Below are 134750 nucleotides of genomic sequence, written 5' to 3'. Positions count from 1 at the left end.
TAATGAAAAATGGGCCGTATCACAGCACAGTGCTGGTAGGCTGTGGCAGAGACCCATTTGTTAAAGCAGATTCCTGCGGTTTTGGTGTCAGTTTAGTTTCCTCTCCACCTCTCCTTTCTATTACTCTCTCCATCTGTCATTTGTATTAGCGTCCCCAAATCATTTGATTTAACCTCCCTTCATCTTCCGTTTTAACTTCTCGTTATTTTGTTTTGGCCTCTCATTTATTTGCCATTTTCCTGTGGTTTTCTTTTTTCTCCTCACCCTTACTTCCATTTGCTAGCAGATTCTTTGATGTCATCTGTCCTTTTCCCTTCTTTTCTTCCTCTCATTTGCTGCCTAACACTGTGCAATTGTTTCAGCGTCTCCATCTCCCCCTGCCTCTCTTTGCCTCTCTGTCTAATTTGTTAACCAGAGGTGTCGTGTTGTGTTCTGTTCTGTGGTCTTGGTGGGTAGGCTGCATGGTGAACAGAGCTGCTGTGAGGAGGTAATTAACCGCTCCTCATTTAGACAACAGGGTCAATCAGCGAGACAGAATGACTACATGTGGGCTGGAATGCCAATTGCAGAGGCCTCAGGCGCACACACACACACACACACACACACACACACACACACACACAAAACCCCTACTCAGATGCCCTTCACAGAAAAAAAGAAGAGATAATGTACAAAGTCTACATTCATGCTAATGATGTATAGATCTTACTGAATATGAGAAGAGCCAATGCTTTTTTGAAAATCTAATTTAAAACTACACTGGGAAACTCAGCACATTAGCAGCTCCACATGGCAGCAGCTGGTAACTGTTTGAAAATTGTGTGAACTGTGTGTGAAGTCCCAGAAATCCTGTGAGGCGACGTCAGTATGTGCTTTTTTGCCAAAAGACACCACTGGGATGGGAGAAGCTTTTTCTCTGGACAGAGCCAATAATGTGCGTTTTTTTGGAAAGCAGCGGGAGCACAGGGTGGTGGGGAGTATGGGGTCCACTCCTGGATGTTTTCTTTTCTTCTGCATTTTGCCTTTAGTAAACAGTCTGAAGAAAGACTCCAGAGACCCTGAGTGAAAAGGAGAGAGGGAAATAACATGCCAACATGTGCTAATGCAGCCCTATTATTACTGAAAGCAGCATCGCCTGTCAGCAAAAACATTCCTGCTAGGTTTTATAGTTCATGTTCTGTATATTAATATGTATATGCTTGGTTTTAATGTAATTATACCTTGTATAAATTGAATTAATGGGTTGCTGCATCCATATCATGTATGTAGTGTTCTCTGTTTGCACACATACAGCCTAAAATATACTAATAGCATTCAATGTTGCCATGAAAAGTAGAATCAAAGAGAAATAAACTTTCAAGCAAACACAAAACTAAAACACAAAACTAAAATGCACCACTACCTGTTCCTCTTTTGGTGAGCCGCCCTGGACAATAATTTACTTATTTGGCTATTCAAAACTTTTTAATTTTTATTGGACCCAATGGCTCAGGTCTCAAAATGTGTCAGAAATGTAATGGAGTGTTTGGAGTGTTTGTGACTCTCTGTCAGATGTATTTTAGACTTGCAATTCCAACTGGGAACACCACAAAAAATCACCTCACAGCCCAGTGTTGTTCCCAGGTGCATGGGAGATGTGGCAGCTTTACACCATGCAGGAAAAAGAAGATATTAATTTCTGTGCTACTCCAAAGTGAGTACTGGCAGTAAATGTATTATTAGATCTTAGAGTTTACTTGATAGAAACCAGTTTTCAGCCTTTACAAAAAATGTATTTCTTTTACATTTTCACTCTCATAAAGATCATACTTACAGTAGCTACCTGCAGCTAGGTACACAACATTACACAATATATATCCAGTAGTTTTAGTTTTAAATTATTTGTGTGTGGCTATTTATGGATGATGCTGAGTGATGGTGAGGTTTGAGAAAAGCTACAAGGATAGAGGGATGTTTACATGGAACACACAGTGTTTCGGATTAAATAATGTATATTAGAATTGATGCCACATAAAAATAAACATTAATACATGCTGATAATCAAGGAATCCTTCTATAATCAAAAGCCCCCTACAATGTGGATTGGGCTTGTGTGAATCATCCCAGCTCTCACACTGGTCACACTCTGCTCTGTGTCTGAACTGCATAAGAAAGACAAAGTAATGCTGTCAAGTCTTTGCAGAGCAGAAAATACAAGGGCCTCTGTGCCAATAGCTAATAGTATCTTTCAAGCAGAGAGGGAGGAAAAGAATAGGTGAATGTAGTCCAGGAAATAAAACACTGAGGCTTCTGACAGAATGTCTGTACTGAAAGAAGTGCAATTGGATGTCAACGTGTTACATGGTAGACGCTAAAAAAGGGAGCATATGACTATTACCCTCCAATTCAAGAGCAATCATAAGATCAGACCTTTTTTTCTTTTTTTGCTGATCTCAAACTTATCGGCCACAGGGCCAAATGCTGTTTCTCCAGCACGACTCCTTAAATGTAATTCCCTCATGTGCTGATTTGAGATACACAGCACAGTAGAGGGTCACAGATGTTATAAACCATCTGATTTGAACTCATTCTGCCCTGAAATAACACAAAGACCTCCAGAGAATGTGATATATTTCATTTCTGATGGCCTTAAAGGACCAGTTCAATATAGAAATATTAGTGTCATCTGTGACACTAACAGAAACACTGTGTTAGTTGAAACTCAACTGAATTTGTGGTTCCTTAAAGTGACAACCTAATGGATTATTAGATTAATCACCTGCTCACGTAATCAAACATAATCGGCAGTAAGCCAATAGAGGAGAAACTGCAATGGCTCCATTTCTTAAAAGTTATTGGGGGAAAAGACATCGAAGTGTCTGACTATGTGAACAAAACATGAGTAGATAGTGATTGCAGTGACTGTTCAAATTGGGTGTGACGTTGAGTGTTCCCAGTTTATTCCCTTAGTCTTGAGTGTAGTTGAACGTGCACCTCCATTGCAACTGGAGCCTTAATCCAGCACCTTAGACCAGTTGGCCACACTACCAACTGTTAAGTAGTCACTTGCTCGGAGTAGTGGTAACCAGTCATTGTCCATAGCAACATCAACAAGGAGCTGTGCTGCAATCAAGCGCTATTGACTGGCAGCAGTTTTACACTCGTATCTGCTTTGACAAGAAGTATTTCTAAGGAATGAAAACTCAAACATTCACCTTTGGCCACCACTGAAATCCAGTTCATGATCACCAAAACATGCTGGTGGTTCCATTTTTGATCAAACAGTCAACCAACTCAAACAAGCTTCTAAAGTAATCAATTCAAGTCAAGTCATATCGGTTGGTCTTCAGATGCTGTTAGCATGGTTGTGTCCAGTTTGTACCTGTAAAAATCATTGTAACTGTATTGAAGACAGTCTTTAAATGCATGGCATGTAAGGAAGGAGAACAGGCAGAAAAAGGAGGCTGAAGTCCACTAACTGCGACAGACCCTGGCAAATGTCTGTGAGAAGAGCTGGATGGTGTTCAGGATGGGCCCAGACCAAAGACACTGATTTCCATCTGCTGCTGGCACATTTATCACATGTTTTTGTCTCAGTTTAATCTTACCAGAGTCACCCTGCACCTTTTTTGTGCATAGGGTCCAGAGTCCTTTCTGTCTAAACAATGGCCTTGTTGTCGATAGTGTGGCTGTGAACGTAGAACGTGCAACTTTAACAGTCTGGTTTTGGGGTGCCATTTCCACTCACACATAATAAGTAAAATAATAAAAAATGAATTATTATAGTGTTATCACAGTTTTCACTTTGGCTCTATAGTTTATTTTACATTATGTCCCATCAGAGCAGATCTTATAGGACATTTGCTGGATTGCTTTATGGCATGTACATGTTTACTTAAGAAATGCTGTGCAAGTAAAAACGTCCTTTGTGACAGAAAAAGGTTTTCCTGGAAAATGTAGTCTTTATTTTGACTTTAATAGGTGTATAAAGCAATTTAAGTCAGTTATGGTCTTAGCTTAGCAACAATTTGATGTGCTATGGGGAAGCACTCGTGACATCTCAGCTACATCTTTACCATTATACTGTGTCTTTCTCAGAGTGGGGACCAATCCATGGTCTATCTCGGCTGCCACCCAATGCATGCTGGGATAGCTTACATCTGCCTGCACCCTTGAATGGGATCATTGATCTCAGAAATTAACGAATAGAAGTTTCTTTCTTAGAAAAAGTTGGGGTACGTTCTGCTGCTCTATTACACTGTCGAGAGATGGACATAAGAGAAAGCAGAAGGTCCGAGCTCTTTGGCCTTAAATTTGGAGTCTCACTTGTGAGACAGATTTTCATCTACAGTTGTTGGAAGAGCAATAATAACTTTTCCACTTCTTCTAAAGCTCAGCTCGCATTGCTCTGCTGAACTCCATATAGTCTGCGAGGAGCTGCAAAGGGCACTCCAGGGAGGAGATTAGTCATTGTCAAAGATCTGTGATTTAAAACGCTGAAGTGGAATATTTCCTTGAATATAAAGCAGTGGCCATCCTACTCAAAACAATACCATTAATATTGGTTCCAAAGGTGACTGGTCTTAATGCACTTTCACAGGCTTTCCTGCCACACTGTGAGTAGTAGAGTATATGGGGAAAACTATGCAGAAATTTGTGTATTTCAAAGCTGCTGCCTGAAAAGGTTCTCCATATAAAAATACTAATGCACATACACTTAAAGGAGAGATGAACATTACTTCTGGATAACACATTCTAATAAAACAGTCAGAACTAGCCAATAGGCAGCCTGGTCAACAGTGCATACCCACATCCACTGTAGTGTCTGTAGATCCCCTTTTTCTCCTTTCCATTTTGCATATATACGTGAATTTTACTGTTAGCTTTTTTCACATCTGCTAAGCTAATTTATATTCCACTTGGCACATTTACGCTAAAGCTAGTCTGGCTGCAACTATCTGCCAAGACTGTTATATAATTATATAAATGGAGCAGAAGTCTGTTTACTTTGTAAATTAAAGTAGGACTATGTAACTTTTGAAAGTTAAGAAATAACACATTCTTCCTCTTACAGATGACAAATTGAATTTATAACCAATAAAACACACTGTCAAGTTCAATACACTCAGGGTTTTTGCATTTACAGACTTGGTATTTTCTTTAGTATTTGCAATTTGGAACTTGTTTAATAATAGTCTTGTTTATTTGTATAGGACATGTACAATAGACTAATGTTGTTTGACAATTGATTTGTAATTTTGGGAATAAGCAATATAAGTTATGTGTACAACTGGTTGATGATTCGTATTACATTTTGGCACTTTTGTGTTTTGTTCTTGTTACCCTTCAACTCTGCATTTGTAAATATATGGTACCATTATTGCGCTGTTAAAGAGAAATCTGCAAAGAAGATCAAAGAGTTTTCTTGTGTCCTATAGACAAACATTACTTCCTAAAAATTAAACAGCTTTACAGTCCTGAATACCAATTTAACACTATGCCCAGATTCTTTCCATTGTCCCTGGTGGTAACATTATCAATATTCAGCAGTTGTCTAATTTCAAATTAAGTCCAACTGTTTCCTCTCTAACCTCCAGAAGCCAATTTTAATACCTGCAATTTAGACGTGCACAAACAAACAGGTAGCCACTGGCTATATTGTAATTGTCTATAATAACTACATCAGTCTGCTTGATGTTTATATTAAATTCAGACACATAATCCATCCACAGTGGTTTAAAATCCTTGGTGAAAGTAATCAAATCAGTGATTGATCAGTGTTTACATAATTAATTATCCATTATTCCATCTAAAAAAAACACTTCAAATCTCATTATTATTGAACAAAACTCAAGTCAAGGAGCCCGCATGAAAGAAAAACCTAATTAATACACCTCACCTGCATCATATCCTGTTTGGCTGATTTTTGAATTTATTGACTACACTTTGGAAGATTGTTGTGACAGTAGTGACTTATCTGGCAAATCTCTAAGAATAAATATAATTTCTAAATAGGGATCACAAAAAGACACTAATCTATGTCTGTAGCTGCTGCGGGGGCGTTGATTGACTCTCTCTATAATCCACAGAGGCCTGTCAGAGACATCACAACATGCTTCGGTTGAATTCAAAGCATTTAACAGAAAGAATGTGTTAAAATGTAAAAATAATCAGTCACTAAGCAAAAACACTGAGCAAGACAGCATCACTAACACGGCAACCACAGAAAACTGCACTGACCAGACTAAATCAATGGCTCTGACTCACAAAAAAAGCCATTTAATACCATCTGTAGATACTGGCACTGGCTTCCCTTCTCTTTTCTCTGGCCTAACCAAAATTATTCCTCTGTATGACTTTGTTGTTTTGCCCAAATGGGAGATCTCTCCTTCTTCTTTCCCTCTCCCACTTTCTCTCTGTAGTCCTGTCCAATGATTTTTTTCTCTGTAGGCAATCATGCATTACCAATTGCCAGCACCAAAATAAATCTAAGCCAGATTTTCAGTACGTCATTAACCTCAAATAAGAACCAATATGGTATAATTATAGAAACACACAAAAGCTGAAATTAAACATCAGAAGCTTGAATATATTTCTAGACACATATCAGTGGCCACAAATACCAAGAGCTATAGCCATAAAATACTAAAAAACATTTCATATAGTCGATCTGCTACTATTACAGCCCAGCTTCAACACAATAAAGAGTGTAACCAAGCTTAACAAGATACAGTTATATCACTTAAAGGGTAGGTTCAGATATTTTCCATTCCATATACTAACTTGCCTACATGTACACTAATATATATATAGTTGTAACTGTAGAAAGCTGAACTAGGTAGGGTTCTTGTCACTCATAATATAGGCAGGATAAATGATTAGTGTCCAATAACACTGTCAACTTCTATAAAGATGTTCTTGAAAAGATCTGAACATATGTATAAAAAGGAATTAAATGAATGAATCAAAATCCTCTCTTGTAACAGTAAAATTTGGAGTATTTGAGGCAATCATGGGCACTAAATCAAAGCTAGAAGTAAGTTTTTAGCCACACTTGCATTTCGAGGGATGGCAGTGTTGGTCTTAACTACAGTATGCACAGCAGTACAGACCAGATTCCTGGTGACTAGAGGTTGAATACTACTGACGCTGGTGATCCTGACCTTAGCTTTAGCGCTATCAAAAGTAAAATTGTAATTGTCCAATACCTGGCTTTATAACTAAATAACTGCAAAACTAATTACACTCACCACATCAACATGTTTACATGGCTGATATAAGCTTCACAAATAATCACATATCTCAAGGTTTTTACCTGGTGCAATATGATGCACATTTTGATTTGGCTATATGGATATGCTAATATGATGCTCTGGAACAGATCTGAGGAAGTTTGCTACGGACTGGGCTCACAAACTCTCTGGCAGAGCCTGAGATAAACAACACTGACTGAACATGAGCACATAGAGAGACACCTAAATACTAATGCCGCAGAAGGAGGTTAAACTGCAAACCTTCTCTTGGTAGTGCAGAGGTGTCAAGGAGCAGTGTAAGCATGGGGCTATGCAGAATAATGACCAAATGTGTTTATCTGGGTCATCGAGATAGGTCATGGCCATATATATTTGGGTGCTGTATGGACCATGTGACTAAGCTGACTTCTGTGGCTGCGAGGATCAATGTGTCGCTTTTAGAATCAGAATACAAATGAGACATCTGGCCAATTTCTAATTTCAAAGTTTGAAAACTCACACTGTATAACAATACATCAACCTAACTCTCCAACACACACGTTGTGGACTGCACACTCTTCTCCCCTTAAATAACTCTCTTCTATTATCGTCTGCTCTGTTTTTCTCTTAACTTTTAAAACCCCTCATTAACTTGAGATGGTCCCCTAAATCCTCCATGATAGAAAGGAATATATTCTCTACTTTCATCTTATCCTCAGGGATGAGATAGAGAGAATGGTTGGACAGCTGGATGGAGGGATTGGGTGAATTAGTAGAGGCCACAAAGTTTTATTTCTCTCTTGTGGACAACATAATGAGTGGATGTATTGATGGATGGGCAGATGAGGAGAGATATGGAATGAATTGGGAGTGCTCTGAATGATGATGATTGGATAAGAGATAGAATGTAGCAAAAAAAGAGGAACGAAAAGGTTGTCCATAATGTTAACTTTCATCTTTATTTCGGTACTATGCTGTAGGATTTTGATGTGATAATTAAAGTCTGTATCGATATTAGGTACACTGTGCAGAAGTGTGTGTGAAATGAATGTCTCAGCAATTTAGTACAATATTAACCCTTTATCGGGCAGGGAACCATATATGGTCACTTCATTATGATGGTTTTAATTGCACTTCTATGGCATATTTTTTTTTTTTTTTTATGGGTGATATACTAATATACACTTCAATGTTACGGCTTTCTTTCACAAATAATTCAAAGTGGGCTTGATCTTGATTTGCTTATGGCTTATTTATTACATATTTTCATAGTATATTGATGTGGCATATTTCTTTTGCAGCAGCTGTCTTCTCGGTCCTTCTATGGGAAGAGGAGGCCTGCTGTGCCACAGATTGTTGTTGTGCCAGCCCACGTAGATATCATTGACTTTGATTTTCAGACTAAAACTGACTTTTTAAAAAAAAATGTCTTCTTATATCCACCAATAACACTCCAGGGTTGAAATTTTAAATTTCCAAGTATTTCAATGAGTGCCCTATAAAGGGTTAAAGTGAAGTGAAGCTATGTAACTTGTACAAAATATATTTTTTGGGATGTTCAGACCAATTACAGGAAGTTCTGGCAGGCAATCGTGACTATGGAAAAACAACAAAATGGTGATTGTTTTCAAACCAATCAATTGTATTGTAAGCATAGGGAGAAGCTCACATAGGCCAGATGACGACAGGACGTAGGTATGTCATACTGTTCTCCAGTGCGCTCGCAGAATTGTAATGTGAAACCAAAACTTAACCTTGGTTCAGACTTCCAGGTGTGAAAAGGCTCTTAGACTTACAAACAGTTCACAAACCAATATATTTAGTTCATTCCACCCATGCTCTTGCAGAAAGCAACATCACACTTTCACTCAGCCACACACATCACACATCTGGGAGGTTTACCAGTCAGACAGTGTAGGAGGAACAAACAGTCAATATGACATACTTCTGGATGAGCAGGCATCATATCGAGCAGATCCATGAATCAGCATCTAACCTTCACCAGCTCTGCACTCATAAGCTCAACCTGTGTTTTGCTTTGGGTATTCGACCACTCTGGGAGACGTAATGAGAGAAAATAAAAAACCCACAAAAACAAGAACATCATAGTTGAGAGTTCTCTCCGAAAACACTCCTCATGTTAAGAAGAGATAGGATTGATGTAGAAGAAATTGGCATGAATGTCAATTTTAGAGGTAGAAGAAAATTCGACCTTGATCCAATGTTATAGAACATCAATCAGTGATGTTCAGTACACTTCAGCAATGGTTTTGTGATGAATAGGTGCAATTTACTTTTCTGTTGCACCCACTTTTCCCTTAACATTACTTTCTTAACACGATCTAACATATCCTTGCGCTGCATTGAATTTTGCTGAGACGCCTTTGGAAGAGGAATGTGTATCTTTGGCTCTTTAATGTATTTCTCCCTGTATTTTTCATAGAAAGTCTCAAACTACTCCTGTATTTTTAGTCTGCCAATTACTTTCTTAATGAATTGCTTTTCATTTCAAACATTAGACAATAGCAAAATATTGTACATTATGTCTGCCAAACAGTACGAAACCAAAATATACTCTATTTACAATTATATATGACAGAACATATTTATTATTGGATAAGCTTGGTGTTTTTGCTAGAAAAAGTAGTTAATAGCTTCAGTTTCACAACACTGGGGCTGCTGTGGTACTTGGTAGGGTTGATGCTTCCCAGGTCCACCTGTCTTTATGTTCTACAGTGTTCTTGAGCAGCTGAACCTCAATTTGTCCCAAGTCCAAAGTCTGGACCAAAAATCTCTCCCTATAGTAGAGAATATTTGCCATTTTTGTGGTCTAAAAGTATAAAATGTACAAATCATAAAGAGTTCTCCAAATTACCATGGTAAAGTGAAAAATATGCAGAGCATGTGCATGACCCTATACTCTAAATCCCAGAATTCATTGCTTTAACTTTTTCTCACAATTCCACATGAACACATACTGTTGTTGCACTGATTTCACAACTCAAAGTACTCTGTTTTGATCAATATAGTTGTTGTAATTATATTCACATTGTGCTGGGGGCCAGTAAAAATGCTCCTTGTCTCCCATTCAATTTACAAAGTTTCAGCTGCACGCTCCCTTCGCTCTACTGTGCCCCACACACACTCACATACACACTCACAAATGTCGCCTCTAGAAAGTCATATGCCATGAAATTATTAAATTATAGCAAACAGACCTAGAGGACATTATGGCCGTTTTGGCCTTGACCATGTCCCAAACAGAATTTCTTTACTTTATGCTTCACTTGTTTTGGCTGAAAACTTGCCTCCACTCCCGTTGGCCTGGCTGCACAGCATTACCTCCGCACAAAATGGCACTCGAGTGTTTGTGTCCCAGCTGAAAACATGAGCAGACACCTGTTCAGCTCCATAAAACTAGCTCCCTGTGAAAATCCTGCTGCTTTACCTTTGCGCTGCAATTAATTCTTTATAGTTAATCTACTGGTTCTGTTTCCTCCTTCTCTCTCTGGGACTTTCAAACAGGACATGTACATATTTGTTATGTACTAATCTAACACAGATTTCATGGCTAATGAACATCCTCTCTCCCCCTTCCTTTTTGCTTACTTCCCAATCCCTCTCTGTCTGTTTTGGGGTCTTGTAGCATCTCGCTGACTTATTATTGGATCAGTGTGTGTCTCACAGGTTTATAACAATGCTTGTACAGTATTTCCCTCAGTAATAATCCACTAGACAGCATTATAGTTTACAGCGTGGAGGCCAGTACGCTAGGCCTCTCTTGTCACTATGCTCACAAGTTTTAATGATATGCTTAGATTTTCGTAGACAACAGTGCAGCAGGAAGAAACCAAGAACACAAAGAACGCAGCCAAAAGTAGCAGGAATCACATTAACGCAGCAAAATATAGCAGAAGATAACAAACAATAGCCTGAAGTAGCAAAGGGAAAACAGGGGGAAAAGTGGCCCAATGAGGCAGAATATTAAACCCTGCAGTCTCGATGTCCCACTGGTTCAACAAACATACAAACATTATGTTCTTTTTAAATGGCATGTGTGCCCTCTAACATTAAGCTAAGGACTAACATATTATCTTCCAAAATACATGAAAAAAAATGTACATATAAATTCAAACCTGATTTATACTGAGCATGAAAGTTCAATCCAAGGCCTGTTTACTGTACACGTTTGTTTTAGAACTTTTGATTATATCACAAGACTTCAGCAGATGAAGTACGTTCAGTTGTCATGGAAATGGATGTGTTGATGTGCAGGCTCAGTAGCTGTAATGATTTGATGATTTTTGATACTTCTTATCCATGTTGACTTAAAAGTTCATAGTTGATGCAGTTTTTATGGGGACCCAGGTGCTGACAATCTGATTTAATGAATCAAAATACACATGGATGAAGGGGTTTGGGAAGCTGGTGAAAAGGGTGGAATGGCTGTAGTGGTGTGCCAAGAGATGAGAAGAATCTGGCACTGGAATCCTGGGGCACAGAAAAAAAAAGTTGGTATGTGGAAAAAGGGGTCAGGCAGGGGTCGCCCCCCCCTCGTGGCCCAATTGTTGAAAAACGCGTGCTAAAGTGCCCTCTTGGGAGCCAAAACGCTTGCTAAACTGCCCTCAAGTGCCCTCTTGGAAGCCAAAACGGTGCTAAAGTGCACTAGTTGGAATTTTAGCTGGCGCACTTCCTTGACTAGTGCCAGTATGTCTGTTTGTTGTTTCGCCATTTTGTCCATCTCGAGGGACATGAGTTTTTTTTATCTCCTCCATGTCCTCGATAACTTTTTTCAGGGTAATTTTGTAGCTTTTCCGATGTAGTCCGAACAGACGATCGAATTAATGAGTCACTTTTGAGTCAGGTGTCTTAATATCAACGGGTCCTGACCTGGCCGCTGCACCTTTGTTGGTCTATATTGAGCCAAAACTATATCTCACAGAAGCACTTTGGATTATCTGGTGCTAATATGGTGTTGAAATGCACTAGAATACAGGAAATGGCATCTACTTAATTGAACTCGAGTGTGCACACTGCGCACTCACCCTCGGTGTTCCCACTGCGCGCTCACACTTGAGTGTGCCCACTGCGCGCTCACCCTCGGTGTTCCCACTGCGTGTTCACTGCAGTGTTCACCCTCGGTGTTCACACTGCTGCAATGACTTTTAATGGAATCTACTTAATTGAAAATGTTCTGGGGGAAGACCCCCAGACCACCTGGGGATTTATTTCCTTCATACATCCATGTCGCTGTGTGTTCTTCACAGTCCAATGTTGAAATCCACACAGTTCTCGTGGATGCTGATCCTAACAGCAAACTAACCTGAGTAGTCTGTCTAGTTAGTCTGTTTTAAGGCTATATAATGTGCCATTTGTATAACATATAAAACATGTCTAAAGTGCCCTCTACAGTGGTGAGGACGCGCTATATGTGCCCTTTTTTTTCTTTCCGCCCCTACCCTTCAAAAAGTCTGTGCACGCCACTGGTGAACACTCCTCAGTACACTGAGGCTGCTCCGATACCGATGCCACACTCTGTCAGGTCTGATTCATAGAAAATCAGGTTTCCTTTCTGCAGCTGCTCAAAAACCAGTTTCCCCAGAGACTCAATCATCTTCCTGCTCTTTTTATTCCAGTGTGGATCTGTCTCAGCTCCTCCATCATACTTGACATTCTTCAGTTTGGACTGAACCACCAGGAATTGGATGTACATCTCAGTCAGGGTCTTGGGCAGCTCTCCTCTCTTTCTGGTCTTCAACACATCCTCCAGAACTGTAGCGGAGATCCAGCAGAAGACTGGGATGTGGCACATGATGTGGACGCTTCGTGAGGTCTTGATGTGGGAGATGACTCTGCTGGCCTGCTTCTCATGTCTGAACCTCTTCTTGAAGTACTCCTCCTTCTGTGCGTCAGTGAACCCTCTGACCTCTGTCACCATGTAAACACACTCAGGATGGATCTGATTGGCTGCTTCAGGTCGTGGTTATCCAGAGGCGAGGACAGGGAAGCAGTTTCCCCCTGATGAGATTTGTCAGCAGCACATTCACTGAGGTGGACTCTGTAACATCAGTCAGGATCTCAGTGTTGTGGAAGTCCAGAGGAAGTCGACACTCATCCAGACCGTCAAAGATGAACACAACCTGGAACTCTTCAAACCTGCAGATTCCTGCTTCTTTGGTTTCAGTAAAGAAGTGATGAACAAGTTCCACCAAGCTGTACTTTTTCTCTTTCAGCACATTCAGTTCTCTGAAAGTGAATGGAAATGTGAATTGTATGTCCTGGTTGGCTTTGTCTTCAGCCCAGTCCAGATTGAACTTCTGTGTTAAGACTGTTGCAGTCAATTTGTGTGGACAGTTCCTTGTTTCATCGATCGCGTCTATCATTTCATCCTCCTCCACTTCTTTGAACGGGAAAATAAAGTCTCTATCAAGCTCTACCATTAAGTTCATATGGTTGTGTGCGTCCTGATGCCTTGCTTTGTATTTTTATGTGCATTATAATGAGATGTGTGTGCGTCCCTGTTTCCGTGCTTTTGTACCTGTGATCATGTGTGATGATTACGCGAGTGTCTGTGTGTGTGTACACATACTTGCATCCAGTTCATCCTCTTTTTTCATATCCTCTTTCTTACTGTGACAGGTCATAATAAATCATAAATCCTCATCTGTATTTATCCAAATCCTTTACTTCATTCACCAACATCACCTTTGCTTGCTCCGGTGTTCCGTTCAGCTTAATCCATATCTTGCAATTTCTTATCCATGTAGTATTGTTTTGCTTTCTCAGATTCCTTGCTTCCCTTGCAATCTCCGCATTCTTCTTGGTTAGATTCTCATTTATATACACTCCCGTCCCCTTCAACTTTCTGGCCTGCTTCAGAAGATCGGTTTTGTGTTTGCGGTTCTGGAGACGCAATATGATTATCGGCGTAGCTTTTGCACTTCTCTTGGAAAGAGTGTGACAGGCTACTATGTTTTGGCTTTGTATATGCACGTTTTTGGTCTCGAGGAATTGGACAACCTGTTGCTCCAGTGCGATCATTTCACTTTGTGGAGAATCTTCTCCGTTTTTATCTCCGACCATAGTTCTTGCAAAGGTTTGATGTTTAGTTTGTAATCCGCTAATAATCACATCATCCAGACGAGAGCATTGCTCCAATGTATCCACTCTCCGTTCCAGATCAAAGATCTTCCTGTCTTTCTCACGTAGTTGGAATTTTAGCTGGCGCACTTCCTCGACTAGTGACAGTATGTCTGTTTGTTGTTTCGCCATTTTGTCCATCTCCAGGGACATGAAATTCAGAGATTTTTTAATCTCCTCCATGTCCTCTCACTTTTTTCAGGGTCATTTTGTAGCTTTTCCGATGTAGTCCGAACAGACGATCGAACTAATTAGTCACTTTTGAGTCAGGTATCTTAATATCAACGGGTCCTGACCTGGCCGCTGCACCTTTGTTGGTCTACAACAAGCACCCAAGGGACCTCAACAGCTACAGGCTGGTGCCGCTGACATCGCACCTGATGAAGACACTGGAACGGCTGGTCCTCGCCCATCTCCGCCCTCTGGTGGGACCATCCATGGACCCGCTGCAGTACGCCTATCAGCCTGGCATCGGGGTGGATGACGCTGTCATCTTCCTTCTTCACAGAGCTCTTTCTCACCTGGAAAAGCCTGGGAGCACTGTGAGGATCACTTTCTTCGACCTCTCCAGTGCTTTCAACACCATCCAGCCTCTGCTTCTGAGGGACAAGCTGGAGCTCTCAGGTGTGGATTTTCACCTCACATCCTGGATTATGGATTACCTCACCAACCGCCCACAGTATGCGAGGACCAAGGACTGTGTCTCGGACATGGTGGTCTGCAGCACAGGGGCTCCACAGGGAACAGTTTTGGCTCCTTTCCTGTTCACCCTGTACACTGCAGACTTCAGGCACAGTTCTCCGCACTGTCACCTGCAGAAGTTCTCTGATGACTCTGCCATCGTAGGCCTCATCACTGATGACGACGACAGGGAATACATAGAACTGATAAAGGACTTTGTGGACTGGTGTCAGTGGAACTGCCTCCAAATCAACGCAGTCACGCCCCCCGACACCTGTGAACACTCTGGATATGGACATAGAGAGAGTGGACTCTTATAAGTACCTGGGTGCTCACCTGAACAATAAACTGGACTGGACTCATAACACTCATGCATTTTATAAGAAAGGCCAGAGCAGACTCTATCTGCTCCGGAAACTCAGGTCCTTTGGAGTGCAGGGAGAGCTCCTGAGCTCCTGAGGTCCTTTGATACTGCATCAGCCATTTTCTTTGGAGTGGTCTGCTGGAGCAGCAGCATCTCAGCAGCCGACAGGAAGAAACTCTACAAACTGATTAAGAAGGCCAGCTCTGTCCTGGGTTGCCCCCTCGACTCAGTGCAGGTGGTGGGAGAGAGGAGGATAATAGTAAAGCTATCATCACTGATGGACAATGTCTCCCACCCCATGCAGGACACCATCAGTACACTGAGCAGCTCCTTCAGTGACAGACTCCTTCACCCCAAATGTGTGAAGGAGAAATATCGTAGGTCCTTCCTTCCTGTTGCTGTCAGACTGTTTAACAACCAGCACTGCTCCCAGTAGACCCCCCCCCCCATCTCGGCATTAATAATAATAATTAATGTTTATATATAATATATATAATATTTATATATAATAACAATGTGCAATAATTACTGTGCAATCTATTGCCCATGTGCAACTGCTGCTGCTGCTACTATTTGTGTTATCTGTTGTTTGTGGATTCTTATTGTTTTTTCTCTTGTACATAGTGTTTTTATTTTTTATTTATTATTTTCCTACTCTTACTGTCTTTTTATACTGTTTTTTCTCTATCCACTTTGCTGCTGTAACATTGGAATTTCCCCATTGTGGGACAAATAAAGGAATATCTTATCTTATAAATAACCATTGTTTCAACATTTCAGTGACTATATTTCAATGTGTAGTACACTATATAGTCATTTGGTGACAAATGGTGTTAAAACAACAGTCTAAATGTGTAGGACATCTGAAAAAAAGTTTTGATTTTGTAAACATTTTCAACCTAGACATCTGCAGTAGAAGTCCTCAAAGAAAGTTTTCAAAGCAAATCAGTCCTTCTTGGGAATGTAACAAGGATGACATAAAAAAGGCAAAAACTTATACCATGCTCTTTAGTTGTATTTCTATATGCTGCAACAAAACACACGTATTCAGAGGTCCTTGATGACAAAATTGTGGCCTTAACTACTGTTTAACAGAGTTGCCGCTCCAGCCCTATTGACCTGTTCTTGGATGGAGCAGTGCAGTGGTTCAGATCCTTTGAGGAGTCACGTAACACAGGGCACAAAGAATTGCTCCTAGACTTGGGATCTCTTCCAGACTTGAGCCCCGAGACGTGGCACACAATGATCAGCACTGTCAGTGCAGTCTGTGACCTCACAACAGAGAAACAGGAGATAGACGTACCTCCCAAAGCTGGAGAGGATGGAGCAGAATGCGAAAAAGGCTCATTCTGTTTATTTCCCTGTTTTTCAGGTAGAACAGCAACTGATTTCAAAAGGAGGATGTTGTCAAATGCACCTCAAACCTGTTCACACTGACTGAATTTGCTTTCAGTAAACATTTTGCATGGAGAGAATTGAATTGCAAAGTGGCATGAAATGGCAAGTTATAGCAAGGGACCAAAAACTTTTTGGAATTTGTAAGTAGGAGAAGATTCTTCTCTCCTCCTGTGCAATAAAGGTCAAAATCTACACTGTGTCTGTAAGATTTCCACAGATAAAACCAAAAGCAAATCACAGGATCTGCCTCACCTGACTGACAAGACACCTTGCTGGCTGTGTGAGACTTGGTGTCTGCATCAGTGAGTGCAACTACAGAGCACTAAGTGCAGTCGCAGCCGTCCCGTTGACTTTGACAGATTTTGCCATAGTTTGCCACAGTTGAAGTGAAGTATTGTGCTGTTCCTGTTTTCCCTACTTGATATGTATGCCTTGATTATTGTATTGTTGCATATAGATCACTCTGAAGTTTTTACAGTTGCCTTTATAAATAGTTCCATTGGTGATATTGGTGATTTTTTGTTTTTTTGTTATTGTCATTTCATTAATTTCCCATGAAAAGTCCAAAAAGACCTTAGTCCATCTTTCAATCCAGTCTGACTTTCAAGGGTAATGAATGAAGATTTTAGTTTTTGATGGTTGTTTTTCTATTGAATGGTTGTTAACATTTAAACAATGTTTTGTTGTTTTTTGTGTATTTTATATTCACATATAGGCTTTAATTTGTATCCTTGTTTTAGGGTATTTTATGACTGAGTGATGAGTTCTGCTATTAACCTATTTTATTGCATATTTTATTGCACTTTTATTTTAAAGTTTCTATGTTAAAGGTGGCTAGCATTTTAAGCATTTAATATATTTGTGTCTATGGACCTACGTCTAACACCTTTTTCTTTCCTCCTCCACTCTTCAACATCCTCTTTACAGTTGCCACAATTTCCTGCCTTCCTGCAGTTTGTGGGCCCCCCGGCACCCTCTTTCCCTCTCACCCTCAACTAACCCCCCTCCTATGTGTCAGTGTATTCCTAAAGACACCACTCCTTATTAAGTATGATTCTGTTTAGATCCTGCTCAGTGCTCTGTAATGATTTCTGGGGGAATGTATTAGGTGTATGAAATACAAATTGATCCAGAGAGGGGAAGAGAAAGGCAAAGTGAGGAAGATGAAGAAAGAATACAGAGAAGGAATAGAAAGCAAGAAACAATGAAAGTACAAAAGGGAACTAAAGAAAACAAGGAAAGAGAAACTAGCTGTTTTTTTTTTTTGTTTTTTTTCAAAGTCATTCTTTTCTTCTATTTCACCCACCAATACTTTGAGTGTGCGTGTGTGTGTGTGTATGGGTGTGTGTGTGTGTGTGCGTGTGTGCGTGTGTGTGTGTGTGTGTCCATGCTGGTGTTGCAGCTATTTCTTTGTGCCTCTGTGGGCCTTTTGAAAGTGATTCATGTTTGGGGCTTTAGAGGCAATATTCACTGTACCCTCAGCTCTCCCCTGTTCTCCTCTCCTTCCCAATTCACTGCTGGCTTTGGATGAAAAAGCTCCCTCGTTCCCCATAATGCAAGGCTCAAACCCAGCCAAACCATATTTGTTAGGGTGATACAAATACTGTACATTTTTCACCATAGTAAAAACACACGTCAATGTGATAGCTTATCTGAAATTATCGATGCAGCCTCCAGTCCGGAGATGATATTTATTATTTTTATAACTTTGCTTTTTATTAATTTCTCTTTCCTTGGTAGTCTGTTTGAAATACTTACTATCTGAGGTCTGTGCTATAAAATACTACTACAAGCAACATAGTTTTACTCTCTTAGAGGTAGGGTGTCTTTTAGACTTTCATGTAACCCTTTTGATGTGTATGCAGAACATTGTCTACACAATGTTGCCTCCTCAAAGCAGCATTTTGTTTGCAACTCATTTGACAGAAGCACCAACTGCAGCATTCGTATACCTGCGTCAACCTGAAAATAAATATCCCTTGGGTTTTGGGGAATTTTAAAAGAATGTTTCCACACAGCACAGCAGTGGTTTCAAACCTTGTTGGTAATTTACAGGTTGCATACAGACAACTTCAGCAGTCTGTGAGCACCAGGATCCACTAGCAAGGCACCAAGGTCATCAATGGACGACCAAATGAAGATCACATCCCACAAACCATCTTTGAACAGAGACACATTCAAATACTGATTAATATGGTTGGACAAATGGCACAACTCATTGCAGAGCTCCAACATGTATATGTGAAACAATGCCATTAGCAACTGCAGGACTCAATTCTATTTTTGTCAATTTGGTCACCAGAGTTGTATGATTTATAAGCACCAGACTTAAAAGAATTTACCATATGACCTGAAAGACCATTATTCATAAATTCTATATAAATGTGCTAATTCAGTGTTTTGGTTTTGAATGTGCTGTATCCCTTCACTTGACAACAGTTGAATGCATCAATATGATGCCTCTTGGGGAGTCACACAATAGGGACTGGAGCTACATTATTTTGGCAGGTTTTTCTGAGCCAAATGCCTAAATTGCTATGCTAAGGGAGCTACAGGCACTATGTCAGACATGGATTTGGTTTAATGTTCACGGATGGCTTCATTTTATTCTCAGTCCTCTGAAAGTTGGAGTTCTCTCAAAAATTGAAATGTTGAAATGCATAAGCTTGTAACATCCAACCTATAAAGAATGAAGAGGAATAATGAGTGCTGTGCAATATTGAATGGACTGGGGTTTGGAATTCAATTATAAAAATGAGCTGACCCTGGAATCTATAGAGCAAACTCTTTATCCATTGTGCATGTATCAGTGTGGACCGACATTCATCCGAAGAATAGAGAGGATTTATGTGGTTCATTTTTGACGAGGACAGATTAAGATTTGAATTTACCCCCTTTGACATTGTATGTATGTGAGTATTTCAATAAATGGACCACTGATATTAAAAGCTCTATGGCATTGTCAGTCTGTCTGTCTCTCCACCACTTTTGCCTTCACTGAAATATCTCAACATCTACTGGATTGATTGTCAATAAAGTTGGCACAGATATTCATGGTGCCCAGAGGACGGGTATTATTAGATTTGGTGATCCCCTGACTTTTCCTCTAGTGCTACTAGTATGTCAAAGTTTTCACTTATACAGTGACATATCTCAACATCTGCACAATGGACTGCCAGGACATATTGTGCTGACTGAATGTTTGGTTCCCAGAAAATGGGCCCTAATGCAGGAATATTTTCATATTCTTGTCTTAAACCTCTCTTTTTTTCAATGAGATTTGCTCATACAGGTAAATTCCAAGTCAAATGTACCAAACATGTGATAAATAGCTCAATTCAGCCTATACGTAAGTAAGTGAATTAAATCCCACCACTGCCATCGTTAACTCCAGATACTTGGAATATCTGGAATTGATCTGCTATTGCAAAATGTTGTTGACCATCAGTGCTCTATGGAATATCCATATAACTGTGCCATACACCCTTTGCCAAGATTTTATATCAGTACACACCCACTGCCCCAGCAATTTCTAGTCCTTTGGCTGCTATAGCAAGCAGATATTTTAAAAAGTTGTGTGGTTGCAGCGTTTGACTACATTTTTGTCCCAATAAACATTTATTTTTCTCCTGGACATACCATTTCTCCCTTTAAATGGTAGTGTTACCTTGGAAGAGAGTTTGTCAGTGTGGTTCTATTTTTGTCAAGTCCACTTCATTTACCATAGAGTCCCAAGGTGCTGGTAGAAATTTATTGAAATTACACATTGCAGGTGCATGCCCCAGCAGCAGTGACAAACATATGAGTGGTGCAGAGGAAACATGCTGTGTCCATAACCCAGAGCTCAATGAATAGAAACCATCCTCTGCTATTGGAAAATGTTAACAACCAGCAATGTTGGCCATTTATATGTAATTGCTACATACACACTTTGCCAGGACTTTATAGGAGTATGCACCTATTTCCATAAGTTTCTTAACAGAGATGTCTCTTGCTGCAGTAGCCTGTAGTTCTTTCAAAGAGTTGTGTGGTTGCAGCCTTTGACAATGCTTTGACAATGAAAATAATTTTGCTTTTAATACCACTAATTTAGGTAAATGGCTCTTCCAAAAATGAGGTTTAGGCTCTAGTCTCTAAGGAGGCATGGGTTCAAATCCCACCACTACCATTGTTATCTCCAGACACTTGGAATATCCATCCACAGTCTAGGGATTATGGCAGCAGACTGGGGAAACTAATCTAATTGTCATTCAAAACTTTTAAAAGCTCTAGTGTCAGAGCCGGGCATACCATGGACTGGAAGTTTATGAATTCCTTATTTTCACAGTGCTTCTCCATATTTTTTTCCAAAATTAACTGTACTGAAGATATTTCAATGAGTTAAGCAGTCAGGTACAACATTTCCTCTTTGGCACATTTATTTTTAGTAGATATATTGAGGAAGAGAATTTGCAAGTCCACTAGATTTAGCATAAGCTCCCATGGTGATTGTAGATAACAAATGTGTTCGCAATCACAGATTGTGGGTGCACACCCTAGCATAATTAACTGAGACGAAAGTGGTGCAGCAGAACTGTGCAGGGCCTTTAACCCAGAGGTCAAGGGATTGAAATCATGCTCTGCTAATGGAAAAAAATTGTCAACCGGCAGTGCTCCATGCTATCTCTATCTAGTTGTTCCATGCAAACTTTGCCAAGAAAGGTCTCTGCAGATTACTGGAGGAATTAAAGTATTTTCCAACCATAACCCTTCCATTAGTTGCATGACTGTCGTAGCCTAAAAGCCACAGCTATTACAGTGTGTGCTGGTCCTGGAACTGTGTGTAAGTAGCCTACATTGAGAGCAATGACATATCCTGTTTATGTGTACACATATTTGGCCAATAAAGCTGATTATTATTCTGATACTTACTCCTTGTCTACACAGACCATTGTAAACAGCATATCAACAGCTTCAGTTCTGGCTCAGTGTTTACACAGCATGCATTTAGGTATGGCATTGCTCTGTAGGACTCTGGCATGTTGGCACCACTTATAGCTCGATATGGAGTTACAGCCCTTATGTGTGTAAAATGGAAGACAACTTGGAATTTCTATACAGTGTTTGTCCACTCTTTGAGTCTGACAATGTGACACAAAACTATTACACAAGAGTTTAAAAAAGAGTATTCCACTCTTTTACTCTTTACACATATGCAATTGTGCATTTACTATACAATATAGTATACTGTATTTCTAAATTGAATGTGCAAAAACTTAAGGGCACTTACAGTATTGTTACTGTTATATAGATAGTGGTTTGTCATTATCAGCAACCCTGAGTTCTTACATTGAGCCCCTGAACTTTAAACCCCATCCACAGAAAAATACAGTGAGAATATATTCAATTCAATTCAATTTTATTTGTATAGCGCCAATTCATAACAGAAGTTATCTCAGGACACTTTTCAAATAGAGCAGGTCTAGACCGAACTCTTTAAAACATTAATTACAGAGACCCAACAGTACCACCATGAGCAAGCACTTGGCGACAAGGGCAAGGAAAAACTGCCTGTTAAAAGGCAGAAACCTAGGACAGATCCTTTGGCTCTAGGTGGGTGGTCGTCTGTCTCGACCAGTTGGGGTGAGGGAGAGACAGGACAGAGAGAGAGAGAGACGAGAGACAGACAGACAGACAGGTGCACAGCAACAATGTATATTTGAAATGTAATTCTAACAATTTTAGTTACTAAATGTATTTTCTCTCCTATCTACCCCTATTCTTTGAAATAATACATAAAGGAGCTTACATACTGTGTGTTAATCTTTATTTATCATCATCTTTGATGTTTGTCTAATATTCTCAAAAGCTTTTCTTAAAGTCAAATTTTGTTGGATAGATGAGATGTGTCATGTCCCCCTATCTTCCCACTTCCATACTATTTAATTAATTAATGAAATAATGAATCAATCAATTAATCAATCAATTATTTTTTTTTCATATTTCTGGTTCACACATCCCATTCCTTATAATATTGTTCGGACATGCTGATAATGTAATACAAATTAATTCATTAAATTAAGAGTTGCCCTTCAATTAGAATTAGAATTTATAATACTATTGTTTAATGAATATTTATATATGTATATATATATATATATATATATATATATATATATATATATATATATATATATTGTAGCACGTCGGGCTACAGTCGGGGTTCCCTCAGCACAAAAGAAATCACCCTCCGAAGTTGAACACACCACTTTTATTTAGAGCGTTGCTCACTCAACACACAACAACTGGCACCATAGGCTCTAGCTCTCAGTGGCACTCCCGGTAGCCTCTCTCTGGACCAGCACACTACTGCAAAGATAAGGGTAGAGTCATTAGGTATTCATCAGCAGGTGAGGTAATCAACTCACCTGGTGCGGCTCTCCCAAGCCTTCTCCACAGCTCTCTCTCCTGCAGCTGAGGGCAAACCATGCCCACCTCCATATATATATATATATCTGTATAATAACATAGGTAATATATAAATGATTCAAACAAAGCAGCAAGGCCCAGGTTTAAAATGATTATGCTGAAAGGACATTCAGAGCTTGATTTTATAAAGCACTGTGCCATTAGCCCAGGAGAACAGGTTCAACGTCACATAAAATCATGATGTCAGCCAAATAAGCTGATTGTCACCTGAGGAAAAAGCACAGGTGTCACTAAAACATAAATTATGGCTCTGTTCTATTCAAGTATCCTGCATTAATCCATGACAGTGTGACGGTGAGCCAGCATGAGCAATACCAAGACCCTGATACCTGGGCTTTCCATATGGTGATATGTCAAAATGCCAGCTATGAAAAGGACCTATGACAATATCACTAACAAGCACCCAAAAACAATCGATATGAACTGTTTACCATTTAACTCTTACATTTCTACATTCTGCAGGTTTTGTTAGTGTTTCCATGGCAACAATAATACAGCAGTGACTTGGTTGCTAAGGGGGTTAAGTGTGTGTCCGCATGTGTAACAGTCTGTGATTGCTTTATAACACAATGAGTGTGTAAAAAAACTGCGTGCCTGCATATTTCTGTATCTACACTGTGCAGATCATTTAATCTACACACTACCATGTATGTAGTTCGCATAGGTGGCTGTGATCTGCCTCTCATGAATTTGTGCCTTCCTTTTTCAGCAAATGAGAAGTCTTATCCAGGGTTGGTGGGTCAGCAAGGATGGAAAACTTGGTGGTGGCGCTTTAGTTTTTCACAGTAAAAGCTTTAGGTGCCTCATTCTACAGCCAGTCAATTTTTTATCAAAGGATTGTTGTCCATCTGTTGCATATAGATTGTGATGTCTAATATTGTTCACATGTGACTTGGTTCACATGCCCTCTGGTACTCCAAATTCCATATTTGCCCCTGACTTGTTTAATTTTTATCAGGGTGCCCTTGCACTGTTTCTCTTTTCCTGTCTGTATTTTACAGTGCAGTTAGTTCCACACGCTTGTTTGTAAGACCTACTGGAACAGCTCTCCTGTTGCCTTTCACAGACTTGTATTGTTAATTTATGGCTCTTTTATTTCTCTCCCTGGGGAGATGGGGTCATTACAACATTTAATTTTACCAACAGGGAAATCAAATCTTTCTTACTGCTTTTCACTGAATGTGATCATTGAGAGTCATGCTCATTAAAGAGCAAGAAACCAAAAACAAAAACATTATTAGAAATAAAATCAGCACCTCCTTTTTCCTCTTTGAATATTTTATCGTTAGTTCTGGGCCATAGCATTCTTCCCACAGACACATGCAAACTCGATGCTGTGAGTCATGCATAAATAATAATTTGGATTCCCAGTAACTGAGGTCATTGCAGTGTCTGTCACATATCTATTAAAAGATGCAATTTAGGGAATTAAGAGAGGATTCTCTATTTCACATGTGACCTCCATGCAAGTATGGCTTGTGTTTGAGTGGATTTGAAGGATTCCAAGTTCATGACATTAATTTATGAAGGACTAAATGGGTTTTTGAAAATCAATAGAAAACAACTGTGGAGTATGACAGCAGTAATAGATTTAGTTCTCTATGCCTTGGGAATAACCAGTTTATCAGTAAGAAGGAGTTAGTTTATCTACATTTTCTATTCAATGCTTTTAATATTGCCACTCAAGAATTGAATTTCGGGTGGATTTGACTCGGTACCTGGCAAGTTTAAAAGCACCTTGAAGGCGAAATTACAAAGCGTTAGGAGCAAGGTTACATGAGTTTTTAGTCATGCTAACACTATGGTTAATTCGAGTCAGTCTGTTGGTCCAGACTGAAATATTTTGACTAGGGATGATCAATCCGATCTCAACGATCTGTGTTGTAAGTGGTTTACAGTTGGTAAATGAATAAAGGGGTTAATGGAAGTCCGGCTGCAGGAGGGGGTCTATGTCAGCTACAGCATTTAGAGTGTGGCTACATGTATAGGTTCATAGCTACACTGTAACCCTTCAATACACAAGTATTAATCCACTATATATTATGAAAACACTCCGACCACACAAATGATTTGACACCATAAGGTCATCATTTGATCACATGATTTGTGTAGTTGTTGTGCATTGATACTATTATCAGAAACAAGCAAACAAAGCTGCAGTATGTAAGTTTTATAGAAATAACTTTTTGTTATATTTGCTGACACTTTCTCAATATTCTATCCTGACAGTATATGAGACAGATAATCTGAAAAAATCAGGCTCTTCTGGTTCCTGCTGGTGCTCCTAATGGCGTTTGCAAGACTCCACCACGCCTTAATGAAAACATCTAATCAGAGTTGAGATAGAAAGACGCTTTGGGTTGTTGGCTTTAAGATAGTTGATTGTTGAGTCTCATTCCCAGCCATATGTGACAACCTGGGAATGATACTCAACAATCAGCTTTCTGTCTTGGCTCTGATTGGTTCTTTTTGTATGGGTTCTTGCAAATATGATCAGGAGCACTAGGAGGAGCCAGACAAACCTGATATCTGCCTCATGTACTACTGTCAGGATATACTTAAAGTTTCAGTAACCTACTGCAGCTTTAATAATAAAATATAACAGCAATGGGTGGTTCATTAATGCAGTGAATGCAACCACTCATCATGGCCTCTGAATTTTATTAAAATTCTCTAACCTTTTGATCTGTATTAGCAGTTCCTCAAGGTAGGGTAAGGCAAGCTTCACCACAGTATTCACAGGCTGCTGAATAAAATCCTCCCACACCACAATGGAATTAAAATATTGGTATGAAAATGACATTCCGAAAGAATGAAATCTGAATTTAATGTGACACAAAAATATGATTAACCAAAATATGTATATATATTTTAAGCAACAAATAAATAGAAAAGTAGTTAGTATACCTAACTTAGTGTACTGTTCATCTCTGATGTTCACTATAATCCTGTAAATGTGAAATCATATCACCAGGATGCTGGAACCATTGTAACTCTAGTACAATAGCTTGGGTTGAGATGCTCAAAGGTATCTGAACTGGAGATACTGAGCTGCAAATGAGTGGAATGTGAGTTGAAAGAGATTGACTCCGCTTAACTCAGGTGAATCAGGGTGAGCACCAACGGTCAAGCCTGAGGATTGTTGTCAGCTCACCTCTTAATCATTAGGAGCAGTCAGCCTTTCTAGGATTTAGTTTTACACTTTTGACCTGTGTGGGATTTTTGCTGACAACACTGGGGATAAAGCGTTTGTATCTTTCAGTCAAGCTTTTATTCACAGCTCTCAACTTTTCATCTTTTGCTGAGCTGCGTAGAGTTTGATGGGGATTTTAAATTGTCAGCATCCAGCAGGTACCTCCTACATATTTAATATTCCTCTTTGGAAGAAACATCCACTTTCCGTCATTGACACTGACAATTGTTGGACACCAATCTTGTCGAGCCAGGTGATTTTTTCTTTTGGTGTTGCAATTATAGATCACATTTAAAAAAACATTTGTGACCACAGAGCACTTTATGTACATTTTGTAAATCATGACTAATTAATTCAAAATTAGCCAGTAGTCTCACTGTTTAATAACTGTATTGTTGTTTCACAGCCTTGCTATAATAAACATAGTGATTCTTTGATTTTAAGATGCCAGAAGTTACTGTAGATGACATCTTTTGTTAGTTTTTGGTTATTTTTGACACATTCTCAGTTCTGATTGATTGATTTGGTATATTCCAGGCATAGATGTTAAGGAATACACAGTGTAATAACTAATAATGGTTACTATGGAAGTAAAAAAAATAGAATTAAAAGTACAATAAAATGTGGGGGGAAGGGTTAATCTTAGACAGTGTCCTCATTGCTGGCCTGGGTATACGGTGACATATTGGGAGTTAAGCAGCTCTCATTGGTTGGGCTTAGTTTCGACTCCTCGGTAGCAAGAAACAATGGCAGCTGTGTGTCCTAGTGTGAGTCACTGAGAATGACTTGTCAGTCACATGCTAGGCTGCCCTGAAGCATACCCTGCTTTATCTTTTAGCTTTATTTAACTCTAAATGGGAAGAAGACTTGAAATTAGCAATTGAGACCATAAACTCATTAGAAAACAGTTTACTGAGGTAATAAATCAAGTGAGAAGTAAGGTCATAGTTCCATAAGGCTCAATAGGACATTTTTGCAGCCCTTTAAACTGCCCCCTGCTGGTCATTAGAATTAATGCAGGTTTAAGACACATATATATTAATATAATTATATTCTGTCAGTGGATTCTCCCAGTCGTATTCTTGCAGAGTTTGTTGTAAATATACTTTATGCAGGGGAGAGCAGCACCTATTTTATGCTCACGCAAATTAACCACTCTTTGAAGGGCCTTGCCGTCCTGTTTGGACAATGACGCTCTTGATGTTGCAGCACTACAAATTGTTCAGCATTTGAGGTGAAACATTTGGGGTGCTTGCCTTTCTCACCACAGAGACAGTATGCAGCACCCAGGCCAGGCACTCAAGGACATGGAGACCAAGGTACTTACAGCTGTCCTCCCTCTCCATCAAAGAAGTGTAGCTCCTCCCCTACTTCGGATTTGTCCACAATCAGCTTGGCTCTTGCTGGACTTTGATTCAGGCAATTATTCTGCACTGTTAATTTGCAGGTATGAACAGTTTTATTGTACGTTCAAATGGTGTAATATTATTTCAAGGCATTTTCAACCAAACTGGGTTTTTATGCCCACTCAGTCTCTCTCTCATTCTTCTCTCTTGTCTTTTTCTGTCTCTGTTCTTTTGAAACGACCTCCACATTAAGTCTTATTTATTACAAATTAATCTTAGTCAAAAACAACTTGGAGACACGATGACCTTTCTGAAATCGCAAATGAAAATGTCTCTTTTTTCCTCAAATGTAACAGATTCTGACCCTTTAATCAGAAAATGTTTTGCATGTTAATTAGGAGTACAGTCAGTTTGAATTAATTATGTTGAGCATCTTGGCTATGTGACTTTTTTTTTTTTTACTCCAGCTAAAACAAAATGGCTTCCACAAATAAGTTTTTGTGCCACACAAACAGCAGGAAAAAAATAGGACAATGTAACCAGTTGTAGGCAGTAAATTGTGCAGTTTTGTCAGATGTAAATTAAAGTGTATTTTGTACCTTTCTGAGAAAAATATATACTATTTTGACACACACACAACTTCAACATCTATAAACCAAACCATTTTCAATCATATTGACCTCTTTTAAAGTTTAAAACTCTTTTGGTAGGCCTTTCCCCTCATCGGTTAACATATACTGTACATATTCAGTTTCTGGGGATTTCTGGGGATAAAGTTTAGTAATTGTGAGCTTGAGCTTGTTTAGTCTTTTAATCTGTTGTGTCCAAGTGAAGGTGAAAGGGATGTGGAGTTTATGAATGATTTATGAAGTTTGCTTGAATTTGGCAAGTAGGGGTGGCTCATTATCAGAGTCAAAGACAATTGCTGTAAGCATAAATATTGCACATACCCCTTTACAAGTGATCACATTTATAACAATAAAAATCTGTTTCAAGTTACACTTATACGTTTTTGGCTTTCAATGTCAAAAAACAATGTGGGCATTTTGGACAAATATCCTGAGTCAATTTTGTTGTATTTTTGGAAAGAATAGTGGGTTGTCTTTCCCTTAAGTTCCAAGACCCCCAGAAAAACCAAAGCAGGATACCCTAACATAATGTTAAGGTTATTTTTCTTTGTCTCACTGCACTCCAGGACACTCAAATTGAATTAAAGTACTCCGTTAAGGTACTCTGCCTTTAGGCATAACAGAATAATGTTAAAAAACACAGTAACTTTGCTTTGCAGTTTTGGTTTGCAGTTAAGGCTCTGGAAGTATGGTGTTATGCCTATGTAATACAGCGTAACTTTAGCATGCTAATAATTAATAACTGTCATCGAACACACAAACACACACACACAATAGCTTGAATACCGTTTTAAAGCAAATAGTGTTGCAGCTAGCTATTAAGAATAGCCGATTGCTCTCAAGGTAAAATGTTGGTGGAGGTGGCTTTAAAACACAGACACCAAGATCAAAGTAAGAATGATTATGTTAGGCTACAAGGAAGATAGAGCTAAATTGGCAATCTATTAAAATTACGTGTTAGCTAGCTTAGGCTAACTACTTGACAAACAAAACAAAACTGCGAGCCAAACTATGCTATGATCACTAGATTTATGCAGAGGCTGTCATCATTACCTTATACTGATTTTATGTATTGATCAGTTAACCAAATGAGTGATCAAATGGAAGTTAGTGCTTTTTGCTTTGGCAGGAACCTATATTATCATGATGACAATGCAAAGGCAGACTACCTTAACTTCCAAAAAGGAGTCAAAGGTTTTTTAAAGAATTTCACATTTCCATGATTCTGCATATAAATAATTTAGCTGGACTACAAACATTTTTGTAATTTTTCTCAGTTCTAGACTCTGGCAAGTTAAGATATTTTGCATTTGTAGGGCAGCACTGATCCATCAAACTTGTGGTCAAAGTGGTCAAGATACATAGATAACAGGCCATGTTGTGTCATATATGAAGACATATGCACAAAGAACTTGTTCTAGAAGAAGACTAAGCTCAACACAGCTACATTTTTTAATCACCATCAAAGCTTATAAATAAAATAAAGTCACATATAAGTGAATAGATCTCATTTGTAAAAACAATAATGATAAAACCTTTTTGTAATCTGTTACAGTACTGAAGCTACCCATATTTAAAGAACATCTACTCTATAATAATTGGCAAATTCTACAGTCTGACTTAATATGTGTTGGAACTACATGCCCGGAAATCATCACTATTCTTTATTCTATTTATTTATGTCACTGGTCTTCTATATGTGGCCAGAGGGGAAGTTGGTTTATGTCGGTTAGGGCCTAAACATTTTCTTGCACTTTCTTTTCTCATAGCCCGCATTTGATTTACTACAGTCCATGGAGATAGATAGGCAATCTATATAAGTTGGGTTTTGTGTTGCCACACTTTAATATTTACATCAATGAATAAAGACATTCAATTGGAACATTTTTTTTGTTTTTTAACCAAGCACAATAGCTTGGATATAAATGACACTGACAATACAGTCTACCCGACCCCCCCAAAAAACATTCAAATTCTCAATGACAAAAACTTTAAACTGTCCAGGAATACAACTTGAGCTGAGACAACTAAGAATTAATATTGAACTGTTGTTAATATTGGATTCATTAGACACAGAGAAGACCACTTGGATCAAGACCACTGGCAAAATTGCAGAACCACTTAGCCAAATGTAATTACATCTGTCTTGTGAGAGCTCCTTAAAATTCCAAGTGTGAGGGTTGTCATTATTAAAGTATTAATGGAGTGTATCATTGAGGAGTTTATTGTTCTGTTTTTTTGGCATTGGTCTTCAGGGAGAAGTCATAGTCTTATATTCTCTGTCATAATCTGGATGGTAGCACCTGTGTTGCCTTTTTACTCTGGTGACTGGTGAAACCAACAACTTTAATCAGTTGTAAAACTGTTTGTAGAAATGTGCCCAGAACTGCTGAGGCCAACGTTTATAACTAATGAAGTCTTGCTGAAGGGACATTGAAGGGATTGTTGGAACTCATATTCAGTCAGGGAGGGAGAGATAGAGAACAAGGGAGTGCCTGTGCAGTTATGTGTGGATAAGAGAAGAGGTTGTGTTTGTTATGAACAAAAAGTAGCTGATGTGGAGTTTTACTCTGTCATGATGATAAACTTGTAATAATGTGCCTTTATTTTCTGACTTTGTAATATGAGTAACTTTACATTGGCAGTTTCAGAGCAGTTAGTTTGTGAAAGTTTTCTGTATGTGTGAGATGCCTATGCCGGTTGCTGGGATGTAATTATTTGTGGAGTGTGACACATAAATGTGTTGCATAAGCTTTGTTAGCATGTATACTCCAGTTAGGAAAAGGACAATGGATTAGCAGTCCATTGCCTTAACCATTCGGCAACCTCGTCTTTGGCAGCCTGTTTTCAAAGGGACTGCTGGACGCGCTGTCCTGACAAAGCAAACAAAGTTGAGCACATGTCAGCTTGGCACACAAGTCATTGAGCAAGTCTACAAGGGCAATTAACTCAAATGGTAGAGTACCTCTGCTTAACAGCGTTCTTATTCACCTCCACCAACTGCAGGCAAGTGTTCCTTATTACTATTCCATTATTTGAAACCACCTTCTTTGGATTTCTATGATTGTTTCAAGCACACACAGCCCTGTGGAGGGAAGCGCACTTCTCTTCAGGCTGTTCACCCCAAGAGTGAATTCAGTCTTGTTTTTGGGTGACGTAAGCCGCCAATTGGTTGGCCTAGTTTTGTCCAGGTGTCTGGCACTGGCTGTTTTGTCGTAATCTAGCCAGTTTTGCCACAGGGCCGTAATTGTGCTCCTTTCAAAAGGAGACATGAAAAGAAACCACTGAAGAGCAAGAATTAGGAATCACTAAAAGGGCCATCTTGTTGCAATCAATTTTTTAACATTACCTATAGAACTTTAGCTTGTTGACCTGTAGACACGGCAGACTCAACATAACTCAACTGCGACGAGGATGGGATTCGAACCCACGCGTGCAGAGCACAATGGATTAGCAGTCCATCGCCTTAACCACTCGGCCACCTCGTCTTTGGCAGCCTGTTTTCAAAGGGACCGCCGGACGCGCTGTCCTGACAAAGCAAACAAAGTTGAGCACATGGGGGGGAATTAGCTCAAATGGTAGAGAGCTCGCTTAGCATGGGAGAGGTAGCGGGATCGTTGCCCGCGTTCTCCACAAGGCTTTAGTTTCCTCTGTTCTGTCGATGAGTCAGTGACTGAAAGACGTTAAATGGATGGACAAACTTCACTCGGATGGTGATGGTCTTCTTAGTCCTTCATACCGCTGCCTGAAAGCCTACTTAGTTGCATTGCTCTCTCTGCCTTGTGGTGCACTGTACGTGTGTTCTTCTTCCAGCGGCTGTGGACGGTAACTGGAGTTAGTGCCCCAGCCACCACTGGGCAAGTTAATTCCCTGCAAAACCAGCTTGTCGTCCGCTCTGCGCTTGTACCTCTGCTTAACAGCGTTCTTATTCACCTCCACCAACTGCAGGCAAGTGCTCCTTATTACTATTCCATTATTTGAAACCACCTTCTTTGGATTTCTATGATTGTTTCAAGCACACACAGCCCTGTGGAGGGAAGCGCACTTCTCTTCAGGCTGTCCACCCCAAGAGTGAATTCAGTCTTGTTTTTGGGTGACGTAAGCCGCCAATTGGTTGGCCTAGTTTTGTCCAGGTGTCTGGCACTGGCTGCTTTGTCGTAATCTAGCAAGTTTTGCCACAGGGCCGTAATTGTGCTCATTTCAAAAGGAGACATGAAAAGAAACCGCTGAAGAGCAAGAATTAGGAATCACTAAAAGGGCCATCTTATTGCAATCAATTTTTTAACATTACCTATAGAACTTTAGCTTGTTGACCTGTAGACACAGCAGACTCAAGATAACTCAACTGCGACAAGGATGGGATTCGAACCCACGCGTGCAGAGCACAATGGATTAGCAGTCCATCGCCTTAACCACTCGGCCACCTCGTCTTTGGCAGCCTGTTTTCAAAGGGACCGCCGGACGCGCTGTCCTGACACAGCAAACAAAGTTGAGCACATGTCAGCTTGGCACACAAGTCATTGAGCAAGTCTACAAGGGGAATTAGCGCAAATGGTAGAGCGCTCGCTGCGCAAAGGAAGGGAGCCAATCTTTCCGCCCCCTCACGCAAGTGAAAAATACTGGAAAAATACTGAATAATGTAATAACAGATATATTTTCCCCTGCAACAACATCCAGGTGATATCCCTGTGCGTTGTGACCGATTTCGAGCTATATGTTTATCGAGTCACCCGCCGTAGCTGGATTCGAACCTGCGGTCTGCCGGACAAGGTGCGTTCTAGATTTAAATGCCCAAGCTATGCCGCCCCTTAGCGGTCAGAAATCCCATAGTTATTTCACGTCATTGCATTGATTAATACTTATTATTTTCGTGTGTATTATTAAGAGCATTGCTTTAGCTTTAAGATATATGCCCCTCAATGACTAGTAATGTTTATATCTATCTATCACTTATATGTATATTACTATTACTGCTTTGGGTTTAAGATCATATGGACCCCAATGACTTGTGATGTTTATTTCTGTATCTGTTAAAAGAATGATAACAATAAAATGTGCCTTCAAAGACTGTGGGACAATATGGAGCTTTTTGCTTTAGCTTTAAGAGATATGCCCCCCAATGCCTAGTAATGTTTATATTTATCTATCTATAATAATAAAGTGTGCCATAGCAATTTCATGTCATTGTATTGATTAATACTTATTATTTTGTGCTTATTATGAAGATTACTGCTTTGGGTTTAAGATCATATGGACCCCAATGACTTGTGATGTTTATTTCTGTTTCTGTTAAAAGAATGATAACAATAAAATATGCCTTCAAAGACTGTGGGACAATATGGAGCTTTTTTGATGATGCACAGGCTGAGTCTTAAATGTTGGTATAATCAGATTTAATGTATCTGAACACAAGATGTAAAATAAACAAGTATTGAAATGAAAACACACTCTTCAGATTATCACTATATAAAACTATATACATACAGGGAACTATACACGCAAACACACAATATAAAATATATACAAGCAAAACATTGATAAAAACTTATGTAAAATAAACAAGTATTGAAATGAAAACACACTCTTCAGATTATCACTATATAAAACTATATACATACAGGGAACTATACACGCAAACACACAATATAAAATATATACAAGCAAAACATAGTTAAAAACTTATTTTTCTGCTCTCTGTTCTGCCAACCACTCTTCAAGAGATTTGCCATTTGAGGCACGTGAGCAGAAGGTGGCACTGCCATGACGACTGTGCCCAAACTCCTTTGTCTTGGGCTGCCCACAATGGCTACAGGTATTGTAGGTGACCCCTCTTGCATATTTCCTCTTGTGGACTCCACTCTCCTCCTCAAGGGCCCGCTGGCGCCTGTTCCTGTGCGTGAACCGGGACACAGGAGTAGCAGGTGCAGGAACAAGTGGAGCTGGGCCTGCACTGGATGTTGAGGCACCAGAAGCTGGCAGTACGCAGGCCACAGTGTTGTCTGGGTTGAGGATGCAAATCCCTACCCTAGGCAACATCCCAGGAGCTGCAATGGGCTGTGCAATGTCTGGTGCCGTGGGGGCAGGTGCGATGGGGCACTCCCTGGTGGCAGCAGCTGGCCGTCGGCCTGGCCGCAAAACAGGAGCCTGCCCTTCCAGATTTGGAGGGAGGACAAATTCATGCCGTGGGCCTGATGCTGAAGGAAGGAGCTGCAGTCGTTCCTTCGGTGGTGGAAGCTGGTCAGGTGCCACAGGAATCAGGTTGGTTGGAGCCATTCCCTGAGAAAGGATACTCATCTCCTGGCTCTTCAGCCTCCGTTGAAACCTGAGAGAAGATCATTTGTGTTAGATATTTATTCATTAGAGAACTATTCAGTCAATTTGAGGTAAATGATGTGCCTGACCTACCATTGAATGAGTGTCCGCTGATTAAGCTCAAACAGCTGGATCATTGTCTCCACCATAACCCTTGGACTGTTGAGCACTAAGTCCCGGATGTGGTGATAGTCGCCGAGAATTTTAGACCATCTGGGGGTGGACAATCCAGCCTTCTTGGTGGTTTTCTTGTGCAAAGTGCACAGCCTTATGCACATGGCCTCAACCAAGCGGCTGGTGTTGGGCCACTGAGCTGGCCCCCCAGGATGTCCTATCAAGCAGCGCTTCACGCTCTCCACACCCGGCGTGACTCCAGACCGCTTGGGAGCCTTAAAACGGCCACTTGTCAGTCGCTGCTGATGACGAGGCTGGTAGTCGACCCGCTCCTTGTCGCCTTCAGGGAGAGCTGTCCACAGCTGGATGACCTGGATCACCTGCAGCTCAGTGAGGTAAGACACCTCACGGAGACCCACCAGGTAAGCAGCGAGATCCTGGACCTTGTCCCACCCAGCGATCCCATCCGGTCCAATGACTGCTCCCTAATAAATGGATTGATTAATAGTAATAAATGGGAAATAAAATGTCTTTGAGATTGGATTGAAATAGCCGTTAAAGTGTCTTACCTGAGCCTCGTCGGACAGATTATTTTCACTCTCCCGTGTAGCCTCAGAGGTGTCAGGCAGCACTGAAGGGGCAGCAGCAGGATGTTGTCCTCCATCACGTGACGTGGACGGCAGATCAGCAGGTGATGCAGGGGCCTGAGGTGGAGGGGCCTGAGGTGGAGGGGCCTGAGGACTCAACGGTGAGGGCCTGTTCTCCAGATGACGGCAGGGGTCATCCTCCTCGAGCACAGGAACTGTGATGTCCTCTGTGATCTCTTCTGCAAATCCCTCATCTTGTACGTCCTCATCACTGACTTCCTCCACCAGCCTGTCCTCCTCCTCTGGGTTCTGGAGCACTGGAGTCAGTGTTTTGCCGGTCTGGTTGTACAAGTACTCCATTCCCAGCAATTCACCTACAAAAACAAAACAGAAAAAAGGAAGTATTCTTAATATGTTTAAGCAATATAGCACTCGTGATCGCGGGGTTGGTAATGGATAATCCACCGGTGTTGTTCGGCCGTAGGCACGAGCGCAGGTAACAACACCGGTGGATTATCCATTACCAACCCCACGATCACAAGTGCTATATTGCTTTTATACAACAATTCTACTGCCAACTAACTAACATTAAAACAGTGTGTCAGAGTGGGGATGTCCCGGGGATCAGAAACAAATAATTCCACAGAACCCAATTGCTGTATAATATATAATACTTTAAAGGTTAAATGGATTAATAAATAGTGTTATTAAAGAACAAATTAATTAAGTTATTCTTTCTCATGTTGGATGAGGGATCATTTCTTACCTGTGTACGCTCCAGGGGTGCGATAGCGCTCATCCCAGCGTCTCCCTAGCACCTTTCGGCTGAGCTGATCCACTGCCTCTCTCAGAGCGCTGCCATAAGAGCGGATGGAAGGTGCTCCTTTTACGGCGTCCTCCATCCGGTCATCATTCCAGCGCATCAGCCCTTCAAGAAGATACGCCTGGAAATGCGCATCACTGGCACTGGTTCCTGAAGGTTAAATAAACAAAGAAGCGTTTGTCACAATTGAGCAAGATATTCACTACGTATGAGATGCTATGAAGAATCTGTAACATGTAATAGGGCTGTAATATTAGAAATATCAGAAACTAGTAACCCATATGTATGCAATACCTGGAATAAATCTGTTTAGGTGGAGGTGGAAGGACTCCAGGGAGGTAGAGCCACGGGCACACCTGTAGCAGCACAGCTCCACACCTCCTTTCTTCAGGGTGCCTGTCTTGATGTAGAGCAGGAAGTCCTCTGGGTCTTGGATACAGCCCACGTGTTTCTCCTGCTCCTGCCATATCTGCTGGATGCGTTCGTGGTCCAGCAGAGGAACGCCCAGAGTGTCCTTCCCACTTGCACCGTCAAACAGACTGATCAGTGACCCAATCAGCCTGATGGTCTCCTCCACCCCTCTGGTCTTCCTCCTGCAGTGCAGCGCCAACTCCCTCCGGGTGATGCGAGTGGTCACCGCCTCCTCGGAGATGTGGCCAATCCTCCTTGCTGCCAGCTCACCCTCCTTGGCGCGGCGAAGAGCAGCAACATCCTCCGGATCCCACTCAAATATGCACGTGGACAGGCGTGCCATAAAAATGCCATACAGAGGGTGAGCCTCTGTTGTGACGCCTGCAGCAAACCGGCGCATGAAATGCCATATATCAAGGCGCACTTGAAGCCCGTCCCACTCTGAAAACATGGCCTTCACCCGACAAGGGCCATGCTGACTGCAGCAGTCTCTGTCCACGTACAAGATTTTGGGTGCCACCTCTCCTGCCTCCCTGTACCGCTTCATCAGGCCAGCAGCCATAGCGTCCAGTGCTTGTCCCTCACCGGCTGTCAGGACTGAGACAAGAACTTGACCGTGCTCATTTCCCACATTGGTGCACCAGGCAGCTGTACCTGCAGCAGCACCAGCAAGTTTCTTGGTGACCTTTTTTGTGGAGTCCATCTTGAGGACAGAGCCAAAGATGGAGGTTATTTTGGCCTTCACCTCATGCAGTCGCCCTAGAACATCCCTGGCATACACAGCTAACAGCCACTTAGGCTTGGGAAGGGCAGATAAGACGGGAGGCTCAGCGAAAGCAGGGGGGCGCACAACAGAAAACCTTGTGAATGGTTCACAAGCTGTCAGGTACTGCAGGACACGCTGCGTCCATGCTTCGCTGTGTTGTTCCAGCAGCTTTTTGTACAGCTGAGTCACACTGTTGCCCATTGTCCTCTCCCTCATCATTCTCAGCACCCGGATGTCACAAGAGTATCTAAGGAAAGAAGAGTGTAATGTCTAAAAAATAACACAAACAACACAAATAAAAGCACCTAATAATTGACATCCATTATGAATTACCTGTATGTTAGCAACGCTGGAAACTGGCTGCGGTGGCCCATATCCAGCTGTGATAAGATGTCCTCGGACCAAGCAGGATACTTTTTTGAGCAGCGTTTGCACTCCAGGTACTCAGTGGCAAGGTCATACCACCCGTCAATGTCCAACACCTTGCGCACTGTTCGGTACAGTCCTGCTGCTGTTAGTCGGTGCTTGCCACAGGCTGGACGAACACAGACAACAGGAAACAGCCACATCTTATGGGGCATCCATAAGAACAGCGGCCGACAGAAGAAGTGGTCAGGTGAGGCGGGAGGCTGGGTGTGAATGAGGAGGGGCTGAGGTGGATGCCACCAAAGTTTCAGCTGGGCCACTAGCTCTGGCTTGCCGGTTCGTGGGTTGGCCTTGAACAATGTGTGCCGAATCCACTCTTGCTGGAAAGGTGGAAGCTGATCCTTCCAGTGACTGGGAAGCTCAGCTGGTGGCTGATGAACAAGAAGACCTGGTATCGCTACTGGAGGGGGATCGGCACAGGCCTCCAGATGCACAGTGGTTGCAAGAGCTAATGAAGGAGAGATGAAGCAAACAGGCAGCAAAACAATATTAGGTTGACTGTTGCATTTGATAGTTATATGCCATAAATGCAGCTCACAAACAGGCACAGTGCAGAAATACAACAGAAAGAAACAGCAAAGAACCCAGTGTACACTTCTTTTAAGAAGTGCACAAAAAGAATGCATTCCGGTTGATGTGATATAATTCTGCACTGTGAAGAAAAATATCTAAAATGTAGAAATTTTCCACAATATAATATTTCCTAGCGCTCATTAAACACTTTCACAATATTTGCATTTGTGTCATATGCCACACCTGTATCTAGCTGTGCTTCACATTGCGATGCAGCAGATACCAGTTCCTCATCATCAGCCTCAGAAGTCCCTGGAGAACAAATGTTAAAACTATTAGGCTTACTTTTAATACACAGAGACAAATGTATGCAAGATGGTGCATACTTACAAGTAGGGAAAAGCTGCCAGTGGGCCATGTGTTCGGTCGGGGTTTTGCAGCTGGAGTTAAGGTGCACCACGGTGCTGGAGCTGGAAAAAAGTGGACAAGTCTGTGTAGTCAGGTAAATGGTAAAGCTATACATGTAGAACTGCTGTAGGGGAAATTCAAAATTCACACTCCTACTCACAGGGTTTAACTGGTGACATCAGCTTTCTGGCCAGCTGTGAGGGAGACATCTTTTTGCCACGTGCCAGCAGCGCTTTCACAGTGGCAGGCTTCCATGTGCCCGTTTGGATTCCTGCAGGTTGAGGTGCAGAGGCGCTGGAGGCTGCAGGTGTAGGTGCAGAGGCGCTGGAGGCTGCAGGTGTAGGTGCAGAGGCGCTGGAGGCTGCAGGTGTAGGTGCAGAGGCGCTGGAGGCTGCAGGTGGAGGTGCAGAGGCTCTGGAGGCTGCAGGTGGAGGTGCAGAGGCTCTGGAGGCTGCAGGTGGAGGTGCAGAGGCTCTGGAGGCAGATGTGCGTCTCTTCAAGACATATGCCTTGAAAATGGCCATGTTGGTGTTGGGCCGGGCATCTGCTTTAACCAGGTACTTGATGAGGGCCTGGGCCTCTTTGCTCTGGTCCTCAAAAACCTCCTTCATGGAGCGGCCCTGGAATTCTCCGAACTCCACCATCAAACAGCCCTGGTCTCCAGTTTCCCGCGCTTTAGCCTGCATTTCCTGCTTCTTCCTAAACTTCTCCAGTTCCTCTGTCATCTCTCTGATGTGAGAAGTGTACTGCTGGAACAGCTGTTTATTCTCTGACAGAGGGTTTGCCTGCACTGTTTCCCTAGCAATACTATGCACTAAATACACTGCATAGCCAAGACTGTTCTCCAGGAGCCATCTAAATCTCTGGCCCTGGTACATGCCAAACTGAAGCTTGCAGTGAGCCAGTACTAAAAACCTGTCAGTGGGGTCTCCACCGTGGCCAGTGACAAAAGTACCGGCCTCTGCCAGCACCTCCTCTTTGGGTTTAGCCCTTCCAGACTTCCCACTTTCCACTTTCTTTGCCTCCTCCGACGGCGCCATGAGAAGTCTGGTCGACCTGGCTGACTGGCGGCGAAAAACTGGGTAGGCATACATCTTCTGAATGAAAATAAGAAAAAGACTGTTACCTCTAGTCATCTGAAAGATACCTGCATGTAAGTGTGTACATTCCATTGTATATTCAACTGTACCAGAGGTTGCCTGCCCCCAGGGCTAAATCATTATTTGTCTGTGGGCATTATTTTTTTTAAATAAGGGGAGGAAACCTCTGTTACAGTGTATCTGACGTCACAACATTGGTACCATTCATACAGCTAAAACTAATGACATTATTTATTGTAAGTATGTTGCCTTCCTGCTGCTTTCCTAGTTTGCAGGACTAGACAGCTAACACTGGTCTCAGTAATGTGATGGGATTTCAGTTCATGGGTTTCATCAGGTTCCTTTCCACAGGTGTATTAATCAAGCACCATGCAGTCTGCATTCATAATCTAGGTGCTTGATGGTATACACCTGTGGAAGAGGACCTGATAAAACCCATTAATAATCCACAAGGAGTGCTTTGTTAACTTCTTTTACTGAAGTTTCCAGCAATAAGATAAGTATTGAAATGAAAACACACACTCCAGCAATACAGGAGACTGAGACTCGTTTTTGGTTGTACACAAACAGAAATAAAATACAAACATTTCTCATAAAATAAATATTATGCATTTGTGTCTGATAAAATCAAAAGCTGGTTGGATCTGTCATTATTCACATGAATGGATTTAGCGATACATTAACATTAACAGTAATGTTAATGTACGATAGCTAGTATTAACATAATGCTAGCTATCGTACATTAACATCACTGTTACTGTTAGCTATCTGAAATGACAACACCTAGGGATGAAGCAGAAAATGTGTCCGATAATGCCACATCACGTCTAAAAAGTATATCTTACCTTAAGATTGATAAATAGATGAAAACACCAAAGCGATTGGGCAGTATCCGATAGCTGACACTGATAACACTAGCGTACCGAACGCCGACAAGCAAGCCACAGGGAGGACGAACGTGATTGGTCAAAAGTAAGCCCAATGTAAGCCCAGGGGAGAAACGTGATTGGTCAAAAGTAAGCCCAAAGTAAGCCCAGGGGAGAAACGTGATTGGCTAATTTGGGCTTACTTTGGGCTTACTTTGGCGAAATTGACAAGAAGTAGTAAGCGCAAGCGAGAGGTAGCGGGATCGATGCCCGCATTCTCCACAAGGCTTTAGTTTCCTCTGTTCTGTCGATGAGTCAGTGACTGAAAGACGTTAAATGGATGGACAAACTTCACTCGGATGGTGATGGTCTTCTTAGTCCTTCATACCGCTGCCTGAAAGCCTACTTAGTTGCATTGCTCTCTCTGCCTTGTGGTGCACTGTACGTGTGTTCTTCTTCCAGCGGCTGTGGACGGTAACTGGAGTTAGTGCCCCAGCCACCACTGGGCAAGTTAATTCCCTGCAAAACCAGCTTGTCGTCCGCTCTGCGCTTGTACCTCTGCTTAACAGCCTTCTTATTCACCTCCACCAACTGCAGGCAAGTGCTCCTTATTACTATTCCATTATTTGAAACCACCTTCTTTGGATTTCTATGATTGTATCAAGCACACACAGCCCTGTGGAGGGAAGCGCACTTCTCTTCAGGCTGGCCACCCCAAGAGTGAATTCAGTCTTGTTTTTGGGTGACGTAAGCCGCCAATTGGTTGGCCTAGTTTTGTCCAGGTGTCTGGCACTGGCTGTTTTGTCGTAATCTAGCAAGTTTTGCCACAGGGCCGTAATTGTGCTCATTTCAAAAGGAGACATGAAAAGAAACCACTGAAGAGCAAGAATTAGGAATCACTAAAAGGGCCATCTTATTGCAATCAATTTTTTAACATTACCTATAGAACTTTAGCTTGTTGACCTGTAGACACGGCAGACTCAACAGAACTCAACTGCGACGAGGATGGGATTCGAACCCACGTGTGCAGAGCACAATGGATTAGCAGTCCATCGCCTTAACCACTCGGCCACCTCGTCTTTGGCAGCCTGTTTTCAAAGGGACCGCCGGACGCGCTGTCCTGACAAAGCAAACAAAGTTGAGCACATGTCAGCTTGGCACACAAGTCATTGAGCAAGTCTACAAGGGGAATTAGCTCAAATGGTAGAGCGCTCGCTTAGCATGCGAGAGGTAGCGGGATCGATGCCCGCATTCTCCACAAGGCTTTAGTTTCCTCTGTTCTGTCGATGAGTCAGTGACTGAAAGACGTTAAATGGATGGTAATGGTCTTCTTAGTCCTTCATACCGCTGCCTGAAAGCCTACTTAGTTGCATTGCTCTCTCTGCCTTGTGGTGCACTGTACGTGTGTTCTTCTTCCAGCGGCTGTGGACGGTAACTGGAGTTAGTGCCCCAGCCACCACTGGGCAAGTTAATTCCCTGCAAAACCAGCTTGTCGTCCGCTCTGCGCTTGTACCTCTGCTTAACAGCGTTCTTATTCACCTCCACCAACTGCAGGCAAGTGCTCCTTATTACTGTTCCATTATTTGAAACCACCTTCTTTGGATTTCTATGATTGTTTCAAGCACACACAGCCCTGTGGAGGGAAGCGCACTTCTCTTCAGGCTGGCCACCCCAAGAGTGAATTCAGTCTTGTTTTTGGGTGACGTAAGCCGCCAATTGGTTGGCCTAGTTTTGTCCAGGTGTCTGGCACTGGCTGTTTTGTCGTAATCTAGCAAGTTTTGCCACAGGGCCGTAATTGTGCTCATTTCAAAAGGAGACATGAAAAGAAACCACTGAAGAGCAAGAATTAGGAATCACTAAAAGGGCCATCTTATTGCAATCAATTTTTTAACATTACCTATAGAACTTTAGCTTGTTGACCTGTAGACTCAACATAACTCAACTGCGACGAGGATGGGATTCGAACCCACGCGTGCAGAGCACAATGGATTAGCAGTCCATCGCCTTAACCACTCGGCCACCTCGTCTTTGGCAGCCTGTTTTCAAAGGGACCGCCGGACGCGCTGTCCTGACAAAGCAAACAAAGTTGAGCACATGTCAGCTTGGCACACAAGTCATTGAGCAAGTCTACAAGGGGAATTAGCTCAAATGGTAGAGCGCTCGCTTAGCATGCGAGAGGTAGCGGGATCGATGCCCGCATTCTCCACAAGGCTTTAGTTTCCTCTGTTCTGTCGATGAGTCAGTGACTGAAAGACGTTAAATGGATGGACAAACTTCACTCGGATGGTGATGGTCTTCTTAGTCCTTCATACCGCTGCCTGAAAGCCTACTTAGTTGCATTGCTCTCTCTGCCTTGTGGTGCACTGTACGTGTGTTCTTCTTCCAGCGGCTGTGGACGGTAACTGGAGTTAGTGCCCCAGCCACCACTGGGCAAGTTAATTCCCTGCAAAACCAGCTTGTCGTCCGCTCTGCGCTTGTACCTCTGCTTAACAGCGTTCTTATTCACCTCCACCAACTGCAGGCAAGTGCTCCTTATTACTATTCCATTATTTGAAACCACCTTCTTTGGATTTCTATGATTGTTTCAAGCACACACAGCCCTGTGGAGGGAAGCGCACTTCTCTTCAGGCTGGCCACCCCAAGAGTGAATTCAGTCTTGTTTTTGGGTGACGTAAGCCGCCAATTGGTTGGCCTAGTTTTGTCCAGGTGTCTGGCACTGGCTGTTTTGTCGTAATCTAGCAAGTTTTGCCACAGGGCCGTAATTGTGCTCATTTCAAAAGGAGACATGAAAAGAAACCACTGAAGAGCAAGAATTAGGAATCACTAAAAGGGCCATCTTATTGCAATCAATTTTTTAACATTACCTATAGAACTTTAGCTTGTTGATCTGTAGACACGGGAGACTCAACATAACTCAACTGCGACGAGGATGGGATTCGAACCCACGCGTGCAGAGCACAATGGATTAGCAGTCCATCGCCTTAACCACTCGGCCACCACGTCTTTGGCAGCCTGTTTTCAAAGGGACCGCCGGACGCGCTGTCCTGACAAAGCAAACAAAGTTGAGCACATGTCAGCTTGGCACACAAGTCATTGAGCAAGTCTACAAGGGGAATTAGCTCAAATGGTAGAGCGCTCGCTGCGCAAAGGAAGGGAGCCAATCTTTCCGCCCCCTCACGCAAGTGAAAAATACTGAATAATGTAATAACAGATATATTTTCCCCTGCAACAACATCCAGGTGATATCCCTGTGCGTTGTGACCGATTTCGAGCTATATGTTTATCGAGTCACCCGCCGTAGCTGGATTCGAACCTGCGGTCTGCCGGACAAGGTGCGTTCTAGATTTAAATGCCCAAGCTATGCCGCCCCTTAGTGGTCAGAAATCCCATAGTTATTTCACGTCATTGCATTGATTAATACTTATTATTTTCGTGTGTATTATTAAGAGCATTGCTTTAGCTTTAAGATATATGCCCCTCAATGACTAGTAATGTTTATATCTATCTATCACTTATATGTATATTACTATTACTGCTTTGGGTTTAAGATCATATGGACCCCAATGACTTGTGATGTTTATTTCTGTTTCTGTTAAAAGAATGATAACAATAAAATGTGCCTTCAAAGACTGTGGGACAATATGGAGCTTTTTGCTTTAGCTTTAAGAGATATGCCCCCCAATGCCTAGTAATGTTTATATTTATCTATCTATCTATCTATAATAATAAAGTGTGCCATAGCAATTTCATGTCATTGTATTGATTAATACTTATTATTTTGTGCTTATTATGAAGATTACTGCTTTGGGTTTAAGATCATATGGACCCCAATGACTTGTGATGTTTATTTCTGTTTCTGTTAAAAGAATGATAACAATAAAATATGCCTTCAAAGACTGTGGGACAATATGGAGCTTTTTTGATGATGCACAGGCTGAGTCTTAAATGTTGGTATAATCAGATTTAATGTATCTGAACACAAGATGTAAAATAAACAAGTATTGAAATGAAAACACACTCTTCAGATTATCACTATATAAAACTATATACATACAGGGAACTATACACGCAAACACACAATATAAAATATATACAAGCAAAACATTGATAAAAACTTATGTAAAATAAACAAGTATTGAAATGAAAACACACTCTTCAGATTATCACTATATAAAACTATATACATACAGGGAACTATACACGCAAACACACAATATAAAATATATACAAGCAAAACATAGTTAAAAACTTATTTTTCTGCTCTCTGTTCTGCCAACCACTCTTCAAGAGATTTGCCATTTGAGGCACGTGAGCAGAAGGTGGCACTGCCATGACGACTGTGCCCAAACTCCTTTGTCTTGGGCTGCCCACAATGGCTACAGGTATTGTAGGTGACCCCTCTCGCATATTTCCTCTTGTGGACTCCACTCTCCTCCTCAAGGGCCCGCTGGCGCCTGTTCCTGTGCGTGAACCGGGACACAGGAGTAGCAGGTGCAGGAACAAGTGGAGCTGGGCCTGCACTGGATGTTGAGGCACCAGAAGCTGGCAGTACGCAGGCCACAGTGTTGTCTGGGTTGAGGATGCAAATCCCTACCCTAGGCAACATCCCAGGAGCTGCAATGGGCTGTGCAATGTCTGGTGCCGTGGGGGCAGGTGCGATGGGGCACTCCCTGGTGGCAGCAGCTGGCCGTCGGCCTGGCCGCAAAACAGGAGCCTGCCCTTCCAGATTTGGAGGGAGGACAAATTCATGCCGTGGGCCTGATGCTGAAGGAAGGAGCTGCAGTCGTTCCTTCGGTGGTGGAAGCTGGTCAGGTGCCACAGGAATCAGGTTGGTTGGAGCCATTCCCTGAGAAAGGATACTCATCTCCTGGCTCTTCAGCCTCCGTTGAAACCTGAGAGAAGATCATTTGTGTTAGATATTTATTCATTAGAGAACTATTCAGTCAATTTGAGGTAAATGATGTGCCTGACCTACCATTGAATGAGTGTCCGCTGATTAAGCTCAAACAGCTGGATCATTGTCTCCACCATAACCCTTGGACTGTTGAGCACTAAGTCCCGGATGTGGTGATAGTCGCCGAGAATTTTAGACCATCTGGGGGTGGACAATCCAGCCTTCTTGGTGGTTTTCTTGTGCAAAGTGCACAGCCTTATGCACATGGCCTCAACCAAGCGGCTGGTGTTGGGCCACTGAGCTGGCCCCCCAGGATGTCCTATCAAGCAGCGCTTCACGCTCTCCACACCCGGCGTGACTCCAGACCGCTTGGGAGCCTTAAAACGGCCACTTGTCAGTCGCTGCTGATGACGAGGCTGGTAGTCGACCCGCTCCTTGTCGCCTTCAGGGAGAGCTGTCCACAGCTGGATGACCTGGATCACCTGCAGCTCAGTGAGGTAAGACACCTCACGGAGACCCACCAGGTAAGCAGCGAGATCCTGGACCTTGTCCCACCCAGCGATCCCATCCGGTCCAATGACTGCTCCCTAATAAATGGATTGATTAATAGTAATAAATGGGAAATAAAATGTCTTTGAGATTGGATTGAAATAGCCGTTAAAGTGTCTTACCTGAGCCTCGTCGGACAGATTATTTTCACTCTCCCGTGTAGCCTCAGAGGTGTCAGGCAGCACTGAAGGGGCAGCAGCAGGATGTTGTCCTCCATCACGTGACGTGGACGGCAGATCAGCAGGTGATGCAGGGGCCTGAGGTGGAGGGGCCTGAGGTGGAGGGGCCTGAGGTGGAGGGGCCTGAGGACTCAACGGTGAGGGCCTGTTCTCCAGATGACGGCAGGGGTCATCCTCCTCGAGCACAGGAACTGTGATGTCCTCTGTGATCTCTTCTGCAAATCCCTCATCTTGTACGTCCTCATCACTGACTTCCTCCACCAGCCTGTCCTCCTCCTCTGGGTTCTGGAGCACTGGAGTCAGTGTTTTGCCGGTCTGGTTGTACAAGTACTCCATTCCCAGCAATTCACCTACAAAAACAAAACAGAAAAAAGGAAGTATTCTTAATATGTTTAAGCAATATAGCACTCGTGATCGCGGGGTTGGTAATGGATAATCCACCGGTGTTGTTCGGCCGTAGGCACGAGCGCAGGTAACAACACCGGTGGATTATCCATTACCAACCCCACGATCACAAGTGCTATATTGCTTTTATACAACAATTCTACTGCCAACTAACTAACATTAAAACAGTGTGTCAGAGTGGGGATGTCCCGGGGATCAGAAACAAATAATTCCACAGAACCCAATTGCTGTATAATATATAATACTTTAAAGGTTAAATGGATTAATAAATAGTGTTATTAAAGAACAAATTAATTAAGTTATTCTTTCTCATGTTGGATGAGGGATCATTTCTTACCTGTGTACGCTCCAGGGGTGCGATAGCGCTCATCCCAGCGTCTCCCTAGCACCTTTCGGCTGAGCTGATCCACTGCCTCTCTCAGAGCGCTGCCATAAGAGCGGATGGAAGGTACTCCTTTTACGGCGTCCTCCATCCGGTCATCATTCCAGCGCATCAGCCCTTCAAGAAGATACGCCTGGAAATGTGCATCACTGGCACTGGTTCCTGAAGGTTAAATAAACAAAGAAGCGTTTGTCACAATTGAACAAGATATTCACTACGTATGAGATGCTATGAAGAATCTGTAACATGTAATAGGGCTGTAATATTAGAAATATCAGAAACTAGTAACCCATATGTATGCAATACCTGGAATAAATCTGTTTAGGTGGAGGTGGAAGGACTCCAGGGAGGTAGAGCCACGGGCACACCTGTAGCAGCACAGCTCCACACCTCCTTTCTTCAGGGTGCCTGTCTTGATGTAGAGCAGGAAGTCCTCTGGGTCTTGGATACAGCCCACGTGTTTCTCCTGCTCCTGCCATATCTGCTGGATGCGTTCGTGGTCCAGCAGAGGAACGCCCAGAGTGTCCTTCCCACTTGCACCGTCAAACAGACCGATCAGTGACCCAATCAGCCTGATGGTCTCCTCCACCCCTCTGGTCTTCCTCCTGCAGTGCAGCGCCAACTCCCTCCGGGTGATGCGAGTGGTCACCGCCTCCTCGGAGATGTGGCCAATCCTCCTTGCTGCCAGCTCACCCTCCTTGGCGCGGCGAAGAGCAGCAACATCCTCCGGATCCCACTCAAATATGCACGTGGACAGGCGTGCCATAAAAATGCCGTACAGAGGGTGAGCCTCTGTTGTGACGCCTGCAGCAAACCGGCGCATGAAATGCCATATATCAAGGCGCACTTGAAGCCCGTCCCACTCTGAAAACATGGCCTTCACCCGACAAGGGCCATGCTGACTGCAGCAGTCTCTGTCCACGTACAAGATTTTGGGTGCCACCTCTCCTGCCTCCCTGTACCGCTTCATCAGGCCAGCAGCCATAGCGTCCAGTGCTTGTCCCTCACCGGCTGTCAGGACTGAGACAAGAACTTGACCGTGCTCATTTCCCACATTGGTGCACCAGGCAGCTGTACCTGCAGCAGCACCAGCAAGTTTCTTGGTGACCTTTTTTGTGGAGTCCATCTTGAGGACAGAGCCAAAGATGGAGGTTATTTTGGCCTTCACCTCATGCAGTCGCCCTAGAACATCCCTGGCATACACAGCTAACAGCCACTTAGGCTTGGGAAGGGCAGATAAGAGGGGAGGCTCAGCGAAAGCAGGGGGGCGCACAACAGAAAACCTTGTGAATGGTTCACAAGCTGTCAGGTACTGCAGGACACGCTGCGTCCATGCTTCGCTGTGTTGTTCCAGCAGCTTTTTGTACAGCTGAGTCACACTGTTGCCCATTGTCCTCTCCCTCATCATTCTCAGCACCCGGATGTCACAAGAGTATCTAAGGAAAGAAGAGTGTAATGTCTAAAAAATAACACAAACAACACAAATAAAAGCACCTAATAATTGACATCCATTATGAATTACCTGTATGTTAGCAACGCTGGAAACTGGCTGCGGTGGCCCATATCCAGCTGTGATAAGATGTCCTCGGACCAAGCAGGATACTTTTTTGAGCAGCGTTTGCACTCCAGGTACTCAGTGGCAAGGTCATACCACCCGTCAATGTCCAACACCTTGCGCACTGTTCGGTACAGTCCTGCTGCTGTTAGTCGGTGCTTGCCACAGGCTGGACGAACACAGACAACAGGAAACAGCCACATCTTATGGGGCATCCATAAGAACAGCGGCCGACAGAAGAAGTGGTCAGGTGAGGCGGGAGGCTGGGTGTGAATGAGGAGGGGCTGAGGTGGATGCCACCAAAGTTTCAGCTGGGCCACTAGCTCTGGCTTGCCGGTTCGTGGGTTGGCCTTGAACAATGTGTGCCGAATCCACTCTTGCTGGAAAGGTGGAAGCTGATCCTTCCAGTGACTGGGAAGCTCAGCTGGTGGCTGATGAACAAGAAGACCTGGTATCGCTACTGGAGGGGGATCGGCACAGGCCTCCAGATGCACAGTGGTTGCAAGAGCTAATGAAGGAGAGATGAAGCAAACAGGCAGCAAAACAATATTAGGTTGACTGTTGCATTTGATAGTTATATGCCATAAATGCAGCTCACAAACAGGCACAGTGCAGAAATACAACAGAAAGAAACAGCAAAGAACCCAGTGTACACTTCTTTTAAGAAGTGCACTCAAAGAATGCATTCCGGTTGATGTGATATAATTCTGCACTGTGAAGAAAAATATCTAAAATGTAGAAATTTTCCACAATATAATATTTCCTAGCGCTCATTAAACACTTTCACAATATTTGCATTTGTGTCATATGCCACACCTGTATCTAGCTGTGCTTCACATTGCGATGCAGCAGATACCAGTTCCTCATCATCAGCCTCAGAAGTCCCTGGAGAACAAATGTTAAAACTATTAGGCTTACTTTTAATACACAGAGACAAATGTATGCAAGATGGTGCATACTTACAAGTAGGGAAAAGCTGCCGGTGGGCCATGTGTTCGGTCGGGGGTTTTGCAGCTGGAGTTAAGGTGCACCGCGGTGCTGGAGCTGGAAAAAAGTGGACAAGTCTGTGTAGTCAGGTAAATGGTAAAGCTATACATGTAGAACTGCTGTAGGGGAAATTCAAAATTCACACTCCTACTCACAGGGTTTAACTGGTGACATCAGCTTTCTGGCCAGCTGTGAGGGAGACATCTTTTTGCCACGTGCCAGCAGCGCTTTCACAGTGGCAGGCTTCCATGTGCCCGTTTGGATTCCTGCAGGTTGAGGTGCAGAGGCGCTGGAGGCTGCAGGTGTAGGTGCAGAGGCACTGGAGGCTGCAGGTGTAGGTGCAGAGGCTCTGGAGGCTGCAGGTGTAGGTGCAGAGGCTCTGGAGGCTGCAGGTGTAGGTGCAGAGGCGCTGGAGGCTGCAGGTGGAGGTGCAGAGGCTCTGGAGGCTGCAGGTGGAGGTGCAGAGGCTCTGGAGGCTGCAGGTGGAGGTGCAGAGGCTCTGGAGGCTGCAGGTGGAGGTGCAGAGGCTCTGGAGGCAGATGTGCGTCTCTTCAAGACATATGCCTTGAAAATGGCCATGTTGGTGTTGGGCCGGGCATCTGCTTTAACCAGGTACTTGATGAGGGCCTGGGCCTCTTTGCTCTGGTCCTCATAAACCTCCTTCATGGAGCGGCCCTGGAATTCTCCGAACTCCACCATCAAACAGCCCTGGTCTCCAGTTTCCCGCGCTTTAGCCTGCATTTCCTGCTTCTTCCTAAACTTCTCCAGTTCCTCTGTCATCTCTCTGATGCGAGAAGTGTACTGCTGGAACAGCTGTTTATTCTCTGACAGAGGGTTTGCCTGCACTGTTTCCCTAGCAATACTATGCACTAAATACACTGCATAGCCAAGACTGTTCTCCAGGAGCCATCTAAATCTCTGGCCCTGGTACATGCCAAACTGAAGCTTGCAGTGAGCCAGTACTAAAAACCTGTCAGTGGGGTCTCCACTGTGGCCAGTGACAAAAGTAGTGGCCTCTGCCAGCACCTCCTCTTTGGGTTTAGCCCTTCCAGACTTCCCACTTTCCACTTTCTTTGCCTCCTCCGACGGCGCCATGAGAAGTCTGGTCGACCCGGCTGACTGGCGGCGAAAAACTGGGTAGGCATACATCTTCTGAATGAAAATAAGAAAAAGACTGTTACCTCTAGTCATCTGAAAGATACCTGCATGTAAGTGTGTACAGTCCACTGTATATTCAACTGTACCACAGGTTGCCTGCCCCCAGGGCTAAATCATTGTTTGTCTGTGGGCATTATTTATTTTAAATGAGGGGAGGCAACCTCTGTTACAGTGTATCTAACGTCACAACATTGGTACCATTCATACAGCTAAAACTAATGACATTATTTATTGTAAGTATGCTGCCTTCCTGCTGCTTTCCTAGTTTGCAGGACTAGACAGCTAACACTGGTCTCAGTAATGTGATGGGATTTCAGTTCATGGGTTTCATCAGGTCCCTTTCCACAGGTGTATTAATCAAGCACCATGCAGTCTGCATTCATAATCTAGGTGCTTGATGGTATACACCTGTGGAAGAGGACCTGATAAAACCCATTAATAATCCACAAGGAGTGCTTTGTTAATTTCTTTTACTGAAGTTTCCAGCAATAAGATAAGTATTGAAATGAAAACACACACTCCAGCAATACAGGAGACTGAGACTCGTTTTTGGTTGTACACAAACAGAAATAAAATACAAACATTTCTCATAAAATAAATATTATGCATTTGTGTCTGATAAAATCAAAAGCTGGTTGGATCTGTCATTATTCACATGAATGGATTTAGCGATACATTAACATTAACAGTAATGTTAATGTACGATAGCTAGTATTAACATAATGCTAGCTATCGTACATTAACATCACTGTTACTGTTAGCTATCTGAAATGACAACACCTAGGGATGAAGCAGAAAATGTGTCCGATAATGCTACATCACGTCTAAAAAGTATATCTTACCTTAAGATTGATAAATAGATGAAAACACCAATGCGATTGGGCAGTATCCGATAGCTGACACTGATAACACTAGCGTACCGAACGCCGACAAGCAAGCCACAGGGAGGACGAACGTGATTGGTCAAAAGTAAGCCCAATGTAAGCCCAGGGGAGAAACGTGATTGGTCAAAAGTAAGCCCAATGTAAGCCCAGGGGAGAAACGTGATTGGCTAATTTGGGCTTACTTTGGGCTTACTTTGGCGAAATTGACAAGAAGTAGTAAGCGCAATGCGAGAGGTAGCGGGATCGATGCCCGCATTCTCCACAAGGCTTTAGTTTCCTCTGTTCTGTCGATGAGTCAGTGACTGAAAGACGTTAAATGGATGGACAAACTTCACTCGGATGGTGATGGTCTTCTTAGTCCTTCATACCGCTGCCTGAAAGCCTACTTAGTTGCATTGCTCTCTCTGCCTTGTGGTGCACTGTACGTGTGTTCTTCTTCCAGCGGCTGTGGACGGTAACTGGAGTTAGTGCCCCAGCCACCACTGGGCAAGTTAATTCCCTGCAAAACCAGCTTGTCGTCCGCTCTGCGCTTGTACCTCTGCTTAACAGCGTTCTTATTCACCTCCACCAACTGCAGGCAAGTGCTCCTTATTACTATTCCATTATTTGAAACCACCTTCTTTGGATTTCTATGATTGTTTCAAGCACACACAGCCCTGTGGAGGGAAGCGCACTTCTCTTCAGGCTGGCCACCCCAAGAGTGAATTCAGTCTTGTTTTTGGGTGACGTAAGCCGCCAATTGGTTGGCCTAGTTTTGTCCAGGTGTCTGGCACTGGCTGTTTTGTCGTAATCTAGCAAGTTTTGCCACAGGGCCGTAATTGTGCTCATTTCAAAAGGAGACATGAAAAGAAACCACTGAAGAGCAAGAATTAGGAATCACTAAAAGGGCCATCTTATTGCAATCAATTTTTTAACATTACCTATAGAACTTTAGCTTGTTGACCTGTAGACACGGCAGACTCAACATAACTCAACTGCGACGAGGATGGGATTCGAACCCACGCGTGCAGAGCACAATGGATTAGCAGTCCATCGCCTTAACCACTCGGCCACCTCGTCTTTGGCAGCCTGTTTTCAAAGGGACCGCCGGACGCGCTGTCCTGACAAAGCAAACAAAGTTGAGCACATGTCAGCTTGGCACACAAGTCATTGAGCAAGTCTACAAGGGGAATTAGCTCAAATGGTAGAGCGCTCGCTTAGCATGCGAGAGGTAGCGGGATCGATGCCCGCATTCTCCACAAGGCTTTAGTTTCCTCTGTTCTGTCGATGAGTCAGTGACTGAAAGACGTTAAATGGATGGACAAACTTCACTCGGATGGTGATGGTCTTCTTAGTCCTTCATACCGCTGCCTGAAAGCCTACTTAGTTGCATTGCTCTCTCTGCCTTGTGGTGCACTGTACGTGTGTTCTTCTTCCAGCGGCTGTGGACGGTAACTGGAGTTAGTGCCCCAGCCACCACTGGGCAAGTTAATTCCCTGCAAAACCAGCTTGTCGTCCGCTCTGCGCTTGTACCTCTGCTTAACAGCGTTCTTATTCACCTCCACCAACTGCAGGCAAGTGCTCCTTATTACTATTCCATTATTTGAAACCACCTTCTTTGGATTTCTATGATTGTTTCAAGCACACACAGCCCTGTGGAGGGAAGCGCACTTCTCTTCAGGCTGGCCACCCCAAGAGTGAATTCAGTCTTGTTTTTGGGTGACGTAAGCCGCCAATTGGTTGGCCTAGTTTTGTCCAGGTGTCTGGCACTGGCTGTTTTGTCGTAATCTAGCAAGTTTTGCCACAGGGCCGTAATTGTGCTCATTTCAAAAGGAGACATGAAAAGAAACCACTGAAGAGCAAGAATTAGGAATCACTAAAAGGGCCATCTTATTGCAATCAATTTTTTAACATTACCTATAGAACTTTAGCTTGTTGACCTGTAGAAGAGACTCAACATAACTCAACTGCGACGAGGATGGGATTCGAACCCACGCGTGCAGAGCACAATGGATTAGCAGTCCATCGCCTTAATCACTCGGCCACCTCGTCTTTGGCAGCCTGTTTTCAAAGGGACCGCCGGACGCGCTGTCCTGACAAAGCAAACAAAGTTGAGCACATGTCAGCTTGGCACACAAGTCATTGAGCAAGTCTACAAGGGGAATTAGCTCAAATGGTAGAGTGCTCGCTTAGCATGCGAGAGGTAGCGGGATCGATGCACGCATTCTCCACAAGGCTTTAGTTTCCTCTGTTCTGTCGATGAGTCAGTGACTGAAAGACGTTAAATGGATGGACAAACTTCACTCGGATGGTGATGGTCTTCTTAGTCCTTCATACCGCTGCCTGAAAGCCTACTTAGTTGCATTGCTCTCTCTGCCTTGTGGTGCACTGTACGTGTGTTCTTCTTCCAGCGGCTGTGGACGGTAACTGGAGTTAGTGCCCCAGCCACCACTGGGCAAGTTAATTCCCTGCAAAACCAGCTTGTCGTCCGCTCTGCGCTTGTACCTCTGCTTAACAGCGTTCTTATTCACCTCCACCAACTGCAGGCAAGTGCTCCTTATTACTATTCCATTATTTGAAACCACCTTCTTTGGATTTCTATGATTGTTTCAAGCACACACAGCCCTGTGGAGGGAAGCGCACTTCTCTTCAGGCTGGCCACCCCAAGAGTGAATTCAGTCTTGTTTTTGGGTGACGTAAGCCGCCAATTGGTTGGCCTAGTTTTGTCCAGGTGTCTGGCACTGGCTGTTTTGTCGTAATCTAGCAAGTTTTGCCACAGGGCCGTAATTGTGCTCATTTCAAAAGGAGACATGAAAAGAAACCACTGAAGAGCAAGAATTAGGAATCACTAAAAGGGCCATCTTATTGCAATCAATTTTTTAACATTACCTATAGAACTTTAGCTTGTTGACCTGTAGACTCAACATAACTCAACTGCGACGAGGATGGGATTCGAACCCACGCGTGCAGAGCACAATGGATTAGCAGTCCATCGCCTTAACCACTCGGCCACCTCGTCTTTGGCAGCCTGTTTTCAAAGGGACCGCCGGACGCGCTGTCCTGACAAAGCAAACAAAGTTGAGCACATGTCAGCTTGGCACACAAGTCATTGAGCAAGTCTACAAGGGGAATTAGCTCAAATGGTAGAGCGCTCGCTTAGCATGCGAGAGGTAGCGGGATCGATGCCCGCATTCTCCACAAGGCTTTAGTTTCCTCTGTTCTGTCGATGAGTCAGTGACTGAAAGACGTTAAATGGATGGACAAACTTCACTCGGATGGTGATGGTCTTCTTAGTCCTTCATACCGCTGCCTGAAAGCCTACTTAGTTGCATTGCTCTCTCTGCCTTGTGGTGCACTGTACGTGTGTTCTTCTTCCAGCGGCTGTGGACGGTAACTGGAGTTAGTGCCCCAGCCACCACTGGGCAAGTTAATTCCCTGCAAAACCAGCTTGTCGTCCGCTCTGCGCTTGTACCTCTGCTTAACAGCGTTCTTATTCACCTCCACCAACTGCAGGCAAGTGCTCCTTATTACTATTCCATTATTTGAAACCACCTTCTTTGGATTTCTATGATTGTTTCAAGCACACACAGCCCTGTGGAGGGAAGCGCACTTCTCTTCAGGCTGGCCACCCCAAGAGTGAATTCAGTCTTGTTTTTGGGTGACGTAAGCCGCCAATTGGTTGGCCTAGTTTTGTCCAGGTGTCTGGCACTGGCTGTTTTGTCGTAATCTAGCAAGTTTTGCCACAGGGCCGTAATTGTGCTCATTTCAAAAGGAGACATGAAAAGAAACCACTGAAGAGCAAGAATTAGGAATCACTAAAAGGGCCATCTTATTGCAATCAATTTTTTAACATTACCTATAGAACTTTAGCTTGTTGACCTGTAGACACGGCAGACTCAACATAACTCAACTGCGACGAGGATGGGATTCGAACCCACGCGTGCAGAGCACAATGGATTAGCAGTCCATCGCCTTAACCACTCGGCCACCTCGTCTTTGGCAGCCTGTTTTCAAAGGGACCGCCGGACGCGCTGTCCTGACAAAGCAAACAAAGTTGAGCACATGTCAGCTTGGCACACAAGTCATTGAGCAAGTCTACAAGGGGAATTAGCTCAAATGGTAGAGCGCTCGCTTAGCATGCGAGAGGTAGCGGGATCGATGCCCGCATTCTCCACAAGGCTTTAGTTTCCTCTGTTCTGTCGATGAGTCAGTGACTGAAAGACGTTAAATGGATGGACAAACTTCACTCGGATGGTGATGGTCTTCTTAGTCCTTCATACCGCTGCCTGAAAGCCTACTTAGTTGCATTGCTCTCTCTGCCTTGTGGTGCACTGTACGTGTGTTCTTCTTCCAGCGGCTGTGGACGGTAACTGGAGTTAGTGCCCCAGCCACCACTGGGCAAGTTAATTCCCTGCAAAACCAGCTTGTCGTCCGCTCTGCGCTTGTACCTCTGCTTAACAGCGTTCTTATTCACCTCCACCAACTGCAGGCAAGTGCTCCTTATTACTATTCCATTATTTGAAACCACCTTCTTTGGATTTCTATGATTGTTTCAAGCACACACAGCCCTGTGGAGGGAAGCGCACTTCTCTTCAGGCTGGCCACCCCAAGAGTGAATTCAGTCTTGTTTTTGGGTGACGTAAGCCGCCAATTGGTTGGCCTAGTTTTGTCCAGGTGTCTGGCACTGGCTGTTTTGTCGTAATCTAGCAAGTTTTGCCACAGGGCCGTAATTGTGCTCATTTCAAAAGGAGACATGAAAAGAAACCACTGAAGAGCAAGAATTAGGAATCACTAAAAGGGCCATCTTATTGCAATCAATTTTTTAACATTACCTATAGAACTTTAGCTTGTTGACCTGTAGACACGGGAGACTCAACATAACTCAACTGCGACGAGGATGGGATTCGAACCCACGCGTGCAGAGCACAATGGATTAGCAGTCCATCGCCTTAACCACTCGGCCACCTCGTCTTTGGCAGCCTGTTTTCAAAGGGACCGCCGGACGCGCTGTCCTGACAAAGCAAACAAAGTTGAGCACATGTCAGCTTGGCACACAAGTCATTGAGCAAGTCTACAAGGGGAATTAGCTCAAATGGTAGAGCGCTCGCTTAGCATGCGAGAGGTAGCGGGATCGATGCCCGCATTCTCCACAAGGCTTTAGTTTCCTCTGTTCTGTCGATGAGTCAGTGACTGAAAGACGTTAAATGGATGGACAAACTTCACTCGGATGGTGATGGTCTTCTTAGTCCTTCATACCGCTGCCTGAAAGCCTACTTAGTTGCATTGCTCTCTCTGCCTTGTGGTGCACTGTACGTGTGTTCTTCTTCCAGCGGCTGTGGACGGTAACTGGAGTTAGTGCCCCAGCCACCACTGGGCAAGTTAATTCCCTGCAAAACCAGCTTGTCGTCCGCTCTGCGCTTGTACCTCTGCTTAACAGCGTTCTTATTCACCTCCACCAACTGCAGGCAAGTGCTCCTTATTACTATTCCATTATTTGAAACCACCTTCTTTGGATTTCTATGATTGTTTCAAGCACACACAGCCCTGTGGAGGGAAGCGCACTTCTCTTCAGGCTGGCCACCCCAAGAGTGAATTCAGTCTTGTTTTTGGGTGACGTAAGCCGCCAATTGGTTGGCCTAGTTTTGTCCAGGTGTCTGGCACTGGCTGTTTTGTCGTAATCTAGCAAGTTTTGCCACAGGGCCGTAATTGTGCTCATTTCAAAAGGAGACATGAAAAGAAACCACTGAAGAGCAAGAATTAGGAATCACTAAAAGGGCCATCTTATTGCAATCAATTTTTTAACATTACCTATAGAACTTTAGCTTGTTGACCTGTAGACTCAAAATAACTCAACTGCGACGAGGATGGGATTCGAACCCACGCGTGCAGAGCACAATGGATTAGCAGTCCATCGCCTTAATCACTCGGCCACCTCGTCTTTGGCAACCTGCTTTCAAAGGGACCGCCGGACGCGCTGTCCTGACAAAGCAAACAAAGTTGAGCACATGTCAGCTTGGCACACAAGTCATTGAGCAAGTCTACAAGGGGAATTAGCTCAAATGGTAGAGCGCTCGCTTAGCATGCGAGAGGTAGCGGGATCGATGCCCGCATTCTCCACAAGGCTTTAGTTTCCTCTGTTCTGTCGATGAGTCAGTGACTGAAAGACGTTAAATGGATGGACAAACTTCACTCGGATGGTGATGGTCTTCTTAGTCCTTCATACCGCTGCCTGAAAGCCTACTTAGTTGCATTGCTCTCTCTGCCTTGTGGTGCACTGTACGTGTGTTCTTCTTCCAGCGGCTGTGGACGGTAACTGGAGTTAGTGCCCCAGCCACCACTGGGCAAGTTAATTCCCTGCAAAACCAGCTTGTCGTCCGCTCTGCGCTTGTACCTCTGCTTAACAGCGTTCTTATTCACCTCCACCAACTGCAGGCAAGTGCTCCTTATTACTATTCCATTATTTGAAACCACCTTCTTTGGATTTCTATGATTGTTTCAAGCACACACAGCCCTGTGGAGGGAAGCGCACTTCTCTTCAGGCTGTCCACCCCAAGAGTGAATTCAGTCTTGTTTTTGGGTGACGTAAGCCGCCAATTGGTTGGCCTAGTTTTGTCCAGGTGTCTGGCACTGGCTGTTTTGTCGTAATCTAGCAAGTTTTGCCACAGGGCCGTAATTGTGCTCATTTCAAAAGGAGACATGAAAAGAAACCACTGAAGAGCAAGAATTAGGAATCACTAAAAGGGCCATCTTATTGCAATCAATTTTTTAACATTACCTATAGAACTTTAGCTTGTTGACCTGTAGACACAGCAGACTCAACATAACTCAACTGCGACGAGGATGGGATTCGAACCCACGCGTGCAGAGCACAATGGATTAGCAGTCCATCGCCTTAATCACTCGGCCACCTCGTCTTTGGCAGCCTGTTTTCAAAGGGACCGCCGGACGCGCTGTCCTGACAAAGCAAACAAAGTTGAGCACATGTCAGCTTGGCACACAAGTCATTGAGCAAGTCTACAAGGGGAATTAGCTCAAATGGTAGAGCGCTCGCTTAGCATGCGAGAGGTAGCGGGATCGATGCAAGCATTCTCCACAAGGCTTTAGTTTCCTCTGTTCTGTCGATGAGTCAGTGACTGAAAGACGTTAAATGGATGGACAAACTTCACTCGGATGGTGATGGTCTTCTTAGTCCTTCATACCGCTGCCTGAAAGCCTACTTAGTTGCATTGCTCTCTCTGCCTTGTGGTGCACTGTACGTGTGTTCTTCTTCCAGCGGCTGTGGACGGTAACTGGAGTTAGTGCCCCAGCCACCACTGGGCAAGTTAATTCCCTGCAAAACCAGCTTGTCGTCCGCTCTGCGCTTGTACCTCTGCTTAACAGCGTTCTTATTCACCTCCACCAACTGCAGGCAAGTGCTCCTTATTACTATTCCATTATTTGAAACCACCTTCTTTGGATTTCTATGATTGTTTCAAGCACACACAGCCCTGTGGAGGGAAGCGCACTTCTCTTCAGGCTGGCCACCCCAAGAGTGAATTCAGTCTTGTTTTTGGGTGACGTAAGCCGCCAATTGGTTGGCCTAGTTTTGTCCAGGTGTCTGGCACTGGCTGTTTTGTCGTAATCTAGCAAGTTTTGCCACAGGGCCGTAATTGTGCTCATTTCAAAAGGAGACATGAAAAGAAACCACTGAAGAGCAAGAATTAGGAATCACTAAAAGGGCCATCTTATTGCAATCAATTTTTTAACATTACCTATAGAACTTTAGCTTGTTGACCTGTAGACACGGCAGACTCAACATAACTCAACTGCGACGAGGATGGGATTCGAACCCACGCGTGCAGAGCACAATGGATTAGCAGTCCATCGCCTTAACCACTCGGCCACCTCGTCTTTGGCAGCCTGTTTTCAAAGGGACCGCCGGACGCGCTGTCCTGACAAAGCAAACAAAGTTGAGCACATGTCAGCTTGGCACACAAGTCATTGAGCAAGTCTACAAGGGGAATTAGCTCAAATGGTAGAGCGCTCGCTTAGCATGCGAGAGGTAGCGGGATCGATGCCCGCATTCTCCACAAGGCTTTAGTTTCCTCTGTTCTGTCGATGAGTCAGTGACTGAAAGACGTTAAATGGATGGACAAACTTCACTCGGATGGTGATGGTCTTCTTAGTCCTTCATACCGCTGCCTGAAAGCCTACTTAGTTGCATTGCTCTCTCTGCCTTGTGGTGCACTGTACGTGTGTTCTTCTTCCAGCGGCTGTGGACGGTAACTGGAGTTAGTGCCCCAGCCACCACTGGGCAAGTTAATTCCCTGCAAAACCAGCTTGTCGTCCGCTCTGCGCTTGTACCTCTGCTTAACAGCGTTCTTATTCACCTCCACCAACTGCAGGCAAGTGCTCCTTATTACTATTCCATTATTTGAAACCACCTTCTTTGGATTTCTATGATTGTTTCAAGCACACACAGCCCTGTGGAGGGAAGCGCACTTCTCTTCAGGCTGGCCACCCCAAGAGTGAATTCAGTCTTGTTTTTGGGTGACGTAAGCCGCCAATTGGTTGGCCTAGTTTTGTCCAGGTGTCTGGCACTGGCTGTTTTGTCGTAATCTAGCAAGTTTTGCCACAGGGCCGTAATTGTGCTCATTTCAAAAGGAGACATGAAAAGAAACCACTGAAGAGCAAGAATTAGGAATCACTAAAAGGGCCATCTTATTGCAATCAATTTTTTAACATTACCTATAGAACTTTAGCTTGTTGACCTGTAGACTCCAGACTCAAAATAACTCAACTGCGACGAGGATGGGATTCGAACCCACGCGTGCAGAGCACAATGGATTAGCAGTCCATCGCCTTAATCACTCGGCCACCTCGTCTTTGGCAACCTGCTTTCAAAGGGACCGCCGGACGCGCTGTCCTGACAAAGCAAACAAAGTTGAGCACATGTCAGCTTGGCACACAAGTCATTGAGCAAGTCTACAAGGGGAATTAGCTCAAATGGTAGAGCGCTCGCTTAGCATGCGAGAGGTAGCGGGATCGATGCCCGCATTCTCCACAAGGCTTTAGTTTCCTCTGTTCTGTCGATGAGTCAGTGACTGAAAGACGTTAAATGGATGGACAAACTTCACTCGGATGGTGATGGTCTTCTTAGTCCTTCATACCGCTGCCTGAAAGCCTACTTAGTTGCATTGCTCTCTCTGCCTTGTGGTGCACTGTACGTGTGTTCTTCTTCCAGCGGCTGTGGACGGTAACTGGAGTTAGTGCCCCAGCCACCACTGGGCAAGTTAATTCCCTGCAAAACCAGCTTGTCGTCCGCTCTGCGCTTGTACCTCTGCTTAACAGCGTTCTTATTCACCTCCACCAACTGCAGGCAAGTGCTCCTTATTACTATTCCATTATTTGAAACCACCTTCTTTGGATTTCTATGATTGTTTCAAGCACACACAGCCCTGTGGAGGGAAGCGCACTTCTCTTCAGGCTGGCCACCCCAAGAGTGAATTCAGTCTTGTTTTTGGGTGACGTAAGCCGCCAATTGGTTGGCCTAGTTTTGTCCAGGTGTCTGGCACTGGCTGTTTTGTCGTAATCTAGCAAGTTTTGCCACAGGGCCGTAATTGTGCTCATTTCAAAAGGAGACATGAAAAGAAACCACTGAAGAGCAAGAATTAGGAATCACTAAAAGGGCCATCTTATTGCAATCAATTTTTTAACATTACCTATAGAACTTTAGCTTGTTGACCTGTAGACACGGCAGACTCAACATAACTCAACTGCGACGAGGATGGGATTCGAACCCACGCGTGCAGAGCACAATGGATTAGCAGTCCATCGCCTTAACCACTCGGCCACCTCGTCTTTGGCAGCCTGTTTTCAAAGGGACCGCCGGACGCGCTGTCCTGACAAAGCAAACAAAGTTGAGCACATGTCAGCTTGGCACACAAGTCATTGAGCAAGTCTACAAGGGGAATTAGCTCAAATGGTAGAGCGCTCGCTTAGCATGCGAGAGGTAGCGGGATCGATGCCCGCATTCTCCACAAGGCTTTAGTTTCCTCTGTTCTGTCGATGAGTCAGTGACTGAAAGACGTTAAATGGATGGACAAACTTCACTCGGATGGTGATGGTCTTCTTAGTCCTTCATACCGCTGCCTGAAAGCCTACTTAGTTGCATTGCTCTCTCTGCCTTGTGGTGCACTGTACGTGTGTTCTTCTTCCAGCGGCTGTGGACGGTAACTGGAGTTAGTGCCCCAGCCACCACTGGGCAAGTTAATTCCCTGCAAAACCAGCTTGTCGTCCGCTCTGCGCTTGTACCTCTGCTTAACAGCGTTCTTATTCACCTCCACCAACTGCAGGCAAGTGCTCCTTATTACTATTCCATTATTTGAAACCACCTTCTTTGGATTTCTATGATTGTTTCAAGCACACACAGCCCTGTGGAGGGAAGCGCACTTCTCTTCAGGCTGTCCACCCCAAGAGTGAATTCAGTCTTGTTTTTGGGTGACGTAAGCCGCCAATTGGTTGGCCTAGTTTTGTCCAGGTGTCTGGCACTGGCTGTTTTGTCGTAATCTAGCAAGTTTTGCCACAGGGCCGTAATTGTGCTCATTTCAAAAGGAGACATGAAAAGAAACCACTGAAGAGCAAGAATTAGGAATCACTAAAAGGGCCATCTTATTGCAATCAATTTTTTAACATTACCTATAGAACTTTAGCTTGTTGACCTGTAGACACGGCAGACTCAACATAACTCAACTGCGACGAGGATGGGATTCGAACCCACGCGTGCAGAGCACAATGGATTAGCAGTCCATCGCCTTAACCACTCGGCCACCTCGTCTTTGGCAGCCTGTTTTCAAAGGGACCGCCGGACGCGCTGTCCTGACAAAGCAAACAAAGTTGAGCACATGTCAGCTTGGCACACAAGTCATTGAGCAAGTCTACAAGGGGAATTAGCTCAAATGGTAGAGCGCTCGCTGCGCAAAGGAAGGGAGCCAATCTTTCCGCCCCCTCACGCAAGTGAAAAATACTGGAAAAATACTGAATAATGTAATAACAGATATATTTTCCCCTGCAACAACATCCAGGTGATATCCCTGTGCGTTGTGACCGATTTCGAGCTATATGTTTATCGAGTCACCCGCCGTAGCTGGATTCGAACCTGCGGTCTGCTGGACAAGGTGCGTTCTAGATTTAAATGCCCAAGCTATGCCGCCCCTTAGTGGTCAGAAATCCCATAGTTATTTCACGTCATTGCATTGATTAATACTTATTATTTTCGTGTGTATTATTAAGAGCATTGCTTTAGCTTTAAGATATATGCCCCCCAATGACTAGTAATGTTTATATCTATCTATCACTTATATGTATATTACTATTACTGCTTTGGGTTTAAGATCATATGGACCCCAATGACTTGTGATGTTTATTTCTGTTTCTGTTAAAAGAATGATAACAATAAAATGTGCCTTCAAAGACTGTGGGACAATATGGAGCTTTTTGCTTTAGCTTTAAGAGATATGCCCCCCAATGCCTAGTAATGTTTATATTTATCTATCTATCTATCTATAATAATAAAGTGTGCCATAGCAATTTCATGTCATTGTATTGATTAATACTTATTTTGTGCTTATTATGAAGATTACTGCTTTGGGTTTAAGATCATATGGACCCCAATGACTTGTGATGTTTATTTCTGTTTCTGTTAATAGAATGATAACAATAAAATATGCCTTCAAAGACTGTGGGACAATATGGAGCTTTTTTGATGATGCACAGGCTGAGTCTTAAATGTTGGTATAATCAGATTTAATGTATCTGAACACAAGATGTAAAATAAACAAGTATTGAAATGAAAACACACTCTTCAGATTATCACTATATAAAACTATATACATACAGGGAACTATACACGCAAACACACAATATAAAATATATACAAGCAAAACATAGTTAAAAACTTATTTTTCTGCTCTCTGTTCTGCCAACCACTCTTCAAGAGATTTGCCATTTGAGGCACGTGAGCAGAAGGTGGCACTGCCATGACGACTGTGCCCAAACTCCTTTGTCTTGGGCTGCCCACAATGGCTACAGGTATTGTAGGTGACCCCTCTTGCATATTTCCTCTTGTGGACTCCACTCTCCTCCTCAAGGGCCCGCTGGCGCCTGTTCCTGTGCGTGAACCGGGACACAGGAGTAGCAGGTGCAGGAACAAGTGGAGCTGGGCCTGCACTGGATGTTGAGGCACCAGAAGCTGGCAGTACGCAGGCCACAGTGTTGTCTGGGTTGAGGATGCAAATCCCTACCCTAGGCAACATCCCAGGAGCTGCAATGGGCTGTGCAATGTCTGGTGCCGTGGGGGCAGGTGCGATGGGGCACTCCCTGGTGGCAGCAGCTGGCCGTCGGCCTGGCCGCAAAACAGGAGCCTGCCCTTCCAGATTTGGAGGGAGGACAAATTCATGCCGTGGGCCTGATGCTGAAGGAAGGAGCTGCAGTCGTTCCTTCGGTGGTGGAAGCTGGTCAGGTGCCACAGGAATCAGGTTGGTTGGAGCCATTCCCTGAGAAAGGATACTCATCTCCTGGCTCTTCAGCCTCCGTTGAAACCTGAGAGAAGATCATTTGTGTTAGATATTTATTCATTAGAGAACTATTCAGTCAATTTGAGGTAAATGATGAGCCTGACCTACCATTGAATGAGTGTCCGCTGATTAAGCTCAAACAGCTGGATCATTGTCTCCACCATAACCCTTGGACTGTTGAGCACTAAGTCCCGGATGTGGTGATAGTCGCCGAGAATTTTAGACCATCTGGGGGTGGACAATCCAGCCTTCTTGGTGGTTTTCTTGTGCAAAGTGCACAGCCTTATGCACATGGCCTCAACCAAGCGGCTGGTGTTGGGCCACTGAGCTGGCCCCCCAGGATGTCCTATCAAGCAGCGCTTCACGCTCTCCACACCCGGCGTGACTCCAGACCGCTTGGGAGCCTTAAAACGGCCACTTGTCAGTCGCTGCTGATGACGAGGCTGGTAGTCGACCCGCTCCTTGTCGCCTTCAGGGAGAGCTGTCCACAGCTGGATGACCTGGATCACCTGCAGCTCAGTGAGGTAAGACACCTCACGGAGACCCACCAGGTAAGCAGCGAGATCCTGGACCTTGTCCCACCCAGCGATCCCATCCGGTCCAATGACTGCTCCCTAATAAATGGATTGATTAATAGTAATAAATGGGAAATAAAATGTCTTTGAGATTGGATTGAAATAGCCGTTAAAGTGTCTTACCTGAGCCTCGTCGGACAGATTATTTTCACTCTCCCGTGTAGCCTCAGAGGTGTCAGGCAGCACTGAAGGGGCAGCAGCAGGATGTTGTCCTCCATCACGTGACGTGGACGGCAGATCAGCAGGTGATGCAGGGGCCTGAGGTGGAGGGGCCTGAGGTGGAGGGGCCTGAGGTGGAGGGGCCTGAGGACTCAACGGTGAGGGCCTGTTCTCCAGATGACGGCAGGGGTCATCCTCCTCGAGCACAGGAACTGTGATGTCCTCTGTGATCTCTTCTGCAAATCCCTCATCTTGTACGTCCTCATCACTGACTTCCTCCACCAGCCTGTCCTCCTCCTCTGGGTTCTGGAGCACTGGAGTCAGTGTTTTGCCGGTCTGGTTGTACAAGTACTCCATTCCCAGCAATTCACCTACAAAAACAAAACAGAAAAAAGGAAGTATTCTTAATATGTTTAAGCAATATAGCACTCGTGATCGCGGGGTTGGTAATGGATAATCCACCGGTGTTGTTCGGCCGTAGGCACGAGCGCAGGTAACAACACCGGTGGATTATCCATTACCAACCCCACGATCACAAGTGCTATATTGCTTTTATACAACAATTCTACTGCCAACTAACTAACATTAAAACAGTGTGTCAGAGTGGGGATGTCCCGGGGATCAGAAACAAATAATTCCACAGAACCCAATTGCTGTATAATATATAATACTTTAAAGGTTAAATGGATTAATAAATAGTGTTATTAAAGAACAAATTAATTAAGTTATTCTTTCTCATGTTGGATGAGGGATCATTTCTTACCTGTGTACGCTCCAGGGGTGCGATAGCGCTCATCCCAGCGTCTCCCTAGCACCTTTCGGCTGAGCTGATCCACTGCCTCTCTCAGAGCGCTGCCATAAGAGCGGATGGAAGGTGCTCCTTTTACGGCGTCCTCCATCCGGTCATCATTCCAGCGCATCAGCCCTTCAAGAAGATACGCCTGGAAATGCGCATCACTGGCACTGGTTCCTGAAGGTTAAATAAACAAAGAAGCGTTTGTCACAATTGAGCAAGATATTCACTACGTATGAGATGCTATGAAGAATCTGTAACATGTAATAGGGCTGTAATATTAGAAATATCAGAAACTAGTAACCCATATGTATGCAATACCTGGAATAAATCTGTTTAGGTGGAGGTGGAAGGACTCCAGGGAGGTAGAGCCACGGGCACACCTGTAGCAGCACAGCTCCACACCTCCTTTCTTCAGGGTGCCTGTCTTGATGTAGAGCAGGAAGTCCTCTGGGTCTTGGATACAGCCCACGTGTTTCTCCTGCTCCTGCCATATCTGCTGGATGCGTTCGTGGTCCAGCAGAGGAACGCCCAGAGTGTCCTTCCCACTTGCACCGTCAAACAGACCGATCAGTGACCCAATCAGCCTGATGGTCTCCTCCACCCCTCTGGTCTTCCTCCTGCAGTGCAGCGCCAACTCCCTCCGGGTGATGCGAGTGGTCACCGCCTCCTCGGAGATGTGGCCAATCCTCCTTGCTGCCAGCTCACCCTCCTTGGCGCGGCGAAGAGCAGCAACATCCTCCGGATCCCACTCAAATATGCACGTGGACAGGCGTGCCATAAAAATGCCATACAGAGGGTGAGCCTCTGTTGTGACGCCTGCAGCAAACCGGCGCATGAAATGCCATATATCAAGGCGCACTTGAAGCCCGTCCCACTCTGAAAACATGGCCTTCACCCGACAAGGGCCATGCTGACTGCAGCAGTCTCTGTCCACGTACAAGATTTTGGGTGCCACCTCTCCTGCCTCCCTGTACCGCTTCATCAGGCCAGCAGCCATAGCGTCCAGTGCTTGTCCCTCACCGGCTGTCAGGACTGAGACAAGAACTTGACCGTGCTCATTTCCCACATTGGTGCACCAGGCAGCTGTACCTGCAGCAGCACCAGCAAGTTTCTTGGTGACCTTTTTTGTGGAGTCCATCTTGAGGACAGAGCCAAAGATGGAGGTTATTTTGGCCTTCACCTCATGCAGTCGCCCTAGAACATCCCTGGCATACACAGCTAACAGCCACTTAGGCTTGGGAAGGGCAGATAAGAGGGGAGGCTCAGCGAAATGCAGGGGGGCGCACAACAGAAAACCTTGTGAATGGTTCACAAGCTGTCAGGTACTGCAGGACACGCTGCGTCCATGCTTCGCTGTGTTGTTCCAGCAGCTTTTTGTACAGCTGAGTCACACTGTTGCCCATTGTCCTCTCCCTCATCATTCTCAGCACCCGGATGTCACAAGAGTATCTAAGGAAAGAAGAGTGTAATGTCTAAAAAAATAACACAAACAACACAAATAAAAGCACCTAATAATTGACATCCATTATGAATTACCTGTATGTTAGCAACGCTGGAAACTGGCTGCGGTGGCCCATATCCAGCTGTGATAAGATGTCCTCGGACCAAGCAGGATACTTTTTTGAGCAGCGTTTGCACTCCAGGTACTCAGTGGCAAGGTCATACCACCCGTCAATGTCCAACACCTTGCGCACTGTTCGGTACAGTCCTGCTGCTGTTAGTCGGTGCTTGCCACAGGCTGGACGAACACAGACAACAGGAAACAGCCACATCTTATGGGGCATCCATAAGAACAGCGGCCGACAGAAGAAGTGGTCAGGTGAGGCGGGAGGCTGGGTGTGAATGAGGAGGGGCTGAGGTGGATGCCACCAAAGTTTCAGCTGGGCCACTAGCTCTGGCTTGCCGGTTCGTGGGTTGGCCTTGAACAATGTGTGCCGAATCCACTCTTGCTGGAAAGGTGGAAGCTGATCCTTCCAGTGACTGGGAAGCTCAGCTGGTGGCTGATGAACAAGAAGACCTGGTATCGCTACTGGAGGGGGATCGGCACAGGCCTCCAGATGCACAGTGGTTGCAAGAGCTAATGAAGGAGAGATGAAGCAAACAGGCAGCAAAACAATATTAGGTTGACTGTTGCATTTGATAGTTATATGCCATAAATGCAGCTCACAAACAGGCACAGTGCAGAAATACAACAGAAAGAAACAGCAAAGAACCCAGTGTACACTTCTTTTAAGAAGTGCACTCAAAGAATGCATTCCGGTTGATGTGATATAATTCTGCACTGTGAAGAAAAATATCTAAAATGTAGAAATTTTCCACAATATAATATTTCCTAGCGCTCATTAAACACTTTCACAATATTTGCATTTGTGTCATATGCCACACCTGTATCTAGCTGTGCTTCACATTGCGATGCAGCAGATACCAGTTCCTCATCATCAGCCTCAGAAGTCCCTGGAGAACAAATGTTAAAACTATTAGGCTTACTTTTAATACACAGAGACAAATGTATGCAAGATGGTGCATACTTACAAGTAGGGAAAAGCTGCCGGTGGGCCATGTGTTCGGTCTGGGGTTTTGCAGCTGGAGTTAAGGTGCACCGCGGTGCTGGAGCTGGAAAACAGTGGACAAGTCTGTGTAGTCAGGTAAATGGTAAAGCTATACATGTAGAACTGCTGTAGGGGAAATTCAAAATTCACACTCCTACTCACAGGGTTTAACTGGTGACATCAGCTTTCTGGCCAGCTGTGAGGGAGACATCTTTTTGCCACGTGCCAGCAGCGCTTTCACAGTGGCAGGCTTCCATGTGCCCGTTTGGATTCCTGCAGGTTGAGGTGCAGAGGCGCTGGAGGCTGCAGGTGTAGGTGCAGAGGCACTGGAGGCTGCAGGTGTAGGTGCAGAGGCTCTGGAGGCTGCAGGTGTAAGGTCTGGAGGCTGCAGGTGTAGGTGCAGAGGCTCTGGAGGCTGCAGGTGTAGGTGCAGAGGCTCTGGAGGCTGCAGGTGGAGGTGCAGAGGCTCTGGAGGCTGCAGGTGGAGGTGCAGAGGCTCTGGAGGCAGATGTGCGTCTCTTCAAGACATATGCCTTGAAAATGGCCATGTTGGTGTTGGGCCGGGCATCTGCTTTAACCAGGTACTTGATGAGGGCCTGGGCCTCTTTGCTCTGGTCCTCATAAACCTCCTTCATGGAGCGGCCCTGGAATTCTCCGAACTCCACCATCAAACAGCCCTGGTCTCCAGTTTCCCGCGCTTTAGCCTGCATTTCCTGCTTCTTCCTAAACTTCTCCAGTTCCTCTGTCATCTCTCTGATGCGAGAAGTGTACTGCTGGAACAGCTGTTTATTCTCTGACAGAGGGTTTGCCTGCACTGTTTCCCTAGCAATACTATGCACTAAATACACTGCATAGCCAAGACTGTTCTCCAGGAGCCATCTAAATCTCTGGCCCTGGTACATGCCAAACTGAAGCTTGCAGTGAGCCAGTACTAAAAACCTGTCAGTGGGGTCTCCACCGTGGCCAGTGACAAAAGTAGTGGCCTCTGCCAGCACCTCCTCTTTGGGTTTAGCCCTTCCAGACTTCCCACTTTCCACTTTCTTTGCCTCCTCCGACGGCGCCATGAGAAGTCTGGTCGACCTGGCTGACTGGCGGCGAAAAACTGGGTAGGCATACATCTTCTGAATGAAAATAAGAAAAAGACTGTTACCTCTAGTCATCTGAAAGATACCTGCATGTAAGTGTGTACATTCCATTGTATATTCAACTGTACCAGAGGTTGCCTGCCCCCAGGGCTAAATCATTATTTGTCTGTGGGCATTATTTTTTTTAAATAAGGGGAGGAAACCTCTGTTACAGTGTATCTAACGTCACAACATTGGTACCATTCATACAGCTAAAACTAATGACATTATTTATTGTAAGTATGCTGCCTTCCTGCTGCTTTCCTAGTTTGCAGGACTAGACAGCTAACACTGGTCTCAGTAATGTGATGGGATTTCAGTTCATGGGTTTCATCAGGTCCCTTTCCACAGGTGTATTAATCAAGCACCATGCAGTCTGCATTCATAATCTAGGTGCTTGATGGTATACACCTGTGGAAGAGGACCTGATAAAACCCATTAATAATCCACAAGGAGTGCTTTGTTAATTTCTTTTACTGAAGTTTCCAGCAATAAGATAAGTATTGAAATGAAAACACACACTCCAGCAATACAGGAGACTGAGACTCGTTTTTGGTTGTACACAAACAGAAATAAAATACAAACATTTCTCATAAAATAAATATTATGCATTTGTGTCTGATAAAATCAAAAGCTGGTTGGATCTGTCATTATTCACATGAATGGATTTAGCGATACATTAACATTAACAGTAATGTTAATGTACGATAGCTAGTATTAACATAATGCTAGCTATCGTACATTAACATCACTGTTACTGTTAGCTATCTGAAATGACAACACCTAGGGATGAAGCAGAAAATGTGTCCGATAATGCTACATCACGTCTAAAAAGTATATCTTACCTTAAGATTGATAAATAGATGAAAACACCAATGCGATTGGGCAGTATCCGATAGCTGACACTGATAACACTAGCGTACCGAACGCCGACAAGCAAGCCACAGGGAGGACGAACGTGATTGGTCAAAAGTAAGCCCAATGTAAGCCCAGGGGAGAAACGTGATTGGTCAAAAGTAAGCCCAAAGTAAGCCCAGGGGAGAAACGTGATTGGCTAATTTGGGCTTACTTTGGGCTTACTTTGGCGAAATTGACAAGAAGTAGTAAGCGCAATGCGAGAGGTAGCGGGATCGATGCCCGCATTCTCCACAAGGCTTTAGTTTCCTCTGTTCTGTCGATGAGTCAGTGACTGAAAGACGTTAAATGGATGGACAAACTTCACTCGGATGGTGATGGTCTTCTTAGTCCTTCATACCGCTGCCTGAAAGCCTACTTAGTTGCATTGCTCTCTCTGCCTTGTGGTGCACTGTACGTGTGTTCTTCTTCCAGCGGCTGTGGACGGTAACTGGAGTTAGTGCCCCAGCCACCACTGGGCAAGTTAATTCCCTGCAAAACCAGCTTGTCGTCCGCTCTGCGCTTGTACCTCTGCTTAACAGCGTTCTTATTCACCTCCACCAACTGCAGGCAAGTGCTCCTTATTACTATTCCATTATTTGAAACCACCTTCTTTGGATTTCTATGATTGTTTCAAGCACACACAGCCCTGTGGAGGGAAGCGCACTTCTCTTCAGGCTGGCCACCCCAAGAGTGAATTCAGTCTTGTTTTTGGGTGACGTAAGCCGCCAATTGGTTGGCCTAGTTTTGTCCAGGTGTCTGGCACTGGCTGTTTTGTCGTAATCTAGCAAGTTTTGCCACAGGGCCGTAATTGTGCTCATTTCAAAAGGAGACATGAAAAGAAACCACTGAAGAGCAAGAATTAGGAATCACTAAAAGGGCCATCTTATTGCAATCAATTTTTTAACATTACCTATAGAACTTTAGCTTGTTGACCTGTAGACACGGCAGACTCAACATAACTCAACTGCGACGAGGATGGGATTCGAACCCACGCGTGCAGAGCACAATGGATTAGCAGTCCATCGCCTTAACCACTCGGCCACCTCGTCTTTGGCAGCCTGTTTTCAAAGGGACCGCCGGACGCGCTGTCCTGACAAAGCAAACAAAGTTGAGCACATGTCAGCTTGCAACACAAGTCATTGAGCAAGTCTACAAGGGGAATTAGCTCAAATGGTAGAGCGCTCGCTTAGCATGCGAGAGGTAGCGGGATCGATGCCCGCATTCTCCACAAGGCTTTAGTTTCCTCTGTTCTGTCGATGAGTCAGTGACTGAAAGACGTTAAATGGATGGACAAACTTCACTCGGATGGTGATGGTCTTCTTAGTCCTTCATACCGCTGCCTGAAAGCCTACTTAGTTGCATTGCTCTCTCTGCCTTGTGGTGCACTGTACGTGTGTTCTTCTTCCAGCGGCTGTGGACGGTAACTGGAGTTAGTGCCCCAGCCACCACTGGGCAAGTTAATTCCCTGCAAAACCAGCTTGTCGTCCGCTCTGCGCTTGTACCTCTGCTTAACAGCGTTCTTATTCACCTCCACCAACTGCAGGCAAGTGCTCCTTATTACTATTCCATTATTTGAAACCACCTTCTTTGGATTTCTATGATTGTTTCAAGCACACACAGCCCTGTGGAGGGAAGCGCACTTCTCTTCAGGCTGGCCACCCCAAGAGTGAATTCAGTCTTGTTTTTGGGTGACGTAAGCCGCCAATTGGTTGGCCTAGTTTTGTCCAGGTGTCTGGCACTGGCTGTTTTGTCGTAATCTAGCAAGTTTTGCCACAGGGCCGTAATTGTGCTCATTTCAAAAGGAGACATGAAAAGAAACCACTGAAGAGCAAGAATTAGGAATCACTAAAAGGGCCATCTTATTGCAATCAATTTTTTAACATTACCTATAGAACTTTAGCTTGTTGACCTGTAGACTCAACATAACTCAACTGCGACGAGGATGGGATTCGAACCCACGCGTGCAGAGCACAATGGATTAGCAGTCCATCGCCTTAACCACTCGGCCACCTCGTCTTTGGCAGCCTGTTTTCAAAGGGACCGCCGGACGCGCTGTCCTGACAAAGCAAACAAAGTTGAGCACATGTCAGCTTGGCACACAAGTCATTGAGCAAGTCTACAAGGGGAATTAGCTCAAATGGTAGAGTGCTCGCTTAGCATGCGAGAGGTAGCGGGATCGATGCCCGCATTCTCCACAAGGCTTTAGTTTCCTCTGTTCTGTCGATGAGTCAGTGACTGAAAGACGTTAAATGGATGGACAAACTTCACTCGGATGGTGATGGTCTTCTTAGTCCTTCATACCGCTGCCTGAAAGCCTACTTAGTTGCATTGCTCTCTCTGCCTTGTGGTGCACTGTACGTGTGTTCTTCTTCCAGCGGCTGTGGACGGTAACTGGAGTTAGTGCCCCAGCCACCACTGGGCAAGTTAATTCCCTGCAAAACCAGCTTGTCGTCCGCTCTGCGCTTGTACCTCTGCTTAACAGCGTTCTTATTCACCTCCACCAACTGCAGGCAAGTGCTCCTTATTACTATTCCATTATTTGAAACCACCTTCTTTGGATTTCTATGATTGTTTCAAGCACACACAGCCCTGTGGAGGGAAGCGCACTTCTCTTCAGGCTGGCCACCCCAAGAGTGAATTCAGTCTTGTTTTTGGGTGACGTAAGCCGCCAATTGGTTGGCCTAGTTTTGTCCAGGTGTCTGGCACTGGCTGTTTTGTCGTAATCTAGCAAGTTTTGCCACAGGGCCGTAATTGTGCTCATTTCAAAAGGAGACATGAAAAGAAACCACTGAAGAGCAAGAATTAGGAATCACTAAAAGGGCCATCTTATTGCAATCAATTTTTTAACATTACCTATAGAACTTTAGCTTGTTGACCTGTAGACTCAACATAACTCAACTGCGACGAGGATGGGATTCGAACCCACGCGTGCAGAGCACAATGGATTAGCAGTCCATCGCCTTAATCACTCGGCCACCTCGTCTTTGGCAGCCTGTTTTCAAAGGGACCGCCGGACGCGCTGTCCTGACAAAGCAAACAAAGTTGAGCACATGTCAGCTTGGCACACAAGTCATTGAGCAAGTCTACAAGGGGAATTAGCTCAAATGGTAGAGCGCTCGCTTAGCATGCGAGAGGTAGCGGGATCGATGCAAGCATTCTCCACAAGGCTTTAGTTTCCTCTGTTCTGTCGATGAGTCAGTGACTGAAAGACGTTAAATGGATGGACAAACTTCACTCGGATGGTGATGGTCTTCTTAGTCCTTCATACCGCTGCCTGAAAGCCTACTTAGTTGCATTGCTCTCTCTGCCTTGTGGTGCACTGTACGTGTGTTCTTCTTCCAGCGGCTGTGGACGGTAACTGGAGTTAGTGCCCCAGCCACCACTGGGCAAGTTAATTCCCTGCAAAACCAGCTTGTCGTCCGCTCTGCGCTTGTACCTCTGCTTAACAGCGTTCTTATTCACCTCCACCAACTGCAGGCAAGTGCTCCTTATTACTATTCCATTATTTGAAACCACCTTCTTTGGATTTCTATGATTGTTTCAAGCACACACAGCCCTGTGGAGGGAAGCGCACTTCTCTTCAGGCTGGCCACCCCAAGAGTGAATTCAGTCTTGTTTTTGGGTGACGTAAGCCGCCAATTGGTTGGCCTAGTTTTGTCCAGGTGTCTGGCACTGGCTGTTTTGTCGTAATCTAGCAAGTTTTGCCACAGGGCCGTAATTGTGCTCATTTCAAAAGGAGACATGAAAAGAAACCACTGAAGAGCAAGAATTAGGAATCACTAAAAGGGCCATCTTATTGCAATCAATTTTTTAACATTACCTATAGAACTTTAGCTTGTTGACCTGTAGACACGGCAGACTCAACATAACTCAACTGCGACAAGGATGGGATTCGAACCCACGCGTGCAGAGCACAATGGATTAGCAGTCCATCGCCTTAACCACTCGGCCACCTCGTCTTTGGCAGCCTGTTTTCAAAGGGACCGCCGGACGCGCTGTCCTGACAAAGCAAACAAAGTTGAGCACATGTCAGCTTGGCACACAAGTCATTGAGCAAGTCTACAAGGGGAATTAGCTCAAATGGTAGAGCGCTCGCTTAGCATGCGAGAGGTAGCCGCATCGATGCCCACATTCTCCACAAGGCTTTAGTTTCCTCTGTTCTGTCGATGAGTCAGTGACTGAAAGACGTTAAATGGATGGACAAACTTCACTCGGATGGTGATGGTCTTCTTAGTCCTTCATACCGCTGCCTGAAAGCCTACTTAGTTGCATTGCTCTCTCTGCCTTGTGGTGCACTGTACGTGTGTTCTTCTTCCAGCGGCTGTGGACGGTAACTGGAGTTAGTGCCCCAGCCACCACTGGGCAAGTTAATTCCCTGCAAAACCAGCTTGTCGTCCGCTCTGCGCTTGTACCTCTGCTTAACAGCGTTCTTATTCACCTCCACCAACTGCAGGCAAGTGCTCCTTATTACTATTCCATTATTTGAAACCACCTTCTTTGGATTTCTATGATTGTTTCAAGCACACACAGCCCTGTGGAGGGAAGCGCACTTCTCTTCAGGCTGTCCACCCCAAGAGTGAATTCAGTCTTGTTTTTGGGTGACGTAAGCCGCCAATTGGTTGGCCTAGTTTTGTCCAGGTGTCTGGCACTGGCTGTTTTGTCGTAATCTAGCAAGTTTTGCCACAGGGCCGTAATTGTGCTCATTTCAAAAGGAGACATGAAAAGAAACCACTGAAGAGCAAGAATTAGGAATCACTAAAAGGGCCATCTTATTGCAATCAATTTTTTAACATTACCTATAGAACTTTAGCTTGTTGACCTGTAGACACAGCAGACTCAACATAACTCAACTGCGACGAGGATGGGATTCGAACCCACGCGTGCAGAGCACAATGGATTAGCAGTCCATCGCCTTAATCACTCGGCCACCTCGTCTTTGGCAGCCTGTTTTCAAAGGGACCGCCGGACGCGCTGTCCTGACAAAGCAAACAAAGTTGAGCACATGTCAGCTTGGCACACAAGTCATTGAGCAAGTCTACAAGGGGAATTAGCTCAAATGGTAGAGCGCTCGCTTAGCATGCGAGAGGTAGCGGGATCGATGCAAGCATTCTCCACAAGGCTTTAGTTTCCTCTGTTCTGTCGATGAGTCAGTGACTGAAAGACGTTAAATGGATGGACAAACTTCACTCGGATGGTGATGGTCTTCTTAGTCCTTCATACCGCTGCCTGAAAGCCTACTTAGTTGCATTGCTCTCTCTGCCTTGTGGTGCACTGTACGTGTGTTCTTCTTCCAGCGGCTGTGGACGGTAACTGGAGTTAGTGCCCCAGCCACCACTGGGCAAGTTAATTCCCTGCAAAACCAGCTTGTCGTCCGCTCTGCGCTTGTACCTCTGCTTAACAGCGTTCTTATTCACCTCCACCAACTGCAGGCAAGTGCTCCTTATTACTATTCCATTATTTGAAACCACCTTCTTTGGATTTCTATGATTGTTTCAAGCACACACAGCCCTGTGGAGGGAAGCGCACTTCTCTTCAGGCTGGCCACCCCAAGAGTGAATTCAGTCTTGTTTTTGGGTGACGTAAGCCGCCAATTGGTTGGCCTAGTTTTGTCCAGGTGTCTGGCACTGGCTGTTTTGTCGTAATCTAGCAAGTTTTGCCACAGGGCCGTAATTGTGCTCATTTCAAAAGGAGACATGAAAAGAAACCACTGAAGAGCAAGAATTAGGAATCACTAAAAGGGCCATCTTATTGCAATCAATTTTTTAACATTACCTATAGAACTTTAGCTTGTTGACCTGTAGACACGGCAGACTCAACATAACTCAACTGCGACGAGGATGGGATTCAAACCCACGCGTGCAGAGCACAATGGATTAGCAGTCCATCGCCTTAACCACTCGGCCACCTCGTCTTTGGCAGCCTGTTTTCAAAGGGACCGCCGGACGCGCTGTCCTGACAAAGCAAACAAAGTTGAGCACATGTCAGCTTGGCACACAAGTCATTGAGCAAGTCTACAAGGGGAATTAGCTCAAATGGTAGAGCGCTCGCTTAGCATGCGAGAGGTAGCGGGATCGATGCCCGCATTCTCCACAAGGCTTTAGTTTCCTCTGTTCTGTCGATGAGTCAGTGACTGAAAGACGTTAAATGGATGGACAAACTTCACTCGGATGGTGATGGTCTTCTTAGTCCTTCATACCGCTGCCTGAAAGCCTACTTAGTTGCATTGCTCTCTCTGCCTTGTGGTGCACTGTACGTGTGTTCTTCTTCCAGCGGCTGTGGACGGTAACTGGAGTTAGTGCCCCAGCCACCACTGGGCAAGTTAATTCCCTGCAAAACCAGCTTGTCGTCCGCTCTGCGCTTGTACCTCTGCTTAACAGCGTTCTTATTCACCTCCACCAACTGCAGGCAAGTGCTCCTTATTACTATTCCATTATTTGAAACCACCTTCTTTGGATTTCTATGATTGTTTCAAGCACACACAGCCCTGTGGAGGGAAGCGCACTTCTCTTCAGGCTGTCCACCCCAAGAGTGAATTCAGTCTTGTTTTTGGGTGACGTAAGCCGCCAATTGGTTGGCCTAGTTTTGTCCAGGTGTCTGGCACTGGCTGTTTTGTCGTAATCTAGCAAGTTTTGCCACAGGGCCGTAATTGTGCTCATTTCAAAAGGAGACATGAAAAGAAACCACTGAAGAGCAAGAATTAGGAATCACTAAAAGGGCCATCTTATTGCAATCAATTTTTTAACATTACCTATAGAACTTTAGCTTGTTGACCTGTAGACTCAACATAACTCAACTGCGACGAGGATGGGATTCGAACCCACGCGTGCAGAGCACAATGGATTAGCAGTCCATCGCCTTAATCACTCGGCCACCTCGTCTTTGGCAGCCTGTTTTCAAAGGGACCGCCGGACGCGCTGTCCTGACAAAGCAAACAAAGTTGAGCACATGTCAGCTTGGCACACAAGTCATTGAGCAAGTCTACAAGGGGAATTAGCTCAAATGGTAGAGCGCTCGCTTAGCATGCGAGAGGTAGCGGGATCGATGCCCGCATTCTCCACAAGGCTTTAGTTTCCTCTGTTCTGTCGATGAGTCAGTGACTGAAAGACGTTAAATGGATGGACAAACTTCACTCGGATGGTGATGGTCTTCTTAGTCCTTCATACCGCTGCCTGAAAGCCTACTTAGTTGCATTGCTCTCTCTGCCTTGTGGTGCACTGTACGTGTGTTCTTCTTCCAGCGGCTGTGGACGGTAACTGGAGTTAGTGCCCCAGCCACCACTGGGCAAGTTAATTCCCTGCAAAACCAGCTTGTCGTCCGCTCTGCGCTTGTACCTCTGCTTAACAGTGTTCTTATTCACCTCCACCAACTGCAGGCAAGTGCTCCTTATTACTATTCCATTATTTGAAACCACCTTCTTTGGATTTCTATGATTGTTTCAAGCACACACAGCCCTGTGGAGGGAAGCGCACTTCTCTTCAGGCTGTCCACCCCAAGAGTGAATTCAGTCTTGTTTTTGGGTGACGTAAGCCGCCAATTGGTTGGCCTAGTTTTGTCCAGGTGTCTGGCACTGGCTGTTTTGTCGTAATCTAGCAAGTTTTGCCACAGGGCCGTAATTGTGCTCATTTCAAAAGGAGACATGAAAAGAAACCACTGAAGAGCAAGAATTAGGAATCACTAAAAGGGCCATCTTATTGCAATCAATTTTTTAACATTACCTATAGAACTTTAGCTTGTTGACCTGTAGACACGGGAGACTCAACATAACTCAACTGCGACGAGGATGGGATTCGAACCCACGCGTGCAGAGCACAATGGATTAGCAGTCCATCGCCTTAACCACTCGGCCACCTCGTCTTTGGCAGCCTGTTTTCAAAGGGACCGCCGGACGCGCTGTCCTGACAAAGCAAACAAAGTTGAGCACATGTCAGCTTGGCACACAAGTCATTGAGCAAGTCTACAAGGGGAATTAGCTCAAATGGTAGAGCGCTCGCTTAGCATGCGAGAGGTAGCGGGATCGATGCCCGCATTCTCCACAAGGCTTTAGTTTCCTCTGTTCTGTCGATGAGTCAGTGACTGAAAGACGTTAAATGGATGGACAAACTTCACTCGGATGGTGATGGTCTTCTTAGTCCTTCATACCGCTGCCTGAAAGCCTACTTAGTTGCATTGCTCTCTCTGCCTTGTGGTGCACTGTACGTGTGTTCTTCTTCCAGCGGCTGTGGACGGTAACTGGAGTTAGTGCCCCAGCCACCACTGGGCAAGTTAATTCCCTGCAAAACCAGCTTGTCGTCCGCTCTGCGCTTGTACCTCTGCTTAACAGTGTTCTTATTCACCTCCACCAACTGCAGGCAAGTGCTCCTTATTACTATTCCATTATTTGAAACCACCTTCTTTGGATTTCTATGATTGTTTCAAGCACACACAGCCCTGTGGAGGGAAGCGCACTTCTCTTCAGGCTGTCCACCCCAAGAGTGAATTCAGTCTTGTTTTTGGGTGACGTAAGCCGCCAATTGGTTGGCCTAGTTTTGTCCAGGTGTCTGGCACTGGCTGTTTTGTCGTAATCTAGCAAGTTTTGCCACAGGGCCGTAATTGTGCTCATTTCAAAAGGAGACATGAAAAGAAACCACTGAAGAGCAAGAATTAGGAATCACTAAAAGGGCCATCTTATTGCAATCAATTTTTTAACATTACCTATAGAACTTTAGCTTGTTGACCTGTAGACACGGGAGACTCAACATAACTCAACTGCGACGAGGATGGGATTCGAACCCACGCGTGCAGAGCACAATGGATTAGCAGTCCATCGCCTTAACCACTCGGCCACCTCGTCTTTGGCAGCCTGTTTTCAAAGGGACCGCCGGACGCGCTGTCCTGACAAAGCAAACAAAGTTGAGCACATGTCAGCTTGGCACACAAGTCATTGAGCAAGTCTACAAGGGGAATTAGCTCAAATGGTAGAGCGCTCGCTTAGCATGCGAGAGGTAGCGGGATCGATGCCCGCATTCTCCACAAGGCTTTAGTTTCCTCTGTTCTGTCGATGAGTCAGTGACTGAAAGACGTTAAATGGATGGACAAACTTCACTCGGATGGTGATGGTCTTCTTAGTCCTTCATACCGCTGCCTGAAAGCCTACTTAGTTGCATTGCTCTCTCTGCCTTGTGGTGCACTGTACGTGTGTTCTTCTTCCAGCGGCTGTGGACGGTAACTGGAGTTAGTGCCCCAGCCACCACTGGGCAAGTTAATTCCCTGCAAAACCAGCTTGTCGTCCGCTCTGCGCTTGTACCTCTGCTTAACAGCGTTCTTATTCACCTCCACCAACTGCAGGCAAGTGCTCCTTATTACTATTCCATTATTTGAAACCACCTTCTTTGGATTTCTATGATTGTTTCAAGCACACACAGCCCTGTGGAGGGAAGCGCACTTCTCTTCAGGCTGTCCACCCCAAGAGTGAATTCAGTCTTGTTTTTGGGTGACGTAAGCCGCCAATTGGTTGGCCTAGTTTTGTCCAGGTGTCTGGCACTGGCTGTTTTGTCGTAATCTAGCAAGTTTTGCCACAGGGCCGTAATTGTGCTCATTTCAAAAGGAGACATGAAAAGAAACCACTGAAGAGCAAGAATTAGGAATCACTAAAAGGGCCATCTTATTGCAATCAATTTTTTAACATTACCTATAGAACTTTAGCTTGTTGACCTGTAGACTCAACATAACTCAACTGCGACGAGGATGGGATTCGAACCCACGCGTGCAGAGCACAATGGATTAGCAGTCCATCGCCTTAACCACTCGGCCACCTCGTCTTTGGCAGCCTGTTTTCAAAGGGACCGCCGGACGCGCTGTCCTGACAAAGCAAACAAAGTTGAGCACATGTCAGCTTGGAACACAAGTCATTGAGCAAGTCTACAAGGGGAATTAGCTCAAATGGTAGAGCGCTCGCTTAGCATGCGAGAGGTAGCGGGATCGATGCCCGTATTCTCCACATGGCTTTAGTTTCCTCTGTTCTGTCGATGAGTCAGTGACTGAAAGACGTTAAATGGATGGACAAACTTCACTCGGATGGTGATGGTCTTCTTAGTCCTTCATACCGCTGCCTGAAAGCCTACTTAGTTGCATTGCTCTCTCTGCCTTGTGGTGCACTGTACGTGTGTTCTTCTTCCAGCGTCTGTGGACGGTAACTGGAGTTAGTGCCCCAGCCACCACTGGGCAAGTTAATTCCCTGCAAAACCAGCTTGTCGTCCGCTCTGCGCTTGTACCTCTGCTTAACAGCGTTCTTATTCACCTCCACCAACTGCAGGCAAGTGCTCCTTATTACTATTCCATTATTTGAAACCACCTTCTTTGGATTTCTATGATTGTTTCAAGCACACACAGCCCTGTGGAGGGAAGCGCACTTCTCTTCAGGCTGTCCACCCCAAGAGTGAATTCAGTCTTGTTTTTGGGTGACGTAAGCCGCCAATTGGTTGGCCTAGTTTTGTCCAGGTGTCTGGCACTGGCTGTTTTGTCGTAATCTAGCAAGTTTTGCCACAGGGCCGTAATTGTGCTCATTTCAAAAGGAGACATGAAAAGAAACCACTGAAGAGCAAGAATTAGGAATCACTAAAAGGGCCATCTTATTGCAATCAATTTTTTAACATTACCTATAGAACTTTAGCTTGTTGACCTGTAGACTCGAGATCAACATAACTCAACTGCGACGAGGATGGGATTCGAACCCACGCGTGCAGAGCACAATGGATTAGCAGTCCATCGCCTTAACCACTCGGCCACCTCGTCTTTGGCAGCCTGTTTTCAAAGGGACCGCCGGACGCGCTGTCCTGACAAAGCAAACAAAGTTGAGCACATGTCAGCTTGGCACACAAGTCATTGAGCAAGTCTACAAGGGGAATTAGCTCAAATGGTAGAGCGCTCGCTTAGCATGCGAGAGGTAGCGGGATCGATGCCCGCATTCTCCACAAGGCTTTAGTTTCCTCTGTTCTGTCGATGAGTCAGTGACTGAAAGACGTTAAATGGATGGACAAACTTCACTCGGATGGTGATGGTCTTCTTAGTCCTTCATACCGCTGCCTGAAAGCCTACTTAGTTGCATTGCTCTCTCTGCCTTGTGGTGCACTGTACGTGTGTTCTTCTTCCAGCGGCTGTGGACGGTAACTGGAGTTAGTGCCCCAGCCACCACTGGGCAAGTTAATTCCCTGCAAAACCAGCTTGTCGTCCGCTCTGCGCTTGTACCTCTGCTTAACAGCGTTCTTATTCACCTCCACCAACTGCAGGCAAGTGCTCCTTATTACTATTCCATTATTTGAAACCACCTTCTTTGGATTTCTATGATTGTTTCAAGCACACACAGCCCTGTGGAGGGAAGCGCACTTCTCTTCAGGCTGTCCACCCCAAGAGTGAATTCAGTCTTGTTTTTGGGTGACGTAAGCCGCCAATTGGTTGGCCTAGTTTTGTCCAGGTGTCTGGCACTGGCTGTTTTGTCGTAATCTAGCAAGTTTTGCCACAGGGCCGTAATTGTGCTCATTTCAAAAGGAGACATGAAAAGAAACCACTGAAGAGCAAGAATTAGGAATCACTAAAAGGGCCATCTTATTGCAATCAATTTTTTAACATTACCTATAGAACTTTAGCTTGTTGACCTGTAGACACGGCAGACTCAACATAACTCAACTGCGACGAGGATGGGATTCGAACCCACGCGTGCAGAGCACAATGGATTAGCAGTCCATCGCCTTAACCACTCGGCCACCTCGTCTTTGGCAGCCTGTTTTCAAAGGGACCGCCGGACGCGCTGTCCTGACAAAGCAAACAAAGTTGAGCACATGTCAGCTTGGCAACACAAGTCATTGAGCAAGTCTACAAGGGGAATTAGCTCAAATGGTAGAGTGCTTGCTTAGCATGCGAGAGGTAGCGGGATCGATGCCCGCATTCTCCACAAGGCTTTAGTTTCCTCTGTTCTGTCGATGAGTCAGTGACTGAAAGACGTTAAATGGATGGACAAACTTCACTCGGATGGTGATGGTCTTCTTAGTCCTTCATACCGCTGCCTGAAAGCCTACTTAGTTGCATTGCTCTCTCTGCCTTGTGGTGCACTGTACGTGTGTTCTTCTTCCAGCGGCTGTGGACGGTAACTGGAGTTAGTGCCCCAGCCACCACTGGGCAAGTTAATTCCCTGCAAAACCAGCTTGTCGTCCGCTCTGCGCTTGTACCTCTGCTTAACAGCGTTCTTATTCACCTCCACCAACTGCAGGCAAGTGCTCCTTATTACTATTCCATTATTTGAAACCACCTTCTTTGGATTTCTATGATTGTTTCAAGCACACACAGCCCTGTGGAGGGAAGCGCACTTCTCTTCAGGCTGTCCACCCCAAGAGTGAATTCAGTCTTGTTTTTGGGTGACGTAAGCCGCCAATTGGTTGGCCTAGTTTTGTCCAGGTGTCTGGCACTGGCTGTTTTGTCGTAATCTAGCAAGTTTTGCCACAGGGCCGTAATTGTGCTCATTTCAAAAGGAGACATGAAAAGAAACCACTGAAGAGCAAGAATTAGGAATCACTAAAAGGGCCATCTTATTGCAATCAATTTTTTAACATTACCTATAGAACTTTAGCTTGTTGACCTGTAGACTCAACATAACTCAACTGCGACGAGGATGGGATTCGAACCCACGCGTGCAGAGCACAATGGATTAGCAGTCCATCGCCTTAACCACTCGGCCAAAGATGGGGCAAAAGGGACTGCTACGGAGGGGGAGAGAAAAGGAAGGAGAGGGGGGAAAGGGGGGAAAGAGAAGAAAAAAAGAGAGGAAAAATGAGAAGGTCGCCGGTTCGATCCCCGATTGGAACATGTCTCAATTAACGCAAACTCTTAGAAAGTGCTATGAATCTATCAAATATCGCTTAAGGATTGGTAAGAATAAGAATGCTTTGTTGTGATGATAATAATAATTATCTTTATTATTAAATTATCTTATAAATTAATTTTTAATTAAATACTGATTGGGCCAACAAGGTGCACACTCTTGCCAGGATTTGCACCTGGAATCTTCCACCCAAAGGATGGCTGTGTTACTATTACACCACAAGAGTTGTGTTTTTTGTTGTTTTTTATTTTTTTATTTTTTTTATATAACACAAACACCAAAAGGTGTGTGTTTTTTTTTAAATTTTTTTTAAAGAACACAAACACCTCCAATAAAAACTTTTTCTCTGTATATATAACACAAACCCTTTAAATAGAAATAACACAATGTATGGGCTTGTTATGGAACATCAAAGTGCAGCACAATTATAAAAACAACTATATACAACAACTATATACATATGTATTTTACAATGAGCTCTTCCACTCTGTGATGGTCTGTCCAGATGCAGGACAGTACCATTTCCCCCGTAATTGTGTATGGCCAGTCAGTTTGCTCTTCGACTGACCACATATTTTACAGTCATAGTGGTAGCTTTCCTTGGCTTGCCGCTTCTTGGGGGGTTCACCTCTCATCTCACGCTCCTTATCCTCCAGGGTTGCCTTTCGCAATCTCCATTCTCGGAACCGATTGAGAGAAGCTACTGGTCCTGGGGCTGGCTGGTAAGGAAGCACACCCTGAGGTTGAGGTGTTGGAGCTGGTGACGATGATGGCAGGTAAGGGGACCAGCCCTGAGAGTGAGATGCAGGAGCAGAGGATGGTGACGGCAGGTAAGGGGACCAGCCCTGAGAGTCAGACGCTGCAGTAGAGGACGGTGACGGCAGGTAAGGGGACCATCCCTGAGAGTGAGACGCCGGAGCAGAGGACGGTGACAGCAGGTAAGGGGACCATCCCTGAGGTTGAGGTGTTGGAGCTGGTGACGATGATGGCAGGTAAGGGGACCAGCCCTGAGGTTGAGGTGTTGGAGCTGGTGACGATGATGGCAGGTAAGGGGACCAGCCCTGAGAGTGAGATGCAGGAGCAGAGGACGGTGACGGCAGGTAAGGGGACCATCCCTGAGGTTGAGGTGTTGGAGCTGGTGACGATGATGGCAGGTAAGGGGACCAGCCCTGAGAGTGAGACGCCGGAGCAGAGGACGGTGACGGCAGGTAAGGGGACCATCCCTGAGAGTGACACGCCGGAGCTGTGTGTTGACCCTGCTGGCGGTAGGCAAGGTTCGATGAAGCAGCATCCCCAGGCCACTCCTGACCTGCATTGGTTGAGCTGGCACCAGCTTCAGTGTCTGTGTGCACAGTGGGAAACACTGCTCTGGCACAGCGACGTTGACGAATCACTGCCTCACCCTCACGGTTTTCTGGTTCCTGGAACTCCATAACTGTGTTACCGTGTTGAACAGGCTCGGGTGGTAGGTCCTGGGCCTCCAGGAGGGGTTCCTCTGCCAAATGGACCTGCTGAGGAAGCTGCACCCCTTGCAGTAACGTATCGCGGTCAGTTCTCTTCTGCCGATCCTGCAGCCTAGAGAAAATATAAAATCAGAAGAGCACATTTTTTTGTCATTATTTGTGTGATTTGTATTTTACCTTGTAAGAATATGCAAGTTTTTATATTGAATTGAATGTATGAAGCTGTAAATATGAACTCACCAGGAGGACACTGTGGTGTTGTTTATGGTCACTAGTAAAAGATTAGTGTTGTCCAGTATGTCTTTGCAGTCCTCTATTAACTGTTTGATGTGACCGTAAGTCATGACAATTGACTGAGGTATTGCAAATGTCTTTCCTTTGTTGTCCTTTGGCCTATTTCTGGCTTCCCGGAACTCCTTGTAGAGTTTGAGTGCAACACACTCAGAAATCCTGTTCATATCAGGTCTGTGGGCAGCCTGGCCATGAACCATGAACAATCTGCAAATAGATGACAAGATGACATAATCCACATTATGTGTGTGTACTGTAAACACATACACATGAATACTGCGTGTATGTAGATACACATGTACACACCCATACACAAATATTACAAATTTACTGTATATCAGAGGAAGATACCTCTCAGCTGCCTGCTGGCCTGGAGCAGAGCCACTGCGCTTCCGAGAAGCTCTCCATGGTCCTGACAAGGTCTTCTTTTTGGTTTTCAAGGAGTATTTGGTTGGGCACTTGTCAGTGGGATCCAGGCAGGAGTACAGTCTCAATATCTCTGCTATCTCAGAGTTTGAGAGAGCTGTTATTGTCCGATTGAGGCTGACAAGATACACTGCCAAGGCATCGACTGCCTCCCATCCGGGAATTCCTCTAGGATCACACCGACTATCCTGTCACATGAAATGAAAACAAAACCAATTCTTGTACAGCTAATTTAAGAGAAAAGGTGAAGGAACAAGCATTTCTAATGGTGAATACATTAGCCACTTTACCGGAGTTGAAGTGATGGGCCCACTGTCCTCAAATGGGGAGCTGGCAGGACTGCTAGACACACCACTTTCAAGTGTAGATTCCTTAAGGAGTTATTTGTAAACAGTGAGAGTGGTACAGTGAGGTTCATAAAGTTTGTTTAAATTAACCTCTGCAAAATAGGTTTACAGTAAAAAATGTTTGATTTATCATCAAATTGTTATCACATCATTACCTGAGATGAAGACTGAAAAGATATATCGGTGGCCTGGGGTACTGTCACATCAGGACATTCATCCTCCTGAGCTTCATCCAGAATCTCTGGCGGAATGGCACCAATTTCCTTCTGTGCACTCAGCAGATCTCCCCTGTTAGACTGCGCCAGCAAATACTCAACAGCAATACGCTCCCCTGCCATAAGTAGAAAAATGTTTAAAGTAGAATGAGTGAGTGAACAGATGTGTAACCTTCAAGTAATATCTGACAGTTTGGTCAGAATATTGTCCAGCATGTTTTCTTTTTTCTTTTTGCCATAGAATCTTACCGGTAGGTTTCCCCGGGGGTATAAACTCTGGAAGAAGTCCACTTCCCAGGACTCTGTTGCTAAGGGCGTTCACACTGGACATCAAACGTACATCGTACAGCTTTGTGCGTGACGTACCACTCATACCCAGAGCTTGCTGAGACCTATTGTGGTTCCATCTGGATAACCCCTCAAGCAAGTACATCTGTGTATGTAGAGCATTACATCTCCACCCTGGCAAGACAAAAGCATTGGCGACAACAACAAAAAGAATGTCATGACAACATAATACACAGCATTCATCAACAAAATGTTTCAAATATTTAGTGTTTCAAGCTTGCCTGGGATGAAACCACACTGGTGCCGATGAAAGCTCTCAAGAGAGGAGGATCCTCTGCCACATCTTAGGACGTCAAGCGTTTTGTCTCCCTTCTCCAGGCCTGATCCAGTGTTAGTGTACAACTGCACACCAGGTGGATCCTGGATGCAGGACAAGTGCTTCTGCTGTACCTCCCACACAAGAGACATGCTGTCATGATTTATGAGATGTAAGCCACTTGTGTCTGTGAGGTCCCACATGGAGTCCAGCAGTTGCTTGATCAGAACGCGAGTCTCCTCAACCCCTCGGGTTCTCCTGCGGCAGTGCTTGACCAGCTCACTGGATGTGATGCTGGATAACACCTGAGAGTCAGTGGGTATGTGACCCTGGTGCTTTTTTTTTAGCTCGGCCCTCTTGGCCTCTTTCAGGCGGTGAATGTCATCTTTGTCCCACTCAAAGATACAAGTGGATAACTTTGAGCAGAACGTGCCATACAGTGGATGGTGCTCAGTCGTAAGGCCATTGGTGAACCGCCTCATAAAATGGAAAATATCCAGTCTCACCATTGACGTCCATGGCCGAAACCAAGTGAGAACTGGACCCACCCCTGTAACAATAAGAAACAGACAGTAAATAAATGCATATCTGTTTGTTTCCAGTTCCAACTGCATTGATCTCCTGCCAAAACTATTGTTTTATCAAATGTAATTCATAAGACACATCACAACACAAATTGAAGGCAACACACCTGTCTCACTGCAGCAGTCTCTGTCCACATATATGGCATCTGGCTCTGGCTCACCAGCATCTCTGTACCTTTGGACGATGCCTTGACAAAGGTCATCAAGGCCAGCCCCCTCACCAGTGGTCAGCACAGAATTCAGCACTTGCCCAAATTCATTGCCGATATTTGTCATCCATGTGGCTGTGCCCTCAATGCCACCAGCAAGTTTTTTTGTGATCTACATAAAAAAAATAATGTCTCAGAAATCATCAGCTATGCTAACAAATTGAATGAAATCAAGTTTACATAGGTTTACATTTACCTTCTTAGTAGAGTCCAGTTTCAAGATTCTACCAAACGTTGAAGTGATGACACCTTTTAACTCGTCAAGGTGACTCAGAATGTCGTTGGCATGAACCGTCTCAAACCACTGGGCCAGGGGCAGGGGACTGAAGGGTGGTGGCGGCTGATACACAGCTTCAGACTGGGTGAGGACACAGGACTTTTTGTGGACCTCACAATCAGTGAGGTAGTCGACGGTCCGCCTAGCCCACTCCTCACTGTGTATCTCCTGCAAGGCTTGCTGTAAATAGCTGGAGCTGTTCCCTGATGTTCTTGGGCGCAACATCGCAACACACCTCCTGTCCAGTGCCAAATGGGTTGTGAGGACAGCTGGGAATTTGTAACGGTGGGAGGGATCGAGCTGTTTTAAAATGTCCATGCTCCAAGGGCAGACGGGAATCCTGCATTTGCTGCACCTTGGATAGTCTCCACCCACCAGGTAATACTTAGAATCAATGTCAATTACCTCCCTGACTTTAGTGTAGATGCCAGAATGGTGCATCTTCCTATTGCACTGGGTGCATTTTAGAGGGATGCCCCACATCCGCATTGGAGCCCACAGGAACATCCGCTGCCGGAAATAATTATGTGGATCAGGAGGTGAGTAGGATTTGGTGGGGCTGGGGGGATGAAACCAGTTCTGAGACAGGTTTTGTTTCAGCTGTCCAGTACTGTCGTATAAAATGTGGGCGATCCACTCCTGGTCAGCTGGCTGGATGACTCTGGTGAACTGCTTTGGTAAAAAACTCACCCAGTTTACCTCAGGAGGCTGCAGAGTGAGTGGGTGTTGTGGTGGTGCCGGTGACGTCTCATGGGTTGTGGGAGGAGCAGGAACAGGGGCAGGAACATCGGGTGGGTCACTGTGTTGCTGTGTCGCCGGTGTCGTCTCTTGGGCTATGGGAGTGGTAGGAGCAGCAACATCTGGGAGGTCTGTTGGACAGCTCAAAATGTGACATTCCTCTAGGTGCTGTAACAATCCAACAGTCCCCCAGGCCTTTGCACCACACTGCTCACACTGCTCCTGGACGTGGTAGTCTGACAGGTGCTGCGTGTAGTCCTCGCACATCACCTCCCGACTACACAGCGAGCACGTGACCGACTTCCCCTCACTCATCCTGCACAGAGCCGGAGCTTTCTCACCTACATCTGTCTGTGGTCCTGGAGCTTTTCCAGCCGCTGCACTGGTCTGTGAACCTGTAGCTGCTGCACCTGCACTGGCCTGGGAAATAAACTTTGTTCCAGCTGCTGCACTGGCCTGGGAACCTGGAGCTGCTGTGCTTGCACTGGTCTGTGAAATATACTTTGTTCCAGCTGCTGCACTGGCCTCTGGAGCACTCAGCTGACCTGCACTGGCCTGTGGAGCACTCAGCTGACCTGCACTGGCCTGTGGAGCACTCAGCTGACCTGCACTGGCCTGTGGAGCACTCAGCTGACCTGCACTGGATGCTGCTGTCCCTGCCTTCTCTGCTGACTGGGAAAAACAAAACTGTGTTTACATTTAGAGTACCTTTCCTCTAAGCCTTACAATACTCTGCACCCAAATAATTACATACTCACACTGTTTAACACTGAAAAAAAAACAATAGAACTGAGGAAAAAACATTTTCTGTTACATTTTCCAGTATATTTGCATCACATCACAGGTTTAATGATTCAATGCCATCGCTTACCTGGTGGTATCCGCACTTGCAGGGGATCCTTTTCCCAAATATGTCTTGTTTGGGGACAGTAGTTTGACCTTTCAGGGGGGTCAGAGGACAATCAGCAATCCGCTGCATTACTGCCCTCCACCTCCTGGCCCCCGGCCTCTTGCCAGTTGTAAATTTGTACTTTCCCTGGGCATACAGGGACATCACACCTGCCCAGTAGGCATCTGGTTTCCCGGTCTTTGTCATTTCTGCAGATATTAGGGACAAGATATGGAAAACAACAAAATGAACTGCAACAGATGGAAATACTTCATCAACTACTGATCACCACAAGCAAGACTTTATTTCACAATATTTCAGCAATATATGTCTATCAAATGAACAGTATAGCCTACCCTATCAAATGACAAATATGTTGATTGGTAACAATAATTGATTTCACAATTTATTTTAGTCAGAGAGTTAATCCATAGGTCACACAGTGCATAGGCTAGCTCTTCAACTAGGGTCATCGTGCTGACGTCACTCGATTATTATAAAAGCACACAAAATTGCCTCAGGCGTTAACGGTTTTCACGTCAGGTCAACGACACAAAACATAGCTTAAGATGACCACCACTTACCGTAGAAAAGTCTCTGAAACGACGACAACATTAACAGACCAAACAAACAAACAAACAAACGGCGAACGTTCACAACTTAACGTATGGGCGACTAACGCTGACGTTATCTTAGTCGTTACGTTACACTTTCAACATCGTTTCCCACGTTAATCTAATGGATCTAGCAAAACCTACTGTCTCATAGACTTAAACATTCACCCCTTAAAATAATATATCATAACGTAAGCCTTTTTGGACGATTTGAAGTCTACTATTACCCTAAACACTAACGTTACATCTAAACTAGCGTTACGACCGGACTAAACTGTAACCCTGCACACTAAAACGGTCCAAATAGACAAGTTAAAACTTATTTAATCCATTCGTACTTACTTTTAATACCCTGAAGGACAGTACATGTCTCTGATAAATCCCATTCATTCGGAATAACTGAGCGTCAAGAAAAGTTTGTTATCTGTGACTAACTGGTGGCCATCCAATCAGCGACGAGATCCGCCTGACAACCTGACGCACCAATTGTTGATTGGATGCGTCGCCCCATCGTTTCTGAGGAACTGATTGGCTCTTTTACCCCATGTTCGGATCTGTGTTAGGACCTCGTTCGAATGTGTTAGGACTTGTTAGCACTTGTTAGGATATTGTTAGGATATTGTTAGGAATCGTTAGGAATCATTAGGACATCGTTAGGATGTGTTTGGCAGTCCTTTTGCTGCAAGGTACGGCCACCTCGTCTTTGGCAGCCTGTTTTCAAAGGGACCGCCGGACGCGCTGTCCTGACAAAGCAAACAAAGTTGAGCACATGTCAGCTTGGCACACAAGTCATTGAGCAAGTCTACAAGGGGAATTAGCTCAAATGGTAGAGTGCTTGCTTAGCATGCGAGAGGTAGCGGGATCGATGCCCGCATTCTCCACAAGGCTTTAGTTTCCTCTGTTCTGTCGATGAGTCAGTGACTGAAAGACGTTAAATGGATGGACAAACTTCACTCGGATGGTGATGGTCTTCTTAGTCCTTCATACCGCTGCCTGAAAGCCTACTTAGTTGCATTGCTCTCTCTGCCTTGTGGTGCACTGTACGTGTGTTCTTCTTCCAGCGGCTGTGGACGGTAACTGGAGTTAGTGCCCCAGCCACCACTGGGCAAGTTAATTCCCTGCAAAACCAGCTTGTCGTCCGCTCTGCGCTTGTACCTCTGCTTAACAGCGTTCTTATTCACCTCCACCAACTGCAGGCAAGTGCTCCTTATTACTATTCCATTATTTGAAACCACCTTCTTTGGATTTCTATGATTGTTTCAAGCACACACAGCCCTGTGGAGGGAAGCGCACTTCTCTTCAGGCTGTTCACCCCAAGAGTGAATTCAGTCTTGTTTTTGGGTGACGTAAGCCGCCAATTGGTTGGCCTAGTTTTGTCCAGGTGTCTGGCACTGGCTGTTTTGTCGTAATCTAGCAAGTTTTGCCACAGGGCCGTAATTGTGCTCATTTCAAAAGGAGACATGAAAAGAAACCACTGAAGAGCAAGAATTAGGAATCACTAAAAGGGCCATCTTATTGCAATCAATTTTTTAACATTACCTATAGAACTTTAGCTTGTTGACCTGTAGACTCAACATAACTCAACTGCGACGAGGATGGGATTCGAACCCACGCGTGCAGAGCACAATGGATTAGCAGTCCATCGCCTTAACCACTCGGCCACCTCGTCTTTGGCAGCCTGTTTTCAAAGGGACCGCCGGACGCGCTGTCCTGACAAAGCAAACAAAGTTGAGCACATGTCAGCTTGGCACACAAGTCATTGAGCAAGTCTACAAGGGGAATTAGCTCAAATGGTAGAGTGCTCGCTTAGCATGCGAGAGGTAGCGGGATCGATGCCCGCATTCTCCACAAGGCTTTAGTTTCCTCTGTTCTGTCGATGAGTCAGTGACTGAAAGACGTTAAATGGATGGACAAACTTCACTCGGATGGTGATGGTCTTCTTAGTCCTTCATACCGCTGCCTGAAAGCCTACTTAGTTGCATTGCTCTCTCTGCCTTGTGGTGCACTGTACGTGTGTTCTTCTTCCAGCGGCTGTGGACGGTAACTGGAGTTAGTGCCCCAGCCACCACTGGGCAAGTTAATTCCCTGCAAAACCAGCTTGTCGTCCGCTCTGCGCTTGTACCTCTGCTTAACAGCGTTCTTATTCACCTCCACCAACTGCAGGCAAGTGCTCCTTATTACTATTCCATTATTTGAAACCACCTTCTTTGGATTTCTATGATTGTTTCAAGCACACACAGCCCTGTGGAGGGAAGCGCACTTCTCTTCAGGCTGTCCACCCCAAGAGTGAATTCAGTCTTGTTTTTGGGTGACGTAAGCCGCCAATTGGTTGGCCTAGTTTTGTCCAGGTGTCTGGCACTGGCTGTTTTGTCGTAATCTAGCAAGTTTTGCCACAGGGCCGTAATTGTGCTCATTTCAAAAGGAGACATGAAAAGAAACCACTGAAGAGCAAGAATTAGGAATCACTAAAAGGGCCATCTTATTGCAATCAATTTTTTAACATTACCTATAGAACTTTAGCTTGTTGACCTGTAGACTCAACATAACTCAACTGCGACGAGGATGGGATTCGAACCCACGCGTGCAGAGCACAATGGATTAGCAGTCCATCGCCTTAACCACTCGGCCACCTCGTCTTTGGCAGCCTGTTTTCAAAGGGACCGCCGGACGCGCTGTCCTGACAAAGCAAACAAAGTTGAGCACATGTCAGCTTGGCACACAAGTCATTGAGCAAGTCTACAAGGGGAATTAGCTCAAATGGTAGAGCGCTCGCTTAGCATGCGAGAGGTAGCGGGATCGATGCCCGCATTCTCCACAAGGCTTTAGTTTCCTCTGTTCTGTCGATGAGTCAGTGACTGAAAGACGTTAAATGGATGGACAAACTTCACTCGGATGGTGATGGTCTTCTTAGTCCTTCATACCGCTGCCTGAAAGCCTACTTAGTTGCATTGCTCTCTCTGCCTTGTGGTGCACTGTACGTGTGTTCTTCTTCCAGCGGCTGTGGACGGTAACTGGAGTTAGTGCCCCAGCCACCACTGGGCAAGTTAATTCCCTGCAAAACCAGCTTGTCGTCCGCTCTGCGCTTGTACCTCTGCTTAACAGCGTTCTTATTCACCTCCACCAACTGCAGGCAAGTGCTCCTTATTACTATTCCATTATTTGAAACCACCTTCTTTGGATTTCTATGATTGTTTCAAGCACACACAGCCCTGTGGAGGGAAGCGCACTTCTCTTCAGGCTGTCCACCCCAAGAGTGAATTCAGTCTTGTTTTTGGGTGACGTAAGCCGCCAATTGGTTGGCCTAGTTTTGTCCAGGTGTCTGGCACTGGCTGTTTTGTCGTAATCTAGCAAGTTTTGCCACAGGGCCGTAATTGTGCTCATTTCAAAAGGAGACATGAAAAGAAACCACTGAAGAGCAAGAATTAGGAATCACTAAAAGGGCCATCTTATTGCAATCAATTTTTTAACATTACCTATAGAACTTTAGCTTGTTGACCTGTAGACACGGCAGACTCAACATAACTCAACTGCGACGAGGATGGGATTCGAACCCACGCGTGCAGAGCACAATGGATTAGCAGTCCATCGCCTTAACCACTCGGCCACCTCGTCTTTGGCAGCCTGTTTTCAAAGGGACCGCCGGACGCGCTGTCCTGACAAAGCAAACAAAGTTGAGCACATGTCAGCTTGCAACACAAGTCATTGAGCAAGTCTACAAGGGGAATTAGCTCAAATGGTAGAGCGCTCGCTTAGCATGCGAGAGGTAGCGGGATCGATGCCCGCATTCTCCACAAGGCTTTAGTTTCCTCTGTTCTGTCGATGAGTCAGTGACTGAAAGACGTTAAATGGATGGACAAACTTCACTCGGATGGTGATGGTCTTCTTAGTCCTTCATACCGCTGCCTGAAAGCCTACTTAGTTGCATTGCTCTCTCTGCCTTGTGGTGCACTGTACGTGTGTTCTTCTTCCAGCGGCTGTGGACGGTAACTGGAGTTAGTGCCCCAGCCACCACTGGGCAAGTTAATTCCCTGCAAAACCAGCTTGTCGTCCGCTCTGCGCTTGTACCTCTGCTTAACAGCGTTCTTATTCACCTCCACCAACTGCAGGCAAGTGCTCCTTATTACTATTCCATTATTTGAAACCACCTTCTTTGGATTTCTATGATTGTTTCAAGCACACACAGCCCTGTGGAGGGAAGCGCACTTCTCTTCAGGCTGTCCACCCCAAGAGTGAATTCAGTCTTGTTTTTGGGTGACGTAAGCCGCCAATTGGTTGGCCTAGTTTTGTCCAGGTGTCTGGCACTGGCTGTTTTGTCGTAATCTAGCAAGTTTTGCCACAGGGCCGTAATTGTGCTCATTTCAAAAGGAGACATGAAAAGAAACCACTGAAGAGCAAGAATTAGGAATCACTAAAAGGGCCATCTTATTGCAATCAATTTTTTAACATTACCTATAGAACTTTAGCTTGTTGACCTGTAGACACGGGAGACTCAACATAACTCAACTGCGACGAGGATGGGATTCGAACCCACGCGTGCAGAGCACAATGGATTAGCAGTCCATCGCCTTAACCACTCGGCCACCTCGTCTTTGGCAGCCTGTTTTCAAAGGGACCGCCGGACGCGCTGTCCTGACAAAGCAAACAAAGTTGAGCACATGTCAGCTTGCAACACAAGTCATTGAGCAAGTCTACAAGGGGAATTAGCTCAAATGGTAGAGCGCTCGCTTAGCATGCGAGAGGTAGCGGGATCGATGCCCGCATTCTCCACAAGGCTTTAGTTTCCTCTGTTCTGTCGATGAGTCAGTGACTGAAAGACGTTAAATGGATGGACAAACTTCACTCGGATGGTGATGGTCTTCTTAGTCCTTCATACCGCTGCCTGAAAGCCTACTTAGTTGCATTGCTCTCTCTGCCTTGTGGTGCACTGTACGTGTGTTCTTCTTCCAGCGGCTGTGGACGGTAACTGGAGTTAGTGCCCCAGCCACCACTGGGCAAGTTAATTCCCTGCAAAACCAGCTTGTCGTCCGCTCTGCGCTTGTACCTCTGCTTAACAGCGTTCTTATTCACCTCCACCAACTGCAGGCAAGTGCTCCTTATTACTATTCCATTATTTGAAACCACCTTCTTTGGATTTCTATGATTGTTTCAAGCACACACAGCCCTGTGGAGGGAAGCGCACTTCTCTTCAGGCTGTCCACCCCAAGAGTGAATTCAGTCTTGTTTTTGGGTGACGTAAGCCGCCAATTGGTTGGCCTAGTTTTGTCCAGGTGTCTGGCACTGGCTGTTTTGTCGTAATCTAGCAAGTTTTGCCACAGGGCCGTAATTGTGCTCATTTCAAAAGGAGACATGAAAAGAAACCACTGAAGAGCAAGAATTAGGAATCACTAAAAGGGCCATCTTATTGCAATCAATTTTTTAACATTACCTATAGAACTTTAGCTTGTTGACCTGTGAAAGACTCAACATAACTCAACTGCGACGAGGATGGGATTCGAACCCACGCGTGCAGAGCACAATGGATTAGCAGTCCATCGCCTTAACCACTCGGCCACCTCGTCTTTGGCAGCCTGTTTTCAAAGGGACCGCCGGACGCGCTGTCCTGACAAAGCAAACAAAGTTGAGCACATGTCAGCTTGGCACACAAGTCATTGAGCAAGTCTACAAGGGGAATTAGCTCAAATGGTAGAGCGCTCGCTTAGCATGCGAGAGGTAGCGGGATCGATGCCCGCATTCTCCACAAGGCTTTAGTTTCCTCTGTTCTGTCGATGAGTCAGTGACTGAAAGACGTTAAATGGATGGACAAACTTCACTCGGATGGTGATGGTCTTCTTAGTCCTTCATACCGCTGCCTGAAAGCCTACTTAGTTGCATTGCTCTCTCTGCCTTGTGGTGCACTGTACGTGTGTTCTTCTTCCAGCGGCTGTGGACGGTAACTGGAGTTAGTGCCCCAGCCACCACTGGGCAAGTTAATTCCCTGCAAAACCAGCTTGTCGTCCGCTCTGCGCTTGTACCTCTGCTTAACAGCGTTCTTATTCACCTCCACCAACTGCAGGCAAGTGCTCCTTATTACTATTCCATTATTTGAAACCACCTTCTTTGGATTTCTATGATTGTTTCAAGCACACACAGCCCTGTGGAGGGAAGCGCACTTCTCTTCAGGCTGTCCACCCCAAGAGTGAATTCAGTCTTGTTTTTGGGTGACGTAAGCCGCCAATTGGTTGGCCTAGTTTTGTCCAGGTGTCTGGCACTGGCTGTTTTGTCGTAATCTAGCAAGTTTTGCCACAGGGCCGTAATTGTGCTCATTTCAAAAGGAGACATGAAAAGAAACCACTGAAGAGCAAGAATTAGGAATCACTAAAAGGGCCATCTTATTGCAATCAATTTTTTAACATTACCTATAGAACTTTAGCTTGTTGACCTGTAGACACGGCAGACTCAACATAACTCAACTGCGACGAGGATGGGATTCGAACCCACGCGTGCAGAGCACAATGGATTAGCAGTCCATCGCCTTAACCACTCGGCCACCTCGTCTTTGGCAGCCTGTTTTCAAAGGGACCGCCGGACGCGCTGTCCTGACAAAGCAAACAAAGTTGAGCACATGTCAGCTTGGCACACAAGTCATTGAGCAAGTCTACAAGGGGAATTAGCTCAAATGGTAGAGTGCTCGCTTAGCATGCGAGAGGTAGCGGGATCGATGCCCGCATTCTCCACAAGGCTTTAGTTTCCTCTGTTCTGTCGATGAGTCAGTGACTGAAAGACGTTAAATGGATGGACAAACTTCACTCGGATGGTGATGGTCTTCTTAGTCCTTCATACCGCTGCCTGAAAGCCTACTTAGTTGCATTGCTCTCTCTGCCTTGTGGTGCACTGTACGTGTGTTCTTCTTCCAGCGGCTGTGGACGGTAACTGGAGTTAGTGCCCCAGCCACCACTGGGCAAGTTAATTCCCTGCAAAACCAGCTTGTCGTCCGCTCTGCGCTTGTACCTCTGCTTAACAGCGTTCTTATTCACCTCCACCAACTGCAGGCAAGTGCTCCTTATTACTATTCCATTATTTGAAACCACCTTCTTTGGATTTCTATGATTGTTTCAAGCACACACAGCCCTGTGGAGGGAAGCGCACTTCTCTTCAGGCTGTCCACCCCAAGAGTGAATTCAGTCTTGTTTTTGGGTGACGTAAGCCGCCAATTGGTTGGCCTAGTTTTGTCCAGGTGTCTGGCACTGGCTGTTTTGTCGTAATCTAGCAAGTTTTGCCACAGGGCCGTAATTGTGCTCATTTCAAAAGGAGACATGAAAAGAAACCACTGAAGAGCAAGAATTAGGAATCACTAAAAGGGCCATCTTATTGCAATCAATTTTTTAACATTACCTATAGAACTTTAGCTTGTTGACCTGTGACACGGAGACTCAACATAACTCAACTGCGACGAGGATGGGATTCGAACCCACGCGTGCAGAGCACAATGGATTAGCAGTCCATCGCCTTAACCACTCGGCCACCTCGTCTTTGGCAGCCTGTTTTCAAAGGGACCGCCGGACGCGCTGTCCTGACAAAGCAAACAAAGTTGAGCACATGTCAGCTTGGCACACAAGTCATTGAGCAAGTCTACAAGGGGAATTAGCTCAAATGGTAGAGCGCTCGCTTAGCATGCGAGAGGTAGCGGGATCGATGCCCGCATTCTCCACAAGGCTTTAGTTTCCTCTGTTCTGTCGATGAGTCAGTGACTGAAAGACGTTAAATGGATGGACAAACTTCACTCGGATGGTGATGGTCTTCTTAGTCCTTCATACCGCTGCCTGAAAGCCTACTTAGTTGCATTGCTCTCTCTGCCTTGTGGTGCACTGTACGTGTGTTCTTCTTCCAGCGGCTGTGGACGGTAACTGGAGTTAGTGCCCCAGCCACCACTGGGCAAGTTAATTCCCTGCAAAACCAGCTTGTCGTCCGCTCTGCGCTTGTACCTCTGCTTAACAGCGTTCTTATTCACCTCCACCAACTGCAGGCAAGTGCTCCTTATTACTATTCCATTATTTGAAACCACCTTCTTTGGATTTCTATGATTGTTTCAAGCACACACAGCCCTGTGGAGGGAAGCGCACTTCTCTTCAGGCTGTCCACCCCAAGAGTGAATTCAGTCTTGTTTTTGGGTGACGTAAGCCGCCAATTGGTTGGCCTAGTTTTGTCCAGGTGTCTGGCACTGGCTGTTTTGTCGTAATCTAGCAAGTTTTGCCACAGGGCCGTAATTGTGCTCATTTCAAAAGGAGACATGAAAAGAAACCACTGAAGAGCAAGAATTAGGAATCACTAAAAGGGCCATCTTATTGCAATCAATTTTTTAACATTACCTATAGAACTTTAGCTTGTTGACCTGTAGAACGGAGACTCAACATAACTCAACTGCGACGAGGATGGGATTCGAACCCACGCGTGCAGAGCACAATGGATTAGCAGTCCATCGCCTTAACCACTCGGCCACCTCGTCTTTGGCAGCCTGTTTTCAAAGGGACCGCCGGACGCGCTGTCCTGACAAAGCAAACAAAGTTGAGCACATGTCAGCTTGGCACACAAGTCATTGAGCAAGTCTACAAGGGGAATTAGCTCAAATGGTAGAGCGCTCGCTTAGCATGCGAGAGGTAGCGGGATCGATGCCCGCATTCTCCACAAGGCTTTAGTTTCCTCTGTTCTGTCGATGAGTCAGTGACTGAAAGACGTTAAATGGATGGACAAACTTCACTCGGATGGTGATGGTCTTCTTAGTCCTTCATACCGCTGCCTGAAAGCCTACTTAGTTGCATTGCTCTCTCTGCCTTGTGGTGCACTGTACGTGTGTTCTTCTTCCAGCGGCTGTGGACGGTAACTGGAGTTAGTGCCCCAGCCACCACTGGGCAAGTTAATTCCCTGCAAAACCAGCTTGTCGTCCGCTCTGCGCTTGTACCTCTGCTTAACAGCGTTCTTATTCACCTCCACCAACTGCAGGCAAGTGCTCCTTATTACTATTCCATTATTTGAAACCACCTTCTTTGGATTTCTATGATTGTTTCAAGCACACACAGCCCTGTGGAGGGAAGCGCACTTCTCTTCAGGCTGTCCACCCCAAGAGTGAATTCAGTCTTGTTTTTGGGTGACGTAAGCCGCCAATTGGTTGGCCTAGTTTTGTCCAGGTGTCTGGCACTGGCTGTTTTGTCGTAATCTAGCAAGTTTTGCCACAGGGCCGTAATTGTGCTCATTTCAAAAGGAGACATGAAAAGAAACCACTGAAGAGCAAGAATTAGGAATCACTAAAAGGGCCATCTTATTGCAATCAATTTTTTAACATTACCTATAGAACTTTAGCTTGTTGACCTGTAGACACGGCAGACTCAACATAACTCAACTGCGACGAGGATGGGATTCGAACCCACGCGTGCAGAGCACAATGGATTAGCAGTCCATCGCCTTAACCACTCGGCCACCTCGTCTTTGGCAGCCTGTTTTCAAAGGGACCGCCGGACGCGCTGTCCTGACAAAGCAAACAAAGTTGAGCACATGTCAGCTTGGCACACAAGTCATTGAGCAAGTCTACAAGGGGAATTAGCTCAAATGGTAGAGCGCTCGCTTAGCATGCGAGAGGTAGCGGGATCGATGCCCGCATTCTCCACAAGGCTTTAGTTTCCTCTGTTCTGTCGATGAGTCAGTGACTGAAAGACGTTAAATGGATGGACAAACTTCACTCGGATGGTGATGGTCTTCTTAGTCCTTCATACCGCTGCCTGAAAGCCTACTTAGTTGCATTGCTCTCTCTGCCTTGTGGTGCACTGTACGTGTGTTCTTCTTCCAGCGGCTGTGGACGGTAACTGGAGTTAGTGCCCCAGCCACCACTGGGCAAGTTAATTCCCTGCAAAACCAGCTTGTCGTCCGCTCTGCGCTTGTACCTCTGCTTAACAGCGTTCTTATTCACCTCCACCAACTGCAGGCAAGTGCTCCTTATTACTATTCCATTATTTGAAACCACCTTCTTTGGATTTCTATGATTGTTTCAAGCACACACAGCCCTGTGGAGGGAAGCGCACTTCTCTTCAGGCTGTCCACCCCAAGAGTGAATTCAGTCTTGTTTTTGGGTGACGTAAGCCGCCAATTGGTTGGCCTAGTTTTGTCCAGGTGTCTGGCACTGGCTGTTTTGTCGTAATCTAGCAAGTTTTGCCACAGGGCCGTAATTGTGCTCATTTCAAAAGGAGACATGAAAAGAAACCACTGAAGAGCAAGAATTAGGAATCACTAAAAGGGCCATCTTATTGCAATCAATTTTTTAACATTACCTATAGAACTTTAGCTTGTTGACCTGTAGACACGGCAGACTCAACATAACTCAACTGCGACGAGGATGGGATTCGAACCCACGCGTGCAGAGCACAATGGATTAGCAGTCCATCGCCTTAACCACTCGGCCACCTCGTCTTTGGCAGCCTGTTTTCAAAGGGACCGCCGGACGCGCTGTCCTGACAAAGCAAACAAAGTTGAGCACATGTCAGCTTGGCACACAAGTCATTGAGCAAGTCTACAAGGGGAATTAGCTCAAATGGTAGAGCGCTCGCTTAGCATGCGAGAGGTAGCGGGATCGATGCCCGCATTCTCCACAAGGCTTTAGTTTCCTCTGTTCTGTCGATGAGTCAGTGACTGAAAGACGTTAAATGGATGGACAAACTTCACTCGGATGGTGATGGTCTTCTTAGTCCTTCATACCGCTGCCTGAAAGCCTACTTAGTTGCATTGCTCTCTCTGCCTTGTGGTGCACTGTACGTGTGTTCTTCTTCCAGCGGCTGTGGACGGTAACTGGAGTTAGTGCCCCAGCCACCACTGGGCAAGTTAATTCCCTGCAAAACCAGCTTGTCGTCCGCTCTGCGCTTGTACCTCTGCTTAACAGCGTTCTTATTCACCTCCACCAACTGCAGGCAAGTGCTCCTTATTACTATTCCATTATTTGAAACCACCTTCTTTGGATTTCTATGATTGTTTCAAGCACACACAGCCCTGTGGAGGGAAGCGCACTTCTCTTCAGGCTGTCCACCCCAAGAGTGAATTCAGTCTTGTTTTTGGGTGACGTAAGCCGCCAATTGGTTGGCCTAGTTTTGTCCAGGTGTCTGGCACTGGCTGTTTTGTCGTAATCTAGCAAGTTTTGCCACAGGGCCGTAATTGTGCTCATTTCAAAAGGAGACATGAAAAGAAACCACTGAAGAGCAAGAATTAGGAATCACTAAAAGGGCCATCTTATTGCAATCAATTTTTTAACATTACCTATAGAACTTTAGCTTGTTGACCTGTAGACACGGCAGACTCAACATAACTCAACTGCGACGAGGATGGGATTCGAACCCACGCGTGCAGAGCACAATGGATTAGCAGTCCATCGCCTTAACCACTCGGCCACCTCGTCTTTGGCAGCCTGTTTTCAAAGGGACCGCCGGACGCGCTGTCCTGACAAAGCAAACAAAGTTGAGCACATGTCAGCTTGCAACACAAGTCATTGAGCAAGTCTACAAGGGGAATTAGCTCAAATGGTAGAGCGCTCGCTTAGCATGCGAGAGGTAGCGGGATCGATGCCCGCATTCTCCACAAGGCTTTAGTTTCCTCTGTTCTGTCGATGAGTCAGTGACTGAAAGACGTTAAATGGATGGACAAACTTCACTCGGATGGTGATGGTCTTCTTAGTCCTTCATACCGCTGCCTGAAAGCCTACTTAGTTGCATTGCTCTCTCTGCCTTGTGGTGCACTGTACGTGTGTTCTTCTTCCAGCGGCTGTGGACGGTAACTGGAGTTAGTGCCCCAGCCACCACTGGGCAAGTTAATTCCCTGCAAAACCAGCTTGTCGTCCGCTCTGCGCTTGTACCTCTGCTTAACAGCGTTCTTATTCACCTCCACCAACTGCAGGCAAGTGCTCCTTATTACTATTCCATTATTTGAAACCACCTTCTTTGGATTTCTATGATTGTTTCAAGCACACACAGCCCTGTGGAGGGAAGCGCACTTCTCTTCAGGCTGTCCACCCCAAGAGTGAATTCAGTCTTGTTTTTGGGTGACGTAAGCCGCCAATTGGTTGGCCTAGTTTTGTCCAGGTGTCTGGCACTGGCTGTTTTGTCGTAATCTAGCAAGTTTTGCCACAGGGCCGTAATTGTGCTCATTTCAAAAGGAGACATGAAAAGAAACCACTGAAGAGCAAGAATTAGGAATCACTAAAAGGGCCATCTTATTGCAATCAATTTTTTAACATTACCTATAGAACTTTAGCTTGTTGACCTGTAGACACGGCAGACTCAACATAACTCAACTGCGACGAGGATGGGATTCGAACCCACGCGTGCAGAGCACAATGGATTAGCAGTCCATCGCCTTAACCACTCGGCCACCTCGTCTTTGGCAGCCTGTTTTCAAAGGGACCGCCGGACGCGCTGTCCTGACAAAGCAAACAAAGTTGAGCACATGTCAGCTTGGCACACAAGTCATTGAGCAAGTCTACAAGGGGAATTAGCTCAAATGGTAGAGCGCTCGCTTAGCATGCGAGAGGTAGCGGGATCGATGCCCGCATTCTCCACAAGGCTTTAGTTTCCTCTGTTCTGTCGATGAGTCAGTGACTGAAAGACGTTAAATGGATGGACAAACTTCACTCGGATGGTGATGGTCTTCTTAGTCCTTCATACCGCTGCCTGAAAGCCTACTTAGTTGCATTGCTCTCTCTGCCTTGTGGTGCACTGTACGTGTGTTCTTCTTCCAGCGGCTGTGGACGGTAACTGGAGTTAGTGCCCCAGCCACCACTGGGCAAGTTAATTCCCTGCAAAACCAGCTTGTCGTCCGCTCTGCGCTTGTACCTCTGCTTAACAGCGTTCTTATTCACCTCCACCAACTGCAGGCAAGTGCTCCTTATTACTATTCCATTATTTGAAACCACCTTCTTTGGATTTCTATGATTGTTTCAAGCACACACAGCCCTGTGGAGGGAAGCGCACTTCTCTTCAGGCTGTCCACCCCAAGAGTGAATTCAGTCTTGTTTTTGGGTGACGTAAGCCGCCAATTGGTTGGCCTAGTTTTGTCCAGGTGTCTGGCACTGGCTGTTTTGTCGTAATCTAGCAAGTTTTGCCACAGGGCCGTAATTGTGCTCATTTCAAAAGGAGACATGAAAAGAAACCACTGAAGAGCAAGAATTAGGAATCACTAAAAGGGCCATCTTATTGCAATCAATTTTTTAACATTACCTATAGAACTTTAGCTTGTTGACCTGTAGACACGGCAGACTCAACATAACTCAACTGCGACGAGGATGGGATTCGAACCCACGCGTGCAGAGCACAATGGATTAGCAGTCCATCGCCTTAACCACTCGGCCACCTCGTCTTTGGCAGCCTGTTTTCAAAGGGACCGCCGGACGCGCTGTCCTGACAAAGCAAACAAAGTTGAGCACATGTCAGCTTGGCACACAAGTCATTGAGCAAGTCTACAAGGGGAATTAGCTCAAATGGTAGAGCGCTCGCTTAGCATGCGAGAGGTAGCGGGATCGATGCCCGCATTCTCCACAAGGCTTTAGTTTCCTCTGTTCTGTCGATGAGTCAGTGACTGAAAGACGTTAAATGGATGGACAAACTTCACTCGGATGGTGATGGTCTTCTTAGTCCTTCATACCGCTGCCTGAAAGCCTACTTAGTTGCATTGCTCTCTCTGCCTTGTGGTGCACTGTACGTGTGTTCTTCTTCCAGCGGCTGTGGACGGTAACTGGAGTTAGTGCCCCAGCCACCACTGGGCAAGTTAATTCCCTGCAAAACCAGCTTGTCGTCCGCTCTGCGCTTGTACCTCTGCTTAACAGCGTTCTTATTCACCTCCACCAACTGCAGGCAAGTGCTCCTTATTACTATTCCATTATTTGAAACCACCTTCTTTGGATTTCTATGATTGTTTCAAGCACACACAGCCCTGTGGAGGGAAGCGCACTTCTCTTCAGGCTGTCCACCCCAAGAGTGAATTCAGTCTTGTTTTTGGGTGACGTAAGCCGCCAATTGGTTGGCCTAGTTTTGTCCAGGTGTCTGGCACTGGCTGTTTTGTCGTAATCTAGCAAGTTTTGCCACAGGGCCGTAATTGTGCTCATTTCAAAAGGAGACATGAAAAGAAACCACTGAAGAGCAAGAATTAGGAATCACTAAAAGGGCCATCTTATTGCAATCAATTTTTTAACATTACCTATAGAACTTTAGCTTGTTGACCTGTAGACACGGCAGACTCAACATAACTCAACTGCGACGAGGATGGGATTCGAACCCACGCGTGCAGAGCACAATGGATTAGCAGTCCATCGCCTTAACCACTCGGCCACCTCGTCTTTGGCAGCCTGTTTTCAAAGGGACCGCCGGACGCGCTGTCCTGACAAAGCAAACAAAGTTGAGCACATGTCAGCTTGGCACACAAGTCATTGAGCAAGTCTACAAGGGGAATTAGCTCAAATGGTAGAGCGCTCGCTTAGCATGCGAGAGGTAGCGGGATCGATGCCCGCATTCTCCACAAGGCTTTAGTTTCCTCTGTTCTGTCGATGAGTCAGTGACTGAAAGACGTTAAATGGATGGACAAACTTCACTCGGATGGTGATGGTCTTCTTAGTCCTTCATACCGCTGCCTGAAAGCCTACTTAGTTGCATTGCTCTCTCTGCCTTGTGGTGCACTGTACGTGTGTTCTTCTTCCAGCGGCTGTGGACGGTAACTGGAGTTAGTGCCCCAGCCACCACTGGGCAAGTTAATTCCCTGCAAAACCAGCTTGTCGTCCGCTCTGCGCTTGTACCTCTGCTTAACAGCGTTCTTATTCACCTCCACCAACTGCAGGCAAGTGCTCCTTATTACTATTCCATTATTTGAAACCACCTTCTTTGGATTTCTATGATTGTTTCAAGCACACACAGCCCTGTGGAGGGAAGCGCACTTCTCTTCAGGCTGTCCACCCCAAGAGTGAATTCAGTCTTGTTTTTGGGTGACGTAAGCCGCCAATTGGTTGGCCTAGTTTTGTCCAGGTGTCTGGCACTGGCTGTTTTGTCGTAATCTAGCAAGTTTTGCCACAGGGCCGTAATTGTGCTCATTTCAAAAGGAGACATGAAAAGAAACCACTGAAGAGCAAGAATTAGGAATCACTAAAAGGGCCATCTTATTGCAATCAATTTTTTAACATTACCTATAGAACTTTAGCTTGTTGACCTGTAGACACGGCAGACTCAACATAACTCAACTGCGACGAGGATGGGATTCGAACCCACGCGTGCAGAGCACAATGGATTAGCAGTCCATCGCCTTAACCACTCGGCCACCTCGTCTTTGGCAGCCTGTTTTCAAAGGGACCGCCGGACGCGCTGTCCTGACAAAGCAAACAAAGTTGAGCACATGTCAGCTTGGCACACAAGTCATTGAGCAAGTCTACAAGGGGAATTAGCTCAAATGGTAGAGCGCTCGCTTAGCATGCGAGAGGTAGCGGGATCGATGCCCGCATTCTCCACAAGGCTTTAGTTTCCTCTGTTCTGTCGATGAGTCAGTGACTGAAAGACGTTAAATGGATGGACAAACTTCACTCGGATGGTGATGGTCTTCTTAGTCCTTCATACCGCTGCCTGAAAGCCTACTTAGTTGCATTGCTCTCTCTGCCTTGTGGTGAACTGTGCGTGTGTTCTTCTTCCAGCCACTGGAGTTAGTGTGTCACTTTGGTTATTCGGGAAATAACATAAGGTTTGCAGTATTGTAATCAGCCTCCATGTTGGAAATGATGAAACCCTCTCGTAAGCAGGATGCAGTCCTTTTCCTGTCACAGTCCAACTTTAGATAGTCAAAACCAAGGTGACAGTGACAGATTTAATCTGCAGCCAGCCTCTAACTGGCTTTTATCTCAATTCTCATGGGTCCTGTGATTAAAACTGGCCTCAATGTTCTCCCTGGTTCAGTCGTCTCTTCACCCTGTTGTACTTCTCTTCTGTTTCCTTCTTCCCTTTTCTTGTTTATTCTTTTCCATCTTTTCCTCCCTTCCTGTTAACACTATGTGCACTCTGATTCATTTTTTCTTCGTTTGTCATTTTCTTCGTTTGTGTCCTTCTTGCCTTGTTTTTTCCTTCTGTATGTTGCCCTCAGTCTCCAGTAGTTCTTAACTCTATATCATCCATTTTTCCTTTTGTCCCCTCTCTTTTTGTCCTTACCTTACTACCTTCCTTAATTTGTTTCTCTTCCATTCGCCTTGTTGGGCTCTTACATTATTAATCAAAGTGCACCAACTCTTTAACCCAACTACGCTGTCACTCCTGCCACTCAGACCTGCTCAGCCCTCCTCAGTTTTGGTTGCAAGGTGAATAGAGACATGATGTTATTTATGACACAAGATTGGACAGGGTGCACATCCACTTCGTTTTTTTTTTGTGTGAGTGTGTGTGTGTGTGTGTGTGTGCGTTTGTGTCTGTGTGTAAATGACTAGGCATGTGGTTGCCAGAGTAAGTGAGTGAGAGTTTCAGCAAAGGTTAATAAAGAACAGCTTCAGACTTTCTTTTTTAAAATCAGAGAGACAGAAAAAGTAAAGCAGAAGAAATGAAGACAAAGAAAGAAAAAAGAAAAAAAAAAGATCTTACCTGAGTTTAGATCTTGCCCTGGTGGCAGCCCACCATCTCTTTGTGTGTTTGTTTATCACACACATAGCAACACAGACTACCTCAACTTCATTTTTGCATACCTGTGATGATTTGAGTTTTGATTACCATATTTAACGCTGTCTTTAAAAAACACATTTACACAAGCTCAATGGTCAAATTTTGGTAGAAAAGGAAAGTTCTAACAATATTTTGGTTGTATTGTTAATTGTTCATCAGCTTTTATTTATTGCTACATTAGCAAAATATTGTAATTCCAGCGGTTTCCTGAGAAGAGTGCCTTTTTAAAGTCCCTGAAAAGTTGACAATGATCTCAATATTTTAACTTTATAAAATATTCAGTGAATAAATACGTTTAATACCACCATTTGTTAGGTAAAAGAAGCTTCACTGTTCAACACAACTGTACAATCATGAGTGGTATGCATGTTTGTAGTTCAACATGGTCAACCAACAGATTGGTGTGTCGGCTTTAGTAAAACAAACTATTTGTGCCACGTCAGTTGTCAGAATCTCCCAATCATATTTTCATTCACATCATATTGATATTTTAAGTGACTATCTCAGTAATGAATCAATACCTTCAGTATTTGGATCAAGTAGCTGGTGAAAAATAAGCTGTGATCTCAAGACCAGAATAGCCGTTATTTTGAGGAGAGTATTTCTGCTTCTCAGCATAAAAAATATCTCACAAACGTTAAAAGTTGAACCCAAATAATGAATTCAAAACTAGATTCACATGTGGTAAAATGATGTTAACGCCCAACACTACCCTTGAAAAACCTACTAAGAAACAAATGCTATTTGTTTCTTAACTTATAAAGATGAGTTTAAAGTATAAATGCAGAAATGTAAATTGACTATACCAAATGTTACTATACTGTCACTGACAAATATAAAGTTTATGACTTGGACTTGATTTTGGACTTGTTGGTCTGGACTTTGGACTTTTTGGTCTTGACTTGGGAATTGATTGGGGTCTTGTTGAGTTTGACTTGTGACCTGACCTGGGACTCGGTGGTCTTGACTTGAGCACTGACTCTGGACTTTGTAGTCAGAATGTCACGACTTACTAGTGACTTGAAAACAATATCTGTGGTCATTCAGTCCTTAAATTAACCATTCTGTCAAAAGATGTATTGTAGTTCCAACATCATCACAACCTTTCTGGTTATTTCTATAATACATTGATTACATAAGTGAAACAAAAGATTTTACTATATATATATATTTTTATATATATACATATATATATATATATATATATATATATATATATAAATGTATATATATAAAAATAGAAAGTATATCCCAAAATCATCTGTGTTGCTTTGTCTGTGGAAGACATTATCAAGACATCTACCTCTGTAAGGGATTATCACATCAAACCACTAGAATAAATTGGCTGTGAAATTTAAGATTCTTTTAATATATTTTTAGATGGTGTCAGCTCATCTACAACTCATTTGAGAGGTTACATCAGCCACTGTTAAATATTACAGCATCACTTTGAGCCTTGATGCATTATTGAGAAAAAATAACTGAAGTCAGTGCTGACCATTTTATTTCTCTCTTTTTATCTATAAATTAGAAGCACAATGTTCTTTACTCATCAGAATATTATTAAAAGCAGGAGCACCAGCTACAACAGCAGGGGTCAGCACTGTAATTTAGATAAATAGTATATTGATCGAGTTTTGGTTCTTATTAGATTTGTTTTCCATTATTAGCGCTTCTTGAAGAGGTTACAGTAAAAACGGTTTCTATTTTAAAATCAACCTCAGCACAGTGATAACAAATGGATCTTTAATTTCTGGTGTGTTTTAATAAACAGGGCCAGTTAATGAAGAGATGCCTGTCTCCCATTGAAGTATGATAGCTGTCTGAGATTTGCAGAATACACAAAGGGGAAGCTGTTAGCCCGCCACAGAGCAGAATGGAACTTTAAGCTGTTTAATTAGATCAGGCAACAAAAGAATTGTTTACCATTGTTAAAGCTTAAGAAGATCTAAGAGGCTGAGTTGGGGAAATACAAAATTAATGTGTGTGTGTTTGTGTGTGTGTGTGTGTGTGTGTGTGTGTGTGTGTGTGTGTGTGTGTGTGTGTGTGTGTGTGTGTGTGTTGAATAGGGAGAGGAGGTAAGGGGACACTGGTGTAAAATTCAGGGAGAGGAAGGGTCTTTTATGATAAGTTTTAAGAAACAGGCAAAAGGGAGATAGGATCGGAGGTAGATTACAAGAAAAAGAAAACATATAAAGGAGCACCTCTACAGAAATGCTTAAAGAGAGACATCAATGGAGCATGGGAGAAAGGAAAGAAAGCAACGGAACAGAGTGAATAGAATAAATGCGATTGTTTCTTCTGCTCGGGCGAATTAGAGCCAGGCCTTGTGCAGAGAAACCTGACTGCCTCTCTTTGATCTTCCCTCTAATCAGATTGGAGCTCAGGGTTTAGGGAAAAGGCATAATATTGTATTTCCTTTTTTTCTCTTTGAAAACTGTGTGTGTCTGTGTGTGTGTGTCTGATTATGCATATCTGTTTGCGTATGTATGTGGCAGGGGTCATGTGCACAATAAAGAATAGGGTTTGTTCATTTGGAAATGCCCCAGAATCCTAACTGTCCCTAAAGGCATACCTAAACAAGCATTAAATGAATACCTATGCATTTTGTTGTTAGTTGTTTCATTTTGTCAACAGGCAAAACCTGCACTGAAGTTTGTACGACCACTAAAAACACCAGAGGACAGACGGATAAATCTAAAGGTTTGCCACTAAGTCTCAGTACATGCACAAAGACAGAAATTTAATCTGTCAGATTTATAAAGCAGTGCGTATATGTGCTTCCATTATATAAATCTCAATCATGGAAACACTTCCACAATGAGTTAGCTATAAATTGATTCAGGCACAGTTTGTAATGTTAAGGATTGCATGAAGGATGAGTGGATTGATTTGTAAAGTATCATCACTACCAATAAGTCTTGTTCTCTCAATAGCATTGATACAAAAATGAATACATCTCACATTAGACCATGTTTTGGTTACATAAGCACTGTTCATTCATTTGATTCTCTGCTGCTGTATTATTATTATTATTATTATTATTATTATTATTATTATTATTCAAAATAATAATTAATTACATGAAAGGCACCAATAAAAGTTTCAATAATTGACTTTTCAAAACATTTTTATGAACAACGAACAATTGGTCAAAACGTAGGCTTTTCTTTTTAATATATTAATTATTATAATAATTAATATTGATTACTCACATGTTAAAACACAAGACTAGATAATTAGAAAAACAACTGTTCGTTGAAAATTATTGACACTTATTGGTGCCGCCCATGTAATTATTATTATTATTATTATTATTATTATTATTAGCAACAATAATACCAGATGATGTGTGGGAATAATGTATGATCTGGTGGTAAAATGTGAGAAAAAGGATATTGAGTGTTATTTATATATTTTCCATGTCCAATGTACCATAACATTGCATTCACCATACAGTTATGAATTGTTATTTTAGCAAGAGGAAAGTGTTATTCTGGTGTGCATATAGTGTGACTTCTAAAATCAAACAAAGCAAGGTAACAAACAGAGCTGCAAGAAAGGAAAGTGACTTGTTTGGCTACATGCTGCAGGAGTTTTGTCTGTTTTAGAAATGTAAACAAAAAGTCTCCATCCACTTTAAAAGAAAGCCAGGGGGGAACTGCAGTATCTGTCTCACTGTGTTTTCACCTTGACCATAGTTTCAACTTTGGGCGTGAGTTGCAGATCATTACATATTTTTCTTCTGAGGTGAACTATTGCTTCAGTTGAACACCTTGCCGATCACCCACTTTAATTCCAAGTGTTTGACATATGACAAGCTTGTATTACACCATTTCACTTGTCAGTTCTCGCTGCGCCTCCTAGAAAGGGTCTGTTCACCGCCCCAAATCCAATAACTGGTGATGCAAGCGCAGGCCAAGTCATGGCAAGACTCATTACAGCCAGCAGAACTTTAATCACTCTTTGAGATTAAAAACTTTGAGACTGTGAAAGCAGAGAGACTGAACTCATACTTTACAACAAGAAAAATCCAATGTAAAATGAATACATATAAGCAAATTCGAAGTAAACATTTATGGATATAATTTTGTGAAGTGACTGTTTCAGATACCGAGCATTCAAAGTGTTTCTACCCAAGTGCTGTACATTTGTACAAAATTGCATAGCTCTATACTATACTATATAATAATAATATTAGGTTTAAAAAGCTTTACTCTTCAAGAAAGAATACATTTTGCCTACAATAGCTTAAGATTGCAGAGTAGTTATGAGTGTAAACAGTCTGCTTTCTTCAGATTTAGCAAAGAATGATTTATGCTTGAGTAACAGAGAGAGAGAGATAGATAAGAATATGATTAAATGAGATTCTTTATAATGCTTTATCAATCAAATTGTTTCTTTCATTACGACAGAAGGGGCCCTCTGCATTAGCATATAAAGAGATGAAATCAACATAGAAAAGGTTTTCATATTTAAGAATGGCTGTGTGTTTTGTGTGTGTGTGTGTGTGTGTGTGTGTGTGTGTGTGTGTGTGTGAACGTGGCATTTAGAATCCTAAGAGACTTTATTATTATTATCAATGTGATCATAAAGATTTTTACATTTCCTATTTCACATGAACTCAACACACACACACACACCCATACACACACACACACACACACACACACACACACACACACACACACACACACACACACACACACACACACACACACACACACACACACAGTAAATTGTCCTCACCTCCTGCAGTGAAATACACAGAGGTAAACACACAAATGGATGGTTGTACACATACAGTATGCAGCCATATATTTTCAGAGACTCTTTTAAACACACACACACACACACACACACACACACACATACACATACACTGACATAGTCTATGTATCACTGTGACCAGGACAATCTTTAAACCTGACTCTTTTTGAGTCAGTCCATAATTGATCTGTGAGGGTCTATTTCCTGTCTTCCCCTGTGATAAATCACCCTTACATTGTCAGTTGTGTGTGTGTGCTTTGTGTGTGTGTGTGTGTGTGTGTGTGTGTGTGTGTGTGTGTGTGTGTCTTAAAAGTCTGTACAAGCATTAGGGCCATGCAGATAGTAGGTATTTCTCCATATTGCTAACAGAGTTGTCACACTATTGTGTAATACTTGCCCTACTCTGACTTTAATTGGCTTACACTGATATTCCTCCCCTAACCCTAACCAATCCCACTCCTCCTAAACATAACCAACCCAAAAGGTAACATGGGGCAACAAGTACTAGCCCATCACAGTCAGAGCAGCTGTGCTGACACTGGGCACCGACTGACTGTCAAACTAGATCATAAAAAATATTTAGATTTTGGCGTCTAGGCTCAGACTTCATATAGCAAATACCTTAACCCCCAGCCGGAGCCTACAGGTGGATGCTGGGGTGGTGGTGGGGCTTACAGTGCAGCAGCAGCAATAGCTTACAGAGTAGCAGCGATATTTATATTTTGCAGCTTAAATAGCCACCAGATTGAAAGGGTGCGCTTGGTTAGTGATTATGGAATAAGGCATGTCATGTGTGTATAGCAGCACAGCTCGAGTTGACTGTCTGAACTAGTTTGCAGGCTTTGATCCATTTGTGTTTAACCTGAGCCAGGCCGTACAACAATGACAGCAATTATACAGGGTCAGTAGCATAGATCAGGTACCTGATCAACCCATACTTAAAGAATTATACTGAGAAATTATATTGGAATTGTATTGGGAAGAAAAAATGTATTGGAACATCTCTAATTGCTAACGTCAACAGGTATATTTCAGAAATGACAGTTTTGTTAATCCCACATACAAGATACTATTGATTTTCAAACATCCAAAAAATAAAAGATGCCTCTCATTTTTTGTGAAAGTATAAAATAAATGATCTGTTGAATAGCAGAAAGATAGAAAAGAAACGTTACAAGCCAACAATTTATGCTGATAAAGTGCCATTTATATCATCTCCCAGACTTTCTGTAAGTAACTGTCTAATTTATGTGAACAGCCAACAACGTCTTTGTGAAACATCCATTTTTACAAAGCCAATTTCTGTTTTTATCTTAGTACTATTATAACTATTATTGTGTAGTTCTTAAAGAACAAAAGAAAACCAAATGGAACTCATTCTCTGCACCATTGTGATGGCACTTTGAATAAATCCACGTCTTCTTCCAGACTGACAAAGCATCCAGCCTTAACACTAAGTGGTGAAATACCACATATCAACTTGGCACATTAAGATCTTTGCTTATGAATTAAATACAACATGACTCTGTACCATATTCATATTTTAGCTTCCAAAACTGTACAAAGTTTTGGTTTAGTCCATATATCATTAGCTCATTGCTCTTAACTCTCAGCTAACACAGATCTCTTAACATATGTCTATAACTATGCATGAATTAGCACCTTCATTTTCACTTAATGACAGTGAATGTACAGGTAGAGGTGGATGTGCCTCTCTCACACTTTTTTATGGTTATGTTTACAGAAAACAATTGATTTGTTTTAAGAAAAAGTTTCTAATCTAAAGTACTGACACTGATACAAGCAAGTCATTATCGTATCAAACAAGCTGCACAGGAAGTTTTCTTCATTTTTGAATCTTTTGCTATTTGTCAGACTGATTTTGATGTCAGCTATGAATGGAAAAATATTTTGTGGATGTTTGTCTGTTGTCAAAAAAACATGTCTGTTAACAGTAGTATATTTTGTGGGAGATGCATGAAGTCTGACATACTGTCACCACAGTGAATAGATAAAGAGACAGCTATTAAGGCTTGTTTCTTATCATACAACATCACATTATTTGATTTAATTACAACAGTGTATATAAAAGTGTAATTATATATATACATATGTATATATGTATATATAATACCAGTACCATCACATTTATTCTGTAATGGTGGTAATAGACAAGTAATTTTCATTTTGGATATTCTTCTGCCTTGTTAATATTGTCTGCTACTGTATGTCCCCTTCCATCTGCCGATCCACCTGTTCTGATTTGATGAAATTATTAGAGAAACTCTACAAGCATATTTCCTGCCCTTCAACGATGATAAATTATCTCTTTGCCAAGGCCTCAGATGCTACGCACAACACTGAAGACATAGCACCAACTGCCTCATGGTGATCCCTCTTCCTCCTTGTCTTTCTTAGTCTTAGTCTGCGTCAATATGACCCAGACTGTGCCAAGCGGCCCAAGCTGACCATTCACAATTCTTCAATCCCCATGTGTTATCGTCTTACCTCCTGTCGCCCTGCCATGTAATTTACATTTCTGAAGAGGCTCATGTCAGCTATAGCGTGCCTTACAGAATAGCAATGGCGGTTACATGCCTGAGCTACATAGCTACGCCCTAACCCCTTTACACACAACCATGAATCAAGCTTTACCTACCTTCTTTTTGGCACAGCTTTCTGGTCCCACCAGCAATGCCAAATCATCTGCATACTCGATGAGACTGCTAAATGTGCCATTGCATTTGATTTATTTGTCTACAGGAAAAAACAAGAGGGGCATAAAAGCACACCCTTGTGGAATACCTTAAAGGTCCTACAAAGAACTTTAATTTTGTATTGATTCTGGCAGCCCCTGTGGACAAAAGCAGTAGTGTTTTTACTGCCTTGTTTCATTGATTTCAGGGGGAATCTGACAGAATCCGACCCAGTGGCAGGCATTAAGATAACTTAATAGAAAAAGCCAATCTTCTGGCTGATGGTCTTGTGTGTCTATGTAGATCATATAAAGGCATCACTATTAATTTGAGACAGTTTCATAATCAGTTAAAAGCTCCTTGTAAGTTTAAGCCATCAGTGCACACCTACTGAGACCTTACAAACCCGGCTGACTGATGAATGGATTGTATTGAAGACTAAAGAAAAGTCCAGTAAAAATGTAAAAACATACATGCGAGCTTCATCCAACCAATCCTTGTAGCATCTTTGACACTTCTTAAGGGATTTGGAATGGGTACACAGATAATCACAGAAATTTTTCAAACTGCAGGAGTGAAACATGAGTTTAGAAAAGTCTTAAAAAAGACAAACCCCAGATACAGCAGACGCTTTTAAAACCCTCCTATTGGAACCACACTTTTTTATGATTCATGGAGAGACTGTGGTGAGACTAGTGTGGAGATTTCATTAAAACCATCTTCATCAAACTTTTCCCTATTCAACTGTATAAAAACATGTTTGCATCTCCTACTCTCTATACACTTCACTATCTCCCATAATACACTTGGCTATCTTCTTCTGTTCACATCATCTTTTCAACAAAGTTAGATTTTCTCAGCCATTGCTCTGTATTGTTCTGCGATGAATGCAAATTCTACAATTCGGAGCCTCTCCTGGGATGTGGAAAACGGCCACTGAAAATTACTTTGCACACCTCACTGACTGTCAGACAGAAAGGAGGGAGGAGGGGTGGGGATGGAAAGGGGGAGAATAAAAACGTAGGGGTCAGGGAGAAAGAAGGAGAGATGAGAAGGAGGAAAAGAAGAGGGAAAGGGAAGACAGAGCAAGTCAGAAACATAATAAGGAAAGAGTAGACAGTGGCTGATGCAGAAATAGCTTGCGTACTAATGCCAAAGCCCTGCCTGACCCTTCCTCCAGGCTTTCTAACCTGAGAGCAGGACGAGTCGGCTTCCTCATTAGAATGGCTTTTGGCTCCGAAGGTACAACCACAGGGTTGGCTTTTCATGGGAGGGCAGTGCAGGAGGGCCAAAATGTGATTTGAGGGCTCTTGACCTGGTTTGATTTCTGCAGTCTGAAATTGTTGTTATATAGCCAGTAAAAGTAAAGTGTAACAAAACATGTTTGGGATTTGTATTTAAACCTGGAAATCTGGAAATGTCTGCTATATGGTTACTGGGCTTGATACACATAGTGGGAGACCATGTTAACTAGAAGACCAATAGCTCTTTTCCATTTGCTAGTCCTGGAGTACTTTTGAGAAGATGTACATTTTTAGTTTAAGTTTCTGCCTTGTGTTTCCACCGGGTTTTACAAACATAACATTTTGGTTATAGGACATGAAAAAGACCAGCACCAGGAACAAACAATTTTTTCACATTTCCATGTGCTGTTTGGTATAATTGCAGTTCAATTGTAGGACAGTCAAGAATGGCACTAATATTGATTTTTTAATATATTTTTTTAACGTTTACATGTGCTGACCTTTAAATGTCAGTATCATTACTATTACTAATTGAATAGAAGAGCAGCAGGATATGGAGGACTGAAAGAGAAACTGTTCAATTGTAAAGATGTGTTGATATTCATTTATAAAATTTGTTGAGACTGTTAATCAAGATATGAAACAGTTAACAAAGAAAAAGGGAAACTCAAGCTGCTGCTACACTTTATTTTATATCTTATACTTAGCAGAGGATGTGGAAGAAGGAGCTGCTGACCCAGAGCATGTAGCGAGTAAAGCAGAGGAACTTATTGAAGTTCTTGGAGTTATTTCCGCACTTTCTGACCAAGATATTGACCACAGAGTGACTGCAGATTTAGAAGAAGTAGTCCAATAGCGCCAACCAGTGTATTGGAATGTGTTTACTAGCTCTGCATCGATCCATTATCTGGAATTGATTTGTCTTGGCTTGATGCGCAGGGTAACCAATCAGGCGTTAGGTTCCGCCTACCAACTTTTGATGGCTGGCTTTGACAGTTTTAAGTAATTCATGAAGCACTGCAACGCAGGACCATGAAATGTAAATGTAAATAGTGAAATAATTATATATGTATTTTACATTAAATGAATCGGTATTTGAATTAATTAATGACACATTTAATATCACATTTATGTATTTAATTCCAATTTTAATTAATGAATGACACATTTAAGTAATTATTTAATGGTGTATTTATTTATTTAATTGTGGCACTTTCAGTCCTCCATAGCAGGAGGTTGGCAGATGGAGCAAAGCAAGTATAAAACAGGCACCAGACCAGCTCCCATCCCACTGACCAGCTCTCCAGTGCAACCTGTCTCAAGAGCCCATACTGTTAAACACTGCTTGATTATCTGAATAAGAACACGGGAGGTGATGCTGAAGAATCTGCTGAAGAACATACTGAGGGATGCAGCCCAACAATTTCAGCTTTTTTTTTTTTTCTGAAAACACCTACGTGTTACAATAAGCTACATTATAAGTTATGGGTTATTTATTTCCTGTAGTGGAAAAGGCCTATAAATGACAGTAGAGTGACAAGTAGAGTTCAGAAAGAAAAACATGATTTTACTAAGGAGAGATTAAGCTATCTGTCCTAGTACTGGTATTAAAAATCTATGATCAAGTCTGTGGTTTTGGAAAACATTTATCCCAAAATTAACACTTAAAACATAATTTACTCTTATCAGCGGCCCAATAGCAACTGAACCGACAGATCAAAGTTATAACATCACTGTTATCAGTGATTAAAATGGCACCACTTAAGTCATGTTTCCACATTTTGTGTCACCTCCCATGAGTCGCATTGCTGGTGGAACAGATATTTTCATCTTTTAACTTGTGTTTTTGTATGTCTTCAAGGAGAAAAACTCCAGCAGTGAAAGAAAGAGCGTGGAATTATATCTGGAAATATTTATGCATGCTCATGTTCACAATAGTGTAAATGGCAAATGTAGATCTGAATATAAAATATCAAATATACATGCTCTGTTCAACCAAAACATTTATAAAGAATTGATACATATTTTGAGTTTATTCAATTATCCTTTGAGGGAAGTCCAACATATACAAACATTATTACAAGTCTAAAAATAAAATGACACGCTCTCACCTGACTTTGACTGAGCGAGAGTTAAAAGAAACTGAGGGCAGTAATTATCAATGATAATTTTATTTTATTTTATTCATCATTTGCTCTTTTTAGTGCTGCTCTGGAAACTCTCATGGCAGTACACAGCCTTTGTTCTCTGTCATCTTTAATTTATGAGAGCCGCAATTATTTATCCATTTTCCAACTGCATGTCTGTACGTCATACTGCAGTACGACTGTTTTTTTTCAGGACTTGTCTATATACAGAGCAGATCTTCGGGGACTGGTGACAATAGACCTGCTTGACTAGTTTGGAAACCTCTTAGCTCCCAGTCTGTCTATTGATGTTTTTTTTTTTTTTTTGTTTCTTTGTTGTCTCTCAGAAATTCACATTTTTTAATCTTTTGTACACTTTAAAGATATGAAACTGAAAGGACCAGCATGAGCTCAAAGTCACTGCAGATATAAAATTTTGCTCGCATGTACGTGTCAATATTTTATATATTGCTCTTCTCTATCTTCAATTGAATGGGAAGAAGTTAAAACTTGAGTCTGAATGCTTGATCAGTCTCCTATGGCGAGGCTGCCCCCCCCCCCGTTATGCTTGTTTTAAATCTCACACAGTGGCTTTTATATTTTCATTTATATCACATCTATTTACAGAATACTTCTCTGAAGAGACAACAAGAACATTGTTTAGGTCGCTAGAGGCTCATCACTGTGGTCTGGTGACAATTTTAAACATAGCACAATTACAACGGAACAAAACTCTGTAACTCCCCTGTTCTACTCGTGTATTTCTTCTGGAAATAAAACTTTTAAGTGAAACTTGTACTTGAATACATAATGTATTCATATTCACTATGACACTAAGCAAAGTAAAAAAAACAAATTCAAATAATATAAAATATTCTTATAGATATAGAAAAACATTTTTAGTTCAAACTGTTTTGATTTAAAGTTTAATTTGAAGCTGCATTTTGTGGTGCAGTTGTCTCTGATGGAACTGTATGAGTATGTATATGCGGCGAATGCATCGACAGGGTTTGAGCTAGAGTGCTCTGTATAGCAAAACTGATTTCCTTGAAACATTAAATGTCAGTACAAACTTCCTGTGCCCAGTAGACCATTTTTCAAAGCAGCCATTGTGACATGATATAATACTAATTAAGCTTCCATTCCATTCAGGTCAAACAAAAGTCAGGTGGCTGCTATTATGCACATTCCCTTTTTAAAGGCTCTGCTACACTGAATGGAACAAAATCTGAATTACGTTGGTGACACCTGCAATTGCCCTACCATTTCATGTAAAAATGTCTGCTGTAAAATACATATCTACATAGGATAGAGCAGTAACCTCCTACAAGGCCCTTTGACCCCCTCCTAGACAATGCTGGTTCAACCATCACCGTTCACTAAAACAAAACTGAGAAAGAAGACAAGTATGGTGAAAATTAGTTTGGAATGTGTATCCCAGACCATCTTGCTACAGAAGCACATTTGTGTAAACCAGACAATTAAAAATCCATTTGAAAATGCAAGCATGCCAACTCCATCGGGAGTTGGAGAATGGGAAGGTCTGATTGCTTCAGACAACGATCACGACAGAAGATTTCCACGCACTCTATTGAGCATTATTCCCCTGGTATGTGGTGGTCTCATCTGTATCTGTGTGGGGTAATTTAAGAAATAAGGTAATTTAGTAATATAGGATACAATGGTACTAATGGTGAATGTCATCTGTTCCGTTATATAACAGCAGTGGTGGCCATCAGCCCCTTTAGTTCCAGAAGAGATGGAGCTTGTCTTTTGTGTGTGTGTGTGTGTGTGTGTGTGTGTGTGTGTGTGCATTTGATGGTATGTGTGGTGGGTGATGGTGGAAGCTTTGTCAAATAATGGGATTCTCAGTATTTTTGTGAGGTGCGTTCTCTAAACCCCTCATAAATTCAGAAGTGCAGGTGGGTCAGAAGTAAGATGGAAGTCATCTTTTCCGTCAGCGGCCAGTCTCAGCTACCGATCAGCCTACTGGAGTCATTGCATGATCATGAACACTTAAGGAACGGGAGGTTTCACAACTGAAGGACAAATTCTGCAGCGTTATTGTAAGTGAATTGCAGGGAATGTTGACAGTGATCATATAGAGATGACAGCATACTTTAACCTTTAAACCTCGGATCAGATCAAATCAGTATGTGAGGCTGTGTTCTGTCTCCACAGAATTACTATTATTTTGATGTCAGAAAAAGGGACAAAACTTAAAAATAAAAGCCTAAAAGTTATGCTCAGTTTACTGATATCTCCATACAGGTTTTCTTATTAATTAAATCTCCAAATTCCAAACATTTACCTCTCCTGGTCATTTGGGGCCCCCAGCGTACAGGAAATTTAAAGTTTTGCTCGAGGACTGATTCAACCCCTCATTAAGTAGTAATTAGAATGAAAACATATTCAGGGCTGACTCTTGACTTCAGTGATTGCACAGGTGCCCGTGTATGTGTGTATGTGTATGTGTATGTGTGTGTGTGTGTGTGTGTGTGTGTGTGTGTGTGTGTGTGTGTGTGTGTGTGTGTGTGTGTGTGAGAGAGAGTTTCTGTACTTGCAGGTGGCTAATTACCTCTCTCAGTGTCTCCTCCATTCATTAAGTTCTTTTCTCTTTCTTTTTAGTCCCTTCTCATTAAGGGCTGTTCGAACTGTTTGAGTGAGCAGAAAGTGAGTTGAGGATTGTAATGCTAATTTTCCTCACTTATTATCTAGAAGACAATTATACTCTACGGTTACTTTTGTTCATAGGATAAATCACCTGTTTGTGTGAGTCAATGCACGTCAGTCTGGCTTGGTGAGGTTCATGCAGTGCTCAAACATATAAAGAATATCCCCAAACATCTGAACTTCAATCATTCAACCATTTAATTCCTCTGAACCAAACACTAAAACCTCCCTCGTGTATGTGTATGTAAGCTTGTCGCGTAATTACAGAGCTGTTTAATTCTAACTCTGTGTGAATTTCTGTATGTGTGTATGTGATTACTGATGCCGCTAACAGCTCATAACGGCGTTTGATAGCGCAGGTTGTTAACAAAACACCTGTTAACAGAGACAGAGGTATAAAGCCTTTCAGTACACACACACACACATACACACTGTAGTAAACAAACCCACACAGAGCTAGGCGGGAACAGCTGCAAACTTTATTGGGGCTCTTACTACTCGGCAGGATTTGCATTTGAAAACATCCTGAGCAGTGCGACTAGCTTCAGTAGTACAGACAGAAACAGTCTGATTTCACTGGATGTGTCTTGTGTGTGTGTGTGTGTGTGTGTGTGTGTGTGTGTGTGTGTGTGTGTGTGTGCTAAGATAATTTATCTATCTACCATTACTTGTCAGCAGTGTAAATATTGTGTGCATGTATTGTGTGTGTGTGTGTGTGTGTGTGTGTGTGTGTGTGTGTGTGTGTGTGTTTAAAGATCAAGAAGCTGTTTCAATGACGTGTGCCTTTTAAACATTGACCCAGTCAATATATTCAGATTGGAAAATAGGCCCTAATCAGCCTTATCAAGGGGAGGGGAGGAGTAAACACTGTATCGTCGCCATGTTTACGGCAAGGTTGACTTTTAATTATTGGATGGATTAGCATGCAGTGTTAATAAGCATGCTTGTGCATTCCATCACAGTGGGTACGAGCTAATAGTTGTTTTGCAATATTACAAAATATGTGGCATGAAATTGTTTAAGACTTGCACAAGTGACAGGGTTGTCACTGTAAACTATATGTGATAGATGTGTATATGATACTGAAGACATATTTAAAAAGAATACTATATAATGTCACATTTAAGTGTGACAAATTGTAATAGCTGTAGATAATAACACTGTGATGGAATGCAGATTATATCTCGCTATGAACAGTAAAATATGTAAGCAGTGATTTACATTAAATGTAAAGAATTTAAACTATACTTTCTTTTTCTATGTAAACAGTAAGGTGAGCCCAGATCCTAAACGCCTTACAAATCACCACTGTTAAATGTCTAATTACAAGTAATAAGATTCTATGTATTTTATATACAATGTCATTATAAGGTTTGATTGTAAGCAGTAAACTAACCATGCGGTTCCATGAGGCTGTAGGCGTGTTGATTTAAGGTAAATGCTAACGTCAACAGTCCGATTCTAGCATGATGACGTATAATCAGTAATGCATTATAGTTACAGAAAAACAATATGTAAACATATTGCAGTTACATTTAGTAAAAATGAGGATTAGTAGCAGGACTGTAGTTTGTAATAAAGAACAATATAGTGTTTGTATCATGGCCTCTAGTAAAAAAATCCTTTCACTACATAGAAATGTCATCATTATTTAATGGAAAGTCATCTAATTCATATTAATTTTCTCTTTATTTGCGTATTTGGTTCTGGGGTAATCCAAAAGTAACAGAAAGTAATCAAGTTACATTACTTTAATATCGTGATACTTGGATAAGGTTACTGACTACATTACAACAGGTAATTAGGACTTGTATTGGATTCCATTTTTATTAAGTAACACAACCCTGCATATAGTAGGTACAATTTTAACAGATTCACATATTCATTTGATCACAAACCAAAGAATCGGATAAATGGAAGTTTTGACCTCACGATGGTGCTAGATGAAAAGTAAAGGGGTCACCAAATCTCAACTTGTGGGGAACATGACTATCTGTACAAAATTTCTGGTAATCCTTGTTTCGCAGGCAGTCAGAGGTAGAGCAATGGAAAAACTTATATTGGCTTAAATCAGACCCTAGGACAGGGAGATGTATGGTCACGCCCATCACATCATATATAAGCATTAGAGATATTAGAATGTGGCGAGAAAAAGAAAATGCAAGTCTAATAACTCTTCATCAGGATGGAAATGGTAAAAAGAACATCCAATAGGGGTCAAAACATTTCACTTTAAACCTAAGATCCATGAATGTCTGTACCAAATTTTGTTCCAATGCATCCAGTAAATGTTATTTTACATTAATAAATAATACACCAAAGTTGTGGACTGATCAACCGACCAATATTGTCATCCCAAGAACCCTGCTGCCAGCATGGCTGTAAAATTTCATAATCATGAACCTGTCCTGAATTTTTTTTTTTTTTATATTCAGTTCATATTTATAGGAGTTTCAGAACCCTGCCCTCAATGAGTGTCAAGTAGTTTAAGATAGAAACTCTAAACTCAACCACAGCTGCTCCTGTGGAATTTGAAGGCATCACGAAAATAAGGTCAGGTAGCCTGGGTTGAAGCTTCTCTAAATTATACAGAGATTTTCTGCTTGGCCACACTCATTTCATCAAATTTGCTGAGACAGCCAAGCTTCAGGATTAAACTTGTTTTAATTGACTTAATGTTGAGGCACCAATTCACAAGTCAAATAGCTGCTGAAATTTAAAACATGGGGAACGAGACATTCAGCTGACATCTAATCAATTTACGCTGCTTCCAATTGCTAGTATTTCATATTTCATATGCCAGTTATACTATTTAGGAAACAAAATATTTTTTCCACATTTGAATGTAAGTCAAAATGCAGAGTGTGACTTAAAGGGATTAAGCTCTTCAGTTGTTGACACTTGGGCCATAATTAACTAACATTGCCAGATAACTAGGTGTGTGTGTGTGTGTGTGTGTGTGTGTGTGTGTGTGTGTGTGTGTGTGTGTGTGTTCGTATGTTGGATTCACCATCATGACATTAAGCCCTTAGTCAAAAGTGTCAAGTTAAATCTTATTTGAATGTCATGTTTTCATAAAGTTTAATGCACAGATAGAGCCTTAGTTAAAAAATAAATAGGCAAGAAAAAAGGCCCATTAAATGGAAAATGCCTCCCAAAACAGAATGTCCTTATTTAGAGGGAATAAGCCAGTTAAGTGTGATGATGCATCAACTCAACCGTCACTAAAATGCAGTAGCACTTAAGGGGATAATTCACTTTAGTACAGCAAACAGTACAAGTGTAACGTGTGATGACTCATATATGCCTTTCCATTTTGATTTTGAGGTCTGTTTTCACATCTAAAAACCTTTTTACTTTGGCCCCACTGAGCTTTAAATGGTTATGATTTCCTTGTAAGAGATTGACATGGGTCGAGTCCCCATGCTGGCAAATATCCCACCTGCTGAACTGTCCTTAGCCACCCCGTGGCTAAATGTTAAAGCTGTTGAAGCACCTTCAGATGCACTAACTCTAATGTCTGCTAGAGGCCAGCTTGAGCCAAACTGACCTTAATGTTCAAATAGTTAATTCCACTTTCAAAGTTTCAAAAAGTATACATTGTAAATTATTTCCCAGATTTAACAAGATTTAACTGCAATATACAATAAATTACACTTTTTCAATTATCAATTGACCATTACACAGGAAATGACTGTGACTGTAACTGACCTTTTGGCCAATCACACTAATCCATATTTGTTGCCACATCTTTGCCTCCACCCAGGCCCCATATTGCTGCAGCGTTCTGCAGTTTGTAGCTACAAAACCTAGAAATATTGATAAACCCACTTTATATTGTCAGTGTCCTTTCAGAAACCCTGTGTCCTAAATACATTTGTATACTGGTAAATGCTGAAAAAGTAAACACGACCAGTGTGTTGACTTTTTTCATATTTAACCAAGATGACGATCTTTCCTTAACCATAACTAAGTGCTTTGACAATAACCATAAGAACATTAATCATCCTTGAGTTGCAATGAATGGATATTCTGGGGAAACAATAAAAATTGTGTTTATTGTGTTTGCAAAAATATTTAATCAAAAGTGTCTGTCATTCTGTTGATAAAATCACATAATCTTTGTAGCATTACATTTCTTTCAAAATATGCTGGACTTTATTTGACCCTGTTGTCCCGGTGGAAGATGGCATAAAGAAGGATGACGAGTACTGAAAGTACTATTTTATCATTAGAGAGGTAGCATCTAACACTAGTGGTATTGCAATGCTAAGATCATAAACTGCACTGATTTCTGTTCCGCCTCTCTTTTCTCTAAAGAAGACAATAATGTTAAAGTGATTTTTCATTGCACTCACTCCATCATCTATCATTGGCAAAAAGTCTGAAATCTTTAGCTGTAGCTGCTCTACCAACACTGCATGTCATGTAGTTTGCTGAGAAATGCAAATCCAACAGAGGCTGTCAATCTTGCCAAAAGGCCTCTTTCAATACAACTCTCAAAATACATGCAGAAATTGTATTACATGGCTACTGAGAGGAACAGGCAGTGTGTGTGCCTATTGCAGACAGTACAGAGGATCAAAGGCTGTGAGCGTGCACACTGTATAATGCTCCATTGACACCTTTATTAGACCATAAAACAACATTTTGATCCACAGAGAGATCTTCATCAGGTCAAACAGGACGAAGATCCTTCTGTGAATGAAAACATTAGTTTATGGTTTTAATAAAGGCATCAGTGGGGAATTATATAAAGCTCAGCCCTTCATGCTTTTATGTTCTTATACATGACCGTTATATATATGTGCAGTGACTTTTAACATGAAGCAAACTATTAATTCTAAATTATGGGTCTACTCCAACTTTTACTACTCACTATTATGCTTTCTGGTAGTTGTGATGAAACAAAAAAACCTTAAGGAACACAAGGATTACCAAAAATACATGCGTCATCATCTCCCTAGTGGTATCTAACCATAACAATGATTGTATGTACTTAAGTTTTGACTTGAGAGTCTCAAAGGATGAATTTTTAATTTTTGATTTTAGACGTGTGTGATTGTTTCTGGAGCTGTGTGATTGGCTGTGTTTTTTCATGAGTCTCTGCACTTATCACTTCTGCTGATCTTGCAGGTATCTAAATTAGATCATGATCTCATATATTGATAATACCTGGCTTATGGTTCTTATCCATTCCAATTAATTCTAATATAATGAGGGTGAGTGCAGTTTTGTTTGTGCTGCTCAAAACATTTGAAAATTACATTTGAAAAACTCATCCCCAATATGCCTTAGCTTGGGCTGTCGCAATAACGGGCTATTGAAATACCTCGCCATTTACAAAGCAACCACAGGGGATGGCAAGCCATTGGTTGTATTAGTATTGTTTTTTTAAGACATGAAAAGCATACCAACAGCCGGGTTGAGGAGACTCGACACAGCAGAAACGCTGACTAAAAGGCAGTGCTACTCAGTATCCTTCAGTTCACCATTTCATCATTTGCGTCCCATGGCTCGCCAGTGTTTTGGATTAATGAGTGACTCTGTTAACTGGTGACTTTAGCCGAAAATGTTTGTTAACAGTTGTCTAAATATTTCAGTCTGAACTAAATATATCATTATGATGATGGTGCTATGTGAAGGTAGGGTAGCACCAAAGTTCTCTTTTGGGGACCTTAAATGTCTGTTCCAAAGTTCAAGTCAGACCATCCAGTATTTGTCCTTATGCTGACCAACCATCACATGACATTGGCATCCCTGGAGCCACACCACTAGCCACCAGTAGCCTCCACCGTGTCGGGGTCACTGAGAATAATTTCAAGACCTCAGTGTCGAACATTTTTATTATAACCTTTATTTGGTAGAAATTAGTTAGTTATATGCATGGCTACACAACACAAGTGTTGAGGGCCAAACTATGTAATTTTGTAAAGTCGGGGAAAAGGAGTTTTAAGAACAAAGAGAATCCTTAACTTCCAGCAGGTAAATAACCCTTTTAAGAGAACAGACAGGAGGAGCTCACACTGTGGCAAATATCCTGTATTAGTCGGTACAGACTTGCCGTAAGCATTGGTGAAAGTAAAGGAAGGAGAGATCGGTGGAAAGTGCATAACTTTGGCAATTGGATACCACTGAGGTGATGCTTTTCTGGTAAGTTTATAGGCCCACATAAATAGGAGATGAAAGAGAAGTTTTTGACAGCTTAGGAAAGTTAAAGTGATGGAGTAGATTGAAGCATTAAAGCAGGAAACAGAGAGGGAAAGGAAGTGAGAGGGAAAAGCTCTTCCTCTCGCCATCAGTAGAAAGTGCAACTTGCTGCAGCTCAAATGACGTAGCTGACTCTGCTGCTGCAGTGAGGAAGGATAGAAAAGAGAAAAACTTGTGATGTCAGAGTTGCACACTGGGTTGACTCTGCCTTCATTAGTCCCGTTGCATAAGGGTGAGTCACAGTCCTTCGTTAATATAGAATCTCAATGAATAAAAAGTACACTCCCCCCATTAAATTGGGCTCTCTTAGTATTTATATTTTCTGTAAATTGCTCTCTTTGCTATTTTAAGATTTCACTTGATAATTTATGCAATGTTCCGGCTGAATTGTCCTCGGTGAATGTGTTTCAGTGGTGAGAGTATAGCCTCTTATCAGCAGGAGAAGCACTTGTGTCGGTGGGGGCGTGTGTGTGTGTGTGACAATGTGTTTGTGAGTGTGTGGGGTGTGAAATATTGCATGAATATGAAAATTGCTCCCATAAATAGGCTTTACTTTAAGTTCTGTGAAACTTTAATTTCGACCCCCCGTGGCATATGAATCTCATCTCCACATCTCCCCCGGAGGATTCTCTCTGTGACGCTTGCTCTCTGTCGTTTGTCTCTATTTTTGTTTTTCTGTCTCTGTTTCTTTTTTCTGTTCATCCATCTTGTCTGGTACTCGACCTTTTCCCGCCTCCTCTTTAAGTCTTGCCATCTCCAAGCTCTATAGCTTTCTTTATGCCAGCATAAATAAGTTGCACAAAGATCAAACAAACACACACACACACACACACACACACTGGTAGTGTAATGATGCACTAGCCACAAATACCAAAGGAGAGGAATGTCCAAAGAGGGAAATCAATCCACTTTCACCTTTTAAACAGGCAGTAGTCTAAGGCGCAAATGACTTTGTGTGTGTGTGTGTGTGTAGGTGACTCTGCGTCGGCATTTGTGTGTGTGCATGTGGGTGTGTGTGTTTTTGAGAATCACAGTCAGTGTATGAGAGGTGTGGTCCATCAATATCATAACCTATGATCAAATCAGCTTGTTTTAAATGGAGCCAATACAGAGAAGTCGATGAGAGAGTGAAAGAGAGAGAGAAAGGCAGAGAGAGAGAGAGAGAGAGAGAGAGAGAGAGAGAGAGAGAGAGAGAGAGAGAGAGAGAGAGAGAGAGAGAGAGAGAGAAACAGAAATGGAACAAGGGCAGAAAAAGAAATTGAGGCTGATGGATGAAGAGAAAAAAATTGGTTCTCATAGCTTCAGATGATCGCATCCACTGCACAAATATTTGACTGGGCAAAGTTCAGAGCTGACTGCTGAGTTTTTCTGGGTAAAAAAAAAGTTTTTGGAAGAACACAGCAAACGGAGAGTGAGTTATTGCTGAATGTGGTAATATTTGCTGGTAGAACAACAGTACCTTGTAAAAGTACACAGTCGTTGTCCTGAAGTGTTAATTGTTTGGAAAAACCATTGGTACATACTGTATGATATGCACACACAGACACGCTAAAGATCTTGTCACAGGTATTTGTCCTGGGAAATCGGGGCAGATTTTGGTGAGAAGTACCAGATATTAAGATATTAATTTCAATTTAACCCTCATAGAAAACCTCTGAATTTCGTTTTGTATTGTATATCGTATCTACAAAACATTTTTAAGCATCTGCATCCATATACTACAGTTGTGTGACAGATTATATAAACCCAAATTAGTACAGTAATTCATGATAAAAAAACTTGAAAAAGGTTGCCTGGAAATTCAAGAAGTTGAAAAGAAATGTTCAATCAGCAAATATCTTTGTGAAAAATATGGAAATATGTTTGTTGATAACAAATCAGAAAATAAAACTTGACAGACAGAAAGCAAACATTTACATAGTGGATGTAAGAACAATTATTCTAATTTGTTTGGCAAAGTCGGAAATCGTATGTGAAGAAAATAAAGATTTAGACAATAAATTTGAACCCAGGCATGATTCTTACAGAGAATTGTAAAGTTTAAGGTGTGCCTGAAGTGATATCAGGTGCATATTAAAAATCTAACCAAGTATGCAATAATTTGGTTGCACTAATGAGTAGAAAGTGGGGTAAAGCATGCATGACTCCAGTAAGTAATCAGTAAAAGTAAACAGTAATCCTTTGAATAAATACTGTAAATCTACAAAAGCTCTTCCCTAACACAGTTTGTAAGATGCAGGAAAAAAATATAGATGACCCAGAGACAAAATGGCCCTTAAAAGCCCCCCAAACAACATTCAGGGGCCTCTAACAGTTCATGAGACAGATGGGAGAAAAATTGCGTAAGTAGCTGGAGAAACATTATCTTTGAAGACAACTGACCTCAGCAGCATTTGTTACATTCAAGTTGACTGGTTGAGGGGAAAAACAATAAAAGAGGAGGGGAAGAAAATTGGAAAAGAAACGGCTCACCTCCAAATACACACTCTCATTCAGTTCATATTAAAGATCAGACCTGCGGTAGCAGAGAAGAAATATGGGCGTTATCATCATCCCTCTTTGCCGAGCATGTGTGTGGTTGGGAGGAGTGTTTTGATATCACTCACAACTGCCTCTTTTGTCTCTCCTTCACTCTCGTTCTCTTCTTCTCTCTTTTGTTCTCTATCAGTTGCTGTCTGTCTCTCTCTGCAGGGAACCCAAGGGTTTTCTCTGCATCTTTCTCACTCTTTTTCTTAAACCTTTACCTCTCTTTCTCTTTGCTGTCTCTATTCTTTCTTGTCTCTAACACACTGCCTCTCTCCTTCTGTTAGACATTTCTTTCATTTTGAACAGGACTGTTATTGCTCAACAATATTGAACCATAAATATAGCCTTTGCTTCAAAAATCTCATATCATAAGGTGACACATTTGCTCTTTCTCTCTCTCACACACACGCTCAGTGCAACCCTAGACAGAGGCTGCGAGTGTGCATTTATATCATTTACTGAGACTTACTCAAAATATAGCAGGAGTGAAGTAAAAAATAAAAAAGACGAGCAGAGAGGCAGTGCAACATAGAATTAAATTAGGCAGCAGCATCCTGAGAGTCTTTGTACTGCAAGTTGACTAAAAGCTTCAGTTACTTATTATTGAGTGTTGACCGCAGTGACAGAGGATGAACTAATGCAGTATTATTAGTAGCAATAGTAACTGTTGTAAATAACTGAGTTTTTTTAAGGAAGCTGTGCAAATGTTTATTCATAGGAAGCCATGAAGCCTTTCCTCTTTGTCTTTTAAATCAATTTCTGCATGTGGGTTCCATCAAGTCCTCTTCACTCTTCTGTTAGCATTGCTGCGAATGGGACAAATTCTATACTTTTATCATTCTAATGGCTTGGTCGCACCCAGAAGTGGCACAAGGAGTTCAAGCAGTGGTCAAAAGGAATTGGCTGCATCCACAACAATCAGAGCAACTTGGGTCAAAATCTACAAAAAGCCATAGCAACACACCAGCAGTAGAAGAAGAAGAAGAAGAAGAAGAAGAAGAACTTATAGGAACATAGATACGGTCCCTTGGAGAAGTAATTGAGATGTAAGACTACTAACTACAGTACAGTTGTAGTTGTACAGTACACTTTCCTGATGAGACAGCTGCTCAGGAGGTGTGTGTGTGCGTGTGCTTGTGGAGACCCGTTGTATTGGTTTAGTTGCAGCTGTTTTGGGAAGAAACACAACAGGCTTACATTATTGTTATTCTTATGAGAACATGATGACTTCATGCAATTTGCGTTGCCACACTCAACCTCAATCACTAGAGGAGCTACTCAGCCAAGGTAACTGAAAACACATGTGTAAATGTAGCTTCAATAGCTGTTTAGCTGCGGTACCTGCACTAGAACTATTTTCAGTATCAGCAATAGCCGCAGGTGCAGCATCAATAAAAGCACAACTTAACTGTAACCCTGATGTCTTTGTGGGTTGAGAGCTCAAAATGGGTGTTGCTGTTGCTTTTGTTAGGTCCCATCATGACAGAGGCACTGGTATGTTTTAATAAGCCTTGGTCCAAGGGTGAGTCGCTGCATTATAAACTTTAAGCATGGGTCCTTCACTGAAAAGGTCTAAGCACTTACGCCTTAAACAATTTATATGACTGGTGCAGTTACTGAGGGGAGGAATACAGGTTCTGTGAGCTTGACTTGTGTGGAAAATGCAGCCTGGTGGTAGAAATATGGCTGCCGCTGTCCCTGCTCCATTAGCAGTGCCCTTCAGCTAGCTTTAATACTAAGAACAGCTATGAATCAACACCATACACACACATCGGCTCTAAAACACATGCACAGAAATATCTGAGGTCATGTTTGGGTCAGTCAGATGGATGTGGTTGTGTGTGTGTGTGTGTGTGTGTGTGTGTACGTGTCTAGCATTAACATATTTTTCAGTCATCATTTTAATTAAACATAATACACAGGAGACTTCATTAGAGAGAAATATTAATAATGTCCAAACTCAAAGTTTGGTTTAGTATTCAATAAAACCATCACATTTTCTTAACCAAAAATGAAACAACTACTGTTAATATCTGGTTTCATGGGTTTAAATTGTTTCTGACTTTTAATGGGACCAGAAGAGCGGTGTCAGTGTGTATTTTTTAATATTTGTTCGAACATAATAAATCTGCACAATGCATGCTACCACAAACCTAAAATTAGTCAAGCAACTGGAGCAGTCATCTGTGACTGATAATGTTTTATTTATAGTAACATAACTTTCTTTTTATATATCATGTAGAGACAAGCTGAGAAGACCAGTTGAAAGTGCTACTGTGGGGCTTGCACACTCTTTATGTCTGTAGACCATAAAAGAGATACTATTTTGAAAGATTTTGTCAAATGATATACAAACATTGTCAGTGATCTACAATCACATATGTAGACTTTGAAATGAAATATTGTTTTACACCCTTGGTCTGTCCACTTTCTATAACCCGGAGTCTGCAAAAAAAACTGGAATGCAGCAGAATAGTTCTATTTGTTATAGTATTTTGTGGAGAGCTACAGTGGATCAACAACACGGTCTCACTCTCAAGTCAGCAGATACTGCTGCTTGGTCAGTGGACCTCTGCTTCAAAATATGACGCTGTATGTATCCCTCCCATGTCCTTCCTGGATTTGCAGGTCTGCAGTTAAGTTAGCACACACATACAGCGTCATATTTTGAAGCAGAGGCCCACTGACCAAGCAGCAACATTTGACAAGTTGAGAGACAGATCAGGCTGTGCTTAAAGATTTTGAAAGTTTTTAGAGTTGTGGTTAACCTGCAATATAACATAGAAAAGAATGCAAAACAATATGTTCCTGTTATTTCCCACAATGCTGGAAACAATAATAAAATGTAAATATCTTTGAATCCTGCATAAGTCTGAACACCCCCTTCTCCATACAGCCTTGTTTGGATCCACGGTAAAACCTTGATACAGACCCTGGAGGAGCTGAGCTGATGAGTTTGTGGCTGGGTGGCTGAGAAATATTTTCATTAAAGAACATCAAAAGTCAAATCAGTCTTTGTTTTCACTGCCTTCCTCTTTGCCCACTTTAGCAGGCTGTACTCATCAGTAAGGAGAGAGATTCAGTGTAGTGATACCAGCCTTCATCACAGCTAGATGGGCTTTTTATTAAAATGAAGACATATTCATCAATAAACGTGACTGTTAGGAGGAGGAATAACCCCTTTCATGGGTTCAGTTGTGGCATTTTCACAACTTCTTCTTCTTCTCGTATTTCCATGATAGGAAAGATGGTAAGTCGTTTGGCTTCAGACAAAGATTAAGTACAGAAGCTTCAAAACCTCTCTGACTTTCTCTCTTTCTATCACCCTCTCTTTCTCTATCACTGCTGATGCCCACATGTAGATCTTCTCACATCCTCATCTTCAATCAATCAAGGTTATTTTTCTTGATTTTTTCCCTTACTCTTCAATTTTTTGTCTGTAAAATTAAACCAAATAGTGAACTCAGTAACTGCAGGAAGTTAGTATAAAATTAGCAATTTGGATGAATTTTGTTTCCTGAATTTATTGAGATGAGTTTTCCTGCAATTTTAATTTTATTTTAACCCCGAACACTATTGACCAACCTCTTATCCTGTGAGAGTTTGTATTTGAGATGATAATCTAAACTTTAAAAAATAATAATTATATTCCTTCTCTGCCAATATATCCTCAATGGAGATGTTCACTGTGATGAGTTGCAAAACTCAACCAAGAGTCTATAGCCTGCCGAAATAAATGGAAACCAATGGCTGCCTCAAGAGAAAGGATATTTTGGATAATGGTTAGCAGTATTTAAAGTATTAATGATTTGTAGTCAAAGTGTACTTTAAGTTGCTGTAAACTGTCACTTCCTGGAAAACAGAATCTTTAATGGTGGCCTCATCCTGCACTAGTACTATAGCTGTAAATACAAAATCATTAGCTGTTGCTTAGTCTGTCTGTGATTTAGCTGAAATATATGTCCATCTGGAAAATGTAATTAATTGCATATTAAGGTTCAGTATCTAATAACGGTCATGTTTTCGTGCAAGGAATAATGTACCCCTCTCAAGTGACATGTGGTTTCGGTTTACACATCATAAATTGTTTAGTGTGTGCTGATAGTCTCATAATAAGAATGCTGATTAAATTCCCTTCACACTTGCACAATTAAACAGATCACAGAGCACTTTTTCTGCTTGATTTCACCACCGATGTTGAAATAAATTATTGAGTCCTTAATATTACAGCTGGAATAATTTTTTCACATTGCATTATAATGACCTGTTATTGATATGTCAAAGAGGCAATATCAGGGTTTCAAAGGTTAATCCTAACATTTTGACTTCAGTAAGACTTTAAATGTCCATTTAAACACAGAGTGAGGATGCAGACTGTTCATTTTCCCCAGCAAGAACCTTGTGAATTGAATGTCTCTCCAAGTATAGCAATTCAAGGATGCTCAATTCTGTCTGTGTGCCTGTTCTGTATTAGAGAGCTTGACATTAAGCGGCAGCATCTTTTGCATGATCCACATACCAATGGTCTTGAAGCTATATGGGTAACACTAGAGTAAGTTGTTCCTTTTTTCTTCCTTCATTTCACATCTTCACTGTGGCTTAGGTTAGCAGCATCACTTCACAAAAAGAAGATCCTGGGGGCTCGAATCTTCAGCAGTGGTCCTTTTTCTGTGGAGTTTGCCTGTTCCCCGATGTTTACATGTAGGTTTCCCACAGGTAATGTGGTTTCCTTCCACAGTTCATGAGCAGATCAAGGATAAACGGAATGGCCCCTGGCTGTGAGTATGATTGTTTTTTTCTGTTTTCTGACTATGTGTTGTTGGCCCACAGTCAGCTCGGGGTGTTTTCTCTGCCTATGGATGGATGGATGAGTGGTTTACTGTGTTTTTCTGTAATAGCTCATGCATGTTCAGTCAATACAGCAATGTATGAATAAATGAATACGTGAGTATAATGAATACACATAAAGTCTTACCCTATGTATATTGCTTCAGTGACAATTTGGCGGCCTGTTCCACTAAAGTCATTCCAGGTTTGAATTGTTTTTAATAATCCGTTAAAAATAGCACAGACACACTGCTGTCTAAACTGATGTAGTCGTCTTGATTTTGAACTGCACCAGTATTTATATGTTTATCATGCTAGTAATTGCATGTAATGAACAATTCTTGTGAGAGTAAAAAAACAAACTAGTGCTGCACAGTGTCTAAAAACTACCAAAATGATTGTGGAATTTATGACATTTACATTTGTGATTTAAAATGATGGATTATGAGTGCTGCATTAAATAGATTTCAGAATGCAGTGGGGGGTGACTAATGAAGCTCTAGCAAAAGCTCAGTCAGGAAGACTATTCTTTCACATACAGGCTTATAGTTAATTTATCTTTCCATCCTGCATTTGCTCCTCTCACGCATAATTTATTTTTGCTGTCATTATCAGGGACTGTCAATCATGATATCAGCTGTTCTAATCAGCTGGTCACATCTATCCAATAGCACAATGACACACCTCCATCATTGGCCTATCATCATGCTGCTGTCTTTTGAAATATGATTGTTAATTTCTGCTGTTACTGTTATGAACGTCCTTCCACCTCCCAATCACCGCCCAGTCTTCATAGATTGATCATTATTTCATCAGTTCATCAGCCACAGCAGAATCATTAGCCACAACCACCAGTGTTTGGACTCCAATGGGGGATTTATCTTGCTGCTGTTCAGAGCAGATGCCCCTCGATCATAAAAAAACTCCCCGTAGAGTTAAACCTGGCACAGTCGGCACAGTTTGTGAGAGTTAGCAGTGCACCAATAAACTTGAATGCTGGATGAGCACATAAAACTGTAAAATAGAACACATACTTAATGTTAAACAGTTTTGGGCATATTTCAACCACAACATAATTACCAGGAGAATAACATCATGAGAAAGCCT

General features: G+C 43.5%; 4 protein-coding genes and 77 non-coding genes across 81 annotated transcripts; 33 read left to right on the top strand and 48 right to left on the bottom strand.

Annotated features, from left to right (window-relative positions):
• Positions 1–31836: 31836 nt before the first annotated feature.
• trnas-gcu (transfer RNA serine (anticodon GCU)) lies at positions 31837–31918 on the bottom strand. The gene has a single exon. It is a non-coding gene; the product is annotated as a tRNA-Ser (tRNA).
• Positions 31919–32778: 860 nt separating this feature from the next.
• trnas-gcu (transfer RNA serine (anticodon GCU)) lies at positions 32779–32860 on the bottom strand. Its single transcript has one exon. It is a non-coding gene; the product is annotated as a tRNA-Ser (tRNA).
• A 910-nt stretch (positions 32861–33770) lies between these two features.
• Positions 33771–50856, bottom strand: LOC127375194 (uncharacterized). The gene is made up of 9 exons (XM_051421111.1): positions 49863–50856; positions 49684–49764; positions 49537–49605; positions 48688–49228; positions 47472–48601; positions 46462–46728; positions 35426–35580; positions 34836–35341; positions 33771–34752 (listed from the first exon to the last, which is right to left on the bottom strand). The coding sequence occupies exons 1-9, from the start codon at positions 50854–50856 to the stop codon at positions 34110–34112; spliced, it is 4386 nt and encodes a 1461-aa protein (XP_051277071.1). The 3' UTR covers positions 33771–34109.
• Positions 41754–41835, bottom strand: trnas-gcu (transfer RNA serine (anticodon GCU)). Its single transcript has one exon. It is a non-coding gene; the product is annotated as a tRNA-Ser (tRNA).
• On the top strand, positions 41942–42014 carry trnaa-agc (transfer RNA alanine (anticodon AGC)). Its single transcript has one exon. It is a non-coding gene; the product is annotated as a tRNA-Ala (tRNA).
• On the bottom strand, positions 42702–42783 carry trnas-gcu (transfer RNA serine (anticodon GCU)). The gene has a single exon. It is a non-coding gene; the product is annotated as a tRNA-Ser (tRNA).
• Positions 42890–42962, top strand: trnaa-agc (transfer RNA alanine (anticodon AGC)). The gene has a single exon. It is a non-coding gene; the product is annotated as a tRNA-Ala (tRNA).
• On the bottom strand, positions 43678–43759 carry trnas-gcu (transfer RNA serine (anticodon GCU)). The gene has a single exon. It is a non-coding gene; the product is annotated as a tRNA-Ser (tRNA).
• Positions 50857–52726: 1870 nt separating the features above from the next.
• On the bottom strand, positions 52727–52808 carry trnas-gcu (transfer RNA serine (anticodon GCU)). Its single transcript has one exon. It is a non-coding gene; the product is annotated as a tRNA-Ser (tRNA).
• Positions 52809–52914: 106 nt separating this feature from the next.
• Positions 52915–52987, top strand: trnaa-agc (transfer RNA alanine (anticodon AGC)). The gene has a single exon. It is a non-coding gene; the product is annotated as a tRNA-Ala (tRNA).
• Positions 52988–53698: 711 nt separating this feature from the next.
• On the bottom strand, positions 53699–53780 carry trnas-gcu (transfer RNA serine (anticodon GCU)). The gene has a single exon. It is a non-coding gene; the product is annotated as a tRNA-Ser (tRNA).
• Positions 53781–54665: 885 nt separating this feature from the next.
• trnas-gcu (transfer RNA serine (anticodon GCU)) lies at positions 54666–54747 on the bottom strand. Its single transcript has one exon. It is a non-coding gene; the product is annotated as a tRNA-Ser (tRNA).
• A 106-nt stretch (positions 54748–54853) lies between these two features.
• trnaa-agc (transfer RNA alanine (anticodon AGC)) lies at positions 54854–54926 on the top strand. Its single transcript has one exon. It is a non-coding gene; the product is annotated as a tRNA-Ala (tRNA).
• Positions 54927–55641: 715 nt separating this feature from the next.
• Positions 55642–55723, bottom strand: trnas-gcu (transfer RNA serine (anticodon GCU)). Its single transcript has one exon. It is a non-coding gene; the product is annotated as a tRNA-Ser (tRNA).
• Positions 55724–55829: 106 nt separating this feature from the next.
• On the top strand, positions 55830–55902 carry trnaa-agc (transfer RNA alanine (anticodon AGC)). The gene has a single exon. It is a non-coding gene; the product is annotated as a tRNA-Ala (tRNA).
• A 715-nt stretch (positions 55903–56617) lies between these two features.
• trnas-gcu (transfer RNA serine (anticodon GCU)) lies at positions 56618–56699 on the bottom strand. Its single transcript has one exon. It is a non-coding gene; the product is annotated as a tRNA-Ser (tRNA).
• A 106-nt stretch (positions 56700–56805) lies between these two features.
• On the top strand, positions 56806–56878 carry trnaa-agc (transfer RNA alanine (anticodon AGC)). The gene has a single exon. It is a non-coding gene; the product is annotated as a tRNA-Ala (tRNA).
• A 706-nt stretch (positions 56879–57584) lies between these two features.
• On the bottom strand, positions 57585–57666 carry trnas-gcu (transfer RNA serine (anticodon GCU)). Its single transcript has one exon. It is a non-coding gene; the product is annotated as a tRNA-Ser (tRNA).
• A 106-nt stretch (positions 57667–57772) lies between these two features.
• trnaa-agc (transfer RNA alanine (anticodon AGC)) lies at positions 57773–57845 on the top strand. The gene has a single exon. It is a non-coding gene; the product is annotated as a tRNA-Ala (tRNA).
• Positions 57846–58560: 715 nt separating this feature from the next.
• trnas-gcu (transfer RNA serine (anticodon GCU)) lies at positions 58561–58642 on the bottom strand. Its single transcript has one exon. It is a non-coding gene; the product is annotated as a tRNA-Ser (tRNA).
• An 894-nt stretch (positions 58643–59536) lies between these two features.
• trnas-gcu (transfer RNA serine (anticodon GCU)) lies at positions 59537–59618 on the bottom strand. The gene has a single exon. It is a non-coding gene; the product is annotated as a tRNA-Ser (tRNA).
• Positions 59619–59724: 106 nt separating this feature from the next.
• On the top strand, positions 59725–59797 carry trnaa-agc (transfer RNA alanine (anticodon AGC)). Its single transcript has one exon. It is a non-coding gene; the product is annotated as a tRNA-Ala (tRNA).
• Positions 59798–60510: 713 nt separating this feature from the next.
• trnas-gcu (transfer RNA serine (anticodon GCU)) lies at positions 60511–60592 on the bottom strand. The gene has a single exon. It is a non-coding gene; the product is annotated as a tRNA-Ser (tRNA).
• Positions 60593–60698: 106 nt separating this feature from the next.
• trnaa-agc (transfer RNA alanine (anticodon AGC)) lies at positions 60699–60771 on the top strand. The gene has a single exon. It is a non-coding gene; the product is annotated as a tRNA-Ala (tRNA).
• A 715-nt stretch (positions 60772–61486) lies between these two features.
• On the bottom strand, positions 61487–61568 carry trnas-gcu (transfer RNA serine (anticodon GCU)). Its single transcript has one exon. It is a non-coding gene; the product is annotated as a tRNA-Ser (tRNA).
• Positions 61569–61674: 106 nt separating this feature from the next.
• On the top strand, positions 61675–61747 carry trnaa-agc (transfer RNA alanine (anticodon AGC)). Its single transcript has one exon. It is a non-coding gene; the product is annotated as a tRNA-Ala (tRNA).
• A 715-nt stretch (positions 61748–62462) lies between these two features.
• On the bottom strand, positions 62463–62544 carry trnas-gcu (transfer RNA serine (anticodon GCU)). Its single transcript has one exon. It is a non-coding gene; the product is annotated as a tRNA-Ser (tRNA).
• Positions 62545–63529: 985 nt separating this feature from the next.
• On the bottom strand, positions 63530–67074 carry LOC127375196 (uncharacterized). The gene is made up of 5 exons (XM_051421114.1): positions 66131–67074; positions 65780–65986; positions 64981–65387; positions 64391–64896; positions 63530–64307 (listed from the first exon to the last, which is right to left on the bottom strand). The coding sequence occupies exons 1-5, from the start codon at positions 66948–66950 to the stop codon at positions 63665–63667; spliced, it is 2583 nt and encodes an 860-aa protein (XP_051277074.1). The 5' UTR covers positions 66951–67074; the 3' UTR covers positions 63530–63664.
• LOC127375130 (uncharacterized) lies at positions 67075–68374 on the bottom strand. Its single transcript, XM_051420964.1, has 4 exons — positions 68345–68374; positions 68198–68266; positions 67349–67889; positions 67075–67261 (listed from the first exon to the last, which is right to left on the bottom strand). Exons 1-4 carry the CDS (start codon positions 68370–68372, stop codon positions 67075–67077), a joined length of 825 nt encoding a protein of 274 aa, XP_051276924.1. The 5' UTR covers positions 68373–68374.
• Positions 68375–71349: 2975 nt separating this feature from the next.
• trnas-gcu (transfer RNA serine (anticodon GCU)) lies at positions 71350–71431 on the bottom strand. Its single transcript has one exon. It is a non-coding gene; the product is annotated as a tRNA-Ser (tRNA).
• A 106-nt stretch (positions 71432–71537) lies between these two features.
• Positions 71538–71610, top strand: trnaa-agc (transfer RNA alanine (anticodon AGC)). Its single transcript has one exon. It is a non-coding gene; the product is annotated as a tRNA-Ala (tRNA).
• Positions 71611–72316: 706 nt separating this feature from the next.
• On the bottom strand, positions 72317–72398 carry trnas-gcu (transfer RNA serine (anticodon GCU)). The gene has a single exon. It is a non-coding gene; the product is annotated as a tRNA-Ser (tRNA).
• Positions 72399–72504: 106 nt separating this feature from the next.
• On the top strand, positions 72505–72577 carry trnaa-agc (transfer RNA alanine (anticodon AGC)). Its single transcript has one exon. It is a non-coding gene; the product is annotated as a tRNA-Ala (tRNA).
• Positions 72578–73283: 706 nt separating this feature from the next.
• Positions 73284–73365, bottom strand: trnas-gcu (transfer RNA serine (anticodon GCU)). Its single transcript has one exon. It is a non-coding gene; the product is annotated as a tRNA-Ser (tRNA).
• An 894-nt stretch (positions 73366–74259) lies between these two features.
• Positions 74260–74341, bottom strand: trnas-gcu (transfer RNA serine (anticodon GCU)). The gene has a single exon. It is a non-coding gene; the product is annotated as a tRNA-Ser (tRNA).
• An 894-nt stretch (positions 74342–75235) lies between these two features.
• trnas-gcu (transfer RNA serine (anticodon GCU)) lies at positions 75236–75317 on the bottom strand. Its single transcript has one exon. It is a non-coding gene; the product is annotated as a tRNA-Ser (tRNA).
• An 894-nt stretch (positions 75318–76211) lies between these two features.
• trnas-gcu (transfer RNA serine (anticodon GCU)) lies at positions 76212–76293 on the bottom strand. Its single transcript has one exon. It is a non-coding gene; the product is annotated as a tRNA-Ser (tRNA).
• Positions 76294–76399: 106 nt separating this feature from the next.
• Positions 76400–76472, top strand: trnaa-agc (transfer RNA alanine (anticodon AGC)). Its single transcript has one exon. It is a non-coding gene; the product is annotated as a tRNA-Ala (tRNA).
• Positions 76473–77178: 706 nt separating this feature from the next.
• On the bottom strand, positions 77179–77260 carry trnas-gcu (transfer RNA serine (anticodon GCU)). Its single transcript has one exon. It is a non-coding gene; the product is annotated as a tRNA-Ser (tRNA).
• Positions 77261–77366: 106 nt separating this feature from the next.
• On the top strand, positions 77367–77439 carry trnaa-agc (transfer RNA alanine (anticodon AGC)). The gene has a single exon. It is a non-coding gene; the product is annotated as a tRNA-Ala (tRNA).
• A 715-nt stretch (positions 77440–78154) lies between these two features.
• Positions 78155–78236, bottom strand: trnas-gcu (transfer RNA serine (anticodon GCU)). Its single transcript has one exon. It is a non-coding gene; the product is annotated as a tRNA-Ser (tRNA).
• Positions 78237–78342: 106 nt separating this feature from the next.
• Positions 78343–78415, top strand: trnaa-agc (transfer RNA alanine (anticodon AGC)). The gene has a single exon. It is a non-coding gene; the product is annotated as a tRNA-Ala (tRNA).
• A 715-nt stretch (positions 78416–79130) lies between these two features.
• Positions 79131–79212, bottom strand: trnas-gcu (transfer RNA serine (anticodon GCU)). The gene has a single exon. It is a non-coding gene; the product is annotated as a tRNA-Ser (tRNA).
• A 106-nt stretch (positions 79213–79318) lies between these two features.
• trnaa-agc (transfer RNA alanine (anticodon AGC)) lies at positions 79319–79391 on the top strand. The gene has a single exon. It is a non-coding gene; the product is annotated as a tRNA-Ala (tRNA).
• Positions 79392–80097: 706 nt separating this feature from the next.
• Positions 80098–80179, bottom strand: trnas-gcu (transfer RNA serine (anticodon GCU)). Its single transcript has one exon. It is a non-coding gene; the product is annotated as a tRNA-Ser (tRNA).
• Positions 80180–80285: 106 nt separating this feature from the next.
• trnaa-agc (transfer RNA alanine (anticodon AGC)) lies at positions 80286–80358 on the top strand. The gene has a single exon. It is a non-coding gene; the product is annotated as a tRNA-Ala (tRNA).
• Positions 80359–81070: 712 nt separating this feature from the next.
• Positions 81071–81152, bottom strand: trnas-gcu (transfer RNA serine (anticodon GCU)). Its single transcript has one exon. It is a non-coding gene; the product is annotated as a tRNA-Ser (tRNA).
• A 106-nt stretch (positions 81153–81258) lies between these two features.
• trnaa-agc (transfer RNA alanine (anticodon AGC)) lies at positions 81259–81331 on the top strand. The gene has a single exon. It is a non-coding gene; the product is annotated as a tRNA-Ala (tRNA).
• Positions 81332–82046: 715 nt separating this feature from the next.
• trnas-gcu (transfer RNA serine (anticodon GCU)) lies at positions 82047–82128 on the bottom strand. The gene has a single exon. It is a non-coding gene; the product is annotated as a tRNA-Ser (tRNA).
• Positions 82129–83011: 883 nt separating this feature from the next.
• trnas-gcu (transfer RNA serine (anticodon GCU)) lies at positions 83012–83100 on the bottom strand. Its single transcript has one exon. It is a non-coding gene; the product is annotated as a tRNA-Ser (tRNA).
• LOC127375195 (uncharacterized) lies at positions 83021–89751 on the bottom strand. The gene is made up of 10 exons (XM_051421113.1): positions 89258–89751; positions 87568–88517; positions 87270–87483; positions 86544–87128; positions 86224–86436; positions 85915–86090; positions 85703–85783; positions 85338–85600; positions 84936–85193; positions 83021–84807 (listed from the first exon to the last, which is right to left on the bottom strand). Exons 2-10 carry the CDS (start codon positions 88153–88155, stop codon positions 83700–83702), a joined length of 3486 nt encoding a protein of 1161 aa, XP_051277073.1. The 5' UTR covers positions 88156–88517; positions 89258–89751; the 3' UTR covers positions 83021–83699.
• Positions 89752–91476: 1725 nt separating this feature from the next.
• On the bottom strand, positions 91477–91558 carry trnas-gcu (transfer RNA serine (anticodon GCU)). Its single transcript has one exon. It is a non-coding gene; the product is annotated as a tRNA-Ser (tRNA).
• A 106-nt stretch (positions 91559–91664) lies between these two features.
• trnaa-agc (transfer RNA alanine (anticodon AGC)) lies at positions 91665–91737 on the top strand. The gene has a single exon. It is a non-coding gene; the product is annotated as a tRNA-Ala (tRNA).
• A 706-nt stretch (positions 91738–92443) lies between these two features.
• trnas-gcu (transfer RNA serine (anticodon GCU)) lies at positions 92444–92525 on the bottom strand. The gene has a single exon. It is a non-coding gene; the product is annotated as a tRNA-Ser (tRNA).
• Positions 92526–92631: 106 nt separating this feature from the next.
• Positions 92632–92704, top strand: trnaa-agc (transfer RNA alanine (anticodon AGC)). Its single transcript has one exon. It is a non-coding gene; the product is annotated as a tRNA-Ala (tRNA).
• A 715-nt stretch (positions 92705–93419) lies between these two features.
• Positions 93420–93501, bottom strand: trnas-gcu (transfer RNA serine (anticodon GCU)). The gene has a single exon. It is a non-coding gene; the product is annotated as a tRNA-Ser (tRNA).
• Positions 93502–93607: 106 nt separating this feature from the next.
• On the top strand, positions 93608–93680 carry trnaa-agc (transfer RNA alanine (anticodon AGC)). Its single transcript has one exon. It is a non-coding gene; the product is annotated as a tRNA-Ala (tRNA).
• A 715-nt stretch (positions 93681–94395) lies between these two features.
• trnas-gcu (transfer RNA serine (anticodon GCU)) lies at positions 94396–94477 on the bottom strand. Its single transcript has one exon. It is a non-coding gene; the product is annotated as a tRNA-Ser (tRNA).
• Positions 94478–94583: 106 nt separating this feature from the next.
• On the top strand, positions 94584–94656 carry trnaa-agc (transfer RNA alanine (anticodon AGC)). Its single transcript has one exon. It is a non-coding gene; the product is annotated as a tRNA-Ala (tRNA).
• A 709-nt stretch (positions 94657–95365) lies between these two features.
• Positions 95366–95447, bottom strand: trnas-gcu (transfer RNA serine (anticodon GCU)). The gene has a single exon. It is a non-coding gene; the product is annotated as a tRNA-Ser (tRNA).
• A 106-nt stretch (positions 95448–95553) lies between these two features.
• On the top strand, positions 95554–95626 carry trnaa-agc (transfer RNA alanine (anticodon AGC)). Its single transcript has one exon. It is a non-coding gene; the product is annotated as a tRNA-Ala (tRNA).
• Positions 95627–96341: 715 nt separating this feature from the next.
• trnas-gcu (transfer RNA serine (anticodon GCU)) lies at positions 96342–96423 on the bottom strand. Its single transcript has one exon. It is a non-coding gene; the product is annotated as a tRNA-Ser (tRNA).
• A 106-nt stretch (positions 96424–96529) lies between these two features.
• trnaa-agc (transfer RNA alanine (anticodon AGC)) lies at positions 96530–96602 on the top strand. The gene has a single exon. It is a non-coding gene; the product is annotated as a tRNA-Ala (tRNA).
• A 713-nt stretch (positions 96603–97315) lies between these two features.
• On the bottom strand, positions 97316–97397 carry trnas-gcu (transfer RNA serine (anticodon GCU)). Its single transcript has one exon. It is a non-coding gene; the product is annotated as a tRNA-Ser (tRNA).
• A 106-nt stretch (positions 97398–97503) lies between these two features.
• On the top strand, positions 97504–97576 carry trnaa-agc (transfer RNA alanine (anticodon AGC)). The gene has a single exon. It is a non-coding gene; the product is annotated as a tRNA-Ala (tRNA).
• Positions 97577–98289: 713 nt separating this feature from the next.
• Positions 98290–98371, bottom strand: trnas-gcu (transfer RNA serine (anticodon GCU)). The gene has a single exon. It is a non-coding gene; the product is annotated as a tRNA-Ser (tRNA).
• Positions 98372–98477: 106 nt separating this feature from the next.
• trnaa-agc (transfer RNA alanine (anticodon AGC)) lies at positions 98478–98550 on the top strand. Its single transcript has one exon. It is a non-coding gene; the product is annotated as a tRNA-Ala (tRNA).
• Positions 98551–99265: 715 nt separating this feature from the next.
• On the bottom strand, positions 99266–99347 carry trnas-gcu (transfer RNA serine (anticodon GCU)). The gene has a single exon. It is a non-coding gene; the product is annotated as a tRNA-Ser (tRNA).
• A 106-nt stretch (positions 99348–99453) lies between these two features.
• On the top strand, positions 99454–99526 carry trnaa-agc (transfer RNA alanine (anticodon AGC)). The gene has a single exon. It is a non-coding gene; the product is annotated as a tRNA-Ala (tRNA).
• A 715-nt stretch (positions 99527–100241) lies between these two features.
• trnas-gcu (transfer RNA serine (anticodon GCU)) lies at positions 100242–100323 on the bottom strand. Its single transcript has one exon. It is a non-coding gene; the product is annotated as a tRNA-Ser (tRNA).
• Positions 100324–100429: 106 nt separating this feature from the next.
• trnaa-agc (transfer RNA alanine (anticodon AGC)) lies at positions 100430–100502 on the top strand. Its single transcript has one exon. It is a non-coding gene; the product is annotated as a tRNA-Ala (tRNA).
• Positions 100503–101217: 715 nt separating this feature from the next.
• On the bottom strand, positions 101218–101299 carry trnas-gcu (transfer RNA serine (anticodon GCU)). The gene has a single exon. It is a non-coding gene; the product is annotated as a tRNA-Ser (tRNA).
• A 106-nt stretch (positions 101300–101405) lies between these two features.
• trnaa-agc (transfer RNA alanine (anticodon AGC)) lies at positions 101406–101478 on the top strand. The gene has a single exon. It is a non-coding gene; the product is annotated as a tRNA-Ala (tRNA).
• Positions 101479–102193: 715 nt separating this feature from the next.
• On the bottom strand, positions 102194–102275 carry trnas-gcu (transfer RNA serine (anticodon GCU)). Its single transcript has one exon. It is a non-coding gene; the product is annotated as a tRNA-Ser (tRNA).
• Positions 102276–102381: 106 nt separating this feature from the next.
• Positions 102382–102454, top strand: trnaa-agc (transfer RNA alanine (anticodon AGC)). The gene has a single exon. It is a non-coding gene; the product is annotated as a tRNA-Ala (tRNA).
• A 715-nt stretch (positions 102455–103169) lies between these two features.
• On the bottom strand, positions 103170–103251 carry trnas-gcu (transfer RNA serine (anticodon GCU)). Its single transcript has one exon. It is a non-coding gene; the product is annotated as a tRNA-Ser (tRNA).
• A 106-nt stretch (positions 103252–103357) lies between these two features.
• trnaa-agc (transfer RNA alanine (anticodon AGC)) lies at positions 103358–103430 on the top strand. Its single transcript has one exon. It is a non-coding gene; the product is annotated as a tRNA-Ala (tRNA).
• A 715-nt stretch (positions 103431–104145) lies between these two features.
• Positions 104146–104227, bottom strand: trnas-gcu (transfer RNA serine (anticodon GCU)). The gene has a single exon. It is a non-coding gene; the product is annotated as a tRNA-Ser (tRNA).
• Positions 104228–104333: 106 nt separating this feature from the next.
• Positions 104334–104406, top strand: trnaa-agc (transfer RNA alanine (anticodon AGC)). The gene has a single exon. It is a non-coding gene; the product is annotated as a tRNA-Ala (tRNA).
• Positions 104407–105121: 715 nt separating this feature from the next.
• trnas-gcu (transfer RNA serine (anticodon GCU)) lies at positions 105122–105203 on the bottom strand. Its single transcript has one exon. It is a non-coding gene; the product is annotated as a tRNA-Ser (tRNA).
• A 106-nt stretch (positions 105204–105309) lies between these two features.
• Positions 105310–105382, top strand: trnaa-agc (transfer RNA alanine (anticodon AGC)). Its single transcript has one exon. It is a non-coding gene; the product is annotated as a tRNA-Ala (tRNA).
• The last annotated feature ends 29368 nt before the right edge of the window (positions 105383–134750 follow it).

This window comes from Dicentrarchus labrax, unplaced genomic scaffold, assembly GCF_905237075.1.
Source record: "Dicentrarchus labrax unplaced genomic scaffold, dlabrax2021, whole genome shotgun sequence".
Taxonomy (NCBI): Eukaryota; Metazoa; Chordata; class Actinopteri; family Moronidae; genus Dicentrarchus; species Dicentrarchus labrax.
The sequence above is the reverse complement of the archived record's forward strand: the minus strand, read 5'-3'. Positions and strand labels throughout refer to the sequence as shown.

Excerpts from the sequence above, each read along its gene's own strand:
- LOC127375196 (XM_051421114.1), bottom strand. The coding sequence starts at position 66,950 with ATGGACTCCACAAAAAAGGTCACCAAGAAACTTGCTGGTGCTGCTGCA. Across the intron at positions 64,897-64,980 it reads ATCTGTCCGACGAGGCTCAG|GGAGCAGTCATTGGACCGGA; the intron begins GTAAGACACTTT and ends TCCATTTATTAG. Across the intron at positions 64,308-64,390 it reads CAGCGGACACTCATTCAATG|GTTTCAACGGAGGCTGAAGA; the intron begins GTAGGTCAGGCT and ends ATCTTCTCTCAG.
- LOC127375195 (XM_051421113.1), bottom strand. The coding sequence starts at position 88,155 with ATGTTCCTGTGGGCTCCAATGCGGATGTGGGGCATCCCTCTAAAATGC. Across the intron at positions 86,437-86,543 it reads CCAGTGTGGTTTCATCCCAG|GGTGGAGATGTAATGCTCTA; the intron begins GCAAGCTTGAAA and ends TTGTCTTGCCAG. Across the intron at positions 85,601-85,702 it reads GGCCCATCACTTCAACTCCG|GATAGTCGGTGTGATCCTAG; the intron begins GTAAAGTGGCTA and ends TTCATGTGACAG.
- LOC127375130 (XM_051420964.1), bottom strand. The coding sequence starts at position 68,372 with ATGGCCCACCGGCAGCTTTTCCCTACTT. Across the intron at positions 67,890-68,197 it reads TGAAGCACAGCTAGATACAG|CTCTTGCAACCACTGTGCAT; the intron begins GTGTGGCATATG and ends CTCCTTCATTAG. Across the intron at positions 67,262-67,348 it reads CCAGCGTTGCTAACATACAG|ATACTCTTGTGACATCCGGG; the intron begins GTAATTCATAAT and ends TTCTTTCCTTAG.
- LOC127375194 (XM_051421111.1), bottom strand. The coding sequence starts at position 50,856 with ATGTATGCCTACCCAGTTTTTCGCCGCCAGTCAGCCGGGTCGACCAGA. Across the intron at positions 49,606-49,683 it reads CCGGCAGCTTTTCCCTACTT|GGACTTCTGAGGCTGATGAT; the intron begins GTAAGTATGCAC and ends TTTGTTCTCCAG. Across the intron at positions 34,753-34,835 it reads CAGCGGACACTCATTCAATG|GTTTCAACGGAGGCTGAAGA; the intron begins GTAGGTCAGGCA and ends ATCTTCTCTCAG.